Here is a 144,179-nt window from a genome sequence, read left to right on the forward strand (position 1 = left end):
CAAAATAGCGTCTGCATCCTCCATGTCCTAGGCAGAATCCTCAGATGTAGGGTTGCCCTCCTCCATATTATTTTGAACATCATCCCTGTTGTCCGAATCATAGGGACTCTCCCTCACCTCTGACTCATCAACATCCTCTTCTCTCTGCTCATTATCCTTGTCTCCTTCCTCACCCTCAACCTCTTTATCCTGCTCATTCTTTGCCTCTTCTTCCACCTCCTTCTCCTGCTCCTGCTTAGAATCAGCCTTCTCTTCAGCGTCTTCTTCAGCTTTTTTACTAACCCTTGATTTATTTTTAGGGGGGAGGTTTGAAGAATCCTCATTAGAGTCAGAACTGTCATAATCCTAAAAAATATGGGCATTCTCCACAAAGGGATCATCCTTATTAGCCTTAACTTTATCCTTAAGATGCTCATATATTAACAAAATAAGACCTTGGTGGGCAATGGGGTAGGAATTAGGTTTCTTAGCATGGTCAGCCAGACTGTCATTAAGGGAGGAGGCCAAATAGAAGGGCAGAGATATCTTAAAGCCACGACGAAAATGGTTAAGGATAACAAAGTGGTAATTATAGACTTTCAAAAACCTACCATCAATAGTAAGATAATCCATTAACACTTTCAGCATTTTCTGCCAAAAGGATTTTACCTGGTTAGGGAGATAATAGGAAGTATTGTCCTTTTTGGCAAGGTGAGCCCTTTCTTCTTTGTTCTTGGGGAAATTCTTGATGGCTTCCACCGAGAACTTATGATCTCTGTAAAACTTGATGTCATCCTTCTGCAAACCAGTCACCTCAGCCACCAAATCTTCATCCACTCTCCAAGTCTGACCAAACAGAGTAACTCCGTTATTATTCCAACCCTTGGCAAAACCACGGGAAACAGACTTCTTGCTCCCATGCAATTTCTCCATATAATTAGTGAAGTCGTATTTATGCAACCTTCTCCAAATTTTCCTTTCACCCTTCCAACTTTCACAGCTGGTGGACTCATTATGGTTGAGATTTCCTCCCATAATGTAATAGTTGTTCAAGTCGAAACCCTCAAGGGAGCGCAAACTGACTAGATGATGAAGAACAAAGAAGTTGGAATCGAAAACCAAGGTAATTTTCTTGTTTTTCAAGTAGCCCTTTAAAACATGCAAATTAACCCAATACTTAATATGATAAGGCCCTTCACACCTATACTCATTAGTGTGACGCCCGATACAGGTCATCAACTGACAATCCGCCTCACTCCAAATTCTATCATTGAAGTCTGAACCAATAAGGGTAATAATGAGATTAATATGTACCATTGATTCTATCATAAAATAATTGCTCTCGAACTTTGTTCTTACATGACGACTCTCCGATATAATTAGCATCTTCCGCTAAAATGACCCCCTCATTGGCTAATAAATTGGCTACCCTATTACCTTCCCTAAAGGTATGGGTAATAATCACACTATCACGAGCGTCTAACATTTTTTTAGCCTTATCAATAATATTTTGGATATTCCAAGAAGGGGAACTAATACCTTTAATAGCCTGAATTATATTAAGGGAATCCCCCTCCAGCCAAATTCTTTTAAAATTGAAGCCCTGGACAAGCTGAAGACATTTTAACATTGCTAGAGCTTCTGCCACATGGTTGTTTTGAATTCCAAAGGGAGAGGCAATCACAGCAACATAAAAGCCATAAGAGTTTCTGATAACCCGTCCCCCTCCAACATTACCTGGATTTCCTTTAGTTGCACCATAGAAGTTCACCTTAACCCAATCATGAGGAGGGAACCTCCAAACCACATTATCTCTTCTACTCTTCATATCAGACTTCCAAACCTTATTCATCAAATTCCATTCAGTTAGAATGCTTTTTCTCATTATCAGTCATATCAATATAACTACATTGCTTGTTGCTTTTGTGAATGGTATTGATGTTTTCTTTAATAGCCCTACAAATCTTTTCATAAACCACCTAAGAGGAACACTTAGTCTCTCTAAAAATTCTATTGTTTCTCTCCTTCCAAATATGCCAATAGGTAATAGGAAGAACAAAGGACCAAAGGGTCTTAATGATGGGAAGCTTGGTAGGGAAAATCCATTGCCAAAGAACTTCCTTAAAACTATTCTACATAACCCAATCAATTTTCCATTGTATCCACACTTTACCCCAAATTTCCCAGGTAAAAGAACAGTGAATGAACAAATGATCCACAAACTCAGCCCCTTTTTGACATAACTCACACTTATTAGGAATCATAAATCCTCTTCGAACCAGGTTATCAATAGTAAGAATCTTGTTGTGAATTGCAAGCCATAAAAACATATTAACTTTAGGAATGAGGAATCTATTCCAAACTTTAGTCCATATAGGGTTACAAGCCTGAGTAGATATCTTTTTGTAAGCAGAAGCAACAGTAAAATTACCCCTAAGATTACTCTTCCATAAGAAGACATCATCTGAATCTAACTGACAGAAAAGGACAGCAAATCATGTTGGAGCGAAGAAAATCTAGCATAAACTGCATCAAGTCTAACCCATTTATTCTCCTCCCAATAATTACAGACCATAGAACCAAACCTCCTTTTACAATCTTCAATGAAATGGTCGCAATCCTGATTAAAAAGAGGCTCATCTTTGATCCAGACATCCTCCCAAAATCTGATTTTGTTACCTTTGCCAAGGACCCAGCCAACTCCAGCTTTAGCAACTTTAATAGATTTTATCATACTATTCCATATAAAAGATCCAGCAGGGATATCTTCAGAATAAATAAGGGTATGAATGGGTTGATTATGGATGTATTTGTCAAACCACACCCTACTCCAATCTCTCTTAATACCATATGCCCTCCAAACTTGTTTGGCTAACAATGCTTTGTTGAAAGGTTTAAGAGATTTAATACCTAACCCCCCACTACTTTTAGGACCACAGACTTTATCCCAAGCAACCACATAAATCCTTTTCTTATCTTCCACACCAGACCAAAGAAATATTTTTTGAATTCTTTCTAATGCTTCTGCAAATTTGATTGGTATACTAAACAAACTAAGAGCATAAACAGACATATTCTGAAGGGTATCTTGAAGAAGTTGTAGCTTACCAGCCTGCGATAACATAGAGCCTTTCCAACCAGCCAATTTTTTGTTGAACTTATCAATCAAATAATTCTAGAAAGAGTTTGGAGGAGCCAAACCAAGAAGGAGTCCCAAATAAGTAGAGGGGAGCAACTCAACCTTACAGCCAATTATGCTAGCAATCCTATGTTGCCTCAACAAGGGGGTGTTGATGAAGTAAATGGAAAATTTCTCCCAATTAACCTGTTGGCCAGTAGCAAGGGAATAAGAGCTGAGAGCACTTTTGAAGGCAGAAGCTTCACTCATAGAAGAGTATCCCAACAATATAGTATCATCAACAAACTATTGATGAGTGCAGAAGAAATTAGCAGAAGAGGGTTGCAAACCTTTAATGGTCTTATTCTCTTTCAACTTTTGAATCAATCTACTCAAATATTTTGCCAAAATAGTTAAAAGAATAGGCGAGATAGGATCTCCTTGCCTGAGACCCCTTGAAGATTTAAAAAATCTGGAAGGAGATCCATTAATAAGAATAGAAAAATTTAGTGTAGATATCAGCTCTCTAGTGATTTTGATAACCTTCTCATCAAATCCAAAGACCTCCATGATCCTGGAAAGAGCCTATCATTCAACACTATCATAGGCTTTTGCCAAATCTAGCTTTATGAGAAATCCCTCTTTGTTTGCAACATTAAGAGAATGAATATTCTCATGCACAAGAATTATAGAGTCCAAAATCTGCCTACTTGGGACAAATAATTTTTGCTCCTCAGAGATAACAAGGGGAAGAACAACCAGCAATCTAGAAGTCAAGACTTTAGAAATAATCTTGCAAAAAGAATTACATAGACTTATTGGCCTAAACTTACCCATCAAATCAACTACAACCACCTTAGGAATTAGAGCAATGAAGGTAGAGTTGATTTCTGTAAGAATTCTTCTGGAGCCAAAGAATTCTTTGACAACATTGACCATATCAGCCCCAACAATGTGCAAATATTCCTGAAAGAAAAACATGGGGAATCCATCCGGGCTCGATGCCTTATCCCCTTGAAAGGATAAAACAACTCTTTTAATTTCATCAACTAAGGGGATGGTAGATAATATCCTATTCTAATTAGTTCCAATAATCTTAGGAATATTTTCAACCAGATCTTGCTGCTTTACAAGGTCAATTTCCTTACTACTTGTCAGGAGGTTAGAGAAGAATCTAACAGCTTCATCACCTATATCATCATCTTTGACAAGAGTTTTATCATCACCAATTAATCTGGATATTTTGCTTGTTGCTTTATGCTTCATTGATGTCATATGAAAGAATTTAGTATTTCTGTTACCAGCTTCTAACCAAATAGGCCTGGATCTCTGCCTCTAGTAAAATTCTTCTCTTGAAATAGTGTTGTGTAATTTGGCTAGAACCTCATCTTCTTTAGCCTTGGGGAAATTCTTATAACCATGTTCCTAAATAGAATTTTAAATCTTTTCTAATTCCTCATTGAGCTTCCTCTTAGATTCAAAAATATCCCCAAAAACCTTTTTATTCCAAATCTTAATGTTATCTTTGATATTTCTTAACTTTTTAGCAACTTTGAACATGGCAAAACCATCCACAATTATATTCCACCATTTGGTAATGGAAGCTTCCAAGGAAGGGTGTGAAATCCACATTTTTCAAACCGGAAGGGAAAGCAACGTTTGCCCTTAATAGAATCAGCAACAAAAGAAATGGGATAATGGTCCGATCCAATTCTGTTAATAACAGATAGAGAACATCTATACTTAAGGACCCAATCAGGGGTAATAAGAGATCTATCAAGCCTTACCTGAATAAGTTCTCCTCCATCCCTTTGATTAGACCAAGTGTAGGAAGCTCTAGAATGGTCAACATCAATGAGGGCATTGGCATTGATAAAATCCATAAGATCAGTCCTGCTATCCAGTTGAGCTTGGGTTCCACCAAATTTATCAATCTCCTACAGAGGGGTGTTGAAATCTCCCATCAAAAGCCAACTATCCTGGGGAAAAGTCCCTCTTATCTGCTGGATTTTGTCCCAAAACTTGTTCCTAGTAGCTTTAGAATTGGGAGCATAAATGTTGGTGACCACCCATTCCCGTCTTTCAGCAATGCATTTCACTCTCATAGAAATAATGTTACCATCTCCATCAATCAGATCTCCATCAATAGTTTTCTTATTCCAAAATATGGCAACCCCACCAGACGCTCCATTAGAACTACTACCATAAACACCCCCCTGTTTAAAGAATTTTAATTTTTCAACTTTTTCCTTACTCATTTTAGTTTCCTGAACCAGGATGATGTTCGACTTATGATCTTTGATAAAATTCCTGAGCACATCTTGCTTATGGAGACCATTTTGGCCTCTTATGTTCCAAGAGATTACCTTCATTTGGAAACCTAGGAGCAGGATTCCTGAATGGTTCGTTGCCTTCCATCAGCTATATTTTGTTTTCTCTCCTAGTCCCTGTGCCATTTCATGGTTTTACGCCCCTATGGGGATTTGGAAAGACCAATATCTGCCTTAGACATGGTTCTAGTTTTAACCCCATTAGCACAACTTGTTTTTCTTTTTTCCCACTCCTATTAACTCTTCATCTTCTTCATCTTTATATGTAGACTTCTTACTATTCCAAGTTTCTCCTTTTCACTGAGATGAGGTGGGCGAATCAATCCCAAAGTTATGGAATAAAGAGTTAAGGTTAACCTGGGGCGATTTGAACTAGGTCTTTTCTTCAATGATAACATCTGGAGCTTCAGAGTCCTTTGAACACACTTTATTACATTCCTATTCTGTATCTTTTGGAAACTCATATTGTGATTCATTTATGTCTCCAATCTCATCATCTTCAAGAATTTCTTCTATAATTACGTTTTCTTCCTCTTGGATATGTAAAGCTTCAAATCCATTGTTTGTTTTAACTTCAAATACATTCTCTACATCCTTTTTGATTTCCTTATGAGGAATATCCTTGGAAGGAATAGCTTTCCTTTCATCCCTTGTTATATCTTTTGAGTTACTAGGAAGTCCAGTTCCTCCTTCCGATCTACCCTCCTCATTTTTGTTCAGCTTCTCTTTCCAAATCTGTTTGAAATGATTATTGTTCTTCTGAGCATTCTTTGGGTTACTAGGACAAGCCTTTGCCCAATGTTCAACTTTCTTACATGAAAAGCACACAAAAGGGAGGGATTTAAACTCTATATCTTGTTCCCACTTACCTAGCTTGGAATTTATTTCAATAGAACCAGGAAGGTCCGTGTTTTGAGAGATATTAATGCATATCCTCGCATACACCAGTCTCTTTCGCGCTGTTGTCATAGAGTCTATAGCCACAAGCTCCCTGAAGGAGTTAGCAATGCTTGAGAACACGTCCTCCAACCAAAATTCAAGCGGTAAACCAAGCAATTGCACCCAAACTGGGGTAGATTCAAAAAAGGAATCATTGAGCTCCATTTTTGGAGATCATTTTCTTAAAGATAAAGAAGACTTCCCAAGCATCCAGGGTCCTCCACTCAGAGCCATTTCCAAATCTTCACCATAGGAGAAGGAAAAGACAAAAAAAAACCCCTTGACAGGGTCGAGACATCAACCTGTCCTTTCACCCTCCATTTTCTCTTAACAAAAGACCTAACAACTTCAATATTAGGTCTGGGTCCAACAAATTTCCCCACTAGAGAAAATGCCATTAGAGAAATACTGTGATCTATGACCACATCTGGTACTGTAATAGCTAATATGCCTACCTTTCTATCAGAAATATCTTCCACAGAGGGAAAGGTAGATTTACCAGTAGGCTTGTTTGCAAATAAACTGTTCCAAGGTTTGACCACCTTGTCTTCAGTCATCTTTTCCAACTCAGCATTCAAGTTCTCGTGACCCAAATTTGAAGAATCTTCAATATTTTTAAAGACAAGAGGAGGGTCCTGATGCCATGGGTCCCCATCCTCTCGACCATCCTCATCATCCATCATAGATCCTAAAGAGACAATTTGTCCTTGAGCTGCAGAACCAAAGGAACCAACCGCGCTATTCCCTCCATTCGCCGAATTCAAATTTCCCTCCAGCTGCGCTATTCCCTCCCAAGCAGAGGAATGCTGGGTGATGAAACTATCTTGAATTTTGAAACAACATCTTTTCACCAACCCATTATGAATGAACTTGTTGGTGAATACAATTTGTGGTGATTCCCATAACCTAATTGCAAGATGACTATAGAGATTAGAATGGGATATAAGAGAAACATTATGCTAGCTCTACCACCTCAACTAAATGATGAAAAATACATTCTCTTTTAATGACAAATGTCTATTTTCGAGGGTTTTGGGAGTATACATTGAATGATCTTTGTCATGCTTGTGAGATTGATAGAGATGCCTCATGATCCCCCAATAGATTGTTTATTATCATCTATTTATGTGGGATAAGTAGTGTCCATATTAGGTTATTGAAATTTCCTTGTTGTTAGGCATTATTATGTTATTGATAGTTGGAAACTAGATATAGATTGATGTATATTATTTTTTCTCTCTTAATTTATACATACTTTATATTTTTCCTTTTTTTAAAAGAAAATGAGCATTATGTAATTCTCGAGTTTAAGAATCTAGATTTTCATTCAAAGAAGAACGTATAACATTTCATTTCATTTTATTTATTAAAAAATTATTTAAAACAAAATATCTAGCCATTTCCAAAAATGATTAGAGATATATTAAAAAAGATTTGCCTAAGAAAAAATATCATTGAACAATGAATAGTAGATATTACTAATTTTTTTGCCTCTAGAAGAATCTTTGAAATTATATGAACTATAAATTTTCTTACGACAATAGGCTTTCTTTGTGATTGCTTGAAATTTTAATAGGAAAGCCAAAGTTCCATGTTCTGAGGGAGATGCTATTTTATTTATTGTATTTGATCTTTCACTTTTAAAATGAAATTGAGAAAAGAAATTGATTATTTTTTGTTTTGGTATGAATTTTTACACTTTTGCCATTGGAAGGTTTTTTTTTTTTTTTTTTTTGTGTGTGTGTGTGCATATATATGTGGTATATATATACATGTGTATATATACATACATATGTGTATGTATATGTATATGTATACAAATACAAATACATATACATACATACATACATACACACACATACACACATACATACACACACATACACCCCTTATGATGTCCTTGTGACCCATCCACACCTTACCTTAGGTTTATTTTTATTCTGAGTTGGGGTATGGGTGGGGCGAGTTGTTATAAAATTACTTTTTGTAAGTAAATTGTTTTATAATGGATGTTAAAATGTAAAGTAAAAAAAGTAATTTATATTTTAACATCCACTATATAAATTTAAAATACTACTAAAATAATACACATCAAAAATTTATATATTAATATTCTATTTACATATTTGCTAGTTTTATCTATATTTTTTTTCAATATTTAAATTATATAAAATTCTAATATAAAGAATAACATAAAAAATATAATTTAAATATTTACATTCAAACACATTTTACAATCAAACTATGAATTTGTGAAATAATTGTTTAACTAATTAATCATTGAAACAAATTTCAAATATCAATAATTTATGTATAAAATATTTCCATTCTTATAATTATTCTATTAGATTAAATATTTACCAAATATTTAGATCTTGTTTATTGAGAATATAAAATATTATAGTTAAACATATTGAAAACAAAAATTGAAACTAAAATCAAAATATTATTATAAATTGATAATAATAAATATAATATATATAAAATCATTAAGAAATGAAATAAAATATTATAATAAATTATAATAGACTATAATGTATATTAAATAGCTAACAATTAAAATATAATATTATTATATTATAATATAATACATTATGATTATATTATGTAATAATTATAAGTTGCATTTCATGACACAATATTCAAATAAATATATGAACAATGCAATTATGAATACTAAATGGGCTTGTTTTAATCAAAGTAATTATCTCATTTGAAAACACTTGAATACGTTAGCACTCATTATAATGAAATTATGCTTTTTCAAATAAAATATAAGGTTGATCTTCTACTTTAAAAAATGTGATGGAAATAATGCACCAAAAAAAAATCTACACCACAACTAATTTATTAAAGCAACTTCATTTGGCTTGTTCATGGGTAGTCTAAGGTTAATCTTAGTGTAGAGAGGGTCAAGGATGTTTGGACAAAACCAGAGCAAGGGTGGATTAAAATTAACTTTGACTGAGCTTTGAGGGGTAATCTGGGCATCTCAGGTGCAGGGTGTGTTGTGTGTAATGAGGAAGGCAAAATCCTATTCAAGGGTGCTCAACGCTTGCAGAATGGAATGAATAATGAAGGGAAAGTGCAAGCAACACTACTTGCGGTAGAGATGGCCAAGAATTTGAAGGCCCCAGAGGTTCATTTAGAAGGGGATTCACAAGTTGTTATTGATGTGATTGCTAAGGGGTCCTCGCCATGTTGGCGAATCAGTAAGTTCATATATATCATATGCTCAAAATTACATACATTTCAAGATTTTTGAATTTCGCAAATTAAAAGAGCAAGAAATGGGGTGGCATATTACTTGTCCAACATGGCATGCGAGCTAGACCATTATGTAACAAGGTGGTGCGGGAATGCAGGTGAAGAGGTGCATTGGGTTGCTTAGGTGGCCGTTAATGGTTGGATTGAATTTTTTCAGAGAAGATGTTGAAGTACTGGAATTTGTAACAATTGAACTGTGTGATCACTAACTTGCCAAGGAAGTGGAATTTATGGGGAGATTTGTGAAAACTATCCGTTGGCATGTTTCCCTCCTAGCGCAGGTACAAGCTTTTAAGGCAGGCTCCTTTTTAACTCCTTGGGAAGCATGCAGACATTCCTATTGTGCTTGAAAAGCGATGCTCTGAGCATAGAGCATTGATGGCTTTAAATGACCATTATTCTATCTATTGTGATTTGGTTTTCATCCTCTCCATTTCATTTGAGAGAGTGCATTTTATTTTGTGGTGAGTTTTGCAGCTGGACCAAGTAGTCATGGAAGCTAATTTCACATTGAAGACTATAAATCAACTTTGCCCATTCCTTGGGCCGTTTTAGGAGAGGAGATTGAATGATATGTTTTTGTATAGAGATGAGAGACTGGTAAAATGCATCAAGAGGTTGATGTGTGAGAAAATTTGGGTGGTGGAGCATCGGTACAGGACAAACATGGATGCATTCTCCCTTATTATGCATGGGGTTTAGAATTGGAGCTCTCACTAGTGTCGGTTAAAAAGGTGGCGGAAGCCATTATCCTAGAGGACTACAACTTGGGGTTAGAAACCATGTATGAATGGGTCGTTCCTGGTAGGGGATTTGATCTTTGCAAAGGAATTTTGAATTTCCACTGAATCTCAAGACATAAATACATACCTTTCTTAAGGTGGCCAAATTATTAGCCAAGAGACAACTTTAGGGAAGAGGCTTGAATTGGGTGGGAAGAATTAAATATCTTTGTTGATTTGATGGAGGTGGAGGAGGAGTTGCACTGAGCCATTCAGGAGGCCCGAGCAATAGAAGAGGGAGCAAATGGTGATGTAAAAATCCAAACGAGGAAGAGGAAGCGCATGGACCCTTGCTCTTCATCTGGGTAGTTCATTTCCTGGATTTTTTCACCGTGTTTCTAGTTTGAGGGGTTAATCCTTGATTTTGGTCTTTGAATTTCTATGCTTTAAGTAGTTTGTATTACTTAGAATTCATAATTTGGCTACTATAACGAGCCATTTTTGAGTGCTTGAATTGTAATTTGCATGGCGGTTTGTGTAGATGGGTTAGTGGTTTTGTAAAACATGGTGGTTTGGAGGGTGGTCTGTAGTTTTTGGATAGTGTTTGGTACTTTATGGACAATCAAGAATGTAAACTTTCCTTAATTTAATAAAAATAATACTATTATCAATTAAAAAAAAAGCAACTTCATTTTTTAATCTCTTAGATGTCCAGATTATCCATAACAAACTCCTAAAGTTTGTCAAAGGTGTGAGAAGCTCTACAAAGCTCCTTCCATGAGAATAAGTCTTATCAACAAACTTCATGAGAATAAGTCTTATCAACAAACTTAAGCATATGTAACTAGGACTATTATATTATTGATATACATTTACCAACCACAAGCATTTCTCTTTCAATTTTGACTTCAACTTAGTTAGGTCTTATGTATTTGAGATTTATTATATTAATGTATAAACACCAACAAGCATATGAAGTGAACTTGTCATACAATTTGAACATTGATACAAGAATGTTTTAAAGGGTTTTTTTTATTAGTATAAATGAAAATTGAGTTTTCCATCTATTAGAATCAAGCATATGATCTAGACATAATCATTGACTATTTAGTTTTTGTTAGCAATCATAGAAAGATTTTTATGGTACAAATTGCACATAACACATATTGTAAAAGACAATTAATGCAGACAAAATATAATATATATTAAATAATTAAGAATTAAAATTATATAATATATAATATTATTATATTACATTTTATTATATAATATGTTATAATTAGTATGGCTAAGATAAATATTTTTGTTATGCAATTCTTTATCATTTTTGTTGTATTGTTCGTTGATGTAATAAAATATTTAGTTTATTATTATATGATTATTATGAACAGACTCAATTTTTTCTTGGGATGGAGTGAGACATAATTAAGTAAGCATACTTATTTCACTTGAGCATTGACAATGCAGATTTGGGTAAATTTATTTCATATTAGATAGTAGTTCTAGCACAATTGACAGATCGTGCTTACTTAATTGTATTGAAGAGGAGGCAAGGCATTTGAGTGTTTGCAAGGAGGATAACTTAATGATGTGTCTAAGCATACAAGTGTGTACAAACAAAACATTATATTAATTTTTTCACAAAGTGGTATAGGTTTGAAATTCAATAATGTCTAGGATTAGGGTTACAATTCAATCAGTATTAGAGATCAATTAAGAATATGCTTAGAATTCAATTAAAATTACAATTACATATAAGATTTGAGTTAGGGCTCAATCAATTTAAATGAAATAATTAGAAGAAAAGAAAATCAATGACCAAAAATGATATCTCTTCCTATCTTCTACATAAACTTCTCTAAATATAAATGTGCTAGTTCAAAAGTATTTAATAAAATATAATAAATCTACTACAATTAGAGTTTAAATTAAATTATTTGCAAAACTAAAAAGCAATCTAAATGTTCGAACACATTAGAGAATCCCAAGCTAGAAATTCCAGCCTATAGTGATAAGCAAAAGCTACAAAAATGGTTCATCTTTATTGTTTCCCTACACAGTACGCTTCTGATGAAAGACATTTTTCAACTCGCTAAGTAATTGTTTTTTGTTTGGCTAATTAAAAACCTCGAGAGCGTGGAAGGTTACAAAACGCCAATTCAGGCATAGAAGAGGCTGCGGAGATATTATTTGCAGCGTGCAGCGGCAAAGAGAGGAAGACGAGAAACGAAAATACAGAGAATAATGGCGTTATTGGCATCTTTGAGGAGAACAGGTGGCATTGGCCTCAAGAGAGGTGGACTGTTTACTAGAGAGATCCAGAGCTTCAGTTTACCAGAGCTTTCATACGAATACAGTGCATTGGAACCGGTTATCAGCGGTGAGATCATGAGTCTGCACCATCAAAAACACCACCAAGCATATGTCACTAACTATAACAAGGCTTTGGAACAGCTTGAAGAGGCTTCTGCTAATAAAAATTCCGAAGCCATTGTCTCTCTCCAAAGTGCCGTCAAATTCAATGGAGGAGGTAAGATTAAATTTAACGTTTTTAGTTCTGAATTTGGCTTTGTAGATCAGAGACCTTGGATCTTTTAAAGGACGAATGCTCCGGCTGTTAACTTTGGGGATAAATATCTAGGGTTTTGGAAACCTTGGGGTTTTAGGTACAATCTATGTAATAGTTGCTATCATGAGATAATTTTGTTTAAATATTACTAAACGCTGCTGGATCACATTGTTTACCGCACTTGACTTCCAACACTGTCTCTTGCATCGGGATAAAAAGGTAAGAAGCTAGTGCTTGACCCACATGTTGGTAACTGGTTTTTTACTTTATTCTTCTGAGGGTACCTGTTCAGACAAGATAGGAAGACAGATTGTCCCCAAATCCTAACGCTAACGAGGCTTGCCTGGGCTGTAGGCAGTGTTAAAGCAGAATAGGGATTTGAATTTGGGTTTCCTCTACAGTATCCAATTTTCTATAATATCACACAGCCCTTTGAACTATCGTCATATTGGTAATTACATTACTAATTACAAGACATTTGTTCTAAACTCCTGGATAAGTTTCGACAGAATTTTAAAAGATAGCGGGGAATTAGGATATTTCAGATTTTCTAATAAATGTTAAAAATCTTTGGATCAATTAGAAAATATTCAAATCAATTAAAAATGCCATAATAGAACAAATTAGAGACACAAAACAGAACTGAAATTTGACAAAAACTAATTTGTTGTAAGAAAGCAAACTAAAAATGCACAATTTCACATCAAAACCAAAAGGAATAAATTTTATTCTCTCTCTCATTTCAAAACTTGAAAGATAAATGCAATAAATAGTTTTATATCTCTCTTTTAGAGCATGGAACTTTGACCATTCTATCAGGTACAAGAAATCACAAAGAGAGCCTCCTGTGGTAAGAATACTTACAGCTCACATCATTTCAAAGATTCTTCTACAGACAAAGAGTTCTGCTAGTCTCTACCCTCAAGTGTTTAATATATATTTTTCCTTAGGCAGTTCATTTTTAAGATATGTCGCTAATCGTTTCTGGAAGTGGCTGGATATTATGCTTCATAGAATATTTAAGCAATAAAATGAAAATGAGATGCTATATGTTTTTCTTTGAATGAAAAGCTATATTCTTAAATTCAAGAACAAGATAATGTTCATTTAAAATGATCTATTCATGAATTGAAAGACAGGAAAAACAATTTACATGAATCTGCATCCAGTTTCCAGCTACCAGTAGCATAACAATGCCTAACAAAAAGGAGATCCACATAATCTAAGATGGGACACTACTTAACCCACATAAATGCATTATGATAGACATTCTACAGTGAGATCATGAGGCATCTCTTTCAATCTTGTAAGCATCACAAATATCATTGAGGGCATCTCCCAAAACCCGAAAAAATAGATATGTCATTAACAGAGAGTAGATTTAATCATCATTTAGCTGAGTTGTCATAGCTGGCAGCCTGGCACAATGCCTCTTCTATATCCTATTCTGATCTCTATGGTCACCTGGCTGTCAGTTTCGGGAGATAACATTGGACTTTATTCACTAACAAGCTTATTCATCGTGGGTTGTTGGAGAGATGTTGTTTTGAAATTCAATATGGTTTCATCATTCAGCATTCCTCTGCTCAACATGTCATTAGAGTGACCTAAAGGCTTGGTCCACAGAGAGAGAAAGCCTGTACTTGGTACCATACAAATCAGTGTCTTTGAAAAATTTACAGAGGGTATGAAAGTTCTCTTTACTCTGTTTTTGTAGATTCTCATTACTGTTTTGTTTCTCAATCAAGTTATTAACTTGCACTTACCAAATCTGAAAGCTTTTTTCAGATTTCATCGAAGTCTGACTTAAGAGCAATGATGTAGTTATCACCCACAGGCTGTTTGAGATTTGCAGGATTTCAAGAATTGAGGATCAGCATTGGGAACAGGGGAAGGAGATAGCTGAATTCTAATGCTTGAAGTTGAAACCTTAGCAATAAAGGGTTTCAGTGCCTCCTTAATAGATTTGTTGTAGCATGGTGTAGACCTAAAGGCCGCCAATGATCCAGGTCTTGTTTAATTTGTTGACCATCACATTCTTCTTGAAAATAGTATTCTTGGGTCTTATTGGATTGAGATATCCCTGACACACTCTCAAAAGAATTCTCTGTTTCTTTCTAGAATCGTTATACTAATATGCATCCAAACTTTGAACAACAGAGAGATAATTAACCTTTGAAGCTCGTGCAGATTGAACACCAAGCATTTTGGAAGACTAATATCCTTGATTTAATTTTCAGCAAGATTCAAGTGTACAGATTTTTAGACAGACTTACGGCAATACAATGATACTGATCTTGTAATTGGTTGGCTGGCAATGACTGCTAAGTACAGAACAAATCATTGGCGTTGGAAGTTGCCAATCCACTCAGAGCTACCCCACGATATATAGAACTCCGCTCCAAATAGTCTTTGTCTGTCACGGCTGCCAATAGTTCTTCTGATAGGATTTGTAGTTTGTATATCTAATTACCAGTCTCTGGCTTTGCCCTGTCAGCGACAAAGGCAAAGACATGCCGTATTATCTTCTAGGCAATCAATACACCTCAGAACTGTAATTGTTGCAATTCCTCATCACAATATTCACTTGCACATCTCTCCACGACCCCCTGGTTTAGGCTACAGGTTTTCATCTAATGGACTTGCGTAGATGAGGCAGACCATCCAGAACCATGCATACGATGACAGATATTAGAATATAAACCTTTAGTCACAATTTCCTGATCACGAACGGCTTCCAGAATTAATGTTGGCTTTTCAACCTTCATCCAATTTCCACGACCCAGCTCATATACAAATATTAAAGAGCCTGTGAAATCTAGCACACTGACTATAATGTTAATCACAATTTAATTTATTAAATCAAGTGAGGGCTTCTCATTATTAATCGCTAAACATTAGAGAACCATGGCAACGACAAAATAAAAAGATTTCCAAATGCCAAAACTATAGAGGAATATAGAATCGGGCCTCACTATAATAATGTGCTAGAAAGGAGCGATATAGAATATAAAGATTACATGTGCCAAGCTCAGATGGACAGATGTGAATATTCAACTGCAGAAACAAATTATAATAACGTAGTTTTCTCAACAAGAAAATAGCTTTATTTCTGAAACAACATTTGATCCTTACAAATTTGTCTCCAGTGGAGACCTCACAAATTTGGCCCTGATGTAGAGATTTTTTCGCAAACCCACCCCTTTGGAAGAACTAGGTTTTCATCCAGCCCTCCTGATCACTGAAGGTTTCCATCCTCAGCGATTAGCTAATGCAAAGCATCAGACAAATTCAACAAATCAAGCATACCTTCCTTCTTCCATCCAGCCTCTTTATAAAGAACTCCAAGAAGCATCTAGAACATTGGGCCGACTTGGCCGACTTAAAAAAAATTCATATTTTGGAGAACTTTATTTTTTTAAGTGACAATAATAATATTTTATTATTTAATTAAATTAATTAATATTAAGTCGTCTTTTGAACATTTCTTTTATTTTTTTGACAACTTAATAAAAATCAATTTAATTAATTGTCACTAAAAACTGGGGACATGACATGGTTTGTGTGGGAGAGGAGTGGGTGTTTGCCACCTGAATTTTTTCAATTACAGGATCTCTAGTCTGGCTTTTCACCTTGTTTAAGAAGGGAAATTTTAGAGGATGTTGTGAGATGCACTGCGAGGAAGGGGACTTCTTAGCAGAGGGTGGGGATCATGGAAAGCCTTTTTTGTGTTCTTAAAAGACATATTTTGGGAAGGGAATATGTACATAAAGCAGAGACATTGAGTCAGTAGTTTTGTGACTATTTGGAAAATCATGACAGTTACATGTCACCTTTGAATGAAACACCTCTTTGATTTCTCTTCAAATTCTTGCACAAGATAATTCTTTTCTGTTTATGAGATATTTCACTTACCCTTCTAACATCTATTTATACATCTTCCTTGTTTGAGTACAGTCAAGCAGATGGTGGGTTCTCAATAATTAGATTTCTTCACATTATAGTCAAGGTATTCCATAATCATCTTCCTCTCCAAACAGAGATATTAGCATAGAACTTGCATCACAGGCTTCACACATGCAGAGTGCTGTTGAATTCAAGATTCCCCATGCATCCCTTGAGGCATAGCTCAGTATTGGAGTACAGGAAGCCTTTGCATACTGTCTGATGCCTAGTAATTTCAACATTGCATTTAGCCTCGATAGTCACTTAACCCATCATACAACATGGAACATACAATTCTTTGCAGAGGTAGCAAAACAGTGTCATATGCCACACATTCAGTCCATTACCAACTTGGGAAAAGTGAGTGGGAAGGGAATCGGCCAGATCAATATTCGAGGGTTTTAATTCCCTAGGACAAACACTTGTTATTTCATAAGAGAATTTGTATCAAAGGGATGAGAAGCATCAGTTGCAGAATGAGGTCTATATAGAGAAGAATCTACAGCGTTGTTATGAAGAAAAGGATTGAGTTACTAATAAAGTTTTCTCAATTCAGAAAACCCATTTTTGAATAATTACATCATCTATAAGAGAGGTACAACCACGTTACAAAGAAGGCACCGGAAGATTGAGCTGGCAAGGTTACAAAATGTGAAGAGAAGACTTACAAGTTACAAATAAACTTACACATCTCGAATCAAGTTGAATAATGACAGAAGAAATGTGATAGGTTTTGTTTTGTAACAATTTAATCATTTGCCAATTTTGAATAACATTCTAAAGGAATTGGTGTAATGCCCCCTATTTTCCAATAATTAAACACATCTCATCATACTTATTGTATTTTATTATGCATTTGTTAGCTCTAGGGAACAATTAGCATACATCATACAAGGGATAATCAACATAGCCAGGTCTAATCCCTAATCAATCCTAATGATCAATCTTAGCGGAGATTGGGAAGTATCTTTGTTAGGGCGCCAGAAAACCATCCTCCACAAGTAGTGCCTTTGTATGATGGAACACATGCCCATTCCACCACAGGCCTTATCCATTGCCTTTGTATGATGTAGCACATGCCCATTCCACCGCAGGCCTTATCCATTGCCTTTGTATGATGTAGCACATGTCCATTCCACCACAGGTCTTATCTATCTTGCGAGGTATTAATACTACCTTTCCCTAACAATTCCACATCCAATCCTCCATGTGGGGCAATAGGTAAAGATTAAGAATTCGGACCAGTAATATACAAATGTATCTTGTATTGCATGTGGTCCCTATTAAATAATTCAACATTGATTATATAATTCGCTATGTTGATATAAATAAGCATATTCACAAATAAACATATTCAGATGTATATATACATATTTATACAAGTACATATACATATACTTATACTCATGTCTAAGTTAGCAATACAAATAGATATACTTATACATATACATATACTTATACTTATACTTATACATATACATATACTTATACTGATAAATATACATATACTAGTAGATAGGCCTATATATTTACATATATAATAAACATATACTTATATTCATGATTACTCCATATAATGGATAATTATATTTATTTATCATTCATTTATTTTTAGTACTTAAATTAGCAACTTATATTTATGAACCATAATGCACACCACAATAATGTTCAGAAATGGACGTCTGCATAAAAGGCCAAATGCCTATATTAATGCAGACTTCCCGTATGATGGCTGATTCCAGATTTATCCTTGATCGATCTGCCTTTCCCAGCTCTAATCAATGCTTGAGTGTCAATTCTTATTAACTGCTCTTCTATCTTATCTGATTGATGGTGATGTCACTAGATGCATTTGATTCCTTTCCTTTATATCTCTCAATATGAGGGAGAGGTCACATCTCTTCATCATGTTCTTATTGACTGCTCTTCTATCTTATCTGATTGATGGTGATGTCACTAGATGCGTTTGATTCCTTTCCTTTATATCTCTCAATATGAGGGAGAGGTCACATCTCTTCATCATGTATGCCATTTGGCAATAGACACACCCTTTCACCATTAGCACCCTTTGAAAGAATGCAACTATTTTTTATTTCTGCCCTTTGAAAGGGGCCCAACCTTTCACAATCAGATCTACACTTCTGATTATCAAATTATCCCCCCCTCAAATGAGGTTCTTGTCTCCCTTTTATATCTCATGTTTGAGGGAGACACAACTTTTCACTTCATGTCTTTGGACCATTCTCAACTTAATTAAATTGAATTATATTCTTTTATATTTTAATTTAATTTTTTAATTTTTTATTCTTCTGTATTTTAATTAATTATGATTATTTATTATTAAATTCTATTTCAAAGTGGTGACATGACAATTGGTTTCAAGTCATGGAAGAAAATGAGTTATAATGATCGATAGTCATAAAAAAATTGGCAATGCATCAGAAGCTTTCTTGAAGTAGAAGTAAGACCCAAGAATGTTGGTATTGATTGCATCAGAGAGCTTTGTCACACAACCACAACTCATATTGCAAAATCTACAAGAGAATAGCTTCTTAAACATCATTTCAAGCAATCCACCTTCAAACATGTAGAGTATGCATCTCAATGACATTTCCTCGGCCAAAATAGGGACCTCCCTAGTAGGGGACATTTTGGGGACTTGAGAATGGGTTGGAAACATCCTTATGTTGTCCTCAATTTTTTATTGAAATTGGAAATGTCTTGGGGGCATTTGTGAAAATCTCCGAAATGGTGAGGTACCTTACAACTCAGCAAGTTTTCATTTCATTTTAAAAAACAGAAAAGTTGTGGCCCTCCACACCCCCTTACATAAAACCTAAACCTAAAAACAACATTATGACATTCTAAACCAAAAAGAGAGCTCATTTGTGCATTTGCAAATTGTGAAGAGAAGAAAAAAGAAGAGCACATCTGTGATAAACCAAGTAAAAGAGGGGAAGAGAAGTGAGGAAAAGGCAAAAGAAGACCAAGTCTCTGTTGAAATGTAGCTAGGTCGAATCCCTAGCGTAATTAATCTTAATGTGGCCCTTGGCCTTAAAATTAATTGTATTGATATAATTGATTAATGTTTAGGGCTGAGCCCCAATTTGGATAGCTTGTAATTGGGCTGGGCCCAAATAGATATCAATGTAACTTGTGAATGTTAAGGGCAGGCCTTATTTGGACGCTCAACTTACGTAACTTATAATGGTTATGGGGCAAGACCTATTCATTGCGTAACTTGTAATTCAATAGGTCGGGACCTATTGAATATGTAACTTGGGGTAGGTTCTATGTAATTTGGCACCAAGGCCGACCTAGGCATAAGGGTTAAAGGCATGTATATAAAGGAAGTGACTTGAGGTCACAAGACATAGATAATAGCAAATGTGATCTGCACTACTTCAAAGGTCAGTGAATTCAGTCACAAAGTCAGCAAGCTAATCATAGGTGCCAGCGAATCCCATCTAGAGGTCAGCGAACTCCTTCTAGCTGTGAGCGAACTACTAGTCAACAATCTACCCTTGTGTTTTGATCTGCAATCTTCAGCAAGCGAAGTAGAGTTACAGCCCAACGAACCCTATCAAGACTGAGCGAACATCTTGCAAGGCTGAGTAAACCTCATACAAAGACAACGAACTCAAATCTGGGCTGCCAAATTGAGCTACAGGGATTTGATTCTTCAAATTGTTATATTTCAGATAAGTTGTGCTTGTGCCCTAGAAGGCTATATTGTAAATCTGCTTTGTGGTTAATATAATACAATCTGAGATAGTTGTTGCTGGGTTTTTCACCTCCAAGAGGGAGGTTTTCCCAAGGTACATGTGTGTTATGCGTATGATTTACTTTGCATTTTGACTTTTTGTTCTATACTGCTAATTTGATTGCTAAAACTAACATGGTATCAGAGCGGGTTCCTTCTATAAAGCCTAACAGCTTGAAGGTAGATCCTGTATTCTTTTTGCAGACTAGGGCTGGAGAAGTTTAATGTGAATGATTGGGAATCGATTGTATCAAATAGTTCTACAACAAAATAATGACTTGAAGATTGAGGGCATCGATGGGGCCGTAACAAGAGTATGAAGGCTTCAAATAAAATCTTAGAATACATGTGTCCTTATTCCTCTACTCTCTTTTGTTTACTTCTGTTAAGAAGGGTTCGCTTAGTTTGAGGATTTGTATCTGTTTGCTTTGTTGTTATTGGTATTAGTTCTTTTAGTTGTAACCCTAGTTTGGGGTCTTAACTAGAACACAAGGTTTTCTTGTTTGTTAACTATCTCATCAAAGATATGTTGGTTTTGTGCATATGTTTTCTTCTAGCTTCAAATCCTAGTATTCCTTGTATTTTATTAAGGGTTTGTATAATTGTCATCCTAGGGTTTGTGACTGTCACCCTAGTTCAAGCTTTGTCTTTGTGTCAAGAATTTGTTCCAACACTAGTTCGAGTTATGGAAGTTGGTATTCAGTTATTCTCTATTCTAAGTATGCATACCTCAACATTATTCTTAACCCCCCCAAATCCATGATTTGCTATGAGGAATATGCAATGATCCAAATATCAATGATGTTATTGATCTGAATATTGATGATGCTTTGATGCAGTGGTCTGAATATATCATAAAGTTGGAAACATATAATATATAGTGGTCTATTCTTCTTCATTCATCGTGACACATATACTTGGTATTAAGTTTGTATGGGGAACACTCCCTATTACATTTTGAAGTAAACGCTTATTAAATAGTAATGCTTGATTAGTTTCTGCTTTCTTTTCATTAAAGCAGAATATACTTGAGACTTTGTTCAATTTCTTGATGATGAAACCTAAGAACAACGCAGAATAAAAGTATCTAACCTATTGAATATACATTATTCATTTAGAATGATGCGGGCGCTCCCACCATGGAGATTTTGTGGCCTCAATTCTTTTTGGTATTTATCAATCATATGTTTGTGCTCAACTATACAATGTGTCTCTTCAATTGAGTGGTTGGTGCTTACATAATTATCTTGCATTCCTTCTGATTAGTTTTACGCATTGGCTGGAAAGACAACCTGGCTTATGTACACTGTTTTTCTGAAGACATACACTTGTTTTAGTTCTTTTGATCAGTCATTATTTTTGCAATTCAATAATACAATAATATGATTAGACGTGATCAACATATGACATTTTTCAGTTCTTTGCACAGGCGCGGTTATCTTACTGTTATTTGTTCAACAATTTATAGAATGTTGTGTAGTTTTATCTATGATTGAAGGTATTCGAATTGATCATATTATTTCACAGCGACCTCATTTAGGAAGAGCGATTGATGACTGTGAGCATCTTCATATTCCTTGGACTAGCGATGTACAGTTTGCTCTCATTGAGAAGTCAGTGGATATATTGACTCGAACATTGAATTCATCAACTAGAGAGAGCCCCCAAATTTGAATTACGACAATTCATAGGGTTGAAGGGTGAAGTTCCAAGCGACCCTTGCGTGTAACTCCAATATGTCGTCGCTGAGTTGAAGGTAGATGATATGTGATGGCAAGGGCCGAAGGCCACGCAGCCATCGGAGATCCATGAGCTTGAAAATGGTACAACTTAAGAACGTTGGTGGATTGTGTGGGAGTCTAGCCAATAAAGAGATAAGTTCTCTTATATTTGAATCATGTTCATGAATTTTCATGTTAATATTAATTCATTCTATTGGGATGTTGAATCATGTTTGATTGATGTTTCTCTTCAAGATAGTCTTGAACTATTATGCTTCAAGCTTCAGAGGGAGCTTGGGAATAGACATGAGAGCCTATATAAGCTTTTAGCTCATTCCTTCACTTGAGAAGATGGTTGAAGGTATGCCGTGTTCATAATGATTGTGCTATGGGTCCTTTTCGTAGAAAGTGAAAGTAAGGGAAAAGAAAAATTAACATTTCTGATTCTGACTTGTGAAAACTCATGATGGTTGCTTTCCTTAGTGGATTCTTAAGATTTGGTTGTCACAACTTTATATTAAGGATTAAGAGAGAGTTCTATGTTCCCTACAATCCTTAGTAAAATGCTTTGATGAAAGAATTGACTATTCTATAAGCTTAGGATTTTGTAAGCATGATGCTGATCCTATTGGTTTAATGTTGAAATGCTAATTCTGATTTACATACGATTTCTAACTAGAAAGAGTTAGTTTCAGAATTTGGAATAAAACTAGGCCTAATGCATTACTCTCTAGAGTTAGAAGTATGTCAAGGATCCAATGAATTGATATCTTGAATAATGGATTGCAGTGTTTCTACATCTAACTCTGATTTTGTAGATCCATTGGAGTACAAACCACTGATTGGATCCTTGATGAATCTAGTTAACACTAGATCGGATATTTGTTATGTAGTGAGTGCCCTCAGCCAGTTCATGAACATACTGAAGCATGTTCATCTTGTTGTAGCAAGCATATTTTGAGATATTTGCGAGGCGCAGTTGGCTACGGGTTGAAGTATCCAATCAACACTGTCATCACCTTGGAAGGCTACTTTGATTCTGATTGGGTAGGAAGTGTAACCGATAGGAAGAGCACTTCAAGAATTTGTTTCAGTTTGGGTTTTGCTGTTATCTCCTAGGCCAACAGGAAGCAGTCCTCAGTTGCATTAAGTACTGCAGAAGCTGAGTACATTGCGTCAAGTGTGGTGTCAAGAGAAGCAGTGTGGTTTCGCAAGCTTCTTGCTGGGTTGTTCGGACAACCTTGGGAATCCACTGTCATTCATTGTGACAATTAGAGTTGTATTAAGATGTCTGCTAATCCCATGTTTTATGACAGGTCAAAACATGTGGAAACTCGTTATCACTATATTTGTGATATGGTACACAGAAGTGCCATTCAGCTGAAACATGTCAGCACTGATTTTTAATTTTAGCAATCAGATTTAAACAGTATACAACAAAGATCAAAATGCAATGAAGAACAAAGACAAATCATGCAAATACCCTGGGAAAACCTCCCTCTTGGAGGTGAAAAACCCAGCCACTAATCTCAGATCTTTATTATTATGTAACACCAATATAATTTTACAATGAGATTCTCTGTTTGACAACAACCTAATCACAGTGATTAACCTAGGGCAAGCTGAAGTGATGAACTTATCTGAAATACAATTGTTGCTGTCCCAGAAATGAGGTTCGCTGATCTTGGAGTGATGTTGGCAGCCTTCAAGAATGATTCGCAGATCTTCAATGATGACTGCTATCACTAAGAAGTATTCACTGCCTTCAAGAAAGATCTTCGCTGACCTTAAGAATCACATCGCCAACCTTGAGGACTTGAATTGCTAGATTGAAGATCAATTCGCTACACTTGGAAGAACTCTTCACTGAAGACAATTTGCTGACTTTGAAGGGTAAAGTATGTTGCTGTGTTGCATAACCAAAATTTGCTATTTAAGAGATTTGCTTGAGTGATGATTGATTGAATTGAGATCTAGGATGAATCTTGTTATATACAAGATTCATCTTTTACATTTCCTTCAAGTCGGTAGGATACAATTTCATATTTTATTTTAGTGCCCAAATTTGGGGCATGTTTTACAATGCATAATGACTACGTTACATGAGTTTGGGCCCAGCCCTAAGTTCCATTTATTGCCTACACGTTACATATGTTTGGGTCCAGTCCAAAGCAACAATTTAGTGTACGTTACAAGTGACAATTAACTTTCTCCATGCTACATGATTGGATCCAGCCCAAAGTTCAATTTACATAATAGATAGTACATGTGTATTTTAATTGTCATTGACAACATTAAAATACAATAGATAGGTATCTGAGCTAGCTACTATTTCAACACTCCCTCTTAGCTAGGGAGGATATTTGCCACTTGTCATGATCCATTCATGACTTTCATCTTGCATTGTCCGCAAGAATGAATGTATAAGCTTCATAGAGTATACCCGCAATAAAACACATAAATATCATGAATTCATTTCATGATGCCCATCTTGCATTGCCTACAGAGGATGGAACCACCTTGCATTGCCTGCAGAGGGTGGAAGAGGTCTTACACCTCAACCTTCTCCTAGAGAAGGATACATTGTCACCTTGCATTGCCCGCAGAGGGTGGAAGAGGTCTTACACCTCAGCCTTCTCCCAGAGAAGAATACAATGTCACCTTGCATTGCCTGAAGAGGGTGACTCCACCTTGCATTGCCCGCAGAGGGTGGAAGGTGCAATCTAAATTGCATCACTACGATTGAGACTCCCTCTCAATCAATGCTGTGTTCTCCACGATTCCAAGCTTCTCTCTGAAGTACTCAAACTTCACTCGAGCTAGAGGCTTGGTGAGAATATCTGAAACTTGTTCAACAGTGCTGATATATTTCAGTTGGATGGCACCTCTTTGTGCCATATCATGAACATAGTGATAATGAGTTTCCACGTGTTTTGACCTGTCATGAAACATGGGATTATTAGACATTTTTAATACAACTATGATTATCACAATAAATAACAGTGGATTTCCAAGGTTGTCCCAGCAAGAAGTTTGCGAAGCCAAACTGCTTCTCTAGTTGCCACTCTTGAAGCAATGTATTCAGCTTTTGCAGTACTCAATGCAATTGAGGACTGTTTCCTACTGGCCCAAGAGATCATAGCAGAACCCAAGCTGAAATAAATTCCCGAAGTGCTTTTCCTGTCAATAACACTTCCAGCCCAATCAGAATCAGAGTAGCCTTCCAAATTGATCACTGTGTTGATTGGATACTTCAGCCCATAGGCAACTGTTCCACGCAAGTATCTCAGGATGTGCTTGGCTGCCACCAAGTGAACATGCTTTGGCTGGTTCATGAATTTGGCTAAGTGCACTCACTGCATAGCAAATATCTGGTCTAGTGTTAACTAGATACATCAAGGATCCAATCAACTGCCTATACTTTGAGGGATCTGCAAAATTAGAATTAGCTGCAGAAATACTCAACTTCTTTAAGTTAGTTTCCATAGGAGTAGACATAGATTTACAATCCATCATATCAATGGCATATTTTTTTGACTAAGGATAAGATCTTTGCTATACTTCTAGTCCTAGACAATAATGCATTAGGCCTAGATCCTTCATTCCAAATTCAATGGATAATTCTTTCTTATATCTAATGATGAGACTATCTCCAACAATCAGAAATAAATCATTCACATATATATAAGAAACAGAATTAGCAGTTCACAATTGAATACTTTTAAAGTGAAGATTAGAATCAACATCATTCTTGCAAGATCCTAAACTAATCAAATACCATACAATATTCTCATACTAAGCTCAAGAAGTTTGCTTGAGGCCGTAAAGAGCTTTTCTTTAATCTGCACACATGAGATTCTCTATCTTGATTCTCATAACCTTCTAGTTATTCAATATAGACAACATTAAGAAAACAGTCTTTATATCTAACTTCCAGCCTGCAACATTAGCTATAGTGGTTCTAATATTAGTATATCTAGCAGCAAGAACAAATGTTTCCTTCTAACTATGAGCTACACATCTAGCTTCATATTTTCAAAAACTTCCATATGGAACATCCTCTTGATGTAATCAAGTCTCATGAAGATTGCATAATATAAGAATCAATCAAGGAAGTCAGCCATAAATCAAAGATGAGAAATGCCAATCTTTTCCTTACTTCACTTCTATGAAATGAACCTATAGCACAATCATTATGAACAAGGCATACCTTCAAGTGAAGAAACGAAGCTCCCTCTTAAGCTTGAAGGCATGGTAATTCTTGAAGAGAAGCATTAACATGATTAAATATCCCAATAGAATGAATTAACATGTAAACTGTAAAGTAACATATCTAGACTTCCACCATTGACAACATATGCCAAGATTGCTCAAAAGGATATTGCCAGTCTATGATCAACTTCAACCATAGTGTAAAGCTACACAACATTCTAAAATTGTTTTCCATAGTTGAATAACAGAGAGTTAGCTATATTAGAAAACTAAGGCAAGTGTATGACTTCAGAAAACATTTTACAAAATCCATAAGCAAGGTATATAAGCCTAATTGTCTTTCCAGCCAATGCGTAAAATCAGATATGAGTATCAACCACTCAAAAGGATACACATTGAGTTGAGCACAAGCGTATGATCGAAAGCTAACTTCAATAAGTTAGATACCTCAGTCATCTTAGGTCTCATCATCAAGAGAATACTTACTTCAAAGAATGTAATAGGTGGTATGCTTAAATTGAAGAGATAGTGTCACAATGAATATTATGTAAGGATGATGAAAGCCATGACAGAAAATGCATTAGAGCTAAAGGCCATCCTCTACACAAGAGGACCAGAGCAAGGTTATAATAACATCATAACAAAGAACATGAGAGCTTATTATGAAGAGCTGAAGAGAACCAAGTGTTACACAGTCACAACCCTACGTGCCAACCTTATCCAAACATAAAATAGAGCAGAAAATGTAGTCCATACGATGTTAAGAGATTTGATACACCATAAGAGTATATAATTCCAGAGCAGATAGAATACAATGCATCAGAACTATGCAGCAAGTATCATAAAGGATCAAATCATATATGAAGATAGTAAGGTCAACATTGGGCATCGATATTAAGTAGGATGTGTATGACACCAATGACTGAGGTTCCATGTTTCTGAATCTCCTATAAATTTATTCATCTTTCTATTTGATCTTGCTGTTATATCCATCATAATACTCCTAGATTTATATATGAATACACATGCTGAAGTCTTAAGTGCCAAGGACGTATTTAGATCAATGCATCAATTTGGATCATTACATATTTATACCAAACCACATCAAATAGGTTGAGAGATAAACATACTTAAAATAGATTAGAACAAATTTCAATAGTTCAAACTGGATTAGAACAAATTCTTAACACAAGAACAAGGCTCGAACTAGGGTGATTGTTCCAAGCCTTAGGAAGAAAGTTAGGCAATACTAAGATCTGAAAACAAGTGCACAAACCGACAAATGAAAGCGCCCTCAGATGAAGTAGTTAACAAGCAAGAGAACCTTGTGCATTAGATAAGACACTAATAACAATAAGGTAATCAGATGCAAATATCTAACTAGGTGGACCCTACAATTGAGAATAGAGGGATGAGAGCACCTGAAATCTTATTCTTGCTATCGTCCCATCGATGCCTTTAATTTGTCAAGCAGACATTGCTGTTGAACTTTCTGATTCACGGTAGACTTCTTGAATTGCTTTAGCTCATTCAGATCCGAAGGCTCAGTCAGATCCTTATCTTTCACAAACTGTAGTGGACAACTAATAATCTGATTATTTAGAATGAATTTAAAGCTCTGATACCATGTTAATTTTAGCAATCAGATTTAAGCAATAAACAACAGAGATCATAATGCAATGAAGAACAAATACAAATTGTCGTGCTCTGTGAAGTGTACCTGTAGCTGCAAACACAATGCACTCAATAAATCATTACAAGCATGGTTAGAAGATTTAAATCAAAGAAAGACAAAACCATAGCTAATCGACTTATTGCCTCCTAGTAAATGCGAGTATGAAAAATGCTCTCAGATCTTAGTATGCAAATTCTAGTGACTTGACTTCACTTGGATGGAGGATTTGAATGATGAAAATGCATGATATAGCAAAAATAGCATGATTAAGCTACATGAATGATTGATCTAGCATGATTAAGCTAAGATTTAAGCTAAAATTGAGCATGATAACATTGCTAAAACTGATAAACTATAAGCTAGATGCCTATAATAACAATGCATAAGATGAGAATGAGATGGGATGATATGCAAAAATCATATGAAATTGTGACCCATATTGCTCTAAAATGAGGTCTATTTATAGGATTTCCCAAGGCTAGGGGTGAGGTGGCAAGAATCAACAGTCAAGATTGATTTGAAGATATCAATGGTTAAATTGGAGGAAGATGGCAAAGGGGGTTGGTTTAAAGGGAACATCTGTCATCTCTATGGTGACAAGTGTCATGAGGCTTCTAGAAGAAGTTAGATGAAAGGGAACACTTAGTGACAAGTGTCACAAAGGTTCTAGAAGATGTTGGATGAAAGGGGACATGGTGGTAGGTAGAATGGGTTAGGTTTAGGAATGGTTAGGTTTAAGAGTGGTAGAAGTTAGGAGAATTTGAATTTAAAAATTCAAATAATAGGAAAAGGATAATTAATCTCAACAACTCATAATTGATTTGTTTTAATTAATTAGGGGATTAGAAGAAATGATTTTGGATGAGGGAATTAATTAATTAAAGGGGATGAAATGAACCTATTAAGTAAATCCTTAGATTTATTAATAAGTAGATAAAGGGGAAATTTAATCAAATTGCTTAGTGAATTCAATTAAATTGGGAAGGAGGATTAATTAAATAATTGCTTATTTAATTAATTAGCTTCAGACCATTTTTAGGTGTATACATTTTGCTCCTCTTTGAAGCGAGGTGTGATGACGCGTTGATTCAAAGAATAATCTCATTTTGATGCTGATATTGATTTGATAGGATGCCCCAACTCTTGATTGCTAAATTCTGGTATGATGATACCCCCTCGAGAGATCAATTGAGATAATTGATCTTTGGAGTTTTTGCGAGATTGATATCTCGACAGATGTGATGTGATTTCTGCAACTGTGATTGATGAAAATGCGAGTTCTTCGATTAGTTTGATGGCTTAGATGGATAAGATTGAAAAATCTTGATTGATTAGATTCAGTCTGGTTTCAGGAAGGATTCATCCTGTATAAGACAACGATGATCAAAGCGTCTGGCTTCGGGAATGATACATCCTGTTAAAGACATGATCCAAATCGATTAGGTTTGATTGATTGATTTGATTTGATAAGGTTGATTAGATAAATAACTGATAGCTTGTTGATAGCAAGTTGCTGAAATATTTGGATATGCTGATTGTTGATTCTGTTGAGAGAGATAGCATAAGATTTGGGCTAGGTCGATAATATCATGAGAGAGATGTGAGTCATTATTCTGATTGCGTATACACTTGTGATGATGCTTTGATGATTCCTGTGATAGATTTAACCTTGGATAAAAGGAGCTTGTAAGATCCCATGCAAGAATGAAATGCAAGCTAAAATGCAATGGAATGCAAACTATGACCGGACCAGTCACTGGATTATTTTGCGTTTTGTCATCATTGAGCTTTTGAAATGTGGGAAGTGAGTGCAAACATCGATGGTATAATTAAACCATGATGACCTAAGCACTACTTTCCTGGATTTTGATATAGCAAGTTAACACAAGCATCGAGGTATAATTGAACCGAGATGACCTGAGTGTTGCTTGCGTAAAACAGGCAGTATTAATCATTTCAATACGCAAATTGGAAATGTCTTCAATGATACTTCGATGATCATGTCTCGAGACAAATTTGCACATATTAATGATTAATTTTCAGACAATAGACAAGAAAAAATATCATGTTTCTTCCTTGTTCCTCTAGTTAATGACATCTTGGAGTCACTCAGAAATCATGATAGCGAAAAGCAATATAGAAAAGTTGAACAATCATGTTACAATCATTATCCAAAAAGATATTATCCACTGAAAAGTGTGTGATGTGCTTAGATTGACTTCGTGATAGCTTGATAGTTGATAGTTTGATCTTGTGTTCAATGTTGGATGTGTCTCAGTTTTCGCTTGATAAGAGTTGTCTAACTGTTTGTTCTACCTATTTGATTAAGCTCAAAATGATCAAGAGATTTGCCCCCAACTTGGTGTAGGATTTTGCCCCAAGCCTAGAAACAAAGTCGTAATGATATATCCAATGATCCGAACCATGGTAAGAAGCCACCTAGGATGTCTGTGTATGTATAAAGGCTTAATGATGCATATGGATAGCGCTGATAGAAGATGAATGAATGCAAGCGAAAAGAAGCATGAACTAATAGATGAAAGAGCTAGCTGACAGATAGCGCCTGTTTGCCAAGTTTTCACCATCTGTTTTTATTGCACTTTTTCTGATATTTGATTTTTTTTGGATTTTCTGCTTTTCACTTTTTAGGAGTTTTCTGCTTTTTCACTGGTTTTGATTTTTTTTGCTTTTTCACCGTTTTTGATTTTTTTTGCTTTTTCAGACATAAAATTTCTTTAGGTGCATGCTATTGATAGGTTCCTCGAGCTGATTTCCATCTTGTGTTGATAGTTGATATGCTCCTGATCCAAATACTGCTGTGACCACAAAGGGACCTAACCTGTTTGGTTCAAATTTTCCTTTCTTTTCTCGATCTGCCTGGTTGCGTGGATTTTCCTTTAGCACTAGCTCTCCCACTTGAAAGGTTCTTGGTTTAACCTTTTGATTATAGCTCCTGCACATTCTTTGCTGATATACCTTTAGATGATCAAAGGCACTATGTCTGTGTTCATGGATCAGTTCTAACTTTTGCAGTCTAGATACTCTTTGTTCTTCATTTGGGATGAGACCTTTTAGTGATACACGTAGAGAAGGTATCTCTACTTCGATTGGCAATATGGCTTCTGATCCATATACAAGAGAGAAAGGTGTGGAACCTATCGTCGTGCGGATACTGGTGCGGTAAGCCCATAGAGCAGGGTTCAGTTGAATATGCCAATCTTTCCCAGCATCATTCACTGTCTTTTTGAGGATTTTCATAATAGTTTTGTTAGATGCTCCTGCCTGCCCATTTCCCTGTGGATAATATGGTGTGAAGAATCCGTGCTGGATTTTGAACTTCTCACATAACTCTTGTACGTCTTGATTTTTGAATGGTCGCCCATTATCAGTGATAATGGTCATTGGTATTCCAGAGCGACAGATGATATAATTCAAGATAAATGCAGCAATTTGTTTTCCTATGATGTTTATGAGAGGTATTGCTTCAATCCATTTTGTGAAATATTCAGTAGCTACCAAGATGAATTTGTGTCCATTAGATGAGGAAGGATTTATCTTTCCTACCATATCAAGTCCCCATCGACAAAAAGACCAAGATGTTGCTAAAGCATGTAGTTCTTGTGCTGGTGCATGGATTAAATTCCCATGGATCTGACATTGTTTGCATGTTCTTGCTATTTTAAAAGAATCTCGTTCCATAGTCGACCAATAATAGCCCAAGCGTATGAGTTTTTTCGAAAGGGTAAGACCACTTGAATGAGTGCCACAAATGCCATTATGGACTTCATGTAAGGCTTTCTCAGATTCTTCTTGTTCGAGACATCTTAAGAGAGTACCATCTAGACCTCGTTTAAACAGGGTATCCACGACGAGAGCAAAATGGGAGGATTGGCGAATAAAGTGTCTCTTTTGGTTCTTCGATAAGTCGAGAGGTAAGGTGTTGTCTTTCAGGTATGTGTAAGTTTGGATATAGTGGGAGGAATCGTGTCCAATAAGTTGACAGATGGTTTGGGAATTAGGACAATTATAGGCGGGATGAAATAACTCTTCAACAAGGAATTCATAACGCTCTTGATTTTCCTGTGTCTGCAATAGAGAAGCAAGTGTAGCCATGGCGTCTGCTGCTTTGTTGTCATTTCTTGGAATCTGTTCAAAAGTTATTTTTACAAAGTCTTTCTTGAAATCATCCACCATCTTTTTGTAAGGCATGAGTTTGTCATCTTTTGTTTGATAGTCATCATTGATTTGATTAATGACGAGCTGAGAGTCTCCAAGGACTTGAAGTTGTGTAATGTTCCATTCTACAACCATTTTGATACCTGTTACCAATGCTTCATACTCTGCGGTATTATTGGTGCATGGAAAGCTTAATTTGTATGCTTTTGGTATTGTATGCCCTTGTGGCGTGATGAATAGAATTCTTGCTCCTGATCCATGTTGTGTTCCTTTATTGATGTCTGCTCCTGGACTGATATTCGGGTGATGTATTGTAAGATATGGATCGAACCCTGGAATGTGTACATATGACCAAGTAAAATTGACTTGCCATCTTTTGAATGGTTTCAAGTATTTTTGTCTTGCTAGTTCTGATAGAGAGATTGCTGGATGTAGATCAATTGTGCCAATGATAGTTGCCTTTGCTGGTGCTATTATGATAAATAACTTCTCTTGATAACATTCAGGTAAGGTGTCAAATCTCCCATCTTCCGGCGCCTCGAGGAGGTTTTCGCCGTTAGATGCGCCCTTTGTTTTTACTTTTTCTCGGTCTAATGTTGCCAATAAATGGTTTTCAGCATTAGACCTGATATTGTTTTCTTTATTTTCACTTTTGCAACTAGGAGATTTAACACCCACTTGACTCAAAGATACGTTAGTGGAATCCCTGGTGAAAGTTGTTGCGGGTTTGATTTCATCAAGATATAAGGATATGGCATGGTCATTAGGTAAGGTATCAATGTCAGTATGTCCTTTATTTTCCCAGTCCATAGGTTCAGGATAGCTTAAGGATAAAGGATCTTCAGGTTGAATAGTTTCAAAGATATTAGGGGTCATGATAGAGATGTCAGAGCTTTCAGTATTTATTTCGATATCTAGAACGATACTCTCGTCGGAATGACCTCGTATAAGAAAATCCTGATCGTCTACGGTTAAGTCCATGTCGGTGGAATGTGATTCTGATTCAAGTGGGCTAGTTCCTAACGTTTGTCCTCCATATGTGTGAACTACATCGGCTACTATATCTGCTTCTTTATCCCTTTGAATTTGAAGTTGCTCTTGTTTGTTTTTCCATGATAGCAAATATTCTCTGTTCCCTTGATCTTTCAGCTGCATTTGTTTTTCCGTGTTTGACATTAATTGATTCAAATGATTGTTCCTTGGATTGTGTGCTTGAAGCTGCTACCTCTCTGTTATGTAGAACAATGACCTCTTGAGCTGATCTCAGATTACTACAACACTGCAATGGATTTGAGACTGCTGAGATAGTGGTTTCATGTCCGTTGTATGGAAATTTTAAGCACTGATGACCTGTTGATAGTATAGCCTGCATGTCTTGTATCCATGGTCTCCCCAAGAGTATGTTATATGTTAGGTCCAAGTCTAGAACTTGGCATGCTGTATCTTTTTGCAAGGGTCCCATTGTGATGGGTAATATCACCATTCCTTTAGATGAATGCTCTTCTTCATTATGTGCTTTGAATTTTATCTTTTTACGGGGATCAACTGCATCTTTTGAATAGCCTAGAGCACGGACAAGATTCATAGAGCAAATGTTCAAGCCAGCTCCCCCATCTATTAGGACACGTTTAACAAGCGTTCTATTAATGAGGACTTCAATTTGCAAGGGAGCACTATGGGGATGCTGGAATGAATTCATGCTTGGATATGAAGGGGATGAGCTTTGAATAAGATCCTCTGAAATAGGCTTGATGGTCATTATGGATATTGCTTGGGGAACTTTAGCTTTGGATGCATTATTTGGCAAGGATGCTATGGAAGGTTCTTGCAAGCTTTTAGGAAGTGTAGGAATAGATGCCTTTGGAGAGTCAATTTGCTTATGGATGGATGGATCATTGTTAGACATGGGTGTACGATTTTAATCTTCTTTAGCCAAATCCTTTAGGGATCTCTTTAAGAGGTGCATAAAAGAGCCACCTTTCTTTTGAGATGTATTTAAATCCTTGTGAGGTTTTAACATAGTTGGATTCTGATTTTGAACTTGTTTGATTGCTCTGATATGTTGACTTGTTACTTGTATTTTGCTTTGGTATGTCATGTTGCATGCAAGTTGGCTGGCTTGATGGTGGAGACTGCTTACATGCACATTTTTTGGATGCCATGTTGTGTTCATGTGTTGAACAATGCATTGAGAGACATTGGGAAAATAGATTGGCTAAAGTTAGTGGTGTCAGAAGCTAGAGGTATTTAGATGTTTATTTGCAAACATCACACATCATTTGCTTTGTTTAGGACTTTTTCAAGCAAGGAATTCGTCTAGCCCGTGGATACTAGATGTGCTAGCTACTTTATTTTGTTGGAGAGGATGATTGAGGTGCAAGAGCCTCTACAATTAATGGTGGTTAATTTAGAGTAGGCTAGATGGGCAGAGACAATACAGCTGAAGGAAAAAGTGTCAAACAAAAACTCCTCAATGATGATTGGTGGCCCACAATGACATAAGAGATTGCTGTTTTTTAATGAATTGCTGATTTTATTTTTAACTCTCTGATTCTAGTAATAATTTTTGATTGTATTATTAACTGATTCATTGCTAGTTTTAGTATTAAATTTGTGGTTTCCATTTTGTTATTGATATTAAATTAATAAATTCTTGATTTTATTATTAAATTTATGATTAATAATTTTTATTGTTATAAAGTTTCTAACTTGTAAATTTGCTCAGTTATTTTCATTCTTCATAGATATATTTGTTCCATCATCTCACGATTCTCACCTGTTGTGTGGGTCATTAGATATGCTGATATAGATTCTCCTAGCCTTGGCTATATTTATGAGACACTTGACAAGCAAGCAATTTGTTGGCACCTTCTAAGTTTTGAAGAAACTTTGAGGTTGTCATATAAAAATTTGCTAAAGTATGAAGAGGTACACCACTGAAAAGCTATTAGAGAAGGCCCTTTTGAGAGCTAATAGGTTGGCATCCTAGTAAACTTAATGAGAAATCACTTGGAGAATGTGTTGGACACATTTCATTAAGTCCATATATCCATCTGCAAGCTCCTACAATCAGTTTTAACATGTTTTTGATGCACCTACTTTTAGGGGATTGCACAAATCTGCATGGTTCACATTTCCTTGAAAGCTGGAGTAGCCTACTTTGGAGGCTTATTACTTGCACCTTGTTAATTGTCATGGGGAAATTCTTGTTCGCCTGTGTTCCCTGCAAAATTATGTACTACTCTGCTCATTTTCAGATTCCCATGATTTCATTTGACCTGTTTGCCAAAGCCAAATCATTTGCAATTTGTTGTTTTCTGCAAATCAGACAGTGTCAAACAGCAGTTCAGTACCCATTTTAGAATTTTGTATTTCACATCCGATTGACTTGCAATCAAGTACACCATGACTCTCCATAGGTTTGTCTACCATCTACCCAATTTGTAGCCCCCCAGCTTTTCGTTTGGTCAGTTTTCAAGGTTCATTCCATATGGACTTTTTCAGTGTTTCAGAAACAACATTTTTCAGAAGTTGTAGAGTAGGCAACTTTGAGGGTGAATATTTTTCACATGTGATCAAATTGGATCAAGCCCTCTTGTGTACATACTCAGGGTACCTAAATGTACTAGTGTGCCGGATGGCGGCCCCTGAGATGGTGATTTGACATTTTTCCTAATCAGTGATTGGAGGTGCTTCAATTTTTTTTTCACCAGTGCAACTTTTCAGGATGGCCAAGTGGGCCACTTTGAGCATTAATATCTTTCACCCGGATGATTATTTTCTCAAAGCAATTGGTCCCTGAGATTCCTTATAGTGAAATGAGTGTGTGTGCCAGTTTCTAGCTCTTCATGATTTCATCTGATATGTTTTCAAAATTGTTTTGAAACTGGGTTTGAAGAGGTTTCTGGCAGGTTTCAGTGTAGAAACAACTAAGTAGTGATCTTTGGGGATTAATATCTTGTGTCTCAGGAATCGTCAAACAAAATGTTTTTGCAGGGTGATTAAGAATATATCAGGCTATGTGCCTGTCAAGTGGCACGGTCCCGGGTGGCCATTTGAGTAGTTTTTGAAGGCGGTTTCTGGGGGTACAGAGGTGGTTCTGGTCGTTTTTGCTAACAATAAAAACCAAGTTTCAATGATTAAATTTTTGCAGATGATTGATCCAAATGGATGTTCTAGTGGTTCTAGATCAATTTTAGGGCCCAGTTGTTTGAGAATGATTTTTTTTTTTTAGCTGGGCCCGTCAAGGATCTAGCTTGCCTTACCAAATAGTGAAGTTATATTTGTAGGGTCGGTGGTAATATTTTATTATTTTAATCATTATTATGATTTAAATAATAATTACATATGGGGTAAATTGGGAAAATGGTTCAGGAAATTATTTAATAAGGTTTTGAGATAACATTATTAAACATATTATTTGGTATTCAAAGTATCATTTAAGTCATTTTATAATGATTTTAAATGAAAATGTGTATAACATTTGGTGGGCCCGAAAGTAAAAATTTAAAATCAAGTGCCGTATATTAGGGGGTGATGAATCATTTAAAGCGAATTAGAAATTTGCTTTTCTTTATTAAGTGTTATCTCCGTGCAACTTTCTTTTAATTTGTGCTTTCCCGTGATCTCGTGATGGGAAGAAGCGAGGCAAATAATCATTGCGACATTGCGGGAGGATAGACTATGCCCTAATTTGTGAATACAGTGGTGCAGTAGGGTTTCCGTTTTGTCTCATGGCCGCTATGGTTGCAGGTATCATCAGCCAACAAAGTATGCCAAATGGGAAAGTATTGTTTGGGTGTGCGAATTGTTTAAAATGAATGCCTCAAAGAATTGTGATCTCATGAAATAAGTAATGCTTGTAGGATACAAAGTGTGCAGGTTGAAAAGACTTCAGAAATTTTTCAAGCAAATGACTTTGGTGGGTTTTATGATTGCCGTGATTGCAGATTATATATCAAATGATTTTGTTTAGAAAAGCTTTAGAAACATCCAAGCAAATGTAATCACAGATATATCGTTTCCCACGCACTCTTCTAGCAATGCAAAGTGTGATGAATAGAGAGCGATGGAGTAGGGTATTGACATTCCATCTGCCAGAGGACATATAGAATTTGCAATGAGCGCCTTGGTATATATGTATGCTGGACATGGAATTACAGGATACACACAAAATGGACTTGTTGAAGAGACTTTGGTTATCGAGCAAATGTTTATTGTGCAGGTTGTAAAAGCCAAGTTCCACACCATTTTTTCCAGCACGATGCTAGCATGGAGATATGAAAGCCAAGGAATTGGGTGTGGACATTCATCAAATCATTTGAAATAAATGATTTGGATTTCTACATGCGAACCTCCAACAGTGAGAAGGATAGAGGATTTTTGTTTGTAGAGAGCATATGCCATATGTGGAATCAAAGGCAAGATGTATAAATGGTTTGCCGCGACATTTCAAAGAGATGTGCCTCATGGTATATACTGGTTGCATAGTATACAGAGAATGGATTTGAGGAAAAGACTTTTGAAGCTATCAGAACATAGAAGAATTTTGTTAGGGTGTTGTAATTGCAGTTGCCAGACATGAAACTAAGATCATTTTCAAATAAATATATTTGAAAATGTAAGTGCACATTGTGACGAGGAGGAGATGAAAATTACAAAACAGTGCAATGTTGTAGATAGAGAAGATTTTGAAATGATGGCTTTTGTGGGAAAAGCATTTCAGTGTTTTGAAAAGGTTTGCGAGTGACCAAAAGCATAAAGTAAAATAATTCTGTGAAATGTAGACAGGAATTAAATGTATTCTCATCAAAGTGTCACAATTAAAATATTTCATTGAGGTGAAATAGTTCTGCAAAAGAAATGAAGTGCACAGGATGATAATTTCTCATTAACAATATCAAAAAGAAGTAGTAAAGTTTCAGTTAAAAGGTGGAATAGGAAAATTGCCCAATAATAAATAAAATTTGAGTATTAATGTTCCAGGAATTGGGTAAATCTTTTGCCAAAAGGAAATATAATGACTCATGAGATATACAAACTATTGCAGAAGATGAAAAAATCAAACAACCGGTGTATTTACTCGGAATAAAGATTTTTGTGCTAAAGATTTTAATTGGGGAATTACATTGTATATTTGAGTCATAATGAGAGTGGAGCAAATGTGTTGAAAATTTGTATCCATTTGAAATAATGAGTCATTCTCTACAACATATGACTGAGTTTGAGTAAATTGTTTTTACTCAAGAAAATATGGCTCAATAAAATGTGAAATGTAAGAGTGAGTAGGTATTACTCATATAAAGTTGTTTTCACCTTAAGATTAAAATTATTCACTCAGAGGGGATAAAATGCCAAAGAGTGAAATACATTCACAGAAAGGAAAAAGTGTGGACACATGAGAATGAATGGGATAATTTCCAGCAGGGCAATTGTTTTACCAAGTGAAAAGTGAATTCATATGAGAAACAAGGAAAAGGTTTTGCCAAAGTAATGAGTCATTTTAACTCAAAGTGAGAGCAGTTTCAATTTTTAATAAAAGATGAATCACACTCACGAGAATAAGAATGTTGCAAGAATGATTTGATATTCCTTATATCAAAGTGAAAAAAATGTAAAAGATGCTTCCTATAAGTGAAATGTATTCACGAAGAGAAAATGTGGACAAAAGGTATTTTCACCCAGAAACAGAGTAAAATGTGTAAAAGGTGAATGCACATGGTGAATATTATTATTCAGAATAACCAGATTTTCACTAATAAAGTGAAATACATGTGCAGATTTAAAACATATTCACAAAATATTAGAAAGTATTGCCAAGTGTCTTATTTGCCAAGCAAGCATAAAGTGAAATGTTTTTAGTTACAAACATAGGCAAATGGTGCTACAAATTATTATTCTCCCAATAAAGAGTGCTTGCACGAGAACTGACCAAAGTGGAGAATATTTTCACTTAGAAGACATTTTGGAGAGTGCAGCAGAAGAAGAGGACATTTTCAGATGCAGAAAAATGAAAGAGATAGGACACATGGCATCAACAAGACAGATTTGAAGAAGATAAATGGCAGCAGTAGAAGGAATCTAGAATGTCCTTCCCTCCTATATCTTCTTTTCCTTTCTCATTGTAAGAGGTTCTGAATTTTTTTTTCTTGTACAGGGTCGATAGGTAGCTCTTGTCCAGAGGTTTTAGATCCATGCAGTAGACTGGTTATTTTGAGCAACATGTAATGCATTTTGCAGAGCAAATTTTATATTGAGTCCAGTGTTCAAGTTTTTTGCAAGCATTTGAATAATGGAATGTAAAGTGTTATGTGGCAGAAGTAGCATTTGAAATAAATGAAAATATGGTTTAGATCTAGCTTCTTTCCATTGTATGATTCTATCAGTTTTTGAGTAAAATCAACCAAGGGTTTATTTTATTCTGTGCATTGTTATGATGTATGTGGTTTTCTGTTTATGTTTTGGCCCAACGGGTCATCTAAATTGCTTAAATAGAGTTGCTGAATGATAGAGCTTATGCAAGGATTTAGGTAAGTAGTTCTAGATGTAAATCACTGATGAGATATACTGTAAGGCAATGTTATCTTGGATCTAATAGTTGTTGGATAAAGTCCTAAGATACCGGTTCTTGGTATTTTAGGCTGGGTTCGGGTCTTGGTTCTTGCTCGGTCCTGGTCCTCCTTGGGTTCTCCTTGGGTTCCACCCGCGTCTTGCCTAGGTGGATGGGTTCTCTGTGGGTCCTGCCACGAAGGACCCACAGAGAACTCATCTACTTGGGAAGGACCTGGGTGGAACCTAGGTGGACCCAGGAGAACCCAGGGCCATGGGTTCCCAAAAACGGGGTCCACGGGTCATAAAAACACAAAAACCAATAAAAAACACTTTTAAATTTTTTTTTTAAACATGTAAACCCATGTCTCTCTGATCTTTTCCAATATGCTTCACCCGTCTGCTCTGAATTCTGTTCTTATTCTCTACATAAGGTTGCTCACATTCTCTTGTTCTATCGCACCAAGTTGTTCTAGACTACTGCAGATCTGCCTTTTTTATGTCCTTATTCTGTTCATCCTTTTGTCCTAATTCTATTCTTATTCATCTTTGTCATGCGTTAACTTAGGATCCTTTTTTCGTGGTTGATTGATGATGTAATATCTGATATGTTTATAACTGCTGTAATATATCATTGCAGCAGTCACATTGTATATTTCATTTTTGTATGGGTTGTATCATTGTAATAATCAATAATGGTATTGATAGTTTATAAATTATATAATTATATTTTATAATTTTGATGTTCAAACATATATATATATATACGCACGAACCCGTACTCGTACCCAAGAATTTTTTTTTTTGCCGAATCCGCGAATCCATACCCAAATCCGTACCTGAATCCAAACCCGAACCGGTAACTTAGATAAAGTCTTGTCATATGTTATTTTATACTTACATAGTTTCAAGTTGCCCAATGGAATGAGGCACTGATCATAGCTAGCAATTGTGCTTACAGTCAGTGTTGTTGTCAAAATCATTAGCTCTTGCTACAAGCTTTGTTTGAATCAAAATATCTTTTATTTTATATATGTGTGTTTATGAGCTGAAATATCTCATGGCTCCAGGAAGTTGAGGAGCATTCTCCTTTTTTGTTGAGCCCATATGAGAAACATTAATTCTAATAGCTTGAAGAGTTGTTCATTCTCATTGCTCCACTTTAAGTTGTAGATCAATGGATGATTAGCCATCATTTAGCATCTCCTTAAATTGTTGTTGAGCCTTTTGGTGAGATTATTTGCTTTATTTAATGTTATTTACAAGTGTGGTGCAACTCCCTGGTTTTATAGAGCCTAAAGTGCAGAAGGATCTTATATCCTTGTTAGTTGGTCCAATCCTTGTGATAGTTTTCATAATTGAAGTTGGCTGCTTCATGGAAATTGGATTGAGTGTATTTGGTGGCTTCTAAAGCATAAAACCCATTTTGGGAACCAACACAATTCATGGTAGTGTCGATGTGTTTTTTATGCACATGCGAACACAGAATAAAATACCAAGGTATCTTATCCTCTCTTGAACAAAGTTTCCCCAAATGCTGAAGATTTCGCCTAAGGATCAATCGAGGCAACTCCAAGGTTCTGGTATGTAGGGTCTCTACGTGTGGATAAGCTCTTGTGGTATGATGTGATTATGTTGGAATCACAAGGGGACTTACGTTTGATTGCCTGAGCGTTTAATTTGCTAGAACTTGAGTCCTATCTAATCACCGGGAAGAGTAAAGAAATAGCAAAAGGTGAAAGGCTCAGAAAGTCTACTCTAAGACCTAGAATGCGAGAAGATGGATGAATGACTAGTTGGAGTCCTATTGGGCTAGGTCTCACCATCAGGTTGAACAATCCGACACCAACTCAATGCGATCTTCTAAGGGATGCTTCGAATATATTCAAATCATCACAGTCAAGCACTGATCACCATTCAAGCTAATGCATGAACAATAGACGTGTAACGACTTGAGATTAAGCTCATTCAATGCCAGTTGACCATGCAGGGTGCCCTTACAATTAGCAAGAGGCTAGTGGTTTGGACTAGGCGGATTCCACGCGAGTGCATTTAATAACTTCTTTCATTCAATCTAATTATTTACCATCTAAGAATGAAGATTCAACAAGAGACCATGCATATTGCAAAGAAACAACACACTTCACCATAACTTCAATGAAAAATGGAGTTCATTTACAATCAAGGCAACAATTCCTTGCCTTCTCTTCCTAATCTACTCTAATTGCTATTCTATTCACTATTCTATTTTACTGACTATTCACTATTGACTATTCTCTAACTATTATTAGCTAATTCTTAACTATATACCTTTACAAATGAAGAGCCAGAGCCTTATATAGAGAGCTCTTTACATCTCAGTGGCTCAGATTGATTTACAATCAATGGCTAGGATTACAAGATAGAAACCCTATTTAGGGTTTGTTACAACAAAACCTCCTTAGCCAATGAGAAAATTACATTTAAAATTTGAGAACCAATAGGAAACAGGGGTAGGTGCCTCGAAATTTGTGCCATTATTGGTGAGTCAGGTACATTGAATCTAGACATGTTGATGTGGACCTATCTGATTGGAGGAATAGTGACTGGGATGCCACTTGTCTGGTACTTCCTCTGTGATGACCTTTGGTCGATCCTCCTTCGTCCTTGATGTATTTGAGAAACGATGTACGTTTCCTTGGCTCTCTTGTGCTTGATGAGGCCACTTCACGGTCAAGTCACTCCTCCTCTGGTAGCTTATATCGCTTTGAAATGTTTACAAGATCCTTCTTCTCTGTCATCCTGTGATTTCTTTGAGGATAGTTCTAACACATTGCTTGCAATTGTTGATCATTCGAAGTCCTTCAATTTAGTAGCACCTTGAGTACCTTCTCATGCATCCAAGGCGTCCTTAGTGATGATGAAACTTGAATAGGTCCTCCTTGTCTTCTCTTCCTTCTAGCCCGGTCTTGTTGATCTGCAAAACAAACAAAGGATGATTAAGTATACATGATATATTCATTCTAACATGATATTTCTCACCTTAAATCATCAACAAGAAGGCATTAGAATGAAATTCACTCAGTTATCTCTCCAGGGACAGGCCCTATAATGAAATTCGCTCTGGACCCTCTGGAAGGGTTAGGAGCGAAATTGGTAATCTCACTTAATTCTCTATTCATAACTCATTCTTCAAGGCATTAAACTTCATAATTGTGCTCCTTCTAGGTATAGACAAGTCATTTACTCTCAAAAATTGCTTAGTACGGGGTCATCCAAGTGCTAAGGCAAGGTACAAGGTCCATTGAAGAATTTCGCTCTGGACCCTTTGGAAGGGTCAGGAGTGAATTTCTTCCTTTAGGTTGAATTCTTCCTTCCTCTCACTTCAATTTGCTTTGATTTTCACCTTTCAATCCCTCTCTCCTGAAGACATCAATGATTTGACCCCCAAAAAGGCCTAAAAGAAGGATTTCGCTTTGGACCTTGGCCAAGGATAGGACCTATAAGGAATTTCGCTCTAGACCCTTTGGAAGGGTCAGGAGTGAAATTGGCATTTTTGGATAAATTCTTCATATTTTGTGATCACCACTCACTCCTAAGGATGCTTCTAAGCTCAATCTACCTCGATCAATGCTAGGTTTGACACAAAATTGGGAGCAAAAGAGGTTTCAAGAAAATTTGCTCTGGACCCTTTGGAAAGGTTAGGAGCGAAAATTATATTTTCAGGCTTAATTCTCATTCAAGTTGCCTAGGACTTGTCCATTTCCCTTTTATCTTGTCATATTCAAGCCAACTTGCTATCAAAGTGGTGAGGAAAAAGGTTTTCTAAGAATTTCAGGAGCGAAATTGATGTTTTAGGCTCAATTTTCCATCATTGACCTCATTTTCAACTTTTCATCATCAAAAACAAGTGATTTGCCTTCAAGAATGCTTAGGAATGGATTAATTCAAAGGTTGGAGCAAGGGGATAGTGCTTCATGAAGAAATTCGCTTTGGACCCTTTGGAAGGGTCATGAGTGAATTTGCTCTTTTTGGCTCAATTCTCATCTTTTTTTTACTCATCTTTGCTTTAGACTTGTCTTCTTGACTCCCTTCCTTGCCATATATGTCCATTATTCAGTGTTCTTAGTGAAGAAATAAGTCTTTTGGGGAATTTCGCTCTAGACCCTTTGGAAGGGTCAGGAGCGAAATTTTGCATTTTGCACAAATTCCTCACTTTTCCTCACTTCACTCTGTTTCACACATCAATTCTCTCTTCACCACGTCATAGGGATAAGGTTCTTAAGGCAAATTAGGACCTAGAAGAGAGATCCAAGGAAATTCGCTCTGGACCCTTTGGAAGGGCCAGGAGCGAAATTGGTGTTTTAGCCTTAAACATCACTCAAACAATCAAACTTTACCCTTACTCACATTGTCCTGACCTCAAGACATGCTAACAAACCACCTTAAAGGAGTTCCTGGCTCAAAAGTTGGATGAAAAGTGCATTTTAACTATTTTGCCTAAGTACCCTTGGAAAGACAGGACCTATTCAGGAATTTCGCTCTGGACCCTTTGGAAGGGTCAGGAGCGAAATTTGTCCTTTAGGCTTAAATCTTGACCTTTTCATCAAATTTTCTTGTCCAAGCTTATCCAAGGCGTCTCCCAAGGTGAACTCAAGCTTATTTCCCCCCAATCCATGCCTTAAAGTGAAGTTTTGTCTAGAATAGGAGTTAAGGAAGATTTCACTCTTGACCTTTTGGAAGGGCCAGGAGCGAAATTTGCAAAAATGCTCAAATTCTTGACCTTTCTCCAAATCTCCAAGTCTAGACTTGATCATTAGGCGTTTCTCAAGGATAAATAGGTCAGCTTCACATCAATCAATGCCTAGAACTTCATCATTCATCAATTGGACCAATCTCAAACCCTCAAAGATGATATTCACTCACAAAGCTTCATTGACTTCCTCAAACTCAAACAAGACATAACCTATCAACAAGAGCAAAGCCTGACCTAGGGAAGGCTTTCAAAGAGACCCTGACCTGGACCATCTACTAACCAATTTGAACTCAAGCAAACCCTGCTATCCTAATGATCCTTTTGACAACTCTCCAATGCAAAGGCTAATAGCCAAGACTAGACAACCAAGCAAAGAAAACTAACCCTAGAAAGCAAAAAGTAGGGGTCCCCATTTGCAATGGGGCGATGTGTAAATACGTCACAACATGTAGGAACCCTAATTTGGGATTTATGCGGAGCACATTAGGCCCATTGTGATGTAGCAGTGGAACACTATGAACACCCCACTTCATATGACAATCTACCCTCTAAAATTCAAATGGTATGCTACAAGACTTGGGAGAGTGCCTTCATCTGATGAAGAAGAAGTGAAAGAAGGCAACTTAATATTATATGTTAAGGTTCTATAATGTGTATGATGATTGCCTTATCAATGTTATCATATGAATATTTGAAATTTTCTCTGTTTTAAAATTTCTCCTATTTTTTAATAGCTTTCCCCTGCTGCCCCCTAAAAAATGGCCTCCTTGCTATCCTCGTCCCCAAAACCGCATCCCCTTGTCCCCTACTGTCCTTGTTCGGAAACTGGGGGTGACATATCATTCTATTTATAATTTTATTGCCATTTTTGTGGTAGAAGTGATTGTGAATTTATATAATTTTGAATTTCTATCGTGTGGGAAGTATGTGACAAATGTTATAACAGAAAGCCAAAAATTTTAGTTTGCTTGCTATTTTATTTGAGAATTTCTTTAAGTTGATATTAGTAAATGATGGCTGGATCACATGAATTAGATTCAAACAATTCATGTCTATTATAAGAAGCAGTTATATTTACTGAATACTATTTTGAATTTGCTATACTGTGCCCTAAAACATGACACAATAAGGTTCTGTTGCGTTCGAAGGAAGGTCAAGTGATCTAGAAGGCAGTTTAGCATGGGATTCCTTTCTTTGTGCGCTGGTTCCAGGTTCCAATCCTTATTCTACATACATGCTGGCTCTTGACTGTGGATTCCTGCAGGGTGTGTTGCACTGCCTTGCCATACACTGGGAAATGTGTGGTCAGTAGTTTTGTTACTATTTGCCGTAATGCAACAGTTACTTATCACCTTTGCATGAGAGACCTTTTTGATGGCTCTTCAGATTCTTGAGGCAAATTGTTATAGTTACTAGGAGATGGGGACTACTACTGGTATGGGAGATAACATAGGTACTGCTACACAGTTTTTCAAAAAATGGGAGAATTGTACTTGGAGATAACAAACATAAAACCTATTTAAATAGTTGAATTTAGAAAAAAAATACACAACTGTACAATACAGAAAAACTAAAAACTAACATAAGTACTGAAATTAATGTCAACGAAAACAAAGATTAACTATATTGACATTTGATACATTCTGTCATGACAGAAACAGATAAATTTTAAACCATAATGAGCTGGAGGCGACCGATAGTAATTGGAATGGGAACGCCATTATTTAAAACATGGTATGGGGCTACCTGCAGATGGTTGCATTTTCAATCAATTGATAAATTTTAAGTGCATGTAGACATCTTAATCCTTCTTATTGCTTCTCTTCTGACAATTACCTTGTTGAGCTTTGTTAAGAAAATTTTATGCTATAGAAAAAGTCATTCATTTTAGTGCAGAAAATAGAAAACTACAAGTTTTAGTGTATTTGTCTGTTTCTTTAGCTTTTGTCAATCAAATTTTAGTTCTTGAGGGAAACAACCAATATAGTTTATATGATACATATAAAGTTTCTCAATTTTCGGCAGAAACTTTGAATAGATGTATAGAGACATGAAAGTTTATTCATTTTTGAAGTCTCCTGACATTTGAAGAAGTCCACTGTCCCCATACTCTGAGATGGTTTTTGATATGGCAGACAATTACGAGGGGTCAGTGTACGAGTCTCCAGGTAACTATGCAAATCAACTTGCCCTTCTCTTATTGATCAGGTTTTCTTCTCTTACAAGACACTGCACCTGCAGTTTAAACTTCTGTCAGATTCTATACATACATCTCCTCCATGACAAGAGCAAAGCAGAGCAGGTGTTTCTTACAATTAACATTCCTTGTATCATATGGTCAAGGTATTCCACAGTTCCCCATCCTCTCCAAATTAAAAATATCAGAACGTTGCTTGAAATCAAAGCTTTCACTCATGCATACCATTTTTGCATACAGAGATTCACCACACATCCCTTGTTATCTGAAATTTTTCCATTACTTACTCTTTCAGTCCTTGTTCTCGGCAATATATGACATACAACACTGTGTACCAAGCTGTAACATTTTTGTATCTATTCCTGTACAGTTACATTGATAAATGCATTTTAACTTAGATTAGATACTATCTATTCTTGTGTACCCAGTTACAATATCCTTTTCGAAATTCGATCATCTTCAGTTTTCCTATTGTTGCCCATTGCTATGCTTCTGCATCATTATTACACATTTCTATTTCCCAGAATCCTGATCAAACAAAGGTGGAAGGAAAACATTGAAAACAGCAGAGAGGCAACATTTTCTTTTTGAATCTTAATTTATAAAAATATGAGTTAACACAGAGTAAAAGAGAAAGATGCAAAATTTTCTTTTGGATTATGTTGAGCTTGACTGTGACACATAATATTGTGTTCTAGTAGTAATTAGAGATTCTTGCTTAGCTGAACACTGGAGAAGTTCATGTGTAATTATTCTTTTGCATCTCTTTTCTCATAAATCATTTCATGTGGTTCGGAGCCTGCTATGCTGATTGCACCTTAAGTAGCAATTTGGACTGCATATTAAAGTTCAAGGGGCATTATTGTTGCCAGCTGTCATGAATTTTTTGGACAATATCTTTTCACTTGTCTGATGGTTGAGTCTTATACTTTCTTCAATGTTTTTGCAGGTCATATCAACCACTCTGTGTTTTGGAAAAATCTTGCTCCTGTGAAAGTAAGGCTCATGGTCATCTATATATTCTATGAGAAAAAATTTATTCTTTTTTGAGCTAGTTGACAATTATACTGATCATATGGGGACTTAATGTTTAGAACTTATATTTTTCAGGAAGGAGGTGGCGAAGCACCAAATGGTGGCCTGGCAAAGGCAATAGATACTCAGTTTGGGTCTTTAAATGCTTTGATAGTAAAGATGAATGCCGTAGGTGCTGCTTTGCAGGGATCTGGTTGGGTGGTAAGATACTTGGAGTTGCATTTGAGTTTATGCATTATTTCCCTTAAATTTGCATTGAAGATGTCATCTACATTACATTAGACTTGTTAGAATATGTCTTTGTCTATTGTGTGTTAAGAAGAAATACAATTTCTCAATTTGGTTAATTTCTATTCTCTTGACAGTGGCTGGGTTTAAATAAAGATCTGAAGAGCCTTATTGTGGAGACAACACCGAATCAGGCAAGTGACAAAGCTTATGCTATATGCCTTTTATTCTTGCATATCATTAACAATATCCTTTTTCTTGTGGCCATACCTTAAGGTGATGTGAATAGGTCAATGCAAAGAGGGTTCATGGCTTGTTAGAAGGAAAAAAGTCACTGGAATTTGTATCAGTTGTGAATGAAATACCCACACACATCAATTGCATATATATGTTTTGAGGCCTCTTAACATTTAGTGTCTCTTCTTGGGTTCATTTTATTGTTATGAAGTTTATTATTTTAGCCTTTTAGGCCTTGAGATTTAAATATTTTTCAAGGTTTATGATGTTTTATTTTAATTTATTTTAACCTTTATTGAGCAATAAGGCAGCATTTTGCCATAGCATGTGCTCATGTAGTTCTGAACCACATGTTGCATCTAAGTTGTTATTCCTTTGAAAGAGGTTTTGACTTAGTTATCATCCTTTCTTCCTTTTCTGCACCCTTGATGGTTTCCTAGCCACATGGTGCAACTTAGGCGGCAATCCTTTTGGAGAATTTGGTTTTCCTATTTTGTTTTTTCGCACCTAGTGTTGGTTTCCTAGAATCTTTTATGTAGAAAGGTGTAATTTTTAACTCCAATGTGCTCCAAAATTATATTAATTAATATTCATTATTTATTACTTACCTTAAGGGTAATATTTGAGGGTGGGGCAAATGAGACATAGAGTGGACTTGTAAGGGTGGGAAATCTTTGCTATCAATATGGAGTGTTTTGTAGCTTGAACATCTCACTTCAACAAAGGAAAACAACACACTTTGGATGACCATCCCATTTTTTCATGCCTATGGGTATTATTATTATTTTATGCCACTGATATTATGGCTTCATGAGAGGGCTATTCTGTGAAAAATTCTGATATCGATGATTGTTGGCATCACTGACTATGTAAAGTTTGACTAATGTCATATCACCACTCATATTTATTTATCACAATGATGCTTAATCATGAAAGTTCTTTTGGTCATTGATTTGGAATGCATTGGATGATAACTTTATGTGATTGGTTTCTTATCTTTATGCTTTTAGATTATAAAGATCAACTTATGGTTCCATGTGTAGTTGGCCTATTGAATCCTTAGGAAATGTGTAAAATTAAGGTTTTCTCATGATTGGCCTTGTAAATAGCAACTAAGGTTTACCATTTAGACTTGCATTTAAAAGTATCTAATCTGAATTGTGGAATAATTGAATCAAGTAGAATCATTCTTATTTATAATTATTGGTTACTCACAACCCTGAAATCTTGTCAGCTTGTCTATATTGTGAGTTCCCTTGTTCTATCGGACTATCCTTTAATGGAATATTTGTAAGTTACTTAGCATTTGTCATCGTAGGTGTTCAAAACTGAAATCATATAGCTATAGACACAGATAAAAGAACTTAAGAAAGCTTATAAGAACACGAACACAGCAAATTATCCTGGGAAAACCCTCCACCTGAGGGTGAAAAACCCAGCCACACCAAAATAGATTTTATTGAAGTTCAAAATAAGTACAAATCTGTCACACTTAGAACACAGTCATTTTTATAATGATCAACAGTGCTATAAATAGAAGATGACTATCAGAAAGAATAACTGCTTACAAAATAATGTGAAAATGACAATAGAAGGAATCAGTACACCTCAAAGAACACAGCTGAATATAGATAATCTTCCCTGAAGGTTATAGAGACAGTCACAGCATCCAACTCATGAAGTTTTAATCAAGACGGAATGCCAATCATACTCTAGATTACCCTCGGCAAAAGTATATAAAGCACACACCAAGACCCGCGTGAAGGAGAATACGGAAAGTGGAAAGCCAATCATCACTTACAAACACCATGAGCTGGAGAACTTCAACGGAGGAAAGGAAACGTTTGTCCAGCTAGAGTCGGTGACAGCTAGAGGAAGATGAAACCGAAACTCATAACAACTATTTAAGAAGCAAACCGAAAGCACATGAAGAGCTCGGTAGGCATGATATCTGCTGAAGTTACAAACTTTAACAGTAGGTCTAACAATTTTATAAATATTGGGGTTTCCTATGTCGAAGCTTGTGGATAGGTGCAACCTTTGGATTACAGAGAGGTTAATAATCATAAATAGAATTATTATATTTAAGGGTTCAGAGTTAATGTAATATAATATGTTGATTGTTTGCTAACTAATTCTAATTGATTGAATATAGTCGAGTAAACAGTATAATGAAAACCAGAAACTATAAGAAACTCTTAGCAAAAATAATACAAAGATTTCTTGATATATTTCATATAATTAGGTCAGTGAATTTCCATGCATGCAGTCTCCTTTCTCATTAATAACAAAAGTATATGAAGTGGCTGATGGTTGTTGGAAACTACTAACTGTCATCAACTACCAACCGCTTACACCTGAGAACTAACTATGCCGACTAACAAAAACTAATATAATTATTTAGCTAACTACATCAGCGGCCCCCCCAAAGGAAGATGTATTCCAAACAACTAGAAAATAAAATTGGAAAACTCAACAAAACAACATTACATGTTGTTGAGGGGTTGGTTGGGAAGATGTCCTTTAAGTATGAACTGATATAGACAGAGTGACACTTTGGCGCAATCGATAGACTTCCTTTGTGCAAAGCTTCAGGTGATGGGCTGCCACCAATTCTCATTCGTGAGTGATTTTTACTAGCTGGACTGTCTCAGACAATTGGCACTTGGTCTTCTCATTTTAAATTTGTAACTCTGCAAGCTGTTTATCTTTTGTAGTGAGTTGGTTGTCCTTTTCAATCAATTGTTGATCCTTCATTGATTTCATGTCTTTCTCCATGACGTTGGCTTTCTCAATCTCGGTGAGATGTGATTGTTGAGCTAGCTCTCTTGAAATCTTTGAGTTTGATCTCCTATTGCTTCATGTATCTTTTGAGAGATACGAGCTGACTCACCTACACGGTCCATGAGCTGGTTGTGGGAGGCCAAATGGTGCTTAAGCAAATAGAAGACTTCTTGAAAGATGGACTCAATGAGTAGAGGGCTGCAATAACCTGTCAGTCCCACGAAATGAAGGCATTATTCTTTTAGGTTGCCAAGCCTTCTTCATTTAGGGGGTTTGAGGAGTGAGCCAGCCTTTGGCTAGGAAGATTCTCGTAAACCTTCCCAACATCCTTCCTCCACAAATTTTTGAATACAACGGGCCTCTTGCAGGACCAAAGGGGAGTGAGTACTTGTTTAGTCTTTTGGCGATGTCTGCCACTTCACTCATTTCCACCGCCATAGGTTCCAGATCCTGTATATATCTTTGAATGGTACCCAAGGGGTCATGTGGGTTTGTCTTAGAATCTGAATAGTGATCTCCGTATTACTACTGGAAACCTTGTCTTGAGTAGGTGAATCCTCAGATAACTCTACAGGTTGTTCTTGTATCTCAAAAGGGTCACCCTTCTACATAGGCTAAATGCTATGTACAGTCTATTGGGTGCTGCAAAGATGAATAATGTTGGAAGTGGGTTGGACTGATGTAGGCTGTTCCATTTCTCATGTGGGGCTTAATGGAGGATACTCCTTGATGTCAATAGGAGCTCCAAGTAGCTTCAGCCACTTGTCAGTTCACTTAGTTTCCTCTATTAACAAGTTAGTTGGAAAGGATGTAGGAGTAATATTACTGATTACAGAAATAGTTTCCATGGTGGGAATGTCTCCTGCAGCTGGAGAAATAGTCTCTACTATGGATTCAATAACAGGAGAAATAGTTTCTGTTAAGGAGGAGGTGCTTGCAGTAGATGTAGTCAATTCAATCTGTTCATACTCATTACTATCTTCTGCTTCAGCAGATACATCAACATGTTGCATTTCTTGCATGAATGCTTGACTTCCTCACCTAGCTGAGCTTGTGTACCCAATAGTCCATCCGAAAATAGTAGGTAAGGAAGGATCTAACTCAGAGTGTGGCTGGAAATTGCTTGGTAAGGAACTTGAGCAAGAATAGCATCAAGAAATAATGCTATGGCATGCTAGGTCATATGGGAAAATCTTATGTTCTAGAGACAAGAGCTCTTGTATGCGGTCTGACAATAGCATTGCCTAGTTGTAGATCCTCACTTAGGCCAATCATATAGTCGACCATCTAGGTAGAGATATTGAATGCTCAGGAAATAATCATATAGACAAAGATGCTAATAATTTACCTTCTCTATGGCCTATTGTCGTTGGTTTAGCCATTTAAATTGAAATCAATGGTCCATGTAGAACCAGTGCCTTGATAGGAAAGTGTCAAAAGAAATCTATGCTATTGGGCAATCAAATAGAAGAGGTTCCTACAAAACACCATTGAGTTGTTGTGACCTATTTGTAAAATTTATGAAGTAAATCCACTTTGCCATACATGTTCTATACTGCAAACTTGTTGCATTTCCAACCCAATGAGGAGCATCCACATTAGCATTTTCTTGGGAGTGCATACATGTTGGGTATATCAAAGCTAGTGATGTAGACAATCTCAGTTCATTGGGAGACGAGCAATTCACTTTCCAAGCTAGTGAATCTATGCATCTATGGTTGGTACACTGTCACCCAATGAATATTACAAATCATGTAAGTTAAAAGATGACTACCAATAGCAGGTCAACATCAAAATAGAACAAAACTGCAAGGGTGAAGGCAAAGGAAGACTTAGATTTCAGCTTGTTGGCCTTGTTTTGACACCACCAAATTGGAACTTTTTATGAGTTGATTCTGCTTGCGAAGTAATGATGTCACATGTTTCATATGTCTGTCATTGTCTTCGCCCATCTTTGGAGTATCATGTAGAAAGGGACAACAATTTGAAGAAGAACCATCCTTCAATTCAGTTGAATTCTTAGTAGTGGTGATGTAGTTTGCCAAGAATCACAAAAACAGTTAAATTTGAAAATCTGTAAGGAATGATGCAAAATGCTTTTCTGGGTGTCCTGGTAACATTTCACCTAACATGGCAAGTTTTCAGTTCAAGATAACTCCTGGTTCATGAGCTATCAGAACTTCAATTTTTTGTCTGTCAAATTGCAAAAACTATTAAATCGAAGGTTTTGTTCAGTTTAAATGGAATCGGTTTTATTGGTTTTTGTTGTAGTGGTATTTATCCGCAACATGACCAAGTTGCATGAGAAACTATGGATCCAATTAAAAGCTATGCATGTTTTCTCCTTTGCTGAGTTCACAAGTTTGGCATGAAAGTTCTATAAGTTGTTTCAAGGTTATGAAATAAGGTTATAATCTTTCCCAAGTTGCAATGTCAAGATAGTGATTTTAAGTTGTGGGTTGCATCCAAAGTGCCAATGAAGGTTGTTTAGAAACTGCAACTTAAATATAATTTTTGTGAGGTTGTGAAAATTGGTTAGAAATTCGACAAAGGAAGAAATTAAACTCATTGGCAATTTTAATAAAAGGATCTGACTCCATGCTTTATCAGAATCAAAGAGTTTGAAAGGTTTGAAAACTGTTTCCAAAGAAGCTAAAAAGTTTTAAAACTCATTGAAGTTGATGATGCAAGTTGCCAATTCCTTCTCAAAATCCGATGAACGGAACTAAGTTTGATCATCTCTTTCTTCCAAGTTAATAACTCACTTTCAAATTGACAAGGCTAGCTGTCAACTCACTATTAAAGATGGATGGCAAAACGAATCTCAGTTTGATCTTATGAAGGTTCTTAACTCTTTCTAAAGTTCTGATGAGTGAATTTATGCTGAAATAAAATGTTGATGGGAAAGGTTGGCAAGATTGCTTTAAATGTCGATGCATTTTAAAACTTACCCTCCAAAGGTTGATGGTGGAAGAAATTCAATTTAGTCGATGCATTTACTCAAGTTAATAAGCTCCCTTGAGTTGCTGATGCGAGTTGTAAACTCTCTCTTAAATGCTGATCAAGACTTTGACCGGTACTTATTTGCTACTTTGTAACTAGCTCATTATTGCCAATCTCAAGTTAACAACCTCCTTTCTCATATTGAAGTCAAGTTAACAACGTGGTCTTTGCCACTGATTGAGGAGCAGTTACACACATGCATGCCAAAGGTGAAAATGAGACAAAAGCACATGAACAGTTTGTTAAAAAATGCCTCAGAAAAATCTCTCCTCATGGAATGCAACGTTGCTGGATCTGTGCATAAAAGATTTGTTAAATTGGCTTCAGAAACTTTCAAGCAAATCCAATTGTCAGGCATAAGGCTAAATTCAACAACCTTTGCCAGTATCCTCCTTGTCTGTTTAAATGAAGGCTTGAAACAGTGCATGTCATCCATCAAGGCTGGAAGGATAAAGGAACCTTGTTAGATGTTTTAGTTGTTACTGTTCTGATACAAAGATGCAAAATGGGAAACCAATTACAAAGCATGCGAATTGTTTGGTCTGAATACTAAATGAAGACGTCATTTCGTTGCACATCATGACAACAGATGTACACATAATGGGTTAAAGGCTTTATAAACTCTCAAGCAAATATAAATGGTGGCTGTAAAGCCAAGTTCTATAATGTTGCCCAGCATCTCCCAAGCCTGTGCCAAAATTGGGGGGCTTTCAAGGAACGTATGCACATCCGCAAAAACATAAAGGAATGAGGAATTTTGTTGAATGTTGTAGTTGCAACGGCCCTGGTAGACATGCGTGCAGAATGTGGAAGCATACATAAGGCGTACGAACTATTTGATTAAGTGTACCTCAAAGAAATGTAATACCTGAAAATAAAATGATTGCAGGATATGCAAATGGATTTGTTGAAAAGGCTTTAGAACTTTTGAGCAAATGGAGTTTGCAGGTGTAAGGCAATCCATCTCGCATCTTCCTTATGCACAAGCTGCCTGCAAAATGTGAAAGCACATACAAAATCTGAATTGTCTGACCAAAATGCCCGAAAGAAATGTGATCTTATGGACTGCGATGTAAGATGGATATGTACAAAACTGGCTTGATGATAAAGATTGTAAAATTTTTCAAGCAAGGGCAATCGGCTGGTGTAAAGCTGAGCCTCACTTCTTTCCCACGGGTGACCTATGGCAGAGTGCAGCAAGACAAGCATGTGAACTGTTCGACAGAATGTGTCAATGGGATATTGTCTCATGGAATGCAGTAATTGCAGCATACACAAAATTAATTTGTTGAAAAGGTTTTTGTACGTGTAAAGCCAAATTCCTCAACTTTTTCCAACATCCTCTTGCATGCACTGAAATGGGAATTCTAGAACAGTGTATGGGCATTGCTCAAAGCATAGTAGAATGGTGAATGAAGGCAGGAGGGTATTTCCAGATTCAAGAAATTTACTTAATGTTGTGGAAGAGAAAGGAAAAATAATTATTTATCAACCACCACAGTGAAAACTTAACGTTTCCATTCGATTTGTTAAACATGGTGCATAAACAACTATAACTATTTTAAACACTTTTTAAGCCCTGCCGGCAGTCATATGAAGGTTATGAACTAGACATTGGCTGCGAGAGAGGTTGCAAAACCTTGTCAAACTACCAACAAACATTTGGAACACCTCCAACACTCCAACACTGATTTTTAGTGTTTTTGATGATTTAGAAGCACGAGGGAAAACATAAATATTGGAGAACCCGCGGGGCACACTTAGGAAACTTTTGATGAGGAAAAATTCATTTGAAGTTTTCTGGGTCAGATATCTATGATGGACTAAAATGCAAGGCAACCTTGTACAATTGTGATTTCTATGGAACTCAGGATGCCTTGTATAATCATAAATTCCTATATCATTTCAAGTGTTACTTCATAAAGAGTTAGATGGACTTCCTCTTTTGTTATGGAAAGGACACACTCAAAGAATATTGTCTTATGTAATCCATAATTAAAGGAGTTGCAGGCCTCATTACACAAAAGAAAAGCAAAGTGTTAATGCAAGTGAAAGGAAATAGGAATAGTCATATAAACCCTCAAAAGAAAGGAAATACATGTAGATCGCAACCAAGAGGAAGCTAAAGAATGCAAAGACAAATGGAACAGACAAAGATGGAAAAGGTAGACCTTGTGACACATTTAGCAATTCATACTTGGCACATATTCTAGTGTTCTCTTTCAAGAATGATGAACTATGAGTATCTCCATATTTATGATGATTTTTTCTGTAGGCAATATGGGCAGGCTCGATTTATTGGATCCATCCATATTAGAGAAAGTACTTGTTACTTACATAGATACTAACAAGTAATACCAGTGACTTCAAATGTGCATGCATGAGTGCAAATAAAGAGAAGATGGATATGGGCTTTTCGTTTAGTGAATATGTTTTCTCATTTTATATTATGTTAGAGGGATTTTGGGAAGTATAGGCAATGTGTGAGATATTTTGCAATGACAAATATTCTTCCAAAAATGATTGATGAGATATTCAAGGTGGCAATGACCTGATAAGTACACAAGAATCGATCATGTCTTATACAAGCCTCCTCGTCATTCAAGAATACATTATATTCTTAGGAAGAAAAGGATGACTAGCAAATGCAATTGGAATACGTTTCCTTGAAGGCTAAGTTGTTGATGAATAGGTAATTCATGGATTGAGAGAATCCGTAGGGCTCACTCCAACAAAAACCAATAACTTGCTCTTTTCTTCCAAGGTTATAGGCTTCAAATTGCCTTACTATAAAAAGTGGCTAATGTCACTCATTGTAACCAAAGGTTAGAATCTAGACCTTGTTTCTGGAAAAGTGATGTAAATTCTAACCCAATGAGACTATTGTATTTCAAAAATGTAGTTATTTGGTAGTTACTAGGTAGTTAAGAAGTAATTATCCAAGTAGTTATTGAGAAGAGGCCTATAAATACAGGCTTTTTCATGATGCAAGGGAGACTTCTAAAAAGGGGAAACCTTTGGAGAACTTTTTAGAGAGATATTTTGATGACTTTTGTGTTTACACATTGTATAGAAGGGTTTTTGAGATTGTATAATTTCATGGAAATAATAAAGAATGCGTTTAGTTCATATGTTCTACATGTACTTTTGAGTTATTATTACTGATTTTTCGTATGACAAATTTATTGCCTATGTGGAAATCATTTGTCAATTGTCATCTATTGAAATACTTATAATCTATGCAATTGTTGTAATGAAACACAATCAAGCTTTGCTATCTGTTGATGTGTTTTTATGCACATGCGAACACAGAATAAAATACCAAGGTATCTTATCCTCTTTTGAACAAAATTTGCTCGAATGTTGAAGATTTCCCCTAAGGATCAATCGAGGCAACTCCAAGGTTCTGGTATGTAGGGTCTCTACGTGTGGATAAGCTCTGTTGGTGTGATGTGATTATGTTGGATTCACAAGGGGACTTACGTTTGACTGCATAAGCGTTTAATCTGTTGGAACTTGAATCCTATCTACTAGCTGGAAGATAAAGAAATATCAAAAGATACAGGGTTTGGAGAATCTAATCTAAGACCTAGAATGCGAGAAGATGGATGAATGACTAGTTGGAGTCCTACTGGGCTAGGTCTCACCATCAAACTGAACAATTCAACACCAGCTCAATGCGATCTTCTAAGGGATGCTTCGAATATGTTCAAATCGTTACACCATTTGACATTGATCACCATTCAAGTTAATGCATGAACAATAGACGCGTAATGACTCAAGATTAAGCTCATTCAATGCCAGTTGACCACGCAGGGTGCCCTTACAATCAACAAGAGGCTAGTGGTTTGGACTAGGTGGATTCCACGTGAGTGCATTCAATAACTTCCTTCATTCAATTTAATTATCTATCATCTAAAATGAAGATTCAACAAGAGACCATGCATATTGCAAAGAAACGACACACTTCACCATAACTTCAATGAAAATGGAGTTCATTTACAATTTAGGCACAATTTCTTACCTTCTCCTCCTAATCTACTCTAATTGCTATTCTATTCACTATTCTAGCTACTAACTCTTAGCTATTCTAACCTCTATTAGCTATCTCATAACTATTAACCTTTACAAATGTAAAGCCAGAGCCTTATATAGGGAGCTCTTTACAATTCAATGGCTCAAATTGATTTACAATCAATGGCTAGGATTACAAGATAGAAACCCTAATTAGGGTTTGTTATAACAAACTCCTTTAGCCAATGATAAAATTACATTTCATGAGAATGGACCAATAGATGTCAGTGGTAGGTGCCTCGAAGTTTGCGTCATCATTGGTGAGTCAGGTACATTGAATCTAGACATGCTGAGGTGGAGCCATCTGACTGGAGAAATAGTGACTGGGACGCTACCTTGTCTGGTACCTGCTCATATCTCTTTTGATACTCAATTTGGTGATGCTGAGAAGCTAACTCTGATTAACTCTTTTGAAACTATTTGCTTCTTCAACATACCCTTGCACTCGCCTTGGTTGATCCTCCTCTGTCCTTGATGTTCTTGATGGATGACGTACCTCTCCTTGACTCTCCTGTGTTTGACGAGGCCTCTTCACGGTCAAGTCACTCCTCCTCTGGTAGCTTATATCACTTTGAAATGTTTACAAGATCCTTTATCTCTACCATCTTGTGATCTCTTTGAGGATAGTTCTAATACATTGCTTGCAATTGTTGATCATCCGAAATCCTTCAATTTAGTAGCACCTTGAGTATCTTCTCATGCATTTGGAGTGTCCTTGATGATGATGGGACCATAATAGGTTATCCTTGTCCTAGCTTGATCCTCCTCCATCTGCAAAACAAACCAAAAGATGATTAAGTATACATGATATATTTATCCCAACATAGAATTTCTTACCTTAAATCGTTAACAAGAAGGCATCAAAATGGAATTCGCTAAGGATCCTCTCTAGGGACAGGTCTTATAGGAATTTCGCTCTGGACCCTTTGGAAGGGTCAGGAGCGTTTTTTGTCATTTTGCTCAATTAGACCTTATTTTCAACATTTCACAATCTTGGACTTAACCTACAAACCTCCTCCCATCATGATCACACAATTAGCCTCTTGCCTAGCTCAAACAAGGAGAAAAATAGGGAGCTCAAAGGATTTCTCTCTTGACCCTTTGGAAGGGTCAGGAGTGAAATTCATGATTAAGACACAATTCCATCCCTTCCTAGCTCCAAATTGCTTCTCAAGGCAAGTATATACTAGTCTTCTCTCCACCAATGCCTTAGGAATCCATATCTTGATCTCAAACATGAGCAAATTAGATGTTTCAAGAATTTCGTTCTACTTGTTTTTTCCCTTACTAAGTTCCATTCTTCCTCCTTTAATCATTAAAACAAGTCTTTGGGCTTCAAAATTGCTTGTGAATGAGCTAGCTTGTAAGTTGGAGCAAGGTATAGTACTTCATGAAGAAATTCGCTCTGGACCCTTTGGAAGGGTCAGGAGCGATTTTCATGCTTTAGGTTGAGTTCCTCCTTCTTCTTACTTTGTTTTCCCTTGACTCTCACCTTTGGATCCCTTTCTCATTAAGACAACACCCCCAGGAAGGCTTGAAAGGAGGATTTCGCCCTAGACCATGGCCAAGGACAGGACCTATAAAGAATTTCGCTCTTGACCCTTTGGAAGGGTCAGGAGTGAAATTCACATTTTAGCTCAAAATCTTCACTTTTTGTGATCACAACTCAGTCAAATGGATGCCTAGGGGTACCTTTAACCCCAATCAACCTTGATCAATGTTAGGTCTGACACAAAAATGGGAGAAAAAGGAGGTTTTGGGAATTTTGCTCTGGACGCTTTGGAAGGGTCAGGAGCAAAATTCACATTTTTGGACAAAATCCTTCATTTCTCTAACTCCAATCCACCTTGCAAGGCAAATATGCACCAATCTACCCTCAACCACGCCATAGGAACTAAGGCTTTGACCTCACACAAAGAGAAAATAGGTGTTTTGAGGAATTTCGCTCTGGACCCTTTGGAAGGGTCAGGAGCGAAATTCGTGTTTTAGCTAAAATCCTTCATCTCCTTCACTTTCAATCACTTCAAAAGGCAAGAATATATCAATCCACTCTCAATTATGTCCAAGGAACAAAGATTTTGGTCTAAACAAGGAAGAAAATAGTGCTTATGGGAAATTTCGCTATGGACCCTTTGGAAGGGTCAGGAGCGAAATTCATCCTTTGGGTTGATTTCACACTTCTTCCTCTCAACTCACCTTCAAACTTGATCTAACCAATTTCTTCTCACCACAATCAAGTCAATTTGCCATCCATTTAACTCAAAACAAGGTCCTTTTAATGCATTAGGTGAAAGAAGAGTCAAGTTGAGGATTTCGCTCTGGACCCTTTGGAAGGGTCAGGAGCAAAATTCTTCCTTTAGGTTGATTTTCACCACTTTATTGCCTCAAACTAACTTTCAAAGACTAGTATGCATCAAAACCTTCCCAACCATGCCTTAGAAGTCAAAGTCTTGGTCATAACAAGGAGCAAATAGGGGTTATGGGAAATTTCGCTCTGGACCCTTTGGAAGGGTCAGGAGCGAAATTTGTCTTTGAGCACATTTCACACCTCCTTTCTCCTTTCCTTGCGTTGGATATAACTTCTCAAGCCTTCTCCTATCATCACCAAGTCGACTTGCTCTCAAAGTGGCGTTTACTTCAAGGTTTTAGTGAGGAAATAAGGTCATTCAAGAATTTCGCTCTGGACCCTTTGGAAGGGTCAGGAGCGAAATTCACATTTAGGCTCAAATCTTGACTTCATCTCCAACATTTCCTTATCCAAACAAGTGCTTTGCCTTCAATAATGCCTGGGACAAGGATTGGTTCCTAGTTTTGGGCAAGGTAGAATACCTTATGGAGGCTCAAATCATCTTCTTTTCCACTTGGCTTCGCCTTAGACTCAATCCTTGATCTATTTCCTTCCATAGTCTTGCAAATTAACCCAACCATTCAATGACTTAGGTGAAATCTTAGGTCCTTGGGAAATTTCGCTCTGGACCCTTTGGAAGGGCCAGGAGCGAAATTGGTGAATTGGGCTAAAATTTCTCATTTTCCCCTCAACTTTGCCCTTTGACTTGGTTGTTAGATCGTTCCTTCATCCTTCCAGGTCCATTCACCTTCAAGGTGATATCATTTCAATGCTTTTGATGACAATTTAGGTCTTTTGCAAGGATTTCGCTTGGGACCCTTTGGAAGGGTCAAGAGTGAAATCCATCTTTTAGGCTCAAATTTTGACCTTTTCATCAAATCTCCATGTCCAGACTTGTCCAAGGCATCCCCAAAGGATAAATAGGTTAGCTTCACATCAATCAATGCCCAGGACTTCATCACTCATCAATTTGACCAATCTCAGACCCTCAAAGATGATATTCACTCACAAAGCTTCATTGACCTCCTCAAACTTAGACATGACATAACCTAGCAAAAGACCCTAACCTGGACCACCTACTGACCCATGACCTGGACCACCTACTGACCCACCTTAACTCAAACAGAGCCTGTTATCTTAATGATCCCTCTGACAACTCTCCAAATGCAAAGGCTAATAGACAAGAACCTAAAAGACCAAGAAAACTAATCCTAGAAAGCAAAAAGTAGGGGTCCCCATTTGCAATGGGGTGATGTGTGAATACGTCACAACACTATCTTGGTTTGAATGTGCTGGAGTTACCTATCTCTTCGTATGTTGAGATCTATTATTCTTCTTTCCTTGTGATTGCATATCAAAACATACTTCATCATAAAAACCCATGTGTAATTGTTATCAGTCACAAAGTCCTATTTGGTATTTGTATGTTTTACCGGTAGGGTTTCTGTTATTCATTTTCCTTTAGTTTTGTCTTTTCTTCTTTTTGTGCTTTCAGGTTGACAGTACACAAAAATCCTAAAAACACCCATCATACAAGGGAGCTGCCCATCTCAAATGCGAAGGAAGATCGTTATCTCATAGCAATCTCACCAACAGTTGGGACATTTGTCACTGCCCATTGGGTGAGTCACCTTGAAATCTGCTGTGACAAATCTGTTTACCAACACAGCTAAAACAAAGAGTTAGGCTTCTATACAAAAGCCTATTGCCATTAACACAAATTAGGAGCTTCACATAAAGCTAAACAGGGAGTCATATTCAAGATGACTTGGATCAGTTATCAATATGAAGGGCAAGAAGGCAATACAGAACCATAATAATGGAATCGTAGATTGGATGCCAATACTTAATAGGATAGACAAGCTGCCCCTCTCAATTGCAAAGGAAGATTGCTCTCTCATAGCAATCTCTGCAACTGTTGGGACGTTTGTACCAGCCAATTGGGCGAGTGACTTTGAAATCTGCAGTGACAAATCTGTTTACCAAAACAGCTAAAACAAAGAGTTAGGCTTTTGCACAAAAGTCTATTGCCCTTAACTCAAACTAGGAGCTTGACATAAAACTAAACCGGGAGTCCTATTCAAGATGACTTGGATCAATTATCAATATGAAGGACAAGAAGGCAAATACAAAGAGCCATAATATTGGATTTTTAGATTGGATGGCAATACTAACAGGATAGACAAATTAGAGATGTGTTAAAACAAACCTCAGAAAACAATATTTGTAAGTATTTAGTAGGCATGTTGCTGAGGCAAGGATCTACATGGAAACCTACAAACAAGTCACTTACCATGTAGAAGTGTAAATACTAAATATACTTGCTTCTTTCATGGTGTGGTAGACTATTTACTTATCAGCAGTTTTCTAATTTTCCACATTTTTGACATTCTTATCTCCCATCATGTTCCTCTTGCTAATTGTTTTTTGTCTATCACCATATATTTAGCTTCCTATTCCCCATCTCTCCATGTGCAGTCCTCCAATAGTAACCACTCGACAATTCACTTTGATGCTTGCTTTGGCATCAATTTTGCTGGATTACTCCACCTATGGCAAGATACCACTCTCCTAACTGTAACCTATGATTGTTATACCATAAAATAGTCAACAACATACAGATTTAAGTTAAGGAAATATGTACTGTACTCTCTAGGCAATCAATTAAATCTGAACATGAAAGGAAGATGAGATCAAACAACAGAAGAATTGAAGACACAAGGATTTTTACCTTATAGAATCCGAATTCTGGGAGAAAACTCCAGAAAATGTGAAACAAATGTCAACTTTATCCACTAGCTCCAATGACAAATGCAATCCTAGGCCTCTTGGTTTCACAGTTGGCCTGAACAATAGTGTTCAATCCCTAAGATCATCTACAACGATTCTCTAACACCCTCTCATTGTTCAATCACCTAAATACAGTCTATTTATTTACTTGGAAATTTGGAACACACGAATCCTCCTGGAAGTCACTTATTTCTTCCAGCTAGTTCTAAAAGGCATTAATGATGTGTATTTATGCTTTTCTGAGCCAGAACAAAAGGTGAATAGAGGCTAGCAAGTCCAAAGGTGCAGAATTTGAAACGCCACAGGCTGTTTTTGGATTCATAATGAATTTATCATCTGGTGCGAATTGGTGGTTGCATAATTGTTCTTTTCAAAACTATTTGTTTGCAGATATGCCAAGAAAACCTGTTTTCTTCCCAAATTTACCTACTCCTTTCAACAATAGTTTTCTGCAAGCTGTGCTCTACGTTTTCATAGATCCATAGTGCAACTAACTCATTTGCTGATTCATTTTCGGATCAGTATTTTCACTATCATAGCCAAGTATGAGTTTATTTATCAAATGTTTTTTGAGAGGTAGACCTTGGCTCTTTCATCACACAACCACCATTTTATTTCGTCCTTTCCTCACACCTCTTGTCCCATAAATCCTTTCTGTTACAATGGGTGTAAATCATAGTCACTTGGCTCCTTTGTAGATTGAGAAAGGCATTCGTTTTTGTGAGCTTTGCCATCTTGAGGCAAACTTTAGTAAGGCTAAGTTCATGATTTTCAACACATCCAATGATGCTTTATTCAATTTTTTCTTTTCTACAGAAAATAAGATTATAATGTATCATCAAGTGATTTATTATGAACAAGAGTTCTTCAGTGCATCATCTGAGTACAGTTCAATGTCCAGTCCCTTTTCCAGGAGTGCATCTTTAGGATCGCTTTCTATACCCACAAACTAAGTTCCTTGGGTGATTCAGCTTCAAGTTGTGATAGACACCCCTACTTGGCACTCTATTCTTCAGAGGGACTTACCGCTTTGGCAACGTCTTGGTGTTTATGGACTATTATACTTCAACTGATTGACATCTCTATAATTCAATGTTTTCCATTCAAGTATTCCCTAAGTCTTTCTCTTCGCCTTACCTCGAAGGAGGTTACTAATAGAATTGTAAGAGAATACTCATAAAAAATAATCGATACATTAAGTCATTATTGCTTCCTTGTAGAGTTTGAGATTAAGGAACATTTAATTTCTTGTTATCCTATATATTATGAGATTCAAGTGAGATACCATTTTGTGTACATGGATGTTAGTGGTTCTTTAGCCATATTTTCCAATACTTGATGTTACATTCAAGTCATCTTTGCTTCCTCTTCTAGTTTTAGATTAAGGAGCACTTTATTTCTTGGTATCGTGTACACAACGAGGTTTAGGTGAGATACCATTCTATGGATAGAGGTGTGAGTGGTTCTCTACCCACCTTTTTCCGATACCCTTATTAGAGGTACTTGACCTAGATTCTTATTGAAGGCCCATAGAGCTATTGGGCTGATTCATTCTTTCTTTCAGCTTTCCTTCCTAGTTGTAGGGATTACAAGTTGCCAAGGTACAATTGATATATGCCTTGAGAGAGACATATCAATGAGACAGTGTTCCTCTTTGGCATTAGTACCATAGCATCTTAGGCCCTGTAGCCTCATTGTAGGGAGAATTGTCTGCTTTGATTTGTTGTCAAGGGCATTCCACTTATTTGTAGTACTAGTCATGTAGACAAACATGTATTACTAGTTTTTTCTCTGCCAGTAGTGGTTTTTCATTCTTGGATGTTAACACTGCCAATAGTGGTTTATCATTCTTGGATGTTAAGAAAAGCTCTAAGACCAACACTTGGTTTTTCCTAGGATTGTTCAGTTAGGTTCCTTGTCCCAATGTTCCTTTATGAACATTCTCAGATCTTGTCTGCGTTCTTTCGCTGTGATAACGATGATGTTGTTGGTGGATCTGGCCAAGCGTCATTGTAGACATGTAATAATTTTGACTTTTCATGGTTGTCTTCTTTACCTGCATCAACAGCATGTTTCCTAGAGGGGTCCTTCCATTGCAAGGCTGTTTCATGGTCTTCTATTTGATAATCATCAGCTCCATATTTTCCAAAGGTCCTTTTCCTTGTAGGGTTATTTGTACTTTTATTCTGTTTAATGGCCTAGGTGTTAGCCTATTTAGGTTCACTCCCTCCTGTATTTGTTCACCTTCCTTTTGTTCTTTGTGTTTAGTCACTTTTTATAACCTAGTTTTTCTACCCAAGTGCTTCTCTTTATAATTGATTGAACTTTACCTTAATATAATTTTTCTTTCTCATATTTTAGATGTGATTATCATTGTTGGGCACATTATAATGACAATATACTGTTGATTTTATTAAACCATATTTTGATATTTTAATAATTTAAATATACATACCCCTTAAGATACCCCATTTTATTAGGATTTCCTCTCCCATGTGAGATAAATGCAGATCTTGCTTTTTTCTTTTTCTTATATACTTATTGTGCGTTTGTTTTTACGTTCTGTTCTTTAGAATTCTATAATTTGCTGTAAATTTAGTTCCACATATATTTTTAAAGTCTACTTTGTGATTATGGAATACACGTTGCTATTTTCTCTTTATAATTGTGTTGTGCTTAAGAAGATTCAAGAATAGCTCTCTAGGTTTTCTCATGATGCATGGTCAATATGTTATATTTTTTTGCTTGTTTTTGAATTTAGTTTTTATATTTCTGCTTCTGGTTTGCTGATTGTTCAGGACCCACTGGTGACAAAGGGTTTGCTTCCACTACTAGGAATAGATGTATGGGAGCATGCATATTATTTGCAGGTAAAGATGTTTTCTATCTTTAACTTGTTTTTTTTATCATTGTTTAGTTAGAGTATTAGACCTCTTAGTTCAAATGTCCTGAAAATGACCTGCTTCAAACGATTTATTACTTATAAAGCAGTTTGTAAGCTTTTTGTCTTCGGTATAGTAAAATGCTTCATATCAGAGATTTACTGGCCCATTGTGGTTGGTGCTTGGATATAGGGGTATTTTTGTTGTTCAGAATGCTGAATGCAACAAAGACAAGAAACAGGATAAGTGGAGGGGTGCCTCTTCATGCTTGCTCTTAAGGGTTGAACTTTCTTTATTCAAACCTTAGTATGTAATGTTAATTCACCAAGGGTTCCGTGGTCTGAAGATATATTTGCAGAATGCAATACCTTGTAAGGTCACATGGAGTCTGTTTCTATTCCAAATTTATTTTTCACTTAGTAAGCTCCTGCAGTTTTGAGATGAATTATAACTGATATAGGATTTCACTTTGATGTTTCTAAGTCATGCTTGATAATATTAGAAAATAGCAGTATGTAGAAAATGAAAAAAAAATCACAACAGAGTATGCACCTTCTATAATAATCACATATTGAATGCACAGGTTATTATTACTGATTTTTTTAAGGCTAATTTAGTGGTGCGCACCCTGGAAGTGTAAGGAGTAACACAAAATGAGAGATAATATAGGGGTCTGACTAATATAATGATATGATTAAAGATCATAGGTGTAGCATTTGATAATTCTTTATATAATGTTTTACCTTTACCTTGCTCAACTATTTTAGATGTTTTGACAATGAGAAAAGGGTTCTAAATGTCACTTCAAGAATTAATGCTTGTAACTTGAGACTACTTGTTTTTGAGTTTCTTTGTATTGAATGGGCTGTGAAGAGTTGAAGATCATAGAGGCTGCAAGTTGTGATGTAGGTGGTGTTCTGAATGCTTGAACAACTTGAAGACAGAAGCAACAAGCCAACTTTGCTCTTTTGCAAAGTCATGGACGCATGTAAGAAACTTATGACAAACAAGTGAAAGGGGATGTTAGGGTTAAAGAGTATAACCACCTTGTGAAGATTGACACTTTAAAGTTGGTTTCTCTTTCCGTAGTATGAATCTAGTTGCAATCAGGTGTAGAAGAAGAGCTCACTTTAGATGTTTAAGTGGAAAACCAAAAGTCTTGTCTACTTACTAAGACATTTTCAGTTGTTGCTAAGATGGATATTATCACAAGCCAGGGAGGTTTTTCTAGGTAAGACAATAAATGATCTGAAATGGACTAGTTTAGTTTCCACTCACTTAATGTTCCCACAAAGGCATATTCTTGTACAAAACAATCCTAACCTATGTTACTCCAAGTTTCTAGGATGGGGACGACAAGGAGGCCATTTTTTTAGGGGATAGTAGGGGACTATTATTAAAAAAATATTAGAATAATATCTTTATTAATTATTATTAATGGTCAATATTGTAACATAATGTACATTTTAGTTAGTTTCTATTTTACGATTGTTTCGTTTTTTTTTGAAAAACATTTTTTCTTTTCTAGCAAAGCTTTCTGAAAATATTTTTCTGCAAGATTTCGGCAGGTTCTTTTTCTTTGTTCATGGTCATGACCTACTCAAGCGATTTTTTTTCATCTCTGCTCATCGAATTTTGCGATCTTCTGTTCACGTTTGTTCCAGCCATGTGACCTTTGCTGTTCGTGCCTTCTCGGCCTGCAAACTCAATGCAAAATATTTCGCGTTTTTTTTTTGGTTTGTTTTTGGTGGATTTTCGCGGGTTTTTCAACATGCGACGGATGGGTCTTATTTTTTTTTGCCACGGATCCTTTCTTGACGTGACACGATTTGTCACAACTCTGCAACCTTTGGCACCTTTTTTTTCTACACTATTTTTCCTGTGTGTTTCGACGTCTTTTAATTTTCGACCTTGCATTTTCCATGATTTTTCACACCTTCTCTTGTGCTCCCATCAGATTCTTTTGCAGATTTATTTTCTGGGTTTGTGTGGGTTTATCCTTGCTCTTCATGTGAAGCTTTCACGGTCCTTTCAGAGACAAATTTCATGCCTTCTCTATGTGATTCGACAAATTTTTTGGGTGTTACAGATTTGACATAGGGTTTTTATAAAATCCTCATATTTTTTAGTAGGAATAAATTCTTCTTCAGAATTTTCTAGGTCTATCAAAAATTCGTACCTTGAGACTTGTGTCAGTCGTACTTCTCAAAGTTTGTACCTGAATTTGCTTCAATTTCTGCATTGGGATCTTGCGTCGAGTTCCGTAATCAATTTTTTGCCTCTTTAGAGTTTCTTGTTTTCCATGCCTCAGATTGCATGCATGATAGCATCTTTGACCAACATAATGTTGGAAGGTAGTCAACGATTCAACGACAAAAATTACAACACATGGAAGCAGAGGATGATGACAATCTTTGAATATTGTCGTTTCGATGATCTCGTTTTGGGTAAAGAGACTTGTCCTACTACAGCTGGACAAGATCGGGATAAGTTTGACGAGTGCAATTGAGAAGTGGTCATGCTTATCAAATTTTCAGGTACTGATGATCAACTGATCAAGTGCCATTCGGCAAGACAATTGCAGAGATCTGGACTATTCTGAAGGATCTCCATTAGACATCGAACAAGAGTCATGTGTTCTTCTTGAAGAACCAACTATTTTCTATCATGATGGATGATTGTATGTCCTTACAGGAGCATTTGACAAAGATTAAGGACATTCGGGATTAGGTGGAAGCAATTGGTTGAAAAATGGAGGAAGAGGATATGGTAGTAATCACCTTGAAGAGTCTACCTAAATCCTATGAGCACTTCATAGAAATGCTCAACACTATTACAACCAATGTTGACTTAAAGTTTCTAGAATTGTGCACCAAACTTCTGTAGCAGGACGATTGGAAACAACAATTTGGTAGCAGTGCCACTTCGTCCTCCACAAAACAAGCCTTTCTAGTGAAATCCTTTCACAAGGATAAAGGCAAATCTCAGTCATCTAAGCAAAAAGGCCCCAATCAGTCTCAGGACAACTCTAAGAAGAAGAAATTTCAATGTAACTACTGCCAAAAATTTGGTCACTTGGTAAAGGACCGTCGGAATTGGATAGCTTTCAAATAGAAAAAGCAGAGAGGGTCTCAACCTAAGACCAATGCCGCCAAGCACTTAGAGCAGAAATAATCCACATTCTACACTTTCATGGCGAAACATCTTGCAGATCATGTGAAATCTTCTGCTTGGTATATAGACTCCAGTGCATCTCAACACTTCACTCATCGGCATGATTGGTTCATAGACTTCTCACCTTTCACCGATTCATTCATTTTTGGAGGAGGTGAAGAGTATACTATTGTCGGCAAGGGCAACGTTCAGATACAGTCTAGTGGGAGGAATCTCATATTTCTCAATGTATACTATGTTCCTAGCATGGAACTAAATCTTCTCTTCGTGAGCTAGATTATGCAGCACTTTCCTCAGCTTGATGTGATATTCAGTTCACACAAGTGTTCGATTGTTGATAATGCGACTCAAACTATTGTGGCTATTGGCAGCGAGGATCATGGTTTATACAGACTTGTGGATATGGGTGATTCTCTCAAGCACGCTTTTGCAGCTAAATCATCTTCAATCGGCAGTCTCTGGCATCAGTGATACGGTCACCTGAACATTCATTATCTTGCTCAACTTGTTCAGGAGGATCTAGTTCTTGGCTTACCTAAGATTTAGTCTCAGAATTGCCGAGTTTGTGGAGCTTGTTGGGCTGGGAAGTAGCATAGGACACCATTCAAGGATGGTGACTCATGACGAGCCTCAAAGGTATTGCAGCTGGTTCATGTTGATATATGTGGTCCAATGAATAAACCTTCTATTATTGGTTCCAGGTATTTCTTGCTTTTTGTTGATTATTCAAGTCGTAAAATGTGGGTGTACTTTCTTAGACAGAAATCAGATGAGTTTATTGTATTTTAGAAGTTTAAGGCCTTAGTAGAGAAAGAGTTTGGTTGTCTCATAGTCACTCTTAGGTTAGATAATGGGGGGGAGTTTTGTTCTACCGCTTTCTCCAACTTCTGTGATACTCATGGCATCAAATGCTAGTTAACCACACCTTACACTCCTCAGCAGAACGACATTGTAGAACGTCGTAGCCGCACTATAACTGAAATGGGTACGTCAATGTTGGAACACAGGAATGTTCCCAAGAAATATTGGGCAGAAGTAGTATACACCGCAGTGTATCTCCTTAATCAGTCTCCCACATAGGCTGTTAAGGGGAAGACTCCCAAGGAAGCTTGGATTGGTCACAAACCTAGGATTTGTCATCTGATAGTCTTTTGCTCTTTAGCATATGTTTGGATTCTAGATGCCAAGTGCTCCAAGGTGGATTCCAAGATTCAGAAACTTATGCAGGGTACAATGACAACCACAAGGCTTATCGGTTGATTGATGTAGACACTGATCGTCTTATCTCCAATCGTTTTCGAGCTCGTGGATTTGACCCTTCATTTTGAGAAAATTTATTCTATTGCAGATTCTTTTTGGGTTTTTCGCAAGGATTTCTGTGTCTTCGTCGGATTTTTTTGGGTTAGTCGAAAATTTTACCTCGAAAACTGTGCTAGGGTTTTGAGATTATCTCCTTCGTTTCAACTCATAATTTTTTTATTTGTAGAATCTTTGTGGGTTTTTCGAGAACTGAATTGGGTTGTGATCAGATGTTTTCGAGTCTTCCAAAAAATTTCCTCCTCAAAAACCGTGCTAGGGTTTCAATTTTTGCCTTTGAATTTGACTTGCAGAATTTGTTTCTAAAAACCCTCTGGTTTTCGTGCATTCACCAGTTCGACCTTGGGGTACGTGATGACATCACTGACGAACATTATGCTTAAAAGTAGCCAGAAGCTCAATGGCCGCAACTACAACAACTGGAAGCAACGTATGTTGACAATTTTTGAGTACCGATGTCTTGATGCAGTTGTTCTAGGCATGTCTCAACATCCAAACACTGTCGGAAAAGATCAGGACAAATGGGATGAGCGCAACCGAGAAGCCGTCATGCTCATCAAACTCTGTTACCAATGAGCAGCTACCTCAGGTACTGTCCGACAAAACTGCGAAGGAAATATGTGATCATTTGAACATTCTTCATGAAACCTTTGACAAGAGCAAAGCGTTCTTTCTTAAGAATATGCTCTTCACGATCATGATGGATGAGAAAACATTTCTTCAGGAGCATCTGGCAAAGATCAAGGATATTCGTGATCAGCTGGAAGCTACTGGTCGAAAAATGGAGGAAGAAGATATGGTGGTCATTACTCTGAAGAGTCTCCCACGCTCGTATGAGCATTTCATCGAAACACTCAATATCACTTCCATTGACGTCGATTTGAAGTTTTCCGATCTTTGTAACAAGCTTTTACAGCAAGATCGGTGGCAACAACAATTTGGAAGCAATACCGGTTCTCCCTCCACCGAGCAAGCGTTCTTTGCCAAATCTTCTGCTAAGAACAAAAGGAAGGCTCAATCTTCTCAGCCGAAAGGCTCTGGTTCTCCTCAGGACAAGAAGAAGAAGAAGAACGTTCAGTGCAATTATTGTCATAAGTTTGGTCACATGAAGGCTGAGTGTCGAATTCGTTTGGCTTTTGAAAAAAAGAAGCAGGGAGGGTCTCAATAGAAAGCAAATGTTGCCGAACACTTCGAGCATAAAGAATTTGCTTTCTATGCTTTTATGGCCAAGAGAACAACAAATCTAGTACACTCTTCTGCCTGGTATATTGATTCAGGAGCTTCGCGGTATTTTACTCATCGTCGAGATTGGTTCACGAAATTTTAACCATTTTCGGATTCAATAATCTTTGAAGGAGGAGAAGAGTACACAGTTGTTGGTAAGGGCACTGTCCAGATTCACTTAGGAGGTAGACATTTAATTTTTCTTGATGTCTACTATGTTCCAGGCATGGAACATAATCTCCTCTCAGTCAGTCAGATCATGAGGCATTCTCCTCAATTAGATGTTGTCTTTAGTTTGTCCATCTGCAACATCATTGATAGGGAGACTCGTACTACAATCGCTATGGGACTTGAAGATCATGGTTTGTATAGACTTGTTGATTCCGTTGATTCTCAAGAGCATGCTTTGGTTGCTAGGAGTACATCCATCAGAACACTTTGGCATCAGCGTTATGGGCACTTAAACGTGCACTATCTCTCTCAGTTACATCGGGAGCGTTTGGTTGCTGGTCTATCTAAGATCCAACCTCAAAATCTTGGAGTTTGTGCAGCCTGTCAAGCTGGGAAGCAACATTGGACACCATTCTCGGATGGTGATTCTTGGCGAGCCTCCAAGGTCCTTCAATTGGTTCACGTTGATGTATGTGGGCCAATGAACACTCCATCTGTTACTGGTTGCTGGTACTTCTTGTTATTTGTTGACGATTTCAATCGTAAAATGTGGGTGTATTTTCTGAAAAATAAATCAGATGTGTTCAGTACATTTCAGCAGTTTAAGGCCTTAGTTGAGAAAGAATCCGGTTCTTAGATTGTCACTCTAAGCTCAGATAATGGGGGGGGAGTTTTGTTCCAATGACTTCTCTACATTTTGTGCTACACATGGCATTAAATGACAACTCACCACACCATACACTCCTCAGCAGAATGGTGTAGTTGAACGTAGAAATCACACCATTACTGAAATGGCTCGTTCTATGATAGAACATAGAAATGTTCCTAAGAAATACTGGGCTGAAGCAATTTACACTGCAGTCTATCTACTAAATCGGTCACCTACACATCTCGTTAAGAAGATGACTCCTGAAGAAGCCTGGTCAGGACGCAAGCCAAAATGGGCCATTTGAAAGTCTTCGGTTCTATAGCTCATGTATGGATTCCAGACGCCAAGCGTGCTAAGCTGGATTCAAAGAGCCAAACACTTATGTTTACTGGTTACAACGACAACCACAAGGCCTACAGGTTGATTGATGTGGAGACAGATCGTCTCATCTTCAGTCGTGATGTTGTGGTTGATGAGACTACTGGTCCATTCATGCCTTCTACTACTCTTAGTCCTGTGACTCCGTCTATGAAGGCTTCTGATGTTGGTGTTCCTCTTCCTCTTGGTTCCCATGATGGGAGGGCTTCAAAGCGTTCTGACTTTGTAGATTAGGAATCTATTGATCCAACACCACCTGATTCGTCACGGGATTTCCATCCAGATGACTTTGTTCTTGAAACTCCTGGGGATGTTGTTCCTCCAATGCCAGATGTTGGTACTTCTACCCTCAGGCCTAAGTGGTGGGCCAAGACTATCGAAGATCTTCATGATGATGAGCTTATTGAGGGCAGATCCGCTCGTAGAAAGAGAAAGCAACAGAATACAGTCAACTTTGCACTTATGGCCAACATTCACAACATCCATGAGCCCCAGACATATTCCGAGGCTAAAGGCATTCCTGAGTGGGAAAAGGCTATGGAGACCGAATACCATAGTCTTCTGAAGAATCACACTTGGATTCTTTCTGATTTGCCTCTTGGGAAGAAACCTATCAACTGTAAATGGGTTTACAAAGTCAAGTATCATGCAAATGGTACTTTGGATAAGTACAAGGCCAGATTGGTTGCTCGGGGTTTTACACAGCGGGAGGGCATTGACTATGAGGAGACTTTTGCTCCTACTGCCAAGATGAGTACCATTCGTCTTCTTCTCGCCATTGCAACTCAGTTTGGATGGAAACTTCACCAAATGGATGTTAATAGTGCATTCCTCAACGGTGAGTTGCAGGAAGAAGTTTATATGACTCAACCCCCTGGCTTCAAGGTTCCTGGTAAGGAACATCAGGTTTGTAGATTGGTAAAAGCCCTCTATGGCGTAAAGCAAGTCCCTTCGGCTTGGTACTTCAAGATTGATTAGTATTTGGTTGACCATGGTTTTCAATGCAGTCCCTCTGACACTAATCTGTACGTCAAACTTTCCGGGGATGAGATCCTTTTTCTTGTTGTCTACGTGGATGACTTGATCATTACTGGAAATTCAACACATTTGATTGCCGCAATCAAACAGGACTTGTGCCAAGCTTTTGACATGACAGATTTGGGGCTTCTCCATTATTGCTTAGGTGTCAAAGTGTGGTAGACTGATGATAGTATCTTTATTTCACAGTCCAAGTATGCTCGCAGTTTGCTGGGTAAGTTTCGAATGCTGGATTGCAAACCTGCTTCCACACCTATGGAGAAAGGGCTGAAGTTATCAGCCAAGTCTGATTCACCTGCAGTAGATGAAACAAATTTTGACAGCTAGTAGGCAGCCTCATTTATCTCACTGCCACTAGACCTGACATCAGTTTCGCTGTCAGCTACATCTCTTGCTTCAGGACAGCTCCAAAAGATGATCATTGGATTGCAGCAAAGCGAGTGTTACGATATGTGAAAGGCACTTCAGACTATGGCATTCTGTATACTAGGTGCAATGATCCAAAGCTGATTGGTTATACTGACTCAGATTGGGCATGATCGGTGGATGATAGAAAATCCACTTCTAGGTATGTATTCAGTTTGGGTATTGGTGCCGTCACTTGGAGCAGCAAGAAGCAACAAGCCATGGCTCTTTCCTCGATCGAAGCTGAATACCGGGGAACAATCAAGGCCGCATGTGAGGCAGTTTGGCTCTGAAGGATGCTCTCTGACATGCAGATGCTACAGATAGGTCCTTCTCCCTTGTATATCGATAATCAAGGGGTGCTCAATTTGGCCAAAAATCCAGTCTTCCATGAACGTACCAAGCACGTCGAACTTCATTGTCACTACATCCGCAAGCTGATAGAAGACATATCAGTTTAGTTGCAGTATGTTCCGACAACGGATCAGACTGCAGATATTCTCACCAAGTCTCTGAGTCCGGATAAATTTGTAAAATTTAGGGGGCAACTTGGTGTTTTTGATAGATTGACCATTAAGGGAGAGGGTGTTAGAATAATAATTTCTTATATTGTTAATGGTCAACTTAGGTTGTTAGATTTCATTAATGTATCTACAGTATTAGGTAGATAGAGGTAGTTAATATCATTAATTTCTACAGTGTTTTGTATTTCTATAAATTTTAATCTTTACCAGTTAATATGAACTAAGATATTTTACCAGTGAAGCTGATTTTCACAGATGTGAGCATGCAAATTTTAGTGCAGACATTTATAACATATTCAAGTCACTTGACCTCTTTGCCACGTCTACTTAATCATGGTACCATCGTCCAATGTGATTATCTCTACTGCCTTCAATTATACAACTCAAGGGTACCTCTCATACATTTGAGGGTCAGTCCACCATGTTATTTGCAGGGTAGGATTATTTGACTTCGTTCTTTCTTTGAGGTGGGGAATGTGAATCAATTTGTTTTTAGATACCCTATTTATTATGAATGGTAGCATATGCATTGTTGTCTGTAAAGAGATTTAGTGGGCTCCCTATCCAAGTTTTAGTAAGTTACCGAAAAAAAAATAAATTTCATTGGGTGCGGGTACGGGTACATCCGTACACACACACACACACACACATATATATATATACATATATTATATATATGGCATAAAATCAACTCCAATGATATAAAAGCAGCTGAGAGAAAATGTAATCTTGAATTTCATTGGGCACGGGTACGGGTACATCCGTACACACACACACACACACACACACATATATATATATATATATAAATATACATATATTATATATATGACATAAAATCAACTCCAATGATATAAAAGCAGCTGAGAGAAAATGTAATCTTGAATTTATTTATTTAGTTTATGACAGACTGAAATTTAATCAAAATAAACACTCATACAGTGGATTGCATAGATGCAGCAACTGATTTGATTAATGATGCTCAATTAGGTCTTGAAACCCTCAGAAAATATTGACAATACCAGATCCAGTCATCAAGTTAGTAGGACAGCAAAATGTAGTGATAAATAATGCCACTATAACTTTTGGAAGATCTCAGACCTGATTACTAATCAATGTGATAACCAGTTGACCAATAAGAAATCAATAATAGCAGTTTCACATCCTTATGACAGTATGACGAAATCAACAAAAATGGAAATAAAGATCAGATTGCACCAATGATGACAGGCTGTGTATTTATGACAATTGCAATTTGAATAGTAGTTTAGGTCAGATCACACCCCTTATAAAAGGTTGCAGCGTATATGAAATTGCAATTTAAATAGTACAGTTTATAGCCAGCACTACTTTATTAATTTGCCCCAAAATTAGGCACAACAGATGATGAATAATCACTGAGGACCCAGCCACCTGGGAAGGACCCTGGAGGAATCCAAGGGGAATCAGGCTCGGACCAGGACCTGGGCAGAATCAGAATCAGGATCCAAGGGTTTTAGTGAAGAATCGGTAACTTAGAATTTTTATCATCATTGCTTGTGATGTTTGGACCTTCCACTTTAGAAGGCCACTACTCTTAGATGTAAGACATTGCATATGGGATTTGAGGCGTTTAGTCTGATAAAACTCCTTTCATTGTATCATATATATAGAATTAGAGTTTCCATTGGTTTAGTTGGTCCACGCATAGCTGTTGATAAATTAGCAAGACATCACATACCTTTGAGAAATGCTACTAGGACTGTGTGTGTGTGTGTGATGCTATGCGCCTTGAATATACTTATATACAATGTAATATGCCATTCAGTTTTTTTGTAGACAGCTCAAGCTATAGTCTCACCTCTCTAAGCTCATTGATGTTAGGTTTTAGGAGAGGTACTAGGGAAGTGTTTTGTTTCCTCCCAATATTTGTCCTTGCTTCCACTAGCCTAGGACATTCTCTTAAGAAACTTATTGAATCGTGCATTAGAATTTATATAGTGGAGGGTACTGTTATTTGTTTCCAGTGAATTTGTCATTGGCATAGACACATACCAACATTGCCTTCTAGCTTTGGCATTCAACTTGAGTTTTAATGTCCATCTGGTCCTTGCCTCTTAAGGGATTCTCTCCTTGCATGGTTATCTGTATTGAGCTTTAGGTGTATGTGAATTGGTGAGTTTTAACTTTACAATTGATCTTGGCCATAAGGTTTGAGTAAAAAATGAACATTATTATTTAAGGTAAATGGAAATTGTACTCTTTATGGGCTTCCACAATGGGGTTGTGTTGATGTGTTTTTCATGCACATGCGAACACAGAATAAAATACCAAGGTATCTTATCCTCTCTTGACCAAAGTTATTCAAATGCTGAAGATTTGCCTAAGGATCAATCGAAATAACTCCAAAGTTCATATATGTAGGGTCTCTATGTGTGGATAAGCTCTTGTGGTATGATGTGATTATGCTGGAATCACAAGGGGACTTATGTTTGTATGCCTGAACGTTTAATTTGCTGGAACTTGAGTCCTATCTACTCACCGGGATAATAAAGAAATAGCAAAAGGTGAAGGGCTCAGAAAGTCTACTCTAAGACCCTAAGTTATCGGTTCTTCCCCTTTTGGCTTGGGTTCGGGTTTTGGTTCTTGCCCGGTCCTGTTCCTCCCCCGGGTTCGACTTGGGTTCCACCAGGGTCCTTCCCAGGTGGCCGGGTTCCCTGCGGGTCGAACCCAGCCACCTGGGAAGGACCTTGGTGGAACCCAGGTCGAACCCAAGAGGACTCGGGTGAACCCAGGAGGACCCGCATGAACCCAGGCCTGTGGTTTCCAAAAAAAAGGGCCACGGGTCAAAAAACCAGTAGAAAAAGACTTTTTAAAATAGTTTTTTAATAATAAAACTCTAATTCGCCCCTTTATGACTTTTTAAAAAAGACTTGAAACTTGAATATTATCTTTTTTGCAAATTATGAATATGATATTAGACTTTAGTTATTAGTTTACTGATTACATTTGCGATATATGAATATTTATTGGCATTGGCAATTAATAATTATGGATTTATCATTTATCATTTATCATTTATGTATGGAAAGTCACATTGTATATTTTATTTTTGTATGGATTGTATATATTGAACATATATATAATATATGGGTATATATATATATATATAATTAATACATATATATATAAAAGAAACGGGACTCGGACTCGGCTCGGACTCGGCAAGGCCGACTCGGACTCGGCGTCAGACTCGGTTGGACTCGGGAAAGTGAAAAACTCAAGAAATTTAGAGATTTTTAAAGATTTAAAACTTGTTTCAGACACCCTTTATTGAATACACCTTAAAGACACAAAAACATCATTAAACTCGGCTCATTTGATTACATACACAAGTATACATCAATCACATAAGCATAAATGCAAGTTGTAGCTGAAGAAAATAACAAACATAGATATATAAATATTGTCAAATGTATACAATATTACAAAACTCATGAAATAAAAAATCCATGTCATCATATGATCATCATCAAATGTTTCATACAAATAACAAAGGTAAATAGTAAATACTTAATACAACTACAAGTGTACAAGCCTATGGCTCAGAGGGCTGTGCACCCTCTCGCCCTGGCCCCCTGCAAAGGCGTTTAAAGTAGGTCCTGGATGATTCAACAACCATAGTCGCTCCCCGTGACACCATGCCATGCTCACCAACATCAGGAACGGCTGTGTCATGCTCACCAACATCAGGAACAACTGTGTCACTCTGAGTCTTAGTATTTCCTGTCTTTGCTTGTGCTCTCTGCTCCTCCTCTGCCATGGCTACAGCCTCAGCCTCTATATCTACCTGGTCGATCCAATCAATGTCATCATTACTAAATACAGCTGTAGGAGTCCCAGGAGCTGTCTGATTCTCATTGGCCCACTCTGCTTCAAGATCAACCTCATCTAGAATGATAGGAGACATGTCAACTGTTGCATTCTTTCTCATTCTCAGGTGGAGGTTGTAGTGAACAAAGACAAGATCATTCATCTTCTCCACAGATAATCTATTGCGCCTCTTGGAGTGTATGTGCTCAAACATACTCCAATACTCCAATTGCGCTCACAACTTGATGCGTTGCATGGTTGGCTCAAGATGTGAATGGCCAACTTCTGAACATTTGGTGTCTCTGGGCCAAAAAAGTTCCACCAATGATCTGAGTTTGAAATGAGAAAAATAAATAAAATCAGTCTCACTCATGGACTCATTTAACAAGTTACAATATAGTATTGAATAAAACTAAAATTAAGCGTAACAATTTATTTTTACCTGGCATCATAGTTGTCCTACCGTCTTTGGCGACAGGACGAGAGAAGGTCTCCCCTTGTGCTTCAGAGAACATCTGTAGCTCTTGAAAAAGGTCTATCTGAGAAGTACTAGCAGGTCCCATCTTCTTCATGATTGCATATAGTCCATTAGGACCTCTGCATCAGCCTTGAAAGAAGGGATAAAAGGGAATGCCGGATTCAGATAATAGGCTGCTGCATGGATGGGCCTATGAAGCTGATGATGCCATCTCCTATCAATGATCTCCCAAATGGGACCATACTTGCTCTCATCTGCTCCATAGACGAATCTGATGGCCTCCTTCGCCCTATCCATGCCCTCATATATATAGCCCATTGCAGGCTTATCTCCATCCGCAACTCGCACCAAAACCACCAAGGGCTTAACAAACTGCAAAATTGAAAATATTGTGTAATTTAGAAAAATGAGCAAATAAGAGAATACATATAATAAGTTATAAAACATGAAGTTAAATTGTAGAATTTATAAAAAAATTACCTTCACTATCTCATCACAAGGGACCCAAAAGCCTTGCTCATCAAAAATGCAGTTTGCCATCTCTATCCCTGCAGGGGTGGTAGCATAGGATGAGGAAGACCACTCCTCACCAACAATCATACATCTCAAGGCAGACTTAGACCTAAGCATGGACTGTAATGTGAGGAAGTTTGTGGCAAATCTTATGATTCCTGGATGATGCAACTCCTTCTGCTCTGTGTATTGTCTCATAAGAGCCAACACCCATGAATGATTATATACAAATCTGTAGACATTTCTTGCCCTTTCTACACATCTCTTGACCCATGGGATTTTTCCAATATCCTCCAACATGAGGTCAATGCAATGAGCAGCACATGGAGTCCAAACTATAGATGGGTGCCTCTCCATCAATAGTCTACTTGCAGCAACATAATTTGTTGCATTGTAAATTGTAATTAATGGAGGTACAAACTACAAGATAGTAATTAATTTGCAAACAAAATTAGTTTGTAATCAAAAGTTTACCCACAACAACATAATTTGCTGCATTGTCGGTCACCACCTGTACCACGTTCTCCTCACCCACATCTTCAATCACCTCCTCTATCTGCTCACATAGGTAGGTGGCATTCTTGCAATGGGCAGAGGCATCAATGGACTTGATGAAAATGGTGCCCCCTGAAATAAAAAAATAAAGCTAGGTCAATGATCATTCAATAAACCATTAGATAAAAATAAAAAATTAAAGACTATATGAAACTAAAATTAATCAATCACCTGCAGAAGAAACAAGAAAATTAAGGAGAGTTCTATTTCTCCTATCCGTCCAACCATCAGTCATGATGGTGCAACCTTTAGTGCTCCATATGTGGCGTTGTTCATCTAAATCCTTTTTCACATCATCCACCATTTGAGACAAAATGGGTCCCCTCAAATCACTCTCACTAGGGGCTTTGAACTCCGCCCCGCATATGGTAATGGCATCAACCATTTGTTGCCAATAAGGAGACCTGTTGCAAAGAAACTCAATGAGATAAGTTAAGTATAAAAATTCAATGAGATAAGTTAAGTATAAAAATTAAAACAATCAAAGTTATCAAACATAAAAGTTAGTAAAACATTCACCTGGCTACAAAGAATGGAATACAGTTGTAGCTCCAAAACCTGCCAACTGCCATTTTAGTAGCATCATGGATCTCCTTGTTCCAACCCATGCCCTCAAGCAACGGTTGGGACCCAGGAGTAGTGCGAGGCACAAAGAAGGAATCCAACCTAGATTTACGAATCCTAGGTCCAATGGTAACATTCCCACTACAACTACTAGTGGTAGGAGCATGAGAAGTGGTGGTGGCACTGCCACTTATAGAAGCAGAAGCAGAAACGGAAGCACCAGCAGTAGCAAACTGAGTGGGACGATATGGAGGTAAGGAAGAAGGGCCTCCAACACAACCTAACTGTGTCCCTCTTCCTAAAACTATCTCTCTTCCAATGGCCGCTCAATCCTCCTTTTGTTTCTTTTTTCTTTCAATCTCCTCAACCATTACATAACAATCACGTATGGCCTTAGGGATTGCTTTTAGGCATGGTTCGGCATCATGTCCATGCACACCAGCAATATGGTATTTCAGCCTATATATACCTCAATGGAATATTGTTTTGCAAAACATACATTTTGTTTACCCCTTTCCTTGCCCTAGAAAATCCTCATGATATTTCCAAGCAGGGTCCTTTCTCATGGGGGGTCTAGAAGCTGAAGTAGACATTTTAGGATAGTTTTGTGAAATTTGAAGTTGAGGCAAATAATAAAGTGAAGTTTGCTGCAATAAAAAATTACAAATACAAAATAAAATTAATACATACATTCAAAAAAACTAAAGTAGGGTTTGTAAATTTTTTTTAAAAAAAATTGTAGGGTTTGTCAAACCCTACTTTAAAAAAAAATAAATTTACAAACCCTACATACAACCCTACATAGTACAACTACATACTACATGCTACATACAAATTACAAACATACAAAAGATCTTGCATCCAAGAAAATGTAAAACTTTCAAAATAAATGAATAGAAAATGGAATTTTTGCATACAAGAAACAAAATAATGTTCAAAAAAACAATCTTACCTCTTACAACAAGCTTGAAATGAGCTGCAAACTCTTCCTATCCAACTCTTGATGCACCAAATCGAAACACAATGCAGCTCCAATGTGACAAATTGAAGAAAACTTGAGCTTCCTCCTTGCTGGTTTTTCTTCTATGCACCCTTGTTTTTCTTCCCAACTCACTTTACTCTTCCTTTTTTTGCAATTGAATGAAATGAAAGTCACTTTTAGGGCTAGAAGACAATTAACATTAAAAAACGATTTTAAAAAAACTTTGCAAACTAATTTTTTTTTGTGTTTTAACTTATGCCAACGCCGGCCGAGTCTAGGGCTCGGGACTCGCCGAGTTTGGCGAGTTTGGGCCAAACTCACCAACTCGGCGAGTTCGAGTCCGAGCCCGTGGGACTCGGCAGGCCTGACTTGGAATCGGACTCGCCAAGTCTGGGCGAGTCCCATTTCTCTGATATATATATATATATATATATACGGACGAACCCGTACCCGTACCCGTACCTGCACCCAAGTTTTTTTTTTTGGTCGGATTTGTGAATCCATACTTGAATCCGAACCCGAACCGATAACTTAGCTAAGACCTAGAATGTGAGAAGATAGATGAACAACTAGGTGGAGTCCTACTGGGTTGGGCCTCACCATAAGGTTGAACAATCCGACACCAACTTAGTGCAATCTTCTAAGGGATACTTCGAATATGTTCAAATCGTTACACCATCTGACATTGATCACCATTCAAGTTAATGCATGAATGATAGACGCGTAACTACTCGAGATTAAGCTCATTCTATGTTAGTTGACCACGCAGGGCGCCCTTACAATCAGCAAGAGGCTAGTGGTTTGGACTAGGCAGATTCCACGCGAGTGCATTCAGTAACTTCCTTCATTCAATCTAATTATTTACCATCTAAAATGAAGATTCATCAAGAGGCCATGCATATTGCAAAGAAACGACACATTTCACCATAACTTAAATGAAAATGGAGTTCATTTACAATCAAGGCAACAATTTCTTGCCCTCTCCGACTCTACTCTAATTGCTACTTTATTCACTATTCTTCTGCTACTGACTATTCTACTGACTATAACTATCAACTAACTATTCACTATTAACCTTTATAAATGAAGAGCCAGAGCTTTATATAGAGAGCTCTTTACAATTCAATGGCTCTGATTAATTTACAATCAATGGCTAGGATTACAAGATGGAAACCCTAATTAGGGTTTGTAACAACAAACTCCCCTAGCCAATGAGAAAATTACATTCAATATTTGAGAACCAATAGGAAAACAGGGGTAGGTACATCGAAGTTTGTGCCATCACTGGTGAGTCAGGTACATTGAATCTGGACATGCTGATGTGGACCTATTTGACTGGAGGAATAGTGATTGGGATGCCACCTTGTCTTGCGTTTGTGCTTGGTTAATCAAGGAACATTGTATTTCTCGATATTCAATGTGATAATGATGAGAAGCTAACTTTGATTAACTCTTCTGAAACTATCTACTTCTTTCAACGTACCCTTGCACTGGCCTTGGTTGATCCTCCTCTATCCTTGATGTACTAGATGAATTATGTACCTCTCCTTGGCTCACCTGTGTTTGATGAGGCCTCTTCACGGTCAAGTCGCTCCTCCTCTGGTAGCTCACCTCGCCTTGAAGTGTTTATAAGATCTTTCTTCTCTACCATCTTGCGATTTCAACTTTGAAGCACCTTGAGTCCTCTCTCACGCATTTGAAGTGTCCTTGATGATGACGAAACTTGAAGAGGTCGCCCTTGTCCTAGCCTGATCTTCCTCCAACTTGATTTGATTGACCTGCAAAACAAACAAAAGATGATTAAGAATACATGATATATTCATCCTAACATGGTATTTCTCACTTCAAACCATTAACAAGAAGGCATTAAGATCAATTTGCTCTGGATCCTCTCCAAGGACATGCCCTATAATGAAATTCACTCTGGACCCTTTGGAAGGACAAGCCCTATAATGAAATTCGCTTTGGACCCTTTGGAAGGGTTAGGAGCGAAAATTGACAAAGTTGCTCAATTTACTTCACATAGACTTCATTTTCAACCTTACCTTACCAAGATCAAATCATTCGCCTCCAAAATTGCTTAGGAATAGGTTTCGCTCAAGGGCCTAGGCAAAACATTAGACCTCCTAGGAATTTCGCTCTGGACCCTCTGTAATTTTCAGGAGTGAAATTGATATTTTGCTTGATTTTCCTTCATAAAACTTCATTTCTCATCCTTTTCTCATCAAAAACAAGTCTTTTGCCCTAAAAAATTCTTAGGAATAGGTTAGTTCAAAGGCCTAGGGAAGGTACAAGACTTCCTAAAGAAATTCGCTTTGGACCCTTTGGAAGGGTTAGGAGCTTAGGTGAATTTCACTCTGGACCCTCTGGAAGGGTCAGGAGAGAAATTTGTCTTTTAGCCTCAAATTCATCATCTCTTTGCCTCAAATCACTTCTCAAGGCAAGTATACATCAATCTTTTCTCAACCATGCCTTAGGAACCAAGATTTCGACCCCAAACAAGGAGCAAATAGAGGTTTTAGGAAATTTCACTCTGGACCCTTTGGAAGGGTCAATAGCGAAATTTGTCTTTTGACACCATTCATCTTCCATTCATCATCACTTTGCCTTGAACTTAACTTATCAAACCTCCTATCATGATCAAGTCAACTCGCCATCAATTTAGCTTAAAACAAGGTTCTTTTAGTGCATTAGGCAAAATGGAGAGTCTTTCTAGGAATTTCACTCTGGACCCTTTGGAAGGGTCAGGAGCTTAGATGAATTTTGCTCTGGACCCTTTGGAAGAGTAAGGAGTGAAATTTGCTTTTCTAGACTCTATTCACACTCAACTTGCCTAGGACTTGTCTTTTCCACCCTTACCTTATCATACTCAAGCCAATTTGCTCTCAAAGTGATGTCCACTCGATGTTTTTGGTGAGGAATTAAGTCTTTTGGAGGATTTCGCTCTGGACCCTTTGGAAGGGTTAGGAGCGAATTTTGCATTTTAGGCTTAATTCACATCCCTTTTCACTTGGCTTTATCTTAAACTTGATTTTTGAATCCTTTCCTTGCCATGCATGACCACCATTCAATGCTTCTAGTGAGGAATTAGGTCATTTGGAGAATTTCGCTCTGGACCCTTTGGAAGGGTCAGGAGCTTAGATGAATTTCACTCTGGATCCTTTGGAAGGGTCAGGAGCTTAGATGAATTTCGCTCTGGACCCTTTGGAAGGGTTAGGAGCAAAATTTGACAATTATGCTCAAATCCCTCACATTTAGTGATCATGACCTACTCAAATGCATGCCTAAGGGTGCCTCTAAGTTCAATCAACCTTAATTAAAGGTTTGGAACCTAAGCTTGATGCAAAGAAGGGAGATCTAAGGAAATTTGCTTTGGACCCTTTGGAAGGGTCAAAAGCGAATTTGAGGAATTAGCCTTAGATATCATTCAAACGTTCAATACTTCACCCTCATCCACATTGCTCTCACCTTAAGACATGTTAACAAATCACCTTAAGGTGGCGTCTAGTTCAAAATGTTGGATCAAAAGCACATCTTAACAATTTCGCCCAGGTACCCTTGGAAGGACAGGACCTAAAGAGGAATTTCGCTCTGGACCCTTTGGAAGGGTCAGGAGCGAAATTCATGTTTTAGGCTCAATTTCCTCATCCCATCTCGTTCCAACTTGCTCACAAGGTATAGATAGGTCATTCCTCACTCAGTCAAGGCGTAGGAGCAAGCTTTGAGGTCTAAACTGGGAACAAGAGAAGAGTCTAAGGAAATTCGCTCTGGACCCTTTGGAAGGGTCATGAGCGAATTTTGCAATAATGCTCAAATTCTTGACCTGTTCTCCAAATTTCTAAGTCTAAGTTTAATCAAAGGCATCCAAAAGGTTAATTCAAGCTAATTTCTTCCCAATCCATACCTTAAAGCGAAGGTTTTGTCCAAAATAGGAGTCAAACGGGAGCTAAGGAAGATTTCGCTCCTGTCCCTTTGGAAGGGTCGAGCGAATTTTGCATTTGTGCTCAAATTCTTATTCAACTCTCAAGTTTTCAAGTCTAGGCTTGGTCGTTAGGCCTTTTCCAAGGATAAGTAGGTCAGTTTCATATCAATCAATGCCTAGAAGTAAAAGAACTTCATCATTCATCAACTGTACCAATCTCAAACCCTCAAAGGGAAGAATCCTTGAGAACACCTGCTTACATACCTCCATTCACTTCCTTAACTCAATGACATAGGCCCCAAAAGGCAAGATTCCTAGCATGATACAAAGACTTCCTCACCAACGGTTGCCCATAGAATGTCGAGGACGGCTAGAACAACTATAGGTAGGACGGGAGCTGGAGGGCAAGAATTAGAGAAACGAGCGAGGGAAACAATCAATGAATCATTAGGGAGGGAGCAAAGGATGGAAGGAAAGCAAGCACAGTACAGTAGAAAACTCAATCAAGACTCAACCCTAGAAGCAAGTTCCAGGCCCAACCAAGAGAAAACTTTCAACAGAGATCCTGACCTGGATCACCTACTGACCCATTTGAGCCTAAGCAGACCATCCTATCCTAATGATCTCCCTGGCAACTCTCCAATGCAAAGATTAATAGCCAAGAACCTAAATGACCAAGAAAACTAACCCTAGAAAGCAAAAAGCAGGGGTCCCCATTTGCAATGGGGCGATGTGTGAATACGTCACAACAGGTTGTCACACACCAAATTGGCGTCTTGCTTGGCAGTGACCTTAAGACTACTTTAACTTTTTCTATAATTGATATACTGGGGTTCTATTGGAGGGGTCCTATATAGGAACCATACCAACATAGTAACTGCATAACCAACATAAAGTATAATAGAGAAAATAGGTAACCAAAGTGATGCATACACCTCTTACATCAAATTCAAATAACTATACACAAAAATGCCTGTCAGATAGAGTAGATCAAAATCAGCTCGGACCCTACTGAGCATCAAATACAAAACATCCACAGACACCTAAAAACCAGCCATCAAACAATAGATACTTCTTCATAGTTGAAACATATAATCAACGACTACCTGGAGGAGCCATTTTCCAACACTCAGAAACTTGACCATAAACCCCATTCCTTGAAATAGGAACCACCTCCAATAATGATGTTAATACACCAAGGCTGACATTGCCCCATGCACCTTGACATCTCTGATAATCTTTATTTGGTGGACAACCCTTGTCAGAAGACATTCTCTAGTAATGGCATCTTTGACCCACCCAACAATTCTAGTGTGCCATTGTGTGAAGTTAAACTCATATGGTGCATTGACATTCTTAAGTTTTGAAAGAACTCCTCCAATATTTTTTGGTCCACCCTTAGCTCATGCCCATCTTCCTACAATTGCAAAATAGAAACTTCAATCTGAATGCTTGATAATAGTACATTACTTGGCTCCCCTCAAAAGGATCACCACCTTTTACATCATCCTCTTCTTTAACCTTGAACTAGGAGCTTCAACAAACAAGCCCTTATCTCTTCGTTCACAACGGCCTTAGAGAGTCTCTCCCTGAATTCAGTGAGAATCATAGTACGACTGAAAGCATCCCATATCTGCCAAGCCTTCTTCACCTAAAATTGCCTTCACCAGCTGTAAATGTACAACCTCTTTACAATTGAAAATCCTTTTTTAAGTAGTGATCCAGGGGGACTCACCACCTGCCATTGTGTAAGAAACACCAAGCCTTTGCTGCAATAAGACACCTGGTCTTAATATTCACACTACACCCAAAGGGCCAGCTAAAAAGAAAATTACCTTAACTTCACCTTAAATTCATAGCCTCTTTTAAAGCTTGGTACTGGAGAGAAAACCTAGGAATTAAATAATGAACTTTATATAAGGTAAATGGAAAACAGCTTTCTTATTGGTTTTTTCAAGGGGGATCTCATATGACTAATTGGTGTCTCACTTGGGGGTGATGTTTGTTCTTTTAAATAATGGACAGTGTTTAGACACTTAGATTTTGCTCTCATTATTGTTGTTTTGATGTTGTATGTGTCATTTTTTGAACTCATGGGCGTTATTTCACCACAGTACATTTGTGTTTCGATGAGATATATTTGTTCATTGACTTTAATATAATATAATTTTTCAATTGAATTCTTGTAGTTTTTCTCTATGATTTACAATTTTGGTTTTACACTCATTTGAGTTTACTCTTCTATTAGGTCTTTTATTTTTATCTTTCTTGTTCATAGACGTTGCAGTCACTTGTCGCTATTGTTATTATATGTACAGGGATCTTATATGACTAAATTGGTGTCACTTAGGGGTGATGTATAGTGTTTACACACTTTGCTTTTGCTGTCATTGTTGTTTTGATGTTTTATCTGTCTGTTTTTGAATTCATTGGGGTTATTTTTCACCACAGCACGTTTATATTATATTGAGATATATTTGTTCATTGACTTTAATATAATATATTTTTTCAATTCTTTTAGTTTTTCTCTATGATTTACAATTTTGATTTTATGCTCATTCAAATTAACTGTTCTATTAGGTTTTTGATTTGTCTTTCTTGTTCATAGACTTTGCTGTAGGAAATCACTCCTCGCTATTGTTATTGGAAGTGGCTAAACTCCACACAAAATGGCAGGCCGTACAGTTTTCAAAAATCTCAAAAGACAATGGATTTCTGCAAAATTTTCAGGAGTTAAATCTTCATGCTCTGCATCCCCTTTACTGTTAAACCACAAAAAATCCGACGAAAAAATGCTGTGTTTTGCAGAGCTGGGAGGTTTTTTGGAGTGCCATTTTGTGTGAAGATTAGCCTGTACCATTGTTATTAGTTGCTTTCAAGTCTAATTGACATACAGTGGTTACATGTGGATTTTAATATAATATAATTTCATATTAATAGCAAAATTGACAGGTATTTGTTTGCTTTACTATGAGACATTTGCTTGACTTTTGTTGCTTTTTTCTCCCTTACAACTTATGGAGTCCATCTAATAAAATGTTGGTGATGCAGTATAAAAATGTACGGCCTGATTATTTGAAGAACATTTGGAAGGTGATTAATTGGAAATATGCAGAGGGTGTATATGAGGAGGCGGCCAAACCATGACAGACACTGTTTTGAAAAATTGGCGCAGAAGTTGAATAGTTATCTTTATTGATAGATCTTTGGTGTCTATCAATACAGTAGTACAATCTTGTTTAAATTGTTCATTACAACTTTGATACCATGAAGGAAAACAGGCTTGTAACTTTGAAACTCCTAGTCCTTCAATAAAATATAGAAAGATCTTATGTGCTGCAAATTGGTATACTCTGGTTTATTTTTTTCTTTACTGATTAGAAAACAATAGATGAAAATTTTGTGCATGCCAAGTTGTCCATATAATTCTTTAGAAACTAGAAATGTTTTTGAGATAATATATGAGGTTCTATTAATGGTGCCTCGTCCCTGAGATTACTAACAACATACATCAGAAAGAGAGAAACTGCATGAACAACCCTTCTATTGGACGTTAGCTAGACTACTACTTAATACAGATAGCATTGACAAACTTGAAAAAATAATTTAAGGACATTCTACTACTAGACCCAATCAACTGATGTTAAATAGCAGTATAAAAACCATATACCCAAGACCAAAATAATACATTGTAAGCTGAACTAAGCATCTGTAAGCACCCCCATTGAGACATACAAGTGTTGGGAAGAGCTGTGAGCCATCTATCATATGCCTGACCATATACTCCAACCAACTCCACCTAAGGAACTAATGGCCCAACTACATTATCCAGCCCATTGGATTTGAACCCCGTAATAATTTTAATCCTCCGACCAGCCCTAACCAGTTAATCATTTTCCAAAAGTTGCATTTTTTAACCAATTGTAAGCTTCATTATACCTTTATGTTGAGAGATTGCCATATGTTTTATAACCTTATGAAGGTCTGCATGTCTACCGTTAATTCCTAGACTGTCTTATCCATTGCCTTAATAATTAAGATCCATCTCCAAACCACCCATAGTCTTCTTGCCCTTGACTTCTTCCTCTGAAATGCTTGCTTGGATACCCAACATCTCTGCCTGCTGAAAATTGTTCTTCAAAGTAGGGCGAACCAGAAGATCCAACAAACTCTCTCTTATTGTTGTATCATTCACCGCCACCTTCACTTTAAGAAATCATCGAATATTGTCCCCCTGTTAGGCGTAAAATACAATAATACTTTTTGTTATGCTTGAATAATACTTTATTATGTAGTTAGTCGGCCATGTGGGTTCCTGTAGGAGTAGTTGTCAGTTATGATGGTTGGTATCTCGGCCAACCGCCAAGTACTATTTATATTGCAGTGTAAGGGAACCCATGCAGTGATGATCATGCACTGAATTTTCTGGATGCAATAAAAGACATCATTCTGGCCTATGTGAATTCTGTATATTCGGTGAATTGCTGTTTAAATGTTATCTGTATATTTCCATTCTGTTGCTTTGTAATTCAAACTGATACCGTAGGAAGCAAACACCCTCCTACTGTTGACCTTCACCTCCTTGGGGGCCAGGGATAACTTTGAACTTACCAACATTGTTACTGTTGAACTTTTTTTTGAGTTTGTGACTTGTGACCTTCCCATGCCAAAATGGGTCACGAGAGCCTCCTCCACCTGCCATTATCACTGAACCACAACAGAATCATAAAAAACTGTAAGAGAATACCAATGTTATGAACAACACAAATGATACCTCAAGCTATAGCCAACATATGGTTCATATTGCCCACATGCTCCACACTAACTTCCTATTTAATTATTGCTTGTTTGTATGTTGATATTTAAAGCCTGTACATGTGAAGGAACACATCCGCATGAGCACTGCGGCCAATGATCCCACACTTGACTCAATCTAGACACACTGAGGTTTGGCCAATCTACCATCTCATGGTTTTCCATGTACATCTCCTTTTGTTTCAACCCTTCATTTGCTGGTAAATCAACTACATGATTTTACTCTTGGAAACAATGCCACACTTGAACAGATGCAAACTTAATTTTTCAATAAATAACATTCTAGAACTACCTCAATTTTTGAATCTGGATATAGATCCCCTTTTCATTGAATTTATCGCTATTTGAGAATGCCTTTTAACTTTTACACCTGTGTACCTCACTACATATGCAGCTTGAAGGCTTGCTAGCAGGGCTTGTACCTCAACTTCATTCTTGGTTTTAACCCCAAGTATTTGGAGCCTCCTAGCACAAAATTACCATTTCCATCTCTTATCACAGAGTTCACTACTTCTCCCAGGTTCACTTGCTAAGCACCATCAAAGTTAATTTTAACTCTAGCCGTCAGCATTCATCAGTTTTCTTTTTGACCATTACTATACTTCAGTAATCCGTGAACAAGGTGTTCTAGATTGTTAGCATTGGTTTTCTTGGTTCTATAAATTGGATCAAGTTTTCCAATGATAAACCTGAAGACATTATATGAATAGTTTTTATGAGAATGCATACTTGGGGGAATCTATATGTGCCAGTAATTCTTGAACAAGGTGTGCTAGATTGTTAGCATTGGTTTTCTTGGTTCTATAAATTGGATCAAGTTTTCCAATAATAAACTTGAAGACATTATATGAATAGTTTTTATGAGAATACATACTTTGGGGAATCCATATGGGCCTTTGTCTGAGAATATAAAACAACTTTTATGAATGCTAAAAGGCACTAGCGTAAGTGGCTATGTAATGTTCTCTTTTTAAATGAGACTAAAAAAACAAAATATAAAAAATAATATAATTAAAATTTAATTAAGTTTAATGAATGGTCAAAAGGTATGAAATGAAGAATTGTGACTCCCTCAAACATGAGATATAAAAGGGAGATCATTTGAGGACATCCATAAATCATCAATGGGAATATGAAGGAAATCAATTTGAAAAAAAAAAAAAAAATTCATAAAGGCAGCAATGAAGGTTGGTGACTCAATTCTTGTGTAGGGTGGTGACTCATATCTTGTGAAGGGTGGTGACTGTCAACTTCAAGAAATGGGTATAAAGGGCAAATCAATCCTCCAAGCAAAGAATGAAGGATTAATAAAGGGAAAATCGTCAATTCAAGAATTCATCATTAAATATATATATATTTTTGTTATATACAAATTCAGATATCCATTCAAGAACCAATTTATAAAATCATATCATCAATCAAACAATTATACGAACTTCAATTATTCAAATGTCATATATTCATATATAATTCATCAAGTAACATTTAAGAATCCACTCATTAACCCATCAAGAAATGCCAATAAAGAGAGATCAAACAATCAATATATCAATTTTGAATTCTAGTTAGTATCTATCAACCAAATGGGGTTTGGGCCCATGGGTGGCCTAAGGTTTGGAAGGATAGGGTCTTTTCCTACTCTTTGCCAAGCTAGGGACAAGGTCCTTGGTATTGTCGCTCGACAACATTCGGGCTCACGAGTTGAGCTAGGGTTTAGAGGGAGGGGGTCTTTTCTTACCTTCGACAAACAAGGGATGAGGTCCTTCGTTTTGTCATTATTGAGTTAGGGATGTGGTCTTTTAGCTTAGCATATATGCAAGGTATTTACGTGAAATTCATGATTTGATCAATTCAATATTATGCTATGATTTATTGATTTGAGTATTGTTGATCTTTGGCAAGACAATTTGAAGAAGAATTATTGCAGAATGTTCTACTTTTAGAATTATTCATAGATGTATAAATTGAATATCATAATAAAATTTCATCATTTTTGATAAAGTTATATTTATTATAAATATAATGCAATTCTAATATTGTGTTGGAATTATTGTTTTAGGGCAAAATTCAGGAATATCCCAAAAAGGGACATTATAGGCCAAGCTGCTATTGAAATGGTATACTATAATATGCTAATAAAGAAAAAAGCCTAAGATAAACCCCATCACCACAAGGATAGGGCGGCCAATCAAGTACCAAAAATAGCTTCACATTGATTGGCAACCTTTTATTGTGAGCATAACACTAACTAGCAACCATGGATTGAGAGCATCACATAGTGAACAATCAAAATTATAAATGCAATAGAGCCATAAAGCTGATTTGGTACTCACTAAAGATCACCCAAACAACACCAAAATCCTATACATCCAACCAACCAACACTAAAAAAACACAAACTACCATTAGTTGATGTCAATGCATAGCCCATGAGCTCTTGGTAGACATAATAACAAAGATGCTAATGAAAAACTAAAAACACAACTAACCTCCACAATCAATTAATACTCCAATGACCAATCCATAAAAAGAGGCAACACCACAATCAACAATTTCTTCCATAGTAGAATCTGTTGGAGGTATCAAAGTTTCACCTATAGAGCCACTGTGTTTGTGTTATGAGCCTAGGGCTTTACAAGGGTTTTAAAATACTAAAGTTATCTTTGTTTTTCTATGGGCCTTGTTATATTTTGATGATGACCGTTGATTTCCGGTGTTCATGATTTAAATTGTTACTTGATAGGTCCACGGTCGTGGGTTTACCGGCCTTGTGTGCCTAGTTTCCCTTTTGGGTCGATCGTTACAATGTTTCATGTTTGTATTTTCTTTTGATGCCTAGGTCGCAATGTTTAAAAATGTCTTAATATTTCTCTAGGCCACAACCCCTTTACCCTTCACAAGTCTCCACGTGCACAAAAGTTTACTTAAAATGGCCATCTTCATAGCTCTACTCACGTGGGATACCGACAAGTATTACTGCTAAAAGGAAGACTTGCCCCGCACGACCTTCTCATTGGCAAGGATGCCCATATGGGCTAATAAATCAGGATGGTAGTAGTGCAAATGCTTATCCCGCATGATGTTGTTTTAATGAAATGAAAGGGTAGCTAGATTATCCTACGAGACAACAGGAACTAAAGAAAATATGCCAAATCTTTACCCCACAGGGTTCATGGGTTGAGCTCATAAACGTCGTAGGCTTAGCATATGAGCAACGAACAAGTCTTCCCGCTATCCCGCGCGACTCTCTGAAAAGATGAGGCCATCCTTATCCTGCATGAGTTAATTTAGGAGAAGATTGGTGCTGCGGGCTAAGTGTTGAAAGGAATTGGGTGGCCCCGCCATCCCGTAGGAGCATCAGTGATGTTCTACCAGGAATGAAGAAAAGTGAAGAAATTATGTCCCATATGGAAGAGCGGGAAGAGTGAGGTTTTAATGACCTTCTTATCCCGCACAATTGAAAAGACCCTACAAAAGGTGATGCGGGGAAGGAAATGGCCAACAGGTATATGCTCCCTGCTATCCCGCGGTAATGATGAAGAAGAAATGCCAATAAGCCCTTTATTGAAATACAATGCCCACGCGGGTTGGCGAGAACTATGGGGATTAATGAAAGATTTTATCCCGCGAGAAGATGAAACAAAGGGAAGTAGTGCTGCGGGGAAAGAGGTGGTGATTCAATGCATTATTCCCGCTATCGCGCGACAACAAAAGGGTTAACACCTAGGGATTCCCTTGCAACCAAGGGGCAGAAGATTAATGTCGATGCGGGAGAGCGGGAATGAAGGTGATCGAAAGAAGCACATGCCCCGCAACGTTTAGATGCAAATAAGAAATGTGGTGTGGGGAATGGATGGTTAAGGGATTCAATACTCCCCGCCATCTCGCGACGATGAAGACAAAAATACAAAGGCCGAAGCAGAATCAAGTCAAACGGGATGACTTCCGGGACAATGAGGAACGTGTGAAAAGTGAACAAATGTTACCCCACAGGGGTAAAAGAAGCTTGTGAAATGTGATGCGGGATAAGAGGGATAGAAGGGGATGGTTGTCCCCGCTATCCCGCACTTGTAGAATGTGGTACATGAAACAAAGAATGATGCATTCTTTTGGAATGAGGAGATGTCCAATGCGGGCCACCGGGATGTGCAACGATGATGATGAGGATCTTCCCCGCAGGGGAATAGTTCATTTTAGGAAGGTGATGTGGGGTATTCAAAGAGAGAACATAGTTCTCCCTGCTATCTCGCAAGAGAACATGAAAGGGCAATAAACTTTTGAATTCTTAGAATTTAAATGTGGCCAAAGGAGATTAATTATGTGCCATGACAACAGTGAAAATGACAATTAGGGGGTAATCTTAGCCATTCGTTCGTGCAATCAACGGTCGAATTCAAATTTCAAGCCACCAACCTTAGGTGCCATGCACGTATGAATTAATGGCGATCAATGCATGCGCCATAAAAGTGAATTTCAAGGGTCATTTGCAAGCACACAACATCCATAGAGTAACTAGAGCGATTTCCAGGTGATCAAAGAGAGAACTAGTGCAACCAAAGCAACCAAATTGCGTCCTAAACTAGTAACCGATAAAACCATACATTGTCATTTTGAAAAGGCTGTGTCTTGAATTGTTCGGGGGTGGGGGTGCGGGTGGGGGGGGGGGGGGGGTTTAGGAAACAATTGTGTTAATTGCTCTAGTTGTGGGAGTTTGTTGTCTGCTTGAATTGTGTTCTTCTCATTTAAAAAAAGTGAAAATGACATCCTCCTCAAGCGCTCCCACCTCGTCTGCCTCAAAAGCACAAGCTGCAACAAGCTCCTCTGACCCCAAAATTACCCATGCCATTCCATTTACCACAGTTTACCTAGTGCCTGAGATTGCTAGTGTACCTTTGAATAATCCAATCCCTCCTCCTGCTGCCACTGCTGCCATTGAAGCTGAACCAAGTGCCCCGTCAAAATAAAACCCTCCTAAGCCCAAAAGGAAGAGGGTAGATAAGACTGTTGTAGTCTTCACTGACGATGAACCATCAAACGAGCCTTACCCTCCTCCAAAAGCAAGAAAATCTACCCCAAAGAGGAGAAAACCTACTGCAAAGCCCTTTGCCCAAAAGTCGCCTGCAGAGGCTTCATTTGCTGAGAATCCACCTACTGATGAACAAAATCCACAAGGAGAGGCTTCTTAACCTAAGAAGATGAAGGCTACTGCAAAGAAGACTACACCCAAAGTCTCTAAGAAAACACAATAGACCTCTGTAGAAGGGGAGCAAGTTCCCGCTCAATCTGAACAATCTGCAGAGCCATTAGTTCCATTAGCCTCTGCAAAGATTGCAGAAAAAATTGAGGAGGTAGAGGAACATTCGGAGGAGATGGAGCATAGGAAGAAAAGAGAGGGAAGGAGCCTCCACCAGGATCTGTTAGAGTTGTTTCAGGGCTCTATAATGTAGGAGGGCATGAAGGTTGCATTTGGAGATAGTGAATCAGGATGTAGAGGTGCCCACATCACTGATAGAGGGTGGGACATATTTTATAACTTATATGGAAATAGGGATAAGTTTATCCCAGTCTCAAACCCATGGAGACTGAATTTGGGGAATTTGGTGGTCCCTAATGTTTTTGTGGAGCCAATGTTGATTAGGGAATTGGCCAAAAACTATCATAATCAAAGTATGACAGCGAAAACAACTACATGCCATGACTTGGTGGATGTATCAAAGGAGGCTATCATTGAGTGTTTTGATTTGGATAGGAGTGCTCTCAAAAAAATAGACAATGATAGGCTGAAAAAGGAATACTATGCTAAGAGGGACTTCTACAGACATAAGATTTTACCACTCTTTTTGAAAAAAAATTATAAAGGAGGAAAGAGTTACCTTGTAAACTCAGAAATGGAGCCCCTAGACCTCACCCTTTTTGAAAACTATTTTATTAAAACCTACTATGCCCTTTGTCAAGTTTTGGGAGAGGACTGTGGATTGATAGTAATGCCAATAGATTACATGATGATGGCAATAAGAATCCAACATGCTGATTACAATGAATCATATGATTTTGTTGAGATTATTCAGGATAGTTTGCATGAGGGCTTGATTAAAGCAAGGAACCTCAAGGAAGGATTGGAATTTAAACATTATTAATTGTTGTGCCATTTAATTCTTTATTAGAATAGACTTGGATGGGAGGAGTCCTTCAAGGTAAACCTTTTTGAGCCAAATACACATAGAAGTTGGCCAATCCAGAGGTGGACCCAAACATGGGATAGGGGTCCAAATATTCAAATTATTGTACATTCTTTGATTGCTTTGTTATGAGAATTCTGATGATGATGGGAGTTACATTAACTAGTCTCCCAAGGGACATTGTACAAATTTTAAGGGTCAAGAGTGCTAGGGTTGAAGGCATAGAGTATGTTGATGGTTACTTAACCCATAATTTTGGGGATTTCTTCTTCTATTCCAATTGTTCATTAATAAGGATGTATGGATGCAATCAAGCACCACATATTTTGCCCATCACAGTTTCACCTAGGCTTGCATTCATTGAGTTTATTTGGCAGATGTTGTGGTCAGAGAAAGAGCAAATAAGAACAGAAAGGAAGGGGCATCATCTTCCTCGGATGGTGAGATATAAAAAATTCAATGTAGGGTGTGACACCCTGGATAGAGTGTAGAAATTCCTTGTAAACAATTACAAGCTCAAGGTGGGTCAAGCAAGGCATTATGACCTCGAAGGCTACATAAATGATGTTAGAACAAATAAGCTGAGGGTGAGGGGCTTCACCCACCATTTTGATGAAAATGAAGATTTAATTAGAAATGCTTATCACTTTGAAGCCTTGTAGAGAAGAAGGAAATGAAACTATTTGAGCAAATTGGAAAGACAAAGGAAAGAAAAGGACCCTGAGTTCCAGGGATTTTGTGCCAACATCCACAATGACTTTGCCAGGATGTCTTACAAAGTCAGAATGTTTGACAAACTAATTGAAGATGAGTTGGCTAGGAGGCAGGTCAAACAACCCGGACATGGTAGAAGAAGAAAGGCACACATTTGACCCCTCAGTAAGATATAAGGGGAAGGTAGTTTTAAGGGGAGAATCTTCAAAGGATACACCACAATAGGGACCCCAAAGAGAAGAACAACCAACTCCCAAGGTAATTAGGAATGTGGAAAAGGGGAAGGCAAAGATCTCTGACTTTGTTGATATAATAGTAGAAGAAGACACCAATGTACCACCTCCATCTCCTCCTCATGATGCATTTAGTGAAGATGAAGCTGCAAAGGTTTTGGTTGATCTAGACAAGGCAATCATCCTAAGTGTGATCACTGAAGATGATGTCACAAACATGACAATTTTGTTAATACAGATGAATTTAAGTCTTTTTAACCGAGGGAGAAACTCAAAGATCTATCTAAGGAAGAAATCTAATTTTTTGATAAAAATAGTGTCAAATGTACTTCTGATGAGGGAAGAGAGTTAGTGAAGAAGAACGTTATTCTCTTGGTGTCAGGATGGGACCTTGAGAATTTTTTTCTCTTAGACCAGGTAATGAGGCAAGAGGACCCAGTATATGCATAAGAATTTTGGGAGCATGGGTAAAAAATAAATACAAGTATAACCACTTTTGCCCTGTGGTCTAAAGCTCCTACTACGGATAAGTCTGTTGTTTTGAAAGGAGTAGAGCATAAAACAAGTGATGCAGTGATTAGAACTTTTGCTGATACCACTGCAACAAAGGCATCCCCTGTATCTATGCATCTTGCACATTTTGCAAAATTAGTTGTAGAGGAACAAGAAAAGCAACATGAAAGGCTCAAAGCTTTACATGTAGCATTAAATGTTGATCATAAAAGGATTTTCATTGAAAATGCTAAGTTGAAAAGTGACTTAGCAATAAGAGATTCAAAAATGGGTTCTAAGCCCGAAGAGATGGAGAGGATGAGAACTACGAAAGACAAAAGAAGAGGCTGAGAAAAAAAAATTGGATGTTAGAAAATCTACAATTTTGCAGATCTCAAATAGGGTCCTTGACTGTCGAGATGAGGTCCACACCTCTTATTCTTTAGTGTCGCAATTGAGTGATCAGATTGATAGCATTCTTTCATTCTTTCAACTCGTTAGGACCACATGGTTCCCCAGGGGGCAACCATTAAAAGATTCTTTTTGCAATAAAAAATGATCCTACAACACCACAACTTGTGGGGACCACATGGAAGAATTTCAATTTACTGATTAAAGAACTCCCCCACGTAGAAGAAGAAAAGAAGGCTCTGACATAAAAGATTGGATCATACAGAGGCCTACAAATGTGGGACATTCCCCCAATCCTGACAAATCAGGGACATATGAAAGATCTCGCTTGGTGGAGAGATGATTTTGCAGCTGCAATAAATAAGGTTCTGGACGTGTTGGCAGAAAAACCAAATAAGGAGAATGCCTACAACCTAATTATTGATAAAATTATTGATGTGGACTCCCTCTATCATAAGTTTTCATTATAAACAATAATCATGCCCTCTCTGAGAGTTAAAGAGGCAATGAATAAGTTGCAGGGCCTGGAATCTTTTGTTTGGCCAATTAATGACAAATATCTGGCACAAGAAATATTGTTCTTTAGAGGAAGAACAACCAGAGGAGGAGTAGGTAAGATCGTATTTGTTTCTCCAGTTATAGGTTGGCATTTTTGACAATACTAATACAAATGCTCAACTACTTCCTACCAATTGAAATGTATCGGACCCAACTTCGATAATTTTGATCATAACTACAGCTGATGCGAGTGCAAATGAGTAACTTGACAGACTTCATCAATAGTGCGGGTCTAGGCTTCATATCAGGTCTATACAAGTTGCTCCATTTAATGAATCTTGAAGATTTGATATGCAAAGAAAACTTAAGCTACTTAACCACATTTTGTGAAAGATAGTATTAGGGTTTTTGACGGATGTCACAATTGATCCGAAGCTTGTTTGCTCCCTTAATGTTATAAAAGGAAATTCAAGGCCATTGTGAAGATGATGATAGGATGATGATGGAATGATACTCAAACTTTGAGAGGTTTTAGAATGTACATAGGTCATAAGAAATACAAAGAAGGATGAACATTTCCCTTCTCCAAATGTCCACTTGAAGTGTAAATTCTTATTTTGATGATTAATGAAAAATAGATCATTTTATGTGAGTCTCATATTTTCTATCCATGTGTTGTATGAGCTTTTATATCAATGACATATGAGTTTTTCTTTTTCCAGTAGGAATGTGTAGTTGAATGTTGGTCTCTTTCAAAGGAGTTAAATTCTATTTTCAAACTACTACAATACATGTTTGATTGGAAAATATCAGTCATTATGTATGGTTTTGTGAACAAATTATGCAAGTTATAATATGTTCAAATGGGTGTTGAATGTGTTTATTTTGGATGTTGATATCCTATAGATTTGAATCTGTTCACCCTAGACAGGCACTGATCAAGTTCAAAGCTCTCAGACTTGAATCCTTATTTCACCTTTTACATTCTTATTTCACCTTTTATATTTTCGTAGTATGAGTAGTTTTAGTTTAGATAACCAATCTCAATGCAGACATATGAAGTGTGAATCAAGGTTATAGCCAAAGCTGAAGGTTTATCTTATTTTCCTTGGTATATTTTTCATTGAGATATCTGCTTTATGTAACAATGTAAACCCATGAATAGTTATGAGAATCATTAGACACTGTTAAGGTACACCCACCTTGGTCTTGTAGAGCCAAAAGTGTTGAAGATTGCAGTCTTGGTGACTGAATCTTGTTTGTTGGTCAAATCCAGCCTTAGACTTGTTGATATGAACGTGGCTAAATCCTTAGGGTCTGAGGATTTTTTGATTTGGCAACCAGCAGATTGGTGACCTGTTAGGGACTCAATGTGCCAAAATACTCGTTGTATCTTCCAACCTAGTAGCTTGTCCGAGTGCTCAGAGTCATTGTTGTAAACAAAAGCAAAGAAAATTACCCCTGTTTTGGGTGGCGACTTTGAAAATATATTTAGCTTATTGAAGATTAAGAAGTTCATATGAGTAGTGATAGAGGAAACACTACTGGTACACGAAGGAGTGAACCTATTGCCAAACAAAAAGCTTCACAAAATGAGCGTAGCTCAGACTGAGAAGCAGGAGGGAGGGAACAAAGAGGCCACCACACAAATTCAGCTACAATAAGCAAAAGGTGGACTGTCAAAATGAGAGGTAATATTGAAACCCTAGCTATTGAATATTTTAGAACTATTAGCTCAGAAGTTCCTCTAAATACAGTTGAGAATCTTTATGAGTTGCAAGTTAGGGATAAAGGGAAGCATATTTCAAAAGGATATTATTTTGCTAGGGAAGTAGAGGATACCAATAGTGACGACTCACCTCCAAGGGAAAGTCTCGTTGCTAGTCATACCTTCCCAGCCATGGATAACAATATTTCCAACCCCTATTATGAAGATCCTATCCAAGCTAAAGTTCGGAAAGATCAGTTCTATACTAAGATTGAAAGGGTTAGACTTTAGAGAGAAACTGAAGCTAGATATGCTGAGCAACTGGCCAATGCACAAGCCAACTTTAGTCAAAATACATCTCACTCACAAGTAATAAGTCTCCCTCCCTTGTACATGAGTTTTCCTCATATCAAGCTCCATTCTAAGCCAATCCCACTGACTCAAATGTGTGTTCTACTTCGGCAAACCCACCTGCAAAATCAGTAGAGAAGTTGTAGTGGGAAGTTCATCAAATGAAGGCCCAAGCTGACATGGTGAGGCTTATTAGGGGAAGAGAGTTGGTGGCCCAAGAAATCCTTAATTTGAATTCTCAATCCCATCTATCTTTCCCATCCATCTCTGGGCAATCTGTTAATAATCTAAGTCAGCCCCCTATTGTGTCTACAGTGGGAAATCTTAGCTCCATGTCTGGCCCTACCCCTTTGTCAAATGTATCTACCACAAATAGCTCTTCTATGCCTCTGATCACAAGTGCTAGTGCCCAACCTACTATGGCTAGTACATCAACATCTCAGTTTGTGGGTCATACCCAGACTACTGCCGGTACCAAGGTTGTCACACCTAGTGCTACAACGAGTTCTATACCTATGTCTTACCCCTGGACTACTGGGATGCCTAGTGTGTCTTCTATTCCTGTTAGCATTAGTCAACCTTCTGCAAGTATTCAACCTAGAAATATTAATCAAACACGAACCAATCAACAACAAGGTGCTAGCCAACAACAGAACATGGTATCAAATCAACCTGCTAGACCAGAACTTGGAGGTAGTATCCTGGCTCCAATTTTCCCACTTCACTCATAGTATTTCCCCCTGCCACAATACCCTCCATACAACACCATGGGTGGAAAGAATGCTTACCAACAATATTTGCAATTTTTGCAATACTAGTAACATCTTGCACAGTTGCACCAACAAAAAAATCAAATACCTTATGCTCACCTTAATTAAGGAAACACGCAATAGCAACAAGCTTAGCAACAACAAATTCATCATCAACCCCATAATCAATATGCAAGGAGACCTATGCAGCTAGATAGATATAGGTAGATTGATTCTGCTAGGATTCAAGGTTATCCTAATGCTATTATCAATGAATTAAGGAATGCCATCCCTAAATTCTCAGGGAATAATGCAGTTATTGGTGAAGACCACATCAGGGCTTTCCAAAATGCGATGGATAATTTTGAGGTTGAGCATGAGGATGTTTATGCAGTCCCTTATAGATGATGTTAGGGAATGGTACAAAAGTTTGCTTGACTTGTCTATCAGATCCTTTCAAAACTTCAAGAGAATGTTCAAAGACCAATATGTTGATCACTTAGATCAAAATTTTTCCCTCTGTGAAATAACCAGTATAAGGAAAGCATCTTATTAGGAAGTAGCAAGTTTTAATAATAGATTCATCAATATATTCAATAAGATCCCACCTTAGTTAAAACCATTTGATCACGTGTGTGGTGTTTTATTATGATGCTTTTGATCCTAAGATTGGATATGAACTAAGGTCAAGGAACCCTCCCACTCTCAGTGATGCATGTAAGGAGGCTCTTACCATAGAGAACAACATAAAGGCTTTTGGCAAGGCATCAAAGAGAGATGATGTGAGGAACTTGCCAACCCTAGAGGGCACCACACCAAACAGCCAAAAGAGGAAGATAAAATGGACAAGGTTATGAATGCCCTCAAGGATCTGAATTATAAAATATCTAGAAATGAAAAGGGATTATCTCATGATAGAAAAAACTATCCAAGACACGATAGGTCAAGATTGCATGATATGCCCTATAACACAAATTGGAAAGATGGAAAACGTGTGACTACCAACCCAAAGCCTTCAGGTACCTAAGATACATCGGATGCTCTTAAGAGGTCTGAAGCACATTTTGTTGAGGAGAGTCCATGGTGTGTTGTATGAAATCTACCCCATGCACAAAACCAATGTGCAGTTGCAAAGGTCATGAAAGATGCATATGACACCTATGCCAGTTGCATGGAGGAAGGCTTTGAGAAAGATCATATGGTTAACATGATTTCTGTTGGTTCATTTCATAATAACATTAGATATTTTTCCTTTCAAGAGTATGGATTTGAGTTAGATGTTGATACCCAGAGGATGTGGAATTCAGGATATCAGCAAGAGGTCTTCTCAGACAATGAGGATGTAGAGGATTTCAAGGTTCATGCAGAAAATACACAATTAGAAGAGTTACGCTTGAAATGGCCACCAGAGGAAAAGATAGATAGTTGACCTTGGCTGCAATAGCCCAAGCCAAGAATGACTATAATATGAGATCAAAGAGTTGTCTTCCCAACCAAAGGAGGCCAAGAGGGCTTTTTATGAGGAATTAGCAGCCTGATACAAAAATGCAACAAGCTCCCCAAGATGCAGGCAATAAGAACTATACATGAAAGGAAACTGAAACTCAACAATATGTTCCAAAATCAAATCAGAAGCTTACAAAGCCTAACAGAGAAGCTCCAGGAGATATACATGTCAAGCCTGCTACTAGAGAAAAGGATAAGCAGTAGAAAGTAACTACACAAAAAGATGCTAATCTAGGTATTACTGGTATACCACTGTTTGATTTGGTCCAAACTTTGTCTCAGATTAAAATTTATGTCCCTCTATTGGAGATAATGAAAATTCAAGAGCATAAAGATAATGCACTATCACTAATCTCTAGTGTACCAAATGCATTCCATAGGACTAGTGTTAAAAATGTCTTAGAAGAAAATAATGCATATGTCAATGAGGAACAGTTAGAAAGTATGCAAGTCCCAAAGCTCTAGGTAGGAACTACCATAACTAAGAACCCATCCCAAGTAGACCCTTTTTATTTGACTTTGATGATCAATAACAGGCTTGTAAAGAATTGCATCATTGATTTCAGGGCTGCCATAAACATTATGCCAGTGGGTGTCATGAGATAATTAGGATTGTTTGTTGATTGCAATTATGGCGGATGTTATGCTATCGATAATCGATATGCACCAATCATAGGGACTATGAGAGATTTAGAGGTCAAGCTAGCAAATTTCCTTGAAGCTACTTACAATGTAGAGATCACTGTGGTGGATGTTCCTCCTCACTATGGTATGCTGCTATCAAGAGAGTGGACTGTTATGGTGGGAGGTAATGTGCATCTTGATTTGTCTTATGCTACTATCCATGTAAATGGTCAAGATGTCAAGTTAGAAAGGGACTCAAGGTTTGATACAATTGTGGAACAAATTGACCCAAACAATATGGTCTGTTTTTGTGATATCGATATGGAAAACTTCAAAATTGAGCCAACACAACCCCTTTTGCAGAATTCTTTCCCTAGCAACACAAAAGTTTAGAACAATCCTAAAGAGTTATGGCAGATATACTTTGATGTAGTAACGAGGGTTTAGGAGCAGGTATAATAGTCATTGCACCAAGGGGAAATACCTTTAAATACTCTTTCTACTTGTTATTTGAATGCACAAATAATGTGGTGGAATATGAGGCATTGCTACTAGGACTCAATCTTGTTGTTAAGCACGACATAAAGATCTTATCAGTTTGGGGAGATTCAGAGCTATTTATATCACAGACCAGGTCAAGGTATTCTTCAAAGAACAAAAGACAAAAGCAGTATTGTCATACTGTTTGGGATATAATTGAGTTCTTTGACACATTTAATGTCAATTGGGTAGAAAGATCCAAGAATATAATGGATGATTTCTTGGAAAATGTGGCATTGAAAAGTGATGATATCACCTCGGCTGTAATTTCAAAGATAGAGGTTAAGAGAAGACCATTAGTCCCTGATAACATTTGCAATTGGCAAGTGTTCAATGATGATGATGATCTGTTAAGATTTCTGCATTGTGTCAATGAATATGAAAGGCAAGAAATTAATTTTCATGCCTTTGTGGATGTTGCAGATGGTGTGGATACAATGTTTGGGAATGAAGTAGTTTGATTAAAGACAAAAAAATCCCTAGGGGGCCTGTTGCTTTAGAAAGGGTGTTTGATAACAGGGCAGTCAAATAAACAAATCTTCTGCTGTCAACAATGAAGATTTAGAGTAACTCAATTTAGGGACTGAGTAATCTCCTAAAAGAGTTTTCATTGGAAAAAGGATAACACCTAAGGTGAGATCCATGTTGATAGCATTATTAAGCAAGTATAGGCATGTTTTTGCATGGTCCTATGATGATTTGAAGGCTTATAGGGAGGATTTATTCCAGCATGAGATCCCTCTAGACCCAAATGCAAAACCGTTGAGGCAAAAGCAAAGACCTTTTAGTCTAGTGCTTAGGCCTAAAATGTAGGAGGAATTGATCAAACTCAAGGATGGTGGAATTATTAAGCCTATAAGGCATTCATCTTGGGTCTAAAATTTGGTTCTAGTAAGGAAGAAGAATGGTGACATCAGACTGTGTGTGGATTTTAGAAATCTGAATTTGTCATCATTAAAAAGTAATTATCCCCTCCCAAACATGGAAGCCATGTTGCATAAGGTCGAAAGGTGTGAATTGCTATCCATGATGGATGGATTCTCAAGGTATAACCAATTGAAGATGAAAGAATAATAGCAATAGAAGACTGCCTTGACCAGTCCATGGGGAACCTATGTATATGTGAGAATGCCTTTTGGCTTGACAAATGTTGGGGTTACCTTTTAGAGGGCCATGGATGTGGCATTTTCAGACTTCATTGATGTTGTTATGGTAGTATATCAGGATGAATTGACTATGTTTTCAAAATAGGTGGAGCATCATTGTCTCCACCTAGAAAGGGTATTCACAAGAGCTTTGGAATATGCGATATCACTCAATCCCAAAAAGTGTCATTTTGCTGTCACTGAAGGGAAATTGCTAGGTCGTATTGTATCAAAGGAGGGGGTCAGAATAGATCCAGAGAGGGTGGAGGCAATTGATAGGATACCCATCATGAAGATTGTCAAGGCTATACAATCATTTTTTAACTTTAGATCAACTTTATCCGAAGGTTTATCCCAAACTTTGCTGAAATTATTAAGTCAATTTAAAAAATGCTGAAGAAAGGGGCTAAGATAGATTCGAACAATGAATCTATGGAAGCATTTGCAACGATCAAGAAGGCAATTAAGGAGGCCCCTGTTCTAAAAGCTCTTGATTTTAGTAAGCCTTTTTAGATCTTCTCTTTTGTGTCATTTCATACTATTGCTGTAGTTATGCTCTAGAAGAATGAAGAAGGCTATGAGCAACCTATTGCTTCTTACAACTCTCTTCAATTACCTGAGCCTAAGTATGCCATGGTAGAAAATCAGGCATATGCCTTGGTGAAAGGAATTAAAAATTTCAGACCATACCTCGTAGGTGCGAAAGTTATTGCTTATGTTCCTAATACTGCAGTCAAGGATATATTTGTTCAATCAGAAGCAACTGGTCAGAGATGTAGATGGATAAATAAAATTCAATACTTTAATATTGATATTCAGATCACTAAGCTAGTAGGAGGAATGGGGTTAGCAAGGCTCATGGTTGAGGAGAACATGGAGGCTGTTCATGCTAATGATTTGTTTGTTTTAGAAGATACAATTTGCAGCATCTAGTGCACTCCATGGTACACAAACATAAGGTACTATCTCAAGCATATGAAGTACCCAAATGATATGATTGAACATTAGAGAAAAACTTTGAAGTTGCAATCTCAAAGGTATGTGTTCTTCAATGGTGATCTGTATTATAGAGATAAATATGGTTTCATTTTATTTTGTTTGGATGAGCACCAAGCTAAAGTTGTAATGGCTGATATGCACTCTAGAGTATGCGGGCTTCATTTCACAGCCAACACTACTGCTCATAAAGTGTTAAGGGTTGGTTATTTTTGGCCCACCTTGTTTAAGGATGCTCATGCTTATGTTAAAAGGTGTCAGTCATTTCAAAAGTTCTTTTGCAAATTGAAATACTCAAGGGAATTACCACTTAGACCCATCCAAGTTGAAGCTCCATTCCATCATTAGGGAGTTGACTTCATCGGAGAGATTGTAGAAATGTCAAGTGGTGGACATAGGTGGATACTTGCAGCTATGGATTACTTCACAAAGTGGGTGGAGGCTATGCCAACAAGACAAGCAAAAAGTAGAACAATCATCAATTTCTTGATTGATAATGTTATAACCAGATTTGGGGTCACAATGAGGCTGATCATGGACAATGCAGTGAATTTTAGATCAGAAGAGTTTACAGATTTCTGCAAGACATATGGAATTATTATATCACATGCATCATTATACCATCCCCAAAGTAACAGACTAGCAGAATCTAGCAATAAGAGCTTAATGAAAAGCATAAAAAGAACATTAGGGCAGAAAAAGAAAGCATGGGATTCTAAATTGAAGATGGCAATATGGGCGGATAGGATTACGATTAAGAAAGCCATAGGGAGATCTCCCTTTGAACTAGTATATGGCACACATGCAAGGTTACCCATGAATAATTTCCTCCCTGTATACAAGTTTATTCAAGTGAATGATTTAGAAATTTTTGATCCCATGAAAGAGAGAATGGAACAAATCATGGAATTGCATGAAATCAGAGAAGATTCTCATAAAAAGAATCCGAAGTTGCAATAGAAGACTAAATATATGTTTGACAAAAGGGTAGTTGGGAGAAAATTCAGTGTTGATGATATGGTGTTGCTATGGAATGCTAGAGCACTAGAGAAGGGTAAACATGGTAAATTTGGGGCCTTGTGATTAGGCCCTTATGTTATAACTAAAAAGAATGGCAAGGATTCTTATTTCCTCACTGATATGAATGGCGAAATGCTAGAGCTGCCTGTGCATGGACAGTTCCTAAAGCATTTATTTTCCTAAACTTTAATCCATGCATAGTAGCCTAGGTTTTGTATATATCTGTAAATAATCACTAAGTTTTTTTTGTCATGGTCTTCTCTCCAAGATATTTGGATCCTCGCCTTGACCCTAAAGTATCAAGCATCCCCAAATAGATCCATTGTTGGAGGTATCAAAATTTCACCTTTAGAGGCACTCTTTTTGTGTTCTGAGCCTAGGGCTTTAGGGCTTTACTGTTAGGATAACCGATGAACAACTGAGGGTGGGGGGATGAATCAGTTGTTAACAGATAATGTGAATTAAAGCACTTAAAACCTTTTACTGGAATAACTGATAAAGTATTAAAGCATAATTGAAAACCAGAGAATCAATACCATGCAACCATAACACATAAAACCATGGTTTATACGTGGAAAAATAGGTAAAGGGAAAAACCACAGTGGGAAACCCTCCCCACAGTCAGATGATACTTTTGCAGAAAGTATATGATTACAATAGGGGCCTGCAAATGCAGGAAGGCACACTGCCTAGAGCACAGTGCTCATCACAATGGAGTCTTACTAACTACAAAGAGGTCAAGCACCTCAAAATATTTGGACAACAATCCGGAAAGAAGAACTACCTGTGATAGCATCAAACATGCCATATTGCAGTTTCGGTTAAGCTCAATATTAGAGGTATAAAACCTCTTACATAAACCCAACTCGATCACCTATGATTGACCAAATCCTCTGCACAAATCATTATTACATTATTCTCTCCTTGCCCATGATCTAAAATGAGATCTTACATATATTTATACCAACCCGAGACCTAACCAATTAGGTCGGCCACCCAAATGATAATTCAATAGATCCATTACATAATCCTGAAATAAAATCATAAAACAGGTCGACCTAAGGCCACACAAACATCATCCAATCAATAAAACATCCCGGAAGTGCATAAGAGGATCCACCAACATGTTACATGAAACCGGTCCATAACCTAGATAGCACGAGACTTAAATTAGATCCACACATGCCAAAGAAATGACACCAATCAGTCGAGGCACAAACACAATAACCATCTGCATCCTGAATCCCTTCTAGAAGCTTCACCAACACCACTTATGCATTTCATCAAAGATCTTCAATAATGATCTGCTGGTGAAACCCTTACCGGACCTATAAAGAAGACTTACTAGAACATAAGATAGCATCCGATCAACAAGTCAATACGAACTGACTGAAACATACTTTAGAAGCATATGAACCATTCATACAAACTTATTCCATCATCCAGATCATATCAGTGACAATCAACTGATAATCTTCCCAATCCAATCCTTCTACTAGAAGCCGGTAAACAACCATAACAGCTAGTGTTGACATCAATGACAAAACATCAATGCAACACATAATCAATTCCTTCATATTGCCAACAATCTCCCCCTTTGGCATTGATGACAACACTAGATGTGAAAAAACATCCAAGTGCCAATAAATGCCAAACAAGTCTCCCCTATGGAAGACAACCAACAATCTCCCATAAAATGATATTGCAATGAAGCTTTGAACCAAATCTGAATCAAAAGATCAAATACCGCCAAACTCCCCCTAAGGAGTGCCAGCAATCTGAAAAATAGAAACCAATGTTTTTTCACATATATTCCTCCCCCTTTGACAACAATGCCAACGATATGACATAGATATCAAACATAACATGAAAACTCTAAATCTCAAGGTTGACTACTCCCCTTGAGTAGTAGCATTATTTCATCAATTCGGAGAAAAAGATAGCTCTGATAATGCATACCGGACTAATGCACATCTACATCATTTAAGTTTCTACTGGAGGGGTAGAAACCCCCAATCTGTCTCTCAAATACTCAAATGATTCTTGGGACAAAGATTTAGTGAAGATGTCTACTATCTGTTCTTTAGTGTTCACATAAACCAATCTGACTTCTTTTGCTTCCACCTTTTCCTTCAAAAATTTATACTTGATTGATATGTGCTTAGTCTTGGAGTGAAATGCTGGATTCTTGGATATGTCAATAGCTACAGAGTTATCACAATGAATAACAACCGGATTATTACAACTCACTTGTATATCCTTCAACATCTGCTTCATCCATAGAACTTGAGTGCAATTAATTGCAGCTGCAACATATTCAGCTTCAACAGTAGATAAAGAAATTCATGACTGCTTCTTGCTGATCCATGAAACCAAATTCTTCCCAAGAAAGAATGCTCCATTGGATGTGCTCTTCCGATCATCAACATCACTTGCCCAATCTGCATCTGTATATGCACATAAAGTAAAGTCATCATCTTTAGGGTACCATAAACCATATTCAGTTGTTCCTTGCAAATACCAAAATATCCTTTTTATTGCACTTTCATGATTTTCTCTTGGATTACTTTGAAATCTTGATACAATACTGAATGCATTCATTATATCCATTCTAGTCTGAGTTAAATATAGAAAACCACCAATCATGGATTTATATCTTGTAGAATTTATTGGAGGGGATACATCTTTAATTGACATTTTTTCACTTGTAACCATAGGAGTACTAACCGGTTTGGAATTTTTCATACCAAATTTCTTCAATAATTCCCCTAGATACTTAGTTTAACATATAAAGATGCCTTTTCCAGTATGAGTAATCTACAAACCTAGAAAAAATCTTATTTCTCTAGTAATAGAAATTTCAAATTCACTTTGCATATTATCAGAGAATTCCATGCATAATTTTTCTTCATCCCCAAAAGTGATATCCTCAACAAATACTTCAATAATCAGAATATCATCATTAGTGATCTTATAATATAGGTTACTGTCAGCATTACCTTTTATAAAAACAAGCTTCAAAAGATACTTATCCAACCTTGCATACCAAGCTCTAGGAGCCTGTTTTAATCCATATAGGGCTTTCTTTAATCCGCAAACCATATTTTTGTCATTTGTCAGTAAAAATACATCAGGTTGCTCAATAAAGAATTCCTCTTCAAGTTCTCCATTCAGAAATGCACACATAACATCCATTTGATAGACCTTGTAGTTCTTATAGACTACATAAGCAAGAAATAGTCTAACAACTTCAATTCTAGCTACCGGTGCAAAAGTTTCACCATAATTAATTCCTTCCTTCTGAGAATATCCTTTGTAGACCAATCTAGCCTTGTTTCTTACAACTTGTCCATCCTCATTTAGTTTATTTCTAAAAACCCATTTAGTTCCAATAACATTCTTATGTTTAGGCCGGGGAACCAAAGTCCAATTATTGTTCTTTTCTATCTGATCTAATTCATCTTCCATAACTTTCATCCAACATTCATATTTACAAGCTTCAATTACTAATGTCTGTTCAATCTGAGAAATGAAACACAACTCTTGATTTGCCAATCTTCTCCTTGTCATAACTCCCTTGTTTTTGTCTTAAATGATCTGATTTTTAGAATGATTTAGCCTTACATACCTTGGTGTTTTCTGATTTTCAGGTTCTCTGTGCATCTCTTTAGTTACAATTGAGTTTTCTGATGATGTCAGGGTAATTGGTTCAATATTTCATTTTGGTACAGGCATTATTGGATCAATTATGATCATTTCCACTATCAGTTCTCTGTCATAAGATTTATCTTGGTCTTTGTGCTGCTCATCCACTTTCACATTAGCGCTCTCCACAATTCTTTGCAATCTTTTGTTATAACATCTATATGCTTTTCTTTTAGTTGAGTAACCAAGAAATATTCCTTCATCACATCTAGGGTGAAACTTTCCAATGGAATCATCTCTTTTGATATAACACTTCCAAAGATTCTGAAATACTTAAAAAGTAGGGGAATGACCAAACCATGATTCATAAGGTGTCTTATCGATATCTCCTTTGATATGAACTCTGTTGAATGTATAAACCGTTGTACTTACTGCTTCTCTCCTGTAGATATGAGGCAAATTAACTTCCATCATCATGGTTTTGGCTGCATCCAAAATGGTTATGTTCTTTCTTTCCACAATGTCATTCTACTAAGGTGTCTGGGGTACAGATAACTGTCTCCTAATGCCATTTTTATCACAATAGTTGTTGAATTCACCGGATGTAAATTCACCACCTTGATCTGATCTCAGACACTTGATTTTCATTCTTGTCTCTGTCTCAACCATAGCTTTAAAGATCTTGAATTTCTCAAAGGCTTCAAATTTCTCCCTTAGAAAAGCAACCCACATCATTATAGAATAGTCATCAATGATTAACATGAAATATCTATCTCTTTGAAAGCTTCTTGTATTAGCAGAACCACATAGGTCAGTATGAATGAAATCAAGAATATCATTAGATTTATCAGGTATGCTCTTAAAATAAGTTCTGATTTGCTTACCCATTTGACATTCCTTACATACCGGATTATGAGGCTTCATAATCTTAGGTAAATCTCTAACTGCCTTAGTTGAACTAATCTTTACAATGAAATCAAAATATACATGACACAACCTCTTATGCCATAGCCAACTTTCATCAATATGTACAATCAAACATGTCTTTTCACCAGAGTTCAAATGAAAGATGTTACCTTTTCTCTGTGTATTGGTTGCAATCTCCAATCTTGATTTGCTAATGATTTTGCACTTTCCATCCTTGAATTGTAATTGAAGTCCTACACTCAAAAGATTATACTTCAGACCTTCAACATAATAGACATTATCATTGTTATTCTTACCATCCAATGAAATGGTTCCTCTTCCTTTGATCATGCATGCTTTGTTATTACCGAATCTGACTTGACCACCATCAAATTCTTGCAGGGTTAGAAACTTTCTTTTGCCACCTATCATATGATGAGAACGTCCACTGTCTATTACCCATTCATATTTGTCTTCGACTTTTGTTGCAAGGACCTTTTCCTTATTTTTGATAACTGGTTCCAGATCATCTTCCTTCATAGCATAAAATACCCAATCTCTTCCATTGTCAGATCCACTAGTTGGATCTCCTACCGGTTCTTCCTCTGAGTCTTCAGTTACTCCTTCCTCATCAACATAGTACCATGGTTTTTTTTTGTTTCTCCTGTACTTATGCTTGATTTGATATTCAGGGTTAGGCTTAAAAGATCTTCTTTCTCTTTCTTTCAATTTTGAATTCCTTTCATGACATCTAGATGCAAAATGACCTATCTTAGTACATGCAAAACATTTGAAAGGAGATTTTCCTTCATACTTACTTCATGTCGGACCTTTAGGTATCCTTCTAGCAAATAGGGCTTTAAGTTACTTAAGCTCTTCATCTTCTTTCCTAATCTCTTACAATTCCTTTGCATACAAAACTTTCCAATCTTTGTTGCCTGTTGATGATGTAGATGCCTTAAATGTAGTGTGAATCTTTATAGCTCCCGGATGACCAAATTATTCAAGCTCAAAAGAAGATATCTTCCCAACAAGAGTATCTCTATTAACAAAATAATTAGGCATGGTTCTTAGCTCATTAATTACAGTTACCTTCATCTTATATGCTGGTGGAAAAACCCTTAATACTTTTGAAACAATCTCTTCCTCGCTCAGAGATCCACCAAACACTGAATTCCTAATACAATTTCATTTACCCTTTCCATGAATGCAAAAATTCTTTCATCTTCCTCCATCTTCAATTTTTCATATCTTACCTGGTAACATTCAAGTTTTGCAATTTTAACTGATTATTTATCTGATAATCCCATGATTTGGTGATCTGATAAGGCGCTTAAGAGGGCTTCTCTAGCTCTGCAGTTATTTTCAATATTTTTTCCGAGTGTGCCAGTGCAGGATTGCCAGATGTCGGATCATGAAGAGTGTAACCTTTCTGAGTTATTTCCCAAATTTCCTTTCCAATGCATCTTAAATGATTCTCCATCCGAATTTTCCATACTCCATAGTTTGTTCCATCAAGCTTAGGGTTGTCCTTCCAGTAAACAGTTGTTGAACTATTAGTTTCCATAGGATCTTCCTGATTATGTGAATTAAAGCACTTAAACCTTTTACTAGAATAACTGATAAATTATTAAAGCATAATTGAAAACCATAGAATCAATACCATGCAGCCATAACACATAACACCATGATTTATACGTGGAAAACCTGATAAAGGGAAAAACCATGGTGGGAAACCCTACCCACAATGAGATGATACTTTTGCAAAAAGTATATGATTACAATAGGGGCCTGCACATGCAGGAAAGTGCACTACCTAGAGCGCACTGCTCATCACAATGGAGTCTCACCGACTATAGAGAGGTCAACCACCTCTTAATATTTGGACAACAATCCGAAAAGAAGAACTGCTTATGATAGCATCAAACATGCCAGATTATAGTTCCAGTTAAGCTCAAACATGCCAATAAGCCCTTTATTGAAATACAATGCCCATGCGGCCTGGTGAGAACTATGGGGATTAATGAAAGAATTTATCCTTCAAGAAGATGAAATAAAGGGATGTAGTGTTGCGGGAAAAGCGGTGGTGATTCAATGCATTCCTCCTGCTATCCTGAGGTGGCAGAAGGGTTAACAAATAGGGATTCCCATGCAACCAAGGAATAAAAGATTAATGTTGATGCGAGAAAGTGGGAACAAAGACGATCAGAAGAAGCTCATGCCCAGTAGGGTTCAGATGCGAATAAGAAATGCAGTGTGGGGAATGGATCGTTAAGGGATTCAATACTCCTCACCACCCCGTGACGATGAAGACAAAAATACAAAAGTCGAAGAAGAATCAAGTCAAATAGGATGACTTACAGGACAATGAGGAACGTATAAAAAGTGAACAAATGTTACCCCGCAAGGGTAAAAGAAGCTTGAAAAGTGTGATGCGGGATAAGAGGGATAAAAGGGGATGGTTCTCCATGATATCTCACACCAGTAGAACGTGATACATGAAACAAAGAATGATGCATTATTTTGGAATGAGGAGATGTCCAATGTAGGCTAGTAGGATGTTCAACGATGATGAGGAGGATCTTCCCCGCAGGAGAATAGTTCATTTTAGGAAGGTGATGCAGGGTATTTAGAGAGAGAGAACTCAACTCTCCCCGCTATCCTGTGGGAAGAGAAATTAAAAGGGCAATAAAGTATTGAATCATCAGAATTCAAAGGTTTCCAAAGGATATTTATTACATGCCATGTCAGTGGTGAAAAGGACAATTAGGGGGTAATCTCAGCCGTTCGTTCGTGCAATCACCGGTCGAATTCAAATTTCAAGCCACCAACCTGAGGTGCCATGCACATATGAATTAATGGCAATTAATGTATGTGCCATTAAAGTGAATTTCAAGGGTCATTTACAAGAACACAACATCCATAAAGTAACCAAAATGATTTCTAGGGGATCAAAGAGCAAACATGTGCAACTGAAGCAACCAAATTGCATCCTAAACTAGTAAGTAACTGATAAAACCATACATTTTAATTTTGAAAAGGCCGTGTCTTGAATTGTTCAGGGGGGGGTTAGGAAACAATTTTGTTAATTTCCCTAGTTGTGGGATTTCCCTGTTTGCTTTAATTGTGTTGTTCTCATTTTTAAAAAGTGAAAATGGCATCCTCCTCAAGTGCTCCCACCTCGTCTGCCTCAAAAGTACAGGCTGCAACAATCACCTCTAACCTTGAAATTACCCATGCCATCCCACTTACCACAATTCACCCACTACCTGAGATTGTTGATGTACCCACAAATAATCCACTCCCTCCTCTTGCTACCACTGCTGCCACTGAAGTTGAACCAAGTGCACTTGCCAAAATAAAAACCCTCCTAAGCCCAAAAGGAAGAGTGTAGCTAAGACTGTTGTAGTCTCCATTGATGATGAATCATTAGACGATCCTAACCCTCCTCCAAAAGAAAGGAAACCTAGCCCAAAGAGGAGGAAAGCTGCTACAAAGCCCTCTTCCCAAAAGTTGTCTGCAAAAGGGGAGCAAGTTCCCACTCCATCTAAACAATTTGCAGAGCCATTATTTCCATTAGCCTCTGCAAAGACTGTAGAAGAAATTGAGGAGGTAGAGGAACAATTGGAGGAGATGGAGCAGAGGAAGAAAAGAGAGGGAAAGAGCCTCCACCAGGATCTCCTAGAGTTGTGTCAGGGCTCTATAATGCAGGAGGGCATGAAGGCCCAATGTTGATTAGGGAAATGGCCAAAAACTATCATCATCAAACTATGACAGTGAAAAACAACTACAGGCCATGACTTTATGGATGCATCAAAGGAGGCTATCATTGAGTGTTTTGATTTGGATAGGAGTGCTCTCAGAATAATAAAAAGGATAGGATGAAAAAGGAATACTATGCTAAGAGGGACTTCTACAGACAAAATATTTTACCCCTCTTTTTGAAAAAAATGTATAAAGGAGGAAAGAGCTACCTTGTAAAATCAAAAATGGAGCCCCTGGACCTCACCCTTTTTGAAGACTATTTTACAAAAACCTACTATGCCCTTTGTCAAATTTTGGGAGAGGATTGTGGATTGACAGTAATGCCAGTAGATTACATGGTGATGGCAATAAGAATCTAGCATGTTGATTACAATGAATTATATGATTTTGTTGAGATTATTCGGGATAGTTTGCACGAGGGCTTGATTAAAGAAAGGAACCTCAAGGAAGGATTGAAATTTAAACGTTATTCATTGTTGTGCCATTTAATTCTTTATCAGAATAGAATTGGTTGGGAGGACTCCTTCAAGGTAAACATTTTTGAGCCAAATACACATAGAAGCTGGCCAGTGCAGAGGTGGACCAAAACATGGCATAAGGGGGTCCAAATATTCAAATTATTGTACATTCTTTAATTTCTTTCTTAAGAGAATTATGATGATGATGGGAGTTAAATTAACCAGGTTCCCAAGGGACTTTGTACAAATTTTAAGGGTCAAGATTGGTAGGGCTAAAGGGACAGAGTATCCCAAGGGTGCCTTCACCCATAATTTTGGGGATTTCTTCTTCTATTCCAATTTTAAATTATATATAAGGGTGTATGGATGCAATCAAGCACCACATATGTTGCACATAATAGTTTCACCTAGGATTGCATTCATTGATTTTATTTTGCAGATGACGTGGTTAGAGAAAGAGTAAGTAAGAATAGAAAGGAAGGGGCAACATCTTCCTCGGATGGTGAGATATAATGAATTTAATGTAGGTTGTGACACCCTTGATAAAGTGTAGGAATTCCTTTTAAATAATTACAGGCTCAAGAGGATACATAAATGATGTTAGAATAAATAAGATGAGGGTGAGGGGCTTCACCCACCATATTGATGAAAATGAAGACCTAATCAGAAATGCTTATCCCTCTGAAGCCTTGCAGAGAAGAAGGAAATGGAATTATTTGAGCATATATCCCTTAATTTGACTTCTCAATCTCATCTATCTTTCCCATCCATCTCATGGGTAGTCTATTAATAATCTAAGTCAGCTCCCTACTGTGTATGAATGGGAAATATAATATCTATGTCTGGCCCTACTCCTTTGTCAAATGTATCTACTGCAAATAGCTCTTATATGCCTCTGATCACAAGTTCTAGTGCCCAAACTACTATGGCTAGTACATCAACATCACAGTTTGTGGGTCATACCCAGGCTACTGCCAGTACCCAAGCTGTCACATCTAGTGCTATAGCGAGTTCTATACCTATATCTTACCCCTGGACTACTGGGATTCCTAGTGTGTCTTCTATTCCTGTTAGCATCAGTCAGCCTTCTGCAAGTATTCAACTTGGAAATATTAATCAAGAAGGAACCAATCAACAACATGGTGCTAGCCAAAAGAAGAATATGTTATCAAATCAACCTAGTAGACCAGGACTTGGAGGTAGTTTCCTAGCCCCACAATTCCCACTTCACTCGCAGTATTTCTCCCTTCCACAATACCCTCCATACAGCCCCATGGGTGGAAACAATGCTTACCAACAATATTTGCAATTTTTGCAATACCAACAACATCTTTCTCAGTTGCACCAATAACAAAATCAAATACCTTATGCTCAACTTAATTAAGGAAACACACAATAGAAGTAGCCTCAACAACAACAAATGAATCATCGACCCCATAATCAATTTGTAAGGAGACCTATGTAGCTAGATAGATATAGGTAGATTGATTTTACTGGGATTCAAGGTTATCCTAATGCTATTATCAATGAATTAAGGAATGCCATCCCTAAATTCTAAGGGAATAATGCAGTTACTGGTGAAGACCACATCAGAGCTTTCCAAAATGTGATGGATAATTTTGAGGTTGAGCATGAAGATGTTTATGCAGTCCCTTATAGATGATACTAGGGAATGGTACAAAAGTTTGCCTGACTTGTCTATCAAATCCTTTCAAAATTTTGAGAGAATGTTCAAAGACCAATATGTTGATCACTTAGATCAAAATTCTTCCCTCCGTGAAATAACAAGTATAAGGAAAGCATCTCATTAGGAAGTAGCAAGTTTTAATAATAGATTCATCAATATATTCAATAAGATCCCACCTCAGTTAAAACCATTTGATCACATGTGTGTGGTGTTTTATTATGATGCTTTTGATCCTAAGATTGGCTATGAGCTGAGGTCAAGGAACCCTCCCACTCTCAGTGATGCATGTAAGGAGGTTCTTACCATAGAGAACAACATAAAGGCTTTTGGCAAGGCATCAAAGAGAGATGATGTGAGGATCTTGCAAAACCCTAGAGGCACCACACCAAACAACCAAAAGAGGAAGATAAAATGGACAAGGTTATGAATGCCCTCAAGGATCTGAACTATAAAATATCTAGAAATGAAAAGGGATTATCTCATGATAGACAAAACTATCCAAGACACGACAGGTCAAGATTGCATGATATGCCCTATAACACAAATTGGAAAGATGGAAAACCTGTGACTACCAACCCAAAGCCTTCAGGTACCTGAGATGCACCAGATGCTCTTAAGAGGCCTGAAGGACATTTTGTTGAGGAGAGTCCATGGTGTGTTGTATGAAATCTACCCCATGCACAAAACCAATGTGCAGTTGCAAAGGTCATGAAAGATGCAGATGAAACCTATGCTAGTTGCATGGAGGAAGGCTTTGAGAAAGATCATATGGTTAACATGATTTCTGTTGGTTCATTTCATAATAACACTAGATATTATTCCTTTCAAGAGTATGGATTTGAGTTAGATGTTGATACCCAAAGGATGTGGAATTCAAGACATCAGCAAGAGGTCTTCTCAGACAATGAGGATGTAGAGGATTTCAAGGTTCATGCAGAAAATGCACAAGTAGAAGAGTTAAGTTTGAAAAGTCCATCAGAGGAAGAAATTGGGCACTTGACCATGACTACAATAGCCCAAGCCAAGAATGACTATAATCTGAGATCAAAGAGTCCTCTTCCCAACCAAGGGAGACTAGGATGGCTTTTTATGAGGAATAAGCAACCTGATACAAAGATGCAACAAGCTCCCCAATATGCAGGCAATAAGAAAAATATAGGAAAGACAACTCAAACTGAGCAATATGTTCCAAAATCAAACGAGAAGCTTACAAAACCTAATAAAGAAGATCCAAGAGATATACATGTCAAGCTTGTTGGTAGAGAAAAGGATAAGCAGTAGAAAGCAACTACACAAAAAGAAGCTAATCCAGGTATTACTGGTACAACGCTGTTTGATGTGATACAAACGTTGTCTCAGATTAAATTTTTTGTCCCTCTATTAGAGATGATGAAAATTCAATAGCATAAAGATAATACACTGTCACTAATCTCTAGTGTACCAAATGCATTCCATAGGACTAGTGTTAAAAATGTCTTAGAAGAAAATAATGCATATGTCAATGAAGAATAGTTAGAAAGTATGCAAGTCCCAAAGGTCTATCTAGGCACTACCATAACTAAGAACCCATCCCAAGTAGACCCTTTTTATTTGACTTTGTTGATCAATAATAGGCTTGTGAAGAATTGCATGATTGATTCTTGGGCTACCATAAACATTATGCCAGTAGGTGTCATTAGAGAATTAGGATTGTCTTTTGATTGAAATTATGGTAGATGTTATGCTATGGATAATCAGTCTGTACCAATCATAGGGGCTTTGAGAGATTTAGAGGTCAAGCTAGCAAATTTCCCTGAAGCTACTCACAATGTAGAGATCACTGTGGTGGATGTTTATCCTCACCATGGTATGATGCTATCAAGACAGTGGACTACTATAGTGGGAGGTAATGTGCAACTTGATTTGTCTTATGCTACTATCCTTGTAAATGGTCAAGATGTCAAGTTAGAAAGGGAATCAAGGTTTGATACAATTGTGGAATAAATTGACCCAAACAATATGGTGTGTTTTTGTGATATCAATATGGAAAACTTTAGAATTGAGCCAACATAACCCCTTTTGAAGAATTCTGACCCTATCGACACTGAAGTTTAGAAAAACCATGAAGAGTTATGGAAGATATACTTTGATGGAGCCTGTAGCAAAGAGGGTTTGGGAGTAGGTGTAATACTCATTGCACCAGGGGGAAAGACCTTTAAATACTCTTTCCAGTTGTTATTTGAATGCACAAATAATGTACTAAAATATGAGGTGTTTCTACTAGGACTGGATCTTTCTATTAAGCATGACATCAAGATGTTATCAGTTTGGGGAGATTCAGAGCTAGTCATATCACAGATCAGGTCAAGGTATTCTTCAAAGAACAAAAGACTGAATCAATACTGTTATGGTCTTTGGGATACAGTTGAGTTCTTTGACGCATTTAATGTCAATTAGATAGAAATATCCAAGAATATAATGGATGATTTTTTGGAAAATGTGGCATTGAAAAGTGATGATATCACCTTGGCTGGAATTTCAAAGATAAAGGTTAAGAGAAGACCATTAGTCCCAGATAACATTTGCAATTGGCAAGTGTTCAATGATGATGATGATCTGTTAAGATTTCTGCATTGTGTCAATGAATATGAAAGGCAAGAAATTGATTTTCATGCCTTTGTGGATGTTGCAGATGGTGTGGATACAATGTTTGGGAATGAAGTAGTTCAATTAAAAACAAACAAGATCCCTAGGTGGCTCGTTGCTTTAGAAAAGGTGTTTGATAATAGGGCATTCAAATGAACAAACCTTCTGCTATCAACAATGAAGATTTAGAGGAACTGAATTTAGGGACTGAGTCATCTCCTAAAAGAGTTTTCATTGGAAAAAGGATAATACCTAAGGTGAGATCCATATTGATAGCATTATTAAGGAAGTACAGGCATGTTTTTGCATGGTCCTATTATGATTTGAAGGCTTATAGGGAGGATTTATTCCAGCATGAGATCCCTCTAGACCCAAATGCAAAACCATTGAGGCAAAATAAGAGACCTATTAATATAGTGCTTAGGCCTAAAATGCAGGAGGAATCGATTCAACTCAGGGATGGTGGTATTATTAAGCCTATAAGGCATTCATCTTGGGTCTCAAATTTAGTTACAGTAAGGAAGAAGAATGAAGACATCAAATTGTGTATGGATTTTAGAATCTGAATATGTCATCATTAAAAGATAATTATCCCCTCCCAAACATGGAAGCCATGTTGCATAAGGTCGCAAGGTGTGTATTGCTATCCATGATGGATGGATTCTCAGGGTATAACCAGGTAAAGATGAAATAATCATAGCAATACAAGACTGCCTTGACCATTCCAAGGGGAACCTATGTATATGTGAGAATGCCTTTTGGCTTGACAAATGATGGGGCTACCTTTTAGAGGGCCATGGATGTGGCATTTGCAGACTTGATTGATGTTATTATGGTAGTATATCAAGATGAATTGACTATGTTTTAAAAATGGGTAGAGGATCATTGTCTCCACCTAGAAAGGGTATTCACAAGAGCTTTGGAATATGGGATATTACTCAATCCCAAAAAGTGTCATTTTTCTGTCACTGAAGGGAAATTGTTGGGTCACATTGTACCAAAGGAGGGGGTTAGAATAGATCCATAGAGGGTGGAGGCAATTGATATGATACCCATCCCAAATACTGTCAAGGCCATGCAAACATTTTTTAGTCAGATCAATTTGTTCGAAGGTTTATCCCAATATTTGCTGAAATTGTTAAGATGATTTAAAAAATGCTCAATAAAGGGGCTAAGATAGATTAGACCAATGAAGGTATGGAAGCATTTGCAACGATCAAGAAGGAAATTAAGGAGGCCCATGTTCTAAAGGCTCCTGATTTTAGTAAGTATTTTTAGATCTTCTCTTTTGCATCATTTCATATTGTTGCTACAATTATGCTCCAGAAGAATGAAGAAGGCTATGAGAAACCTATTTATTTTTACAAAAACTCTCTTCAATCAACTGAGCTTAAGTATGACATGGTAGAAAAGCAGACATATGCCTTGGTGAAAGCAATTAAAAATTTTAAATCATACCTCGTAGGTGCCAAATTTATTGCTTATGTTCCTAATGCTACAGCCAAGGATATTTTTGTTGAATCAGAGGCAATTGGTTGAAGATGTAGATGAATAAATAAAATTCAAGAGTTCAATGTTGATATTCATATTACTAAGCTAGTCAGAGGAATAGGGTTAGCAAGGCTCATGGCCGAGGAGAACTTGGAGGCTGTTCAAGTTAATAAATTATTTGTTTTAGAAGATACAATTTGCAGCATCTAGCGCACTCCATGGTACATAAACAAAATGTAACATCTCAAGCATATGAGGTGCCCAGATGATATGATTGAACATCAGAGAAGAACTTTGAAGTTCCAATCTCAAGGGTATGTGTTCTTCAGTGGTGATCTGTACTATAGAGATAAAGATGGTTTCCTTTTATTTTGTTTGGATGAGCACCAAGATAAAGTTGTACTAGCTGATAGGCATGCTAGAGTATGTTGGGGTCATTTCACAACCAACACTACTACTCTTAAAGTGTTAAGGGTTGGTTATTTTTGGCCCACCTTGTTTAAGGATGCTCATGCTTATGTTAAAAGGTGTGAGTCATGTCAAAATTTTTCTGGCAAATTGAAATACTTAGGGCCATTACCACTTACACCCATCCAAGTTGAATCTCCATTCCATCATTGGGGAGTTGACTTCATTGGAGAGATTGTAGAAAGGTCAAGTGGTGGATATAGGTGGATACTTGTAGCTATAGACTCCTTCACAAAGTGGGTGGAGGCTATCCCAACAAAAAAAGAAAAAAAGTAGAACAATTATCAATTTCTTGATTGTTAATGTTAAAACTAGATTTGGGATCATAGTGACGCTGATCATGGACAATGCAATGAATTTCAGATAAGAAGAGTTTACATATTTTTGCAAGACATATAGAATTAGCATATCATATGCATCACTATATCATACCCAAGGTAACAAACTAGCATAATCTAGTAATAAGAGCTTGATAAAAATCATGAAAAGAACATTAGGACAGAATAAGAAAGCATGAGATTCTAAATTGAAGATGGCAGTATGGGTGGATAGGATTATAGTTTAGAAAGCCATGGGGAGGTTTCCCTTTGAATTTTTATATGACACACATGCAAGGTTACTCGTGAATAATTTCCTCCCTGTATACAAGTTTATTCAGGAGAATGATTTAGAAATTTTTGATCCCATGAAAGAGAGAATGGAACAACTCATGGAATTGGATGAAATCAGAGAATACGCTCATAAGAAGAATTTGAAGTTGCAATATAAGACTAAATATATGTTTGACAAAAGGGCAGTGAGAGAAAATTCAGTGTTGATGATATGGTGCTGCTATGGAATGCTAGAACACAAGAGAAGGGTAAATATGGTAAATTTGAGGCCTTGTGGTTAGGCCCTTATGTTATAACAGAGAAGAATGTTGAGGATTCTTATTTCCTCACTAATCTGAATGGCAAAATGCTAGAGCTTCCTATACATGGACAACTCCTGAAGCATTTCTTTGCTTAAACTCTAATCCATGCACAGTAGCCTAGGTTTTATATATAACTGTAAATAATCACTGCGGTTTTTTTGTCATGGTCCGCTCTCCTAGAGAATTGGATCCTCAGCTTGACCCTAAAGTATCAAGCATCCCCAACTAGATCCACTATTGGAGATATCAAAATTTAACCTTTAGAGGCATTGTGTTTGTGTTATGAGCCTATTACTTTAAGGCTTTACAAGGGTTTTAAAATGGTGAAGTTATCTTTGTTTTTCTACGGGCTTTGTTATATTTTGATGTTGACCATTGATTTCTGGTGTTCATTATTTAAGTTTCTACTCGAAGGGTTCATGGTCATGGGTTTACTGACCTTGTGTGTCTATTTTCCCTTTTGGGCCGGTCGTTTGAATGTCTCATGTTTAAAAATGTCTTTATATTTTCCTAGGCTATGACCCCTTTACAAGTCACAAGTCTCCAAGTGTGCAAAAGTTTACTTGAAATGATGATCTTCATAGCTCTAGTCATGCGGGACGCCGAGGACTATTACTGCTAATAGGAAGACTTGCCCCACACAACCTTCACATTGGTAAGTGTAGACACCTAAAAATGGTCAATGCTTGCAGAATCATACTTTAACATTTGCGCATTGCCTCATTTTAGGTTTTTTGCGTCGCATTAACATTTCTCCTATGTCACGCACTTGGTTTTTATCATTTACGAGCATCGAGTCATTCTTCTACATTTTTCATTCATCTCACTCTCAAATTTGGTCTTGTCGACAACACTCTCTAGTCATGATTTTTGATCGATCTTATCCTATTGCATCAATGTGCGTGCTCATTTGTCATCATTTTGGACATCGTCAATCCTAATTAGGGTTTTGTCCTCTTATCAATCTTGTCGTTTTGTCATCAATCCTTATCATTTTCAATCTTGTCGTTTTGCGATCGATTTGTCATCGGTCGTTGTCATGTTCGATCTTGTCATTTTGCGATCGATTTGTCATCGATCGTGGTCATTTTTAATCTTGTCGTCTTGCAATCTATTTTGTCATTGATCCTTGTCCTCTTGTCAATTTTGTCATTTTTCGATCAATTTCCCAGTGAACGTTGTCTGTCTCAATTATGTCAATTTGGAACAATTTGTCATTGTTCCTCGTCAATTGGCGCATTTATCAATCAAATCATTTATCACATTGGTCCTTTGTTAATCAGAATCATGATCGAGTCAATTATCTTTCATCAAGACCTAATTCATCTTCTAGGGTTTTGTGATTTAATCATTTTAACCTTGTTTGTCATTTCTCTCTCTAGGATTAATAAATTATTTATTTATCCTAAGTCTTCTTGTCACAATTAAATGTTCATTTAATTGGCTAATCATTCCTCCTTTTGTGAATTAATTAATAAATGAAAAATTATTAATTAATTTACCTAATTTCTAATTTTCTATTTTTCTAAATTTTTAATTTCATTTTCTCTCCTATTTCTCTCCTAAATTCATGGGAATGACATGTCAATTTGTCATAATTTGTCATAATTGACAATCAATCAATTTTTGACATAGAAGTTTGTCATAATTTGTCATAAATTATCAATCAACAAATTTTGCATAGAAAGTGCATAATTTGTCATAATTGACATAATTGATTTGCAATTTCCATTTGAATTGAATCATGCTAATCTTGTCATCTCTCCAATTTTTCTATAAATTGGATGAATTTCTTCAATCTTGGCTAATGAGATTGAGAATAATCAGATTATCGAATTTCTAATCAATCACGCTTCGAGTACTCTTGAGCAATCATCTTGTCTACTTGCTTTCATATCATGATCATGCACTAGTAGGTGAGATCCACAACAAAGCTATTTGGAGAAGAAAGAAGGACAATGGAGCCACATGAAGGAAGCATTCAGATCTACATTTGGTTTGCATAGTCTTTATTTTTGAATGTTTTATTTTCATGTCTTTATTGAGTGTGTTAGGATTGATCATTGCAATTTGCTTTTGTGATTGAGCTATTATTAATATTACTTGCTTTGATGATTCTAGATTTCCTAGCTACATTAATTGGTGAACTCGACGTGAATCTAACCATCTAACCCTCTAATCATGTCTTGAGTGCCTTTTGAGTTGATTTGCAGGCCAAAAAACCCAAAAACAGGGTAGTGCAGGGCTTTCTGGGGACTTCTGCACCTGTGTGAGACAACCTACGCCTGTGTCAAGCAACCTACGCCTGTGTTGAAGACATTCTGCACCTGTGTCATGCATTCTGCGCTTGTGTCCTGAGTTCTGCGCCTGTGTAAAGTCCAGAACAGAGGTAAAAAGGCAGTGTTTTGCTTAAAAATTTGTTTTGTTTTTGCATTCTGTTTTCTGTTTTTTGGTTTTTGGTACTAATTATCTGTGCAGCATCTTGGCATACGCATGGCAAAGACAACAAATGAAACTACTAACATGTTCTATGTAGAATCAATAGTCAAAGAATAAACACCTCAAACTTCTAACTTGGGTTTTGCAGGTTGCCTTGGAGAAACAACTAAACTTTGTGTTTGCAATTAATTTTTAGGCACCTAGTGATTTCTAAATAGGATGGAATGAACATGTTTTTGCTTTGATTGTTGAGTGTGACATTGGAGTAGGAGAGTATGCTCTCATCCTTCTTAGGGTGATCAGAAATCCAGATCTTTGATACCATGCTCATGTCTTTGATTGTGTGTCACCTTTAGAGGGCCTGCCTTCCCGACCATTTGCTTTTGAAAGCAAGTGATAATCGTGAGAAGGGAACGACCCAAAGTGAGTACGGCTAGAATACCTTGGCATTCTAACTCACTATAAACAAATACCTGATGGGCGAAAGCTTTGAAGGAAGGGTTACATGGGAATTGGAGTTACTTGGGAAGTGATGACCCTTGAACTCTTTCTCATATCAACATCTAAGTAGGAGCTCATGGTCTAAATCATTCTTGCGCGACTACATTTGTTTGGTATCTTGATGGGCTTAATGTCTCAATCACGCTTGCGTGACATCAAGGAGTAACACTTAACATAAATCCTTACTAAACACCTTGTTTTTAGAGGCCAAAAACCCTTCTAGTTGCTTGAGAAGGACAAGTTCGGATACTTGGAAGAGATACTAAGTTCGCCGTGGGGAGATTTCCATGGGGACCGATGGTTGGCTGCCCTGAGAAGTGAGTTCCGTGGAGGGGAGTCCGTGGGGTCAAGCATCTATGTATTCTCCTTGAATCCCATAACAAGTCTACCTCTCAAGTACCTAATGTCCTTGCCTACCATAAGAAATGTGGGAATGAGCATGATTGTCTTGAGTCTAAGTTGAAATATCTTGTATTCTTTGCTTGTCAAAAGTTGAATTGTATCTCATTTCAAGAACAAGGCAAATTGATTCAAAACAAGGCTTAAACACAAGAGACATTCATCCAACAAAAGTTCAAGTTCAAAGCACCTTCAAACATGGTTGTCAAACATTGTTTAAAATCTTGTCTCAACATTCATGTCACTTAGATTTAGGTTCATCCTAGGTTTGCATTTTGCAAAGTCATTGTCAAATACCAAGGTTAGATTTCACCTAAGTCATACTCCTTTGCATATCAATAAGGGTCATCCATTTGCATGTGTCCTCTTGCATTAAAGTCATACCATTATCATACATTCATATTTGCATACCCTAGGTCTCTTCATTAGGCTTAGGTCATTATCATATCATATTAGGGTCATTTGCATATTAATTGTCCTTTTGCATATAGTCTCAAAACTAGGTTTTGTCATACTTGAGTAATCCAAATCTTTAATAAACTCTAAGTCATTGTTAAGAAGTCTAGACCTTATCAAACCTTTTGTCTTTTTGTCATCAATATCATTTGGTCAAACCTAGCTTAGTATCCAAGCATATAGGGGAGACATTGTCATTTTGTCCTTTTGTCACTTGGTCCTTTTGTCCTTTGAGGTCTAGACATCATTTCAATTTCCTAAGGGTCTCTTTTTAGATTTGCATTTCAAATAAGTTTGTCAAAATCTTGAAAAAACAACCAAAAACATAGATTGCATGCTTGCCATAGATTGCATTTTCATCTATTTAGTTTGCATTTAGTTGCATATCATACATCATTCTTGAAAAAAAAAAAAATTCCAAAAATATTGCATTTGCATAGTGACATGTTTGTTGAAATGAGGTCTCAACCTTCTTACGAAGCCATGTCATCACAATTGAGCAATCAATCATGTCAATCCAATCTCTACATGTCTCAGAACTTGGATCAAACTTATCATAATGATGTAAATGTCCAAATACAAAAACTAGAGGAGAAACTAGCTCAAGAAGAGGAGCTATTGGAACAAAGAGTGAAAAACATTGAGAAGAATAGATCACAAATGTCCAAAATGTTTCGAAAGTTTCTAGGTCGAATTCCAAAGATTGAGCCAATTGATGTAAGATCTCTTCTTGAATGATTAGACATACCAGCTCTCCTCTCACAAATAGAGATGATGAAACAATTTCAAGAAAAGAGACAACATCAATTTCAACATTATGTGCCTCCACAACAAGAACAAGAAGGTGTTTACTATCAATCAGATTTTCAACCAATTCAACCAATGGTTCAACATTTCCAACAGACACAACCAATTGTCCAACATATACAACCAACACAACCAATGGTCCAACATATACAACCAACACAACCAATGGTCCAATTTCAACAATATGTCCAACCAACTATACAATGTCAACAAATAGTTCAACCAATGGTGGAATATCAACAAGTTCACTCAACATATCAATGTCAACCACCACAACCAAACATTCAAAAACAAAGGTTGCAACACACACCAAGCCAAATTTTGAACATGTCAAACCAATTTGAGCAACATCTAGTTCGAAATCAAAACATGACATCAAATCAGAACCAACTCCTTGCCAAACAAGTTCAAATTCTAGATACAACCATGCCAAAACCTCGAAAGAAAGGTGGCTTTATTGCAAGGCTCTTAAGGAACCTACCAAGTGAGTTCTTTGAGGAAGATCAAAATAATACACTTATGTCTAGCATTGTCTCATCCCCTCACAAATGAATGGACTCTCCAGTGGCATCTATCCCTACACCTTTAGAAGTTTCAGAAGAACCTTCTATATTGTCCTCATCAAACAATACACCCAAGGATGCAATTATCCAAGAGCTATCCATAATTGATTGCCAAGATAATCCAATTCATGATGCACATCCTTGTCATGTTTTAGAAATACAAGACCCAATGCCACCATGCACTTTATTGCCATTACCTGTTTTAGAGGACCCCATTCAAAGTCCCTCTTCCTCATGTTCAAGCATTGATTCCTTGCCAGAATCCATCACAAATGTTCAAAGTGCATTTCCTTCATGCCAAAACATTGATCCCTTGTCAGAATCCTGCATGCATATCCAAAGTCCAACCTCATGTCAAGAGGATAATTTAGAGCACGAAGAAACGTGTCTTGAAACAGATCAAGATCAAGATCTTGAAACCTTATCATCCCATCCAATTGTTGACCAGGACCCCATGTTCCCAGACACTCATGATGATTCCCCTATTCTTGTCCATCCTATCCAAAATCCTATTGACACTCCATTCCCTGAGCAGGATCAAGATATCCCAGTCCATCCAATCCCAAATGATCCCTTTCCATTTCATGAAAAAAATGTCCTTTCGAATCCCATTGACATTCCACTTCCTAAGAAAGATCAAGGTATCCTTTCCATCCTTTCCGATGATCCCACTGAAAGTCAAGAGCAAAGCACCTTTAAAGAGGATTCCAATGATCTTCCTACTTGTCAAGATCAAATTATTCCTTTAAATCCTCCACAAGATCCTTTTGTTCCTCCATCTCCTTGTCCTAAGGCTCCATATACACTCCAAGATCACATTTCTTTTGATGATCCCATTATTTTTCCCATTCCATCTCTTGAAGAGCCTGTCATTGAACCATGTCCACTACAAAATCCTAGTCCCCCTCATGATCCTAATTCCCCTCATGATTCTAACATGTCAATGCAAGATGTTCATGAACCCTTGACATGCATAATGGGTTCTTCCACTTTGGTGCAATCCGATCCACTTCAAGATCTCATTATTTCTCTCATATCATATCCACCTCATAATGGACTCGCGTCTTCTTCCCAAAGGAAAGAGTATCCTACAAGTCAAGATATTCATAAAGGCAAAGGAGTAGATCTCCATAAGCAAGAATCCCTCCATATCAAAGAAGATCTTAAGGGTCATGTCTACACAACTCACTCTCAAGACGTTGGTATCCTCCCATCAAAATCAAAACATACACCTTCCCCATCATACCTTCCATCCATCTTAGGTCCTTATATCCCTTCATCCTCTATGCAAGGTCAGCAAAGGCACACATCCTTGAGTAAATTTCATCCATCCAAAAGAAGTCCATTTCTTTCATATCCATCCATGCATTCCTTTCCCCCTCCAAGCAATTTGGATGCCAAGTGTAAACGTCATAAGTCTAGCAATCCACATGTATTCAAGGATCAACATGTCCAATCTAATCGACATGTCAAAACAAAGAACAATATGATCTATAAAGAAAAAAATATATCCAAAAGGCCACAAAGGCCCACTGAGCAGAATAAAGCAAAGTCAAAATATATATGGGTTCCTAAATCCCTTGTGTAAGAAATGCACTCCAAGGAACCACAAAAGCATGAAAAATCAAAAACCATGTGGGTTCCTAAGCGGCTCCTTGAAGCACAAAAGCCTAAAGAAACATCAAAATTGGCATCTACAATTGCTATTCCTCCATCCAAACATTCCAAGTCTATTCCTCCATCACCTTCTTCATCCATTTTGGGCTCTTATGTCCCAAAATCCATAGCCTTTCCTTCATCAAAATCTCAATATCCAAAATACATTTTTCCTCGATCAGTCCATCACCCCTCAAGGTGTGTGCCAATGTCAATCTTGCCAACATTTCCGTCCACTCAAGCACAATTCTTCCAATACCCTACCTATTATCCAATGCATATTTTCCATCCTTCCATCCCTCTGGTCCAATCCTTTACATAAATCCTTGCCTTAGTTTCATCTCTTTTTCCATGTCCTTATCCTACCAACATCTTTGAGCATACTTTTAAAGGTCATGGTCCATTTTCTTTTCAAGGCTACTATCCAACAAAAAGACGCTTGAGTCCTTCTTCCATCCCCTATCATGTGTCCATCTTCTATTGAAAAAGTAAAAATCCAAAAAAAAAAAAAAAAAAAAAAGTGAAAAAAACAAAAAAAGAAAAAAAAAGGTAAAGAAAAATAATTCGTCCACTGGTGAAAACCTGGCAAACAGGCACCTTGGGCAAGTACCATGATGAAAACCTGGCAAACAGGCGTCATGCATAATCTATGAACTTCTTGCACATCATACTTGGGGGCAGGTTTTATCCTATCATATCCTTTTGTCCTTCATTGTTCCATTATCCTATCGAACCCATGTCATACTCCTTCATATCCTATTTTCCCTCATGTCCAATTTCCTCTTTCCACCTTTGATCTTGACAAGGCTGAGAATCATCATGAGCATCACACATCTTATTTGCAGCTTTTAGTCCATCATAGCTTTTGGTATTTATCCATTTGCTTATTACAACCTTTCGTCCATATTCCCTAGCTTATTGCAACTTTCTGCCACTATCCCTTAGCCAATCCCAACCTTTAGTCCATGTCCCTTATCCATTCTTGGTCTTGCTTATCCTATCCATATCTTATCACTATCCATACACTCTTTTTCATTCCTTGATCTTGATCTGACATAAGGACGCAAAATTTAAACATGGTTTCAAAAACCTCTTGATATGTCCCTCATGCCATGTCACTGCTTTACATTGTCATATCCAGTCTCTTGTCCCATCACGCCATAGCCCTTGAAAATTGCATCTGTATTGTCTCCATGATAAAAGGCTTTTGTCTTCCCTCTATCCACCAACATTTCAGAAAGCCTATTTATTCACCTATCATATTCCTTGCCTTGCTAGACACTGGGGGCAAAGTCATTCAAAATCATAAAAATTGAAAAATGTCCTGAAAAAAAAATTCATAAAAATTGAAAAATGTCCTGAAATAATTCAAAAAAATTTGAAAAATGTCCTGAAATAATTCAAAAAAATTGAAAAATGTCCTGAAAAAAGATCATAAAAATTGAATAACGTCTTGAAATAATCCAAAAAAGTGAAATAAAGTCCTGAAAAAACGAACACAAAAAAATTGTAAAAAATCGAAAAGCAAAACAAAAAAATAAATATCCCCTTTGTGCATAGATAGCTCACTGAGTATACATCCAACGACACACAATCAAACACTGTGCTTTAATGAAATCATGCGTAAACAGATGAACTCTTTCAATCAAACCAGACATTCAAACCGATCACAATTGTCATATCAATCGAACGTTACCATCAATATCATTGGTCCTTGTCTCTACTATCATGAGTCTTATACAGGGTGTGGTATACTCGAAACCAGACTGTGTCCTGTCTTAGATGGGGTACCTCATTCCCTGAAACCAGACAACATGATCGTCCTATCAGCACTTTCAACTTTTGAGAATGAAGATCAAGATGTTTGTTTGATTTATTGGAATTTGTGCATCTTATCTTTTTTTTTTTTACTGATTTATCTTTGGCTTTGATCATGTTCCTATGTTGCTCGATGATGTCACTGAGTGATTTAGAGTGACTGGGATGGTTCATGGTCCCTTTCTTTTTTTGTTGTGATTGTTGTTTGTCTGTGATGTGTTTGTCTTTTGCAAAAAGGATTGCATTTTAGCTCTGGCCTTCAATGCCATGATTCTACGCATCCATTTTGCTACATTAAAATAAAGGTTCTCACCTACAAAGTGCATTACTGAAAGCAAGTTTTTCTTCGTCTCTAACTGTCCTCTGTTTCATTTTCTTCTTACTAACATTTCTTCCATCCGTTCGGATAGTCAGTTCAGTCTCGTGCTCCGATTTCCCCAAACATACATGCTGCATCCTGCATCCATTTGGTTAGTACATTTGCATTATATCGAGCATCGCATCAAGCATTTTATCCATTTCATATTATAAATGCATCAAAAACAAATAAAAAAATACATCCATACATATTCCACAATAAACAGTGCATAAGCTATCCATACATGGAAAATAACATAAGTCATAACATATTGCATCCCATCATATCGATGCATATCATATCATATGTCACAATAATATCGGAGTACAAAATTGGACTGTCTGTCCTAAGTATGGCCCGCAGGCTGAATACAAAATGTCAAACTACATAACGTTAACTGTCTGTCATATGGAGCACGTGCTTCTGTCACTGGGTGCTCCCTTTGTCCTCCTCATCCCTGCCATGTCTCGCGAATGATGTCCCTCCTGGTCCTAGCTATGGTGGTCTCATAGGTCCACTCACCCCCATGCTGCTCAATGACCTCCGAGAGCGTGCCCTGCTCTCTGTCCTCGATCGTGCCCAATATGAAGCTGCTCTCTACTCTGGTGGAACTGCACTCTCATATAGTGTCCTCCAATGACGTATCTCCTCTCCGGTCTCTACTAGCATCTGTGCCATCTCCCATGCACTAGCATCCCGAATCGACCCAATATACTCAGTGACTCTCTGTTCTTCTTGCTGTGCCTGAGCTATTGCTGTGTCTCAAGCCGCTGTGAGTTTGGCTATTTCCGCTCTGAACTTCTCATGCTCTCTCTCTAATGTCGCAATATGATCCTGCTGACTCGCTATGGTAGCCCTGCATATCTCCATCTCCTCCGTCCTAGCTGTCTCCGGCTCTATGGGTATATCCTGCAATGCCTCCTGCTTGCCTGAATCTGGCTCATCCTCGTCATCCCCATCCTTATCTCCGTCCTCATCATCCCCCTCATCCTCATCCCCATCCTCATCCTCCTCATCCTCATCATCTCCCTCCTCCTCTCTAGCGAGTGGGAAGTCCTCCTGTCGCCTAGGTACTGGAATATCCAGATCTATCAATGGCATTGGCTGTCATCGTGCAAACCATCTCTCATACTTCTCTGTCATCCCAGCGTCTGCCACATCTGATCTCCAATCCCACTGTCTCTGCTATAGCTTTGTGAAGTCAGTATATGCTATGTGTGGCTGAATCATACTCCCCCACTGACTCGTCTCTCTATAAGATCGGGCAAAGTGTGTAGTCCTCCTAGGTACATCCTGCCTCTCTCCAAACTGTCGTCTGACTCTCTCTGGCAGGTACATCTCAATCACTCTCTGGCAATTCATTGGTCGCCCAATCAGGTACCTCTCTTGTCTACAATATGGTAGCTCATCCCTATCATCTGACCATCCAGAGCAATCAAGATATGGCCTCCATGTGAACTCTCTCAGTCTGTCTAGCTCATGTCGTCAGTACAATATGTATCCAAAAGGACCCTGTCTCAGTGCTCCTCCATAGCAATACACATATGGTTGGTGTGGTACTACCTGTCTCTCTGTAATCGGTCGACATATGGCTATGTGCTCAAATGCCCATACCTATAGCAGTGTAACCCCATAGCTCAAAGTCTGAACTCCCTGATTTGCTATCTGATGCAACTGAAAATACAACATAGCCAGTACACATGGTCCCCATGCGCACACTGTCCCCTTTGTCGCCATCCGCTCTAGCACTCTTCCCCATCCAATAGGGAATCCATGTCCTCGTCTGTCTCCTACTAGTAGGCATGCTATCACCACTGCTATCACCACATATCATCGATCATACTCTGATGCCATGGTCTCCCAACCAATCTCCCTCTCCACGATATCCAGATCATCTGCGTCGCACTCAAAAAATCTGCACAACGCGTCTCTCCCTGTCACTAGGTCATACTCTACCATCTCTCCATGAATCAGAATGCGGAGGATACGCCATACGTCCTCCAGTGTCACAGTCGCCTCTCCAGTCGCCAGATGGAAAGAGGAAGTCTCTGAATGCCATCGCTCTACCAATGCGGTAAGCAGTCCTGTGTTTGCCCTAATCTCGGGCATGAATGTGACATAGTATATTCCAAGTCCTGCTAATGTATCTCTGTCTGTGCTCCTGAGTCTGTGTCGTAGCATGAAGCAGTCAGGTCGGTTCTCCTGCATGATCAATGGATATTGTCGACTCTGCATCACAATTGGGGCACATTTTTGTCAGTTTTAAGGCTTTCTCCTACGGGTTGCATTTCCTCATTTTCATGTCCAAATCAGGGTGTTTTTCATCTAATCTGACCTATCCTACCCTTATCCCCCCTTTCCGGATCATTTGCATGTTATTTTGACCAAAATTAGGATTTACATTGCACAATTGCGCCTGTGTGATGAGTCTTGTGCCTGTGTACCCTTACACAAGCGCAGAAGACCCTACACAAGCACAGGTGTCCCTTTCTGCATCCCCTGTGGGCCCCGCAATGTCTTGCAAGCAATCAAAATTCATGAAATTGAAAACATGAGTTTTTGAGATACATACCATTGCTCCCGCATCGTCCAGTCGTCTGAACGTGCGTACACATTCTCCGAGGTGATCTGCCATTGGAATGTTCGTCATCTCTCTGCAAGTGTCTCTGTCCAGAGCAACAAATCCTCCTCTTTGTCTAGTGCAAATGAGCAATTTTCAGTCTCTTGGTCTCATTTATAGATCTTTGTCAGTACATAGATGGACGTGCATCCTCTCCATCTTATGTTGGTCATGGTCTTTTGCATCTTAAATTGCTTGTCCTTCGTGCATCCGGTCTCCGATTGTCAGTCCGTTCGATCCTATCATTTTTATCGATCAATTGGCCTCTTTTCTGCATGTTTCCAGCCAATTCCTCGAGGGGGCATGCATATGTCATTGTCAGTGTTTGGGGCATTTTTCATTATTGTTCTTTGAAACAACGCTTAAAATCGCATTGTCTCAAAGAGGGGCAAAATGTAGACACCTAAAAATGGTCAATGCTTGCGGAATCATACTTTAACATTTGCGCATTGCCTCATTTTAGGTTTTTTGCATCGCATTAACATTTCTTCTATGTCACGCACTTGGTTTTTATCATTTGCGAGCATCGAGTCATTCTTCTACATTTTTCATTCATCTCGCTCTCAAATTTGGTCTTGTCGACAACACTCTCTAGTCATGATTTTTGATTGATCTTATCCTATTGCATCAATGTGCGTGCTCATTTGTCATCATTTTGGACATCGTCAATCCTAATTAGGGTTTTGTCCTCTTATCAATCTTGTCGTTTTGTCATCAATCCTTATCATTTTCAATCTTGTCGTTTTGCGATCGATTTGTCATCGGTCGTTGTCATGTTCGATCTTGTCATTTTGCGATCGATTTGTCATCGATTGTGGTCATTTTTAATCTTGTCGTCTTGCAATCTATTTTGTCATCGATCCTTGTCCTCTTGTCAATTTTGTCATTTTTCGATCAATTTGCCATCGAACGTTGTCTGTCTCAATTATGTCAATTTGGATCAATTTGTCATTGTTCCTCGTCAATTGGCGCATTTATCAATCAAATCATTTATCACATTGGTCCTTTGTTAATCAGAATCATGATCGAGTCAATTATCTTTCATCAAGACCTAATTCATCTTCTAGGGTTTTGTGATTTAATCATTTTAACCTTGTTTGTCATTTCTCTCTCTCTAGGATTAATAAATTATTTATTTATCCTAAGTCTTCTTGTCACAATTAAATGTTCATTTAATTGGCTAATCATTCCTCCTTTTGTGAATTAATTAATAAATGAAAAATTATTAATTAATTTACCTAATTTCTAATTTTCTATTTTTCTAAATTTTTAATTTCATTTTCTCTCCTATTTCTCTCCTAAATTCATGGGAATGACATGTCAATTTGTCATAATTTGTCATAATTGACAATCAATCAATTTTTGACATAGAAGTTTGTCATAATTTGTCATAAATTATCAATCAAAAAATTTTGCATAGAAAGTGCATAATTTGTCATAATTGACATAATTGATTTGCAATTTCCATTTGAATTGAATCATGCTAATCTTGTCATCTCTCCAATTTTTCTATAAATTGGATGAATTTCTTCAATCTTGGCTAATGAGATTGAGAATAATCAGATTATCGAATTTCTAATCAATCACGCTTCGAGTACTCTTGAGCAATCATCTTGTCTACTTGCTTTCATATCATGATCATGCACTAGTAGGTGAGATCCACAACAAAGCTATTTGGAGAAGAAAGAAGGACAATGGAGCCGCATGAAGGAAGCATTCAGATCTACATTTGGTTTGCATAGTCTTTAGTTTTGAATGTTTTATTTTCATGTCTTTATTGAGTGTGTTAGGATTGATCATTGCAATTTGCTTTTGTGATTGAGCTATTATTAATATTACTTGCTTTGATGATTCCAGATTTCCTAGCTACAGTAAGGATGCCCATGTGGGCTAAGAAATTAGGTTGGTAGTAGTGCAAATGCTTATCCCGCATGGTTCCATTTTGATGAAACTGAAAGGGTAGCTGGATTATCCTGTGGGACAACAGGAACTAAGGAAAATATGCCAAAATTGTTACCCTGCAAGGTTCATGGGTTGCACTCATAAACATCATAGGCTTAACATATGAGCAATGAACAAGTCTTCCCACTATCCCGTATGACTCTCAAAAAAGATGAGGCCATCCTTATCCCGCAGGAGTTAAAAAATAATAAGATTGGCACTGTAGACTAAGGTTTGAAAGGAATTGGGTGGCCCTGCCATCTCGCGGTACCATCGGCGATGTTCTACCAGTAATGAAGAAAAGTGAAGACATTATGTCCCATATGGGATAGCGGGAAGAATGAGGTTTTAATGACCTTCTTATCCCACACAATTTAAAAGACCCCACAAAAGGTGATGCAGGGAAGGAAATGGCCAACGGGTATATGCTCCCCGCTATCCCTCAGAAATGATGAAGAACAAATGCCAATAAGCCCTTTATTGAAATACAATGCCCACACAGGCTAGTGAGAACTATAGGGATTAATGAAAGATTTTATCCTGCAAGAAGATGAAACAAAGGGAAGTAGTGTTGCAGGGAAAGTGGTGGTAATTCAATGCATTCTTTCCGCTATCGCGAGGCAGTAGAAGGGTTAACAACTAAGGATTCCCATGCAACCAAGGGACAAAAGATTAATGTCGATGCAGGATAGTGGGAACAAAGATGATCGAAAGAAGCTCATGCCCAACAGGGTTTAGATGCGAATAAGAAATGTGGTGTGGGGAATGGATTGTTAAGGGATTCAATACTCCCCACCACCCCGCAATGATGAAGACAAAAATACAAAATTCAAAGAAGAATCAAGTCAAATAGGATGACTTGTAGGACAACGAGGAATGTATAAAAAGTGAAAAAATGATACCCTACAAGGGTAAAAGAAGCTTGTAAAGTCTAATGCGGGATAAGAAGGATAGAAGGGGATGGTTGTGTACACTATCCTGCACCGGTAGAACACGATACACGAAAAAAGGTATGATGCATTCTTTTGGAATGAGGAGATGTCCAATAAAGGCCGACATGATGTTCAATGATGATGAGGAGGATCTTCCACACGTCCAATAAAGGCCGACATGATGTTCAATGATGATGAGGAGGATCTTCCACATAGGAGAACAATTAATTTTAGAAAGGTGATGCGGGGTACTTAGAGAGAGAGAACACAGTTCTCCCCGCTATCTCATGGGGGGAGAACTTAAAAGGGAAATAAAGTGTTGAATTCTCAGAATTCAAAGATGGCCAAAGGAGATTTATTATGCGCCATGTCAGCGGTGAAAAGGACAATTAGGGGGTAATCTCAATCGTTCGTTCGTGCAATCAACAGTCAAATTCAAATTTCAAGCCACCAACCCAAGGTGCCATGCACTTATGAATTAATGGTGATTAATGTATGCACCATAAAAGTGAATTTCAAGGGTCATTCTCAAGCACACAACATCCATAGAGTAACCAAAATGATTTCCAGGCAATTAAAGAGCAAACTTGTGCAACCAAAGCAACCAAATTGCATCCTAAACTAGTAAGTAACTGATAAAACCATACATTTTAATTTTGAAAAGGCCATCTTGAATTGTTTGGGGGTTTTTTTTAGGAAACAATTGTGTTAATTGCCCTAGTTGTGGGAGTTCCCTGTTTGCTTGAATTGTGTTCTTGTTTTTAAAAAGTGAAAATGGCATCCTCCTCAAGTGCTCCCACCTCGTCTGCCTTAAATGTACAGGCTACAACAAGCTCTTCTGACCTCAAAATTACCCATTCCATCCCACTTACCATAGTTCACTCACTACCTAAGATTTTTGACGTACCTGCAAATAATCCACTCCCTCCCCCTGCTACCATTGCTACCACTGAAGCTGAACCAAGCGCCCTACCAAAAGAAAACCCTCCTAAGCCCATAAGGAAGAGGGTAGCTAAGACTATTATAGTCTCCACTCATGATGAATCACCAGACGAGTCTAACCCTCCTCCAAAAGAAAGGAAACATACCCCAAGGAGGAGGAAAGCCGCTGCAAAGTCCTGTACCCAAAAATCGTCTACAGAGGCTTCATTTGCTGAGAATCCACCTACTCAGAAAGAAAACCCACAAGGAGAGGCTTTTGAACCTAAGAAGAGGAAGGCTCTTGCAAAGAAGATTATGCCCAAAGCTTGTAAGAAAACACAATAGACCTCTATAGAAGGGGAGCAAGTTCCTTCTCAATCTAAACAATCTGCAGAGCCATTAGTTCCATTAGCCTCTGCAAAGACTGCAGAAGAAATTGATAAAGAGGTAGAGGAACAATTGGAGGAGTTAGAGCAGAGGAAGAAAAGAGAGGGAATGCGCCTCCACCAAGATCTCTTAGAGTTGTGCTAGGGCTCTACAATGCAGAAGGGCATGCATGATGCATTTTGAGATTGTGAATCAGGATGCAGAGATGCCCACACCATTGATATAGGGTGGGACTTATTTTACAACTTCTATGGAAACAGGGATATGTCTATCCTAGTCTCAAACCCATGGAGATTGAATTTGGGGAAGTTGGTCATCCCTAATGTTTTTGTGGAGACAATGTTAATTAGGTAATTGGCCAAAAACTATCATCATCAAAGTATGACAATGAAAAATGACTACAAGCCATGACTTGGTGGATGTATCAAAGGAGGCTATCATTGAGTGTTTTGATTTGGACAGGAGTTCTCTCAGAAGAATAAACAAGGATAGGCTGAAAAAGGAATACTATGCTAGGAGAGATTTTTACAGACAAGAGATTTACCCCTCCTTTTGAAAAAAATGTATAAAGGAAGAAAGAGCTACCTTGTAAAATCAGAAATGGAGCCCCTGGACCTCACCCTTTTTGAAGACTATTTTACAAAAACCTACTACGCCCTTTGTCAAATTTTGGGAGAGGATTGTGGATTGATATTAATGCCAGTAGATTACACGATGATGGCAATAAGAATTCAACATGTTGATTACAATGAACTATATGATTTTGCTGAGATTATTCAGGATAGTTTGCATGAGGGCTTCATTAAAGCAAGGAACCTCAAGGAAGGATTGAAATTTAAACATTATGCATTGTTGTGCCATTTAACTTTTTATCATAATAGACAAGGTTGGGAGGAGTCCTTGAAGGTAAACCTTTTTGATCCAAATACACACAAAAGTTGGCTAGTGTAGAGGTGGACCCAAACATGGCATACGGGTCCAAACATTCAAATTATTGTACATTCTTTAATTGCTTTGTTGCTAGAATCCTGATGATGATGGGAGTTAAATTAACTAGGCTCCCAAGAGACATTGTACAAATTTTAAGGGTCAAGAGTGCTAGGGCTAAAGGAACAGAGTATCCCGAGGGTGCCTTCGAAAATAATTTTGGGGATTTATTCTTCTATTCCAATTTTACATTAATAAGGGTGTATGGATGCAATCAAGCACCACATATGTTGCCCATCACAATTTTAACTAGGCTTGCATTCATTGAGTTTATTTGGCAGATGATGTGGTCAGAGAAAGAGAAAATAAGAACATAAAGGAAAGGGCAACATCTTCCTTGGATGGTGAGATATAATGAATTCAATGTGGGGTGTGACACCCGAGATAAAGTGCATGAATTCCTTGTAAATAATTACAGGCTCAAGAGGCTACATAAATGATGTTAGAATATATAAGTTGAGGATGAGGGGATTCACCCACCATTTTGATCAAAATGAAGACCTAATCAGAAATGCTTATCCCTTTGAAGCCTTGCATAGAAGAAGGAAATGAAATTATTTGAATAAACTGGAAAGAGAGAGGAAAGAAGAGGACAGTGAATTCTAGGGATTTTGTACCAACATCCATTATGACTTTGCTAGGATGTCTTACAAAGTTAGAATGTTTGACAAATTAATTGAAGATGAGTTGGCTAAGAGGTTTGTCAAACAACCTGGCAGGGTCGAAGAATAAAGACCCACATTTGACCCCTTAGTAAGATATAAGGGAAGGCAGTTTTAAGGGGATAATCTTCAAAGGATACACCACAATAGGGAACCCAAGGAGCAGAACAACTAGCTCCCAAGGTGATTAGGAAGGCGGAAAAAGGGAAGGCAAAGATCTCTGACTTTACTGATATAATAGTAGAAGAAGACACCAATGTACCACCTCCATCTCCTCCTCATGATGCATTCAGGGAAGATGAAGCTGTAAAGGTTTTGGTTGATCTAGACAAGGCAATCATCCCAAGTGTGATCCTTGAAGATGATGTTTTTGGTATTATGGATGACTTTGTCATGTGTTGCATTGGTTTTGACATTGATGTCAACACTTGTCTTCATGGAGGTTTACATTATGTTCACCGATATGGTTAGTGACTTATGCATAGTCACCGATATATGTTCACCAACAGGTTATATTGTTCACCGACAACAATGATGACTTGTTATCATCTAGAGATCATTTGGTTATGTCGATGACATGGATTGGAAGCTTGTTTTGGTGTTTTTCTTATTGGTCTAATCGGGTTGTCAGGTTTTCTTTCACCAGCAAATAGGTCTAGGTTATGGACTGGTACATGCTATCTATTCCAGATCAGCATGACACGTTATAGAGATTGTTTATTGATTGGTAAATGTATTGAGCCAACATGTTGTATCACATCAAGACTTATTTGTAATTGATTTAATTGTAATATCTTTAGTGATTCGACCTATATTGGAATATTTAGAATATTTGGAAGCAAATGTTATATTAGAAGAGATGAGTATATTGGCAAATTTGATCCTAGAAGTGATGAAGAAATATTTCTTGGTTATTCATCTAAAAGCAAGGCATATAGATGTTATAATAAAAGGTTACAAAAAATCATTGAGAGTACTAATGTGAAGATAGATGAACACTTTAGAGGAGATTCAAGATCTATTGAACCGATAGTTGAAATGATTATAGATCAGCCGACACAGATTGCACCGGTACAGAATGAAGACCCAGTCACACCGACATCATCAGAAAACTCAACAGTGACTGAAGACCAACAACCTATGAATGTATGGTGCAGGAGCACCTCATCAACAAGAAAATCATGGCTCTGAAGATGAAGACTAGGATCATAGTGGTTGTTTTAGTGTCTTGTGTTTATGCAAGTTTCATGTATTCAATAAAGACCCCACCATGTAAACCTATGTCACTAATTAGGCAATTTGATAAGCCAATTGGGACAATGTGGTCAATAGGGATAGTAGAATGTTTGGTTTTGTGTTTGATAGGTTTTTAGGATTTTTTAGGAGTGTTTGGTTGATCCAAGTGTGTGGATCCTAACCTTAGAGAGTTTGACAACTTTTTATGCAAAAATGCAACTTTTGAGTGCAAAAGTGCAACTTTTCAAAGTTCGGTTGATGTAAGCCTCTCAACGGCTCAAAACTATTTAAAATTAGGTTGGTAACCATTGGATAGGGCTATATACCTTTTGAAAATGATTCCCAAGGTTGGAGTGACTTTGGATGGAAGTTTGGAAGCAAATAAACACTAAATAAATTGAGTTTTGCCAGAAATTCTGAGTTTGCAGAGATTGCACGTCCTTGTACGGATTGAGTCTGACAAAATAATTCATGGAGTAGTTTGAGGGTTGAATCAAACTTGATTTGGTGGTGGTCTGAGGCTTTGATCATTTCTGAGTAGGGAGAACCCTCCATTTTTCTTACTGTAACCCGAAAAAACCAGGGTTTGGCTAGGGTTTCACCAAATAATGGCCATATCTTGTATCTCCTTCCTCTAGAAGTTGTTTCCTTTGGTGGAATGCAATATTGGTCAGTTTAAATTAAGGTTTTTATGGGTTTTTGCAGGGGAGACTTGGTTGTGAGGATAAAGAAGCAAAACTAGGTAGGCATCTCTATGTGACTACCTTAAGCAAATTTAGGACAATCATCATAAAATCTAATAGCAGTGGATTCCAGGTGTGCAACCCTATAATTAGAGGTTATTCACCATTATTGACATTCTCATAAAGTTTTTTTTGCAGTTGGGATACCGGTAATGGGGGTTGCTTTGTAAATTAGGCCTAATCGCCCTAATTAGGTCTCTAGGCTTTTAAGGGGCTTAGACCCTTAGGTTGCAGATCTTGCCTACCCACTTTGGGGATGAGTGTAACTCCAAAAAGGGTATCTGGAATGGTGAGTATTTTGTCAGAGTGTGTGGAATATTTTGGAGTTAAGATCAATTCTCTCGCTAATTAGGGCTACTAGCCTAGGGGTAGGTTTCCAAAGGAGGTATAAGGATTCGAAGACAAAACCATAAACCAATGCTTGGAATAGTCCTTAATAGTCATGAATGGACCAATTCCAAATCCCCTAAGAGAAAGAGTCATCGGTGTGGCATGTTAGAGAAGTTAAAGCCATTTACTCACCCTGAGTAGGTGTTAGGCTTGAGTAGTGGAGAGTAGTTCAAAACCTTAAGATGTGGAGTCCTTCCTTGCAGGGTCATTTTTGTCATTTGAAGGTTCAAAACCCAACCTTTTGGACTTGTCCTTAGGTGTAAGGAGGCCTTTGCATCAATGTTAATCAGAACAAATGCAATTATGTAAGATTGAATCATTCAGAGAATCAAATAATTGGAAACAAGAATCAAGGTGTTATGACTAGAGGAAGACTGGCAAATGAAGAGGTATGTTTAATTTC

General features: G+C 37.4%; 2 protein-coding genes across 5 annotated transcripts; both read left to right on the forward strand.

Moving 5' to 3' along the window:
* Positions 1 to 12,336: 12,336 nt before the first annotated feature.
* Positions 12,337 to 89,365, forward strand: LOC131074562 (superoxide dismutase [Mn], mitochondrial). Of its 4 annotated transcripts, none has more exons than XM_058011199.2 (7): positions 12,337 to 12,885; positions 46,835 to 46,867; positions 47,846 to 47,892; positions 48,007 to 48,132; positions 48,297 to 48,353; positions 66,193 to 66,264; positions 89,074 to 89,365. In XM_058011199.2, the coding sequence occupies exons 1-7, from the start codon at positions 12,600 to 12,602 to the stop codon at positions 89,167 to 89,169; spliced, it is 717 nt and encodes a 238-aa protein (XP_057867182.2). In that variant the 5' UTR covers positions 12,337 to 12,599; the 3' UTR covers positions 89,170 to 89,365. The 4 variants fall into 4 exon arrangements, with proteins under 4 accessions (XP_057867182.2, XP_059074166.1, XP_057867184.2 ...); XM_059218183.1 differs by lacking the exon at positions 89,074 to 89,365 and adding an exon at positions 66,469 to 66,621; XM_058011201.2 differs by lacking the exon at positions 66,193 to 66,264.
* Positions 89,366 to 107,360: 17,995 nt separating this feature from the next.
* LOC131874041 (uncharacterized) lies at positions 107,361 to 107,942 on the forward strand. Its single transcript, XM_059217256.1, has one exon. The coding sequence runs from the start codon at positions 107,361 to 107,363 to the stop codon at positions 107,940 to 107,942; it is 582 nt and encodes a 193-aa protein (XP_059073239.1).
* The last annotated feature ends 36,237 nt before the right edge of the window (positions 107,943 to 144,179 follow it).

This window comes from Cryptomeria japonica, chromosome 3 (genome assembly GCF_030272615.1).
Source record: "Cryptomeria japonica chromosome 3, Sugi_1.0, whole genome shotgun sequence".
Taxonomy (NCBI): Eukaryota; Viridiplantae; Streptophyta; class Pinopsida; order Cupressales; family Cupressaceae; genus Cryptomeria; species Cryptomeria japonica.

Bases quoted from the DNA above. Each gene is read 5' to 3' on its own strand.
- LOC131874041 (XM_059217256.1), top strand. From the start codon at position 107,361: ATGTCAAGTGGTGGACATAGGTGGATACTTGCAGCTATGGATTACTTC.
- LOC131074562 (XM_058011199.2), top strand. From the start codon at position 12,600: ATGGCGTTATTGGCATCTTTGAGGAGAACAGGTGGCATTGGCCTCAAG. The intron at 48,133-48,296 runs GTAAGATACTTG...TTCTCTTGACAG, and splicing joins TGCAGGGATCTGGTTGGGTG to TGGCTGGGTTTAAATAAAGA. The intron at 48,354-66,192 runs GCAAGTGACAAA...CTGATTGTTCAG, and splicing joins TGGAGACAACACCGAATCAG to GACCCACTGGTGACAAAGGG.